The sequence below is a fragment of the Calypte anna genome, chromosome 19, assembly GCF_003957555.1.
Source record: "Calypte anna isolate BGI_N300 chromosome 19, bCalAnn1_v1.p, whole genome shotgun sequence".
In the NCBI taxonomy this organism is placed as follows: domain Eukaryota; kingdom Metazoa; phylum Chordata; class Aves; order Apodiformes; family Trochilidae; genus Calypte; species Calypte anna.
Genome location: NC_044264.1, coordinates 6574945 through 6699927, shown reverse-complemented (window position 1 = coordinate 6699927; position 124983 = coordinate 6574945). Strand labels below are relative to the sequence as shown.

Genomic DNA, 124983 nt, shown 5'->3' with positions numbered 1-124983 from the left:
CTTAGCCCCTGGCTCTCCCTGGGTCACCCCTCCCTGCAGACTGTTGAGGTTCACAACACTGCTTTCCTTCCTGACTGTCTGTCTACCTGTGAGTCAGTGGCTTCCTGACTCCAGCATGAGGTTTCTGTTCCTCTGATGGATCCTGGGCACTTGCGGATGAGGGTTCTGCTCCCTGAGGAAGGAGTGAGCTATTTTCAGATTGTTTTCCTCCACTATTCACATCTGATTTAGCAGAATATCCTCATTCTAAGAGTTCCTGGCAGCTCACTTGCCAGCCGGGTGGGCATTAGCAAGATCCTAGGAGGGATAAGCATGAAAGTGGTGTGGAAGCTTCCATCTCTGACGTGGCTTGTCTTCCAAGCAGAAGCTTTGAAGCTGTTAAATTGCCAGCCGGGTTTGTTACAACCCAAAGTTAACATTCTATAAAGGTACTTCTGAATTTTCTTCAGGCTTGTGATGTGAGAGATGTCTCCCTGGGACTCAGCCACTCCCCAAGAAACCAAACAGAAGCATTTGCTGGGGCTCTCTGCGGAGGCAACTGGGAATTGCTGCTGTATTTCATTAAGCCACAGACTGATTATAAACACTGCTGCTTATGTGCCACGGGTATAAGCAAGAATTATATTATTTTTATCCACAGGAAAAATAAATTAAAAAAGCAAACAAAAAAATAGAGAAAGAGACTTCGTCCCTCTTGCCCTTCTGGTTTGCTGCAGTGTGAATGTGTGAGGCTGTGGGGAGGCAGCACAGGGTGAAGGCTTATCCCTAAAGGAATTTGGGGAAGGGTCTTCAGGGATTTCTGAACTGCGAATGTGTCAGGCATAGCTTGGCTGCCCTTCTTCAATGAAAAGCACTGAGAAGGTCTGGGAAAACAGGAGACAAAATCTTGGAGCCATAAAGTTGCTGAAATTATTTAAAGGAGAAAGAGGAGTGGAGGAGGTGGTTTGAGTCTTGCCAAGGTGAACTGGGAGAGATTTTTTACAATGTCTTGTGTGGGTTATGGCTGTCCCATGTCCTGAAGGTCTGCTGGCAGTGAGGGACACAGTCTCCAAAAGAGGGACAAAAGGTTCTCTGGAAGATACTGACTGTCCTGCAGAGTCCTGACCTAATAGTGGGTGTAATAAACCCAGAGTCTGACTTATTGATGTAATAATGTTAATAAATACATCATTTTAAAGGGAATTCATAACATTTGTAGACCCTTTCCAGACGCTGAGCTGTGTTCCCAGTGGTCACACACCCAGTTCAGCTCCTGGGCTGCTGCTTTCATCTCTGAGACTTGGACCCATCTCTGTGCTCACTGCAAACACCCTAGTGTCAAAAACCCTCTGATGGCAAACTAAAACCTTTCATGAGGTTCCCAGTGTTCCCTGGATACTAAGAAATGTATCAGGTTCTCATATGCTTTTCCAGGAATTTGGGCTAAACCTGGCAGCTTAACCCAGCTCTGCTTAGCCAGGCAGAGCTCTGCCCGAGGCTGTGCTGCATCCCATCTCCAGCAGCCACAGCTCCCTGCCCAGACCAGCTCCTCCATCATCTGTTTTCCTCATTTCTCTCCCCTCAACAGGAGGAAACCCTTCTGCAAACCCTCATAAGGAAGCCTTTACATCTTCCTTGGAGCTGTTTACCAAAGCAAAGAGCTGATAATGAGCCAGCAGGGACTTGGGAGTGAGCAGCTGCTGCCTCTGCCAAGGAGTTACCTTTAGCCACAGCCACAGCCTGAAGGCCTCTGGCAGATGGCAGAGTATGGTCAAACCTTTAAAAACCTCCTCTTGGGTCAAGCAAGGTTTTCTTCCAAAGATTTCATCTCTGTGTTTGAGCTCTTTCCCCTACACTGAGCTCACTGGATGTTGGAGGACACAAGCATTGCATTTGACCCCAGGTGGGCAACAAACAGAAATGTTCTCTGCCCAAAACCAGCAGCACATCAGGGCACACTGAGGGCCTTTTGGAAAGGAGCAACTGAAAAAAAAAAAAAAAAAAAAAAAAAAGAAAGAAAAAAAATCAGAGCTGGAAAAGTCCTGCTCAGTGTGGGGTTCCTGGAGGGCCCACAGGGGGTGCAGGAACCAAAAGAAAGGGGCAAGTTGATGTCAGGTCTTGGCTGGGGGCTTGTGGCATCCATCCTCTAGCACCAGCCACCATTCGGGTGCTCTGCAGTGCTCAGCCAGGCCAAATTGCAATAAAATCACTCAAGTATTTAATCAGTTTAAGTGAATTTCAGGGCAATTGGATACAAACTATGAATTCAGCAAGAATGGCTGCTGGCTGAAGAGATTCACTGGAGTTGAAATAATGCTATGGCACCAAGATTTAAATGGACCCTGCAAAACCCTCTCCTTCCCCCCCCCCCCCCCCCCCACTGCACCCAAATCCCCTCAGTCCTGGGAGGCAGAGGGCTGGGGGAGATGGGAGGGAGCTTGGCCGCCCTGGTTTAATAAAAAAATGTGCAAAGCAAATCTGTCTCACATTTTCCTCCTGATGAAATATTAATGCCTGTGTAGCCACCTTGGCTGAGAAGCCTCAATAATCAGCACAAATCAGGGCAGGAACAGTAGATGAGGTGGGTTTGGCAAAAAGAAAAAAGAAAAATAAAAATCCTCCCTGTCTGCATCCTGAAGTTGCTTTTTTCTATAAGGTGATAAAAAGGATTTGGTTTGGGGAGCTAAAGGCATCAAGACTGTGTTTGGGATATTCATCAAGCAAAGGTCCATCCCCCTCGGGGGGCTGCCTGGTTTTATTGGCCATTTAATATTTAATAATTAATATTGAGCATCCTGTGAAACACACAGCTGGTGTCAGAGCCCTGTTGGACCGATGAAACAAGCTCACAGGTTCTGGGCCTTTAGAGTAAATCTTCAGCTTCCAGGAAGTTTATTTTTAAACTTGATATTTGAAGAGAAATTTGGTAGCAAATCGATTTCCCCCCCCCCCCCCCCCCCCCTTTTTTTCTTCTCCATGAATATTAAGAGCATCACCTTCTGCTTTTCAACTCAGCCCTTGCAGGGGATTTGCTCCCCCCCCCACGCACCCCCCATTTTATGCAAAGCTGGGAAGGTTAAGAGGTGCTTGAAGATCCGGCTGACATTTCCAGCAGGGAGACGTGTGCTGTGGATTTATTTTTAATTTAAAAAAAAAAAAAAAAGAAAAAAAAAAAAAAAGGTGCGCAATAAGAGGCTCCCAGCCCTACTTGCTTGTGTGTGAGCACACACAAAATTTAAATAATAAATATATCAATGTAAAATATACTTTAAATGGCTGCAGGGCAGGGGGTAAAAAAATAACATTAAGGCGTTGTAGGAGACAAAAAAAAAAAAAAAAAAAAGGGGGAAAATGCGCTGGTTGGGTACTGAGGGGCTTCTCAACCACTAACACACACACACACACACACACACACACACACACACACACACACACACACATTCACATCACCACTCCGGTCCCGTCCCGGTGGGAGCGACCCGCGGCACCACGCGGCGGCGCCCCCGAGCCGGGCACCGGCACCACCGACGGGTGTGTGGGGTTCGGTACGGGCTGGCTGCGGGCAGCAGTGAGGGGCTGGTGTTGGGGATCTGAAAAGACCGACACTGGGCTGGCATCGGCCGCCAGTTTTAGGTTGCCACTGGGCACCAGTCTGAGCTGACCCTGGGCAGCAAAATGGGCAAAAGGGACATTCCCGGGGACCGGGGACTGAGGACACACCAACAGAGCCCGGCAGCGCTGAGCACTCCCCCAGCCCAGCGAGTGCAGCTCATGAGGGGCTAATGAAGCCGGGAGGGAGGGCACTAATGCAACTGGGGGATTATCCTGCAGGGACAGCCACACCCCACTGCAGGGTGACTGGCACACATACCTGCTTCCCCCCCCCAAAACACCCCAGTGCCCCCCCAGCCATTGCCCACCCACCCCTGGCTGCTCTGACCTTGCCCCCCTCACCCTGCAGGACATCAGCACCCCAGGGCTGGTGGCACCTGCCCGCATCACCGAATTAACCATCTCCATCTGAGCCCGTCTGCTGCCAGGATGTGGGTCAGGGATTACCCCCCTCCTCAGTGCTCCCCAACCCATCCCCAGCACCCCCCAGCTGCACCACATGCACCCATGTCACCAGGTGTTGGGGACGGGGGTGTTCCCAGCCCAGGCAGAGGAAGGAGGTCCAGGTGACCATAATAAATACAAGAAAAGTTTATTGACAAAAAAGAGGGAGGGGGTGTGGAAATGGGGGGAGTGAGCAGTGAGCCCCAGCATGGCATAATAAATAACAACTGTGCTCCTGGGGGGCACCAGCTTACAAAATATGGCTCTGAGCAGCGGGGTCCCTGTGGGCCCCCAAAGAGGCTGGAAGGGGCTGCTGGGCACCCCAGTGAGGGGCTTGGGGGGGCCCAGCCCCCCAGCACCCCCAGGCACCTGAGAAGGGACCACCTTGGGGGGGCAGTTGGGGCTACAGTGAGGTCCCAGCCCTGGGAGAGATATGGGGGGGGGGGGGGCAACCCCATCCCCTGCCTACCTGAGAGCCACCGGCTGTGGCCACCAAGGCGTCCCCAAGCCAGGGCCCCAGGACAGGGACTCAGCACCACCTGGGGCACCCCTGGCTCACATCCTGTCCTACCCCCGGCCCTGGGACACCAGGGCTCAGGCCAGGATCTTCTGGGGGATCTCCACTGAGGCTTTGATGAAGATGGCGTTGTCCCGCACATAGTTCCGTTTCTTGATGTCCTCGTGGGAGATGAACTTGGGGTAGCCGAAGCCCAGGGTGCTCTCATCCAGGGAGCTGCGTGAGGCTCCCGGCTTCTGGAAGTTTTTCCAGTTGGGATCAGGGTGGAAGGTCTCAGTGATGTGCTGGGGCTTGGAGAGTGAGGGGTCACTCTGGTCCAGCAAGGAGAAGGTGACACGGTAGGAGAAGGGCCACTCCAGCAGGTTGTCGTACTCGCCTGGCAGCACGCGGATGTAGATGGAGAGGTGGCTGCTCTCCCCGCTCCCATTGCCGTTGAGGAAAGCTGAAACCTGAAGCTTGTACCCATACTTGTGGGTGTAGAATGGGGGGCTGAAGAACTCGTAGTTGCTGCGGGCTTTAGCCTCCTGCAGCTTGCGGGTGTAGTCGGGGATCTTCCAGATGAGGGTTCCATCACTGCTGACCGACAGCTCCTCCAGGTCCCGCCGCAGCTCCAGGATCTCCTGCCGCTGCCGGCTCACCAGGGCACACACCATGCCCAGGTGAGCCTTGGTGCTCTCCTCCAGGTGCCGGCCCATGGCCAGCTTGGGGCACTGTGGGGACAATGGGAACATGAGTGGAGGGGACAGAACAGGGTCATGGGACAGTATGGGGACACAAGTTGGGACAGGACAGAAGGATGCAGCAGGAGCATGGGGTTGCTGGAGCAGGATAGCACAGGAATGCCATGGGGACACAGGATGGCACAAGGACACGTAGTTGGGATGGCATGGAGACATCAGGGAGGCAGTGACACAGGGGCAAGGATGGGGAGATGGGGACACCATGGAGCTACAGGAATGGGACAGAGAAGAAGAGGGACACCATAGATGGCAAGGAAAGGGAGGTGTGGGGATGCTGTGGGGCACAGGCATGCCATGGTGGGGACAGCACAAGGATTCCAGAGTGGGATGGGCATGGGGACAACAGCACGAGGTGGGGGACACACTCACCCGGTGCTTGCAACCAGCTTCCTTGAAGGGGCACAGCAGCATGGCAGTGCTGCAGCTCTCCTTGAGGTGAGTGGCCATGTCCTCCCGGGCGATGCTGGGTGTCCCGCACTGGTTGGGGCAGGGCACGGGGTACCGGGGACACTGGTACTGGTGGTTCTGGAGATGGAAAGTGGCTGTCAGCCAGGGCCAGGAGCTGGCAGGGCAAGGGTCCCCCATGGATCCTGCCTCACCTGGATGGTGTCAAAGACAAACTCCTTGGCACAGTAGGTGCAGGGCTGGGTGCGCTTGGGGCATTCTGTCAGGGTGTGCTGGGACAGCAGGCGCCGCATCATACGGGCCCCACACTTGTTCTCACAGTACACACTCTCCTGGGGACATGTGCCTTGGTGGCCCTGGGGATGGTAGCATCATTGTCATACTCTGGCAGCACTCATCAGCCAGTCCTGCCAAGGGATGGGGCCAGGCAGTGCCCTCCATGGTGTATGCCCCCCAAGCTCTGTCCACATGTCGAGATTGTGCATCCCCCCCAGGGTCACGCACTGTCCCATTGGGCAGATTTTGCCCTCAGTGGTCCTCCACTCAGGCTCTGCCCCCACAGCCAAGCTGTGTAACCCGTCTAGGTTCTCTCTCTATGCTGAGGCTGTGCCCCTGTGGCACCTTGCAGCACACTAAGGTCCTTAAACTGCAGCCCCCAACCTGGCTACACAGCCCTCCCCTTCATGACACCCCCAGACATGCCATGCCATTCCATGCCACCCCTTGCAGCTGTGTCCCCTCCAGTGTCCCCTTCATTTCCCCTGTCCCACCTCGAAGGCCTCCCCAGTGAAGTCGTTGGCACAGAACTCGCACTTGACCCGGCGCTTGGGGCAGCCGTGCTGGACGTGCTCAGGCAGATCGCGGCGGCTCAGCTTGGTGCTGCACCGGTTGGGGCAGGGGATGACGTTGAAGCCACAGGTGCCAAGATGGGCCTGGGGGATGGGGAACACAAGGATGGTGAATGGGGGGGGTTGAGGAGTGGGGTGCAGCCGTGACCCCCACCCTGCCAGACCCTACCTGGAGGTGCTTGATGAGCCCGCTCCAGCGGCAGCCCTCCTCGCTGTGGATGCAGCGGATGGCCAAGCTCAGCACCTGAGCCTCCAGCTCTGGGTCAGGGTAAATCTGAGGAGGCAACATCAAAAACATCAGTATCCCACACCAGAGGGGGCACAGGGACCCCCCCACCCCAGCCTCCTGGCCAGCAGCCTCAGGAAGGCTGCCCAGGGCCGGATCCCCCCTCTGGCACATGAACAAACCCCCTTTGTCAGGAGCGGGTTTCCGCTCCCCAGCCCTGCAGCACAAAGAACTTTTGCTTCCGCACGGGTGCCCGTGCCAGGCTGGCATGGCTGTGCCAGGCGGGTGTGCAGAGCCTAGGGACATGGTGGGGACACGGGTGACAGGGACATCCCCCCCTCCCAGCTGGGTATCACGTGTTGGGCTCACCTTGGCATAGTCCAGGGGTAGCTGGTCCTCAGGGCACTTGAAAACGCCTTCGCTGCAAGACACAGGGGGGTCAGGATCACTCAGGGCTGCAGGACAATGTGTCACTGGTGACACAGCCATGATATCCCACAGGATCCCTGCCACCCTACCCCAGGACATTGGGGCTGTCCCTCTAGTGCTGAGTGCTCAGCCCCACACCAAATCCAACTGTAGCCCTCAGGGAGCTGCAGCTCTAATCCCACTCCATCTGTCTGAGCTGGGAAATGCCCCCGCCAGACAACCCCCCTAGGCAGCCCCCCCTGAGCCAGGCATGGTGGCCACAGTCCCTCAGGCCCGGGCCAGCCGCCACAATTGTGGCACCATCTGGAGCCCCAGCAGCCCCCTCGCCAGCCCTGGGATTAGCGCAGGGTGCAGGCGGCTGGCTGGGAGCCGTGAGGGTGGGGGCCATGGGCACCCACAGCCCCAGGTGATGGGACCCAGGGGTGGGGGGGAACAGGGACAACAGCTGGGCACCAGATGTGCAGCCCGGATGTGTGGCCTCTGCAGGAAACGGCCCTGTCAGCCACCATGGTGAGCCGGGATGGGGGGACAGGCAGCAGGACTCCAAACTCCTCCTGAGAGCTGTCCCTGAGGAGCAAATGGTCCATGCAGAGGGGCAATGTCAGTGGAGGGGTGGGCATGGAGCCAAACAGGCAGCCTGGCTTGTGACACCGCTGGCCAGGAGCCACTGTCACCCCCAGCCCCTACAACACCATGCCCAAGGACAAACAAGAGTGGCCATCCCTGATGGACCTTGGGATAGGAGGCCATGAGTGTGGCACACAGGATCATACAGCAGTGACACGCAGGGGCTCTGGTGTCCCCAAGGGGGCCCTGGACAAGGCCACCAGGTCACCCTGCCCATGTAATCACCCCACACCCTTGGCAGGCATCAGCACAGCCTCGACCAACTCTGCCAAGTGGATGCCAGCGATGCCACCCAGCACGTGCTGGCCTGGGACACCCAGGCACGGCATAGTCAAAACCCCTGCAGCCACCACTCCTGTGCTGGGGGGGGTGCAAGTGACTCCCCATAAAACCATCCCAGTGCTGTGGGGTGTGACCCCCCGTGGGGCATGGCTGCATCCAGCCCTGCCACGTGCCCAGACTGTTTCTAGTGGGTGTTTCTGTGGGAGTCAGCAGGCACCTGCCGAGATAAGCTGCTCCCAGCTGGGGCTGGGCACCCAGCCCTTTCCGGGGAGCCCGCAGCTGGCATTGCCCCACGGCTAGCATTGTCCCACAGCTGGCATTGCCCCACGGCTGGCACTGTCCCACGGCTGGCATAGCCCTCCTGCTTTTCCCGCACACGGTGTCGGGGTGCCAGGGCTGCCAGAGAAGGGGGACGGAGACCCAAAGCCAGAGCCTAATCCCCAACAAAACCTCCCCATTCCTCACGCTCGGTCGGGCAGGGAATGTGCTGAGGCAGCGCCCAGGGGGACCGTCCTTGCCTCTGACCTTTGCGGCGTGTCGGGGCGCAGCGAGGTGATGGGGTAGGGGAGCCCCTGTAACCCCTTGCACTCTCCCAGCACACACAACAAACACCCCCCCGGCATCGCGGTGATGCAGGATGGCTCAGCCCGTGAGATTCCCAACCCTGACCCGATGCAAGCGGGGGGAGGCTCATGGCGGGGGGTACCCCAGGTATCGGGGTAGATCCGAGGTTTCTGTTGCGGGGGGAGCAGAGGTGCTGCCTGCACCGGACCCGGGGAACGCCCCGTTTCGCAGAAACCGCCCGGCAGCGGCCGTGCCCGCGGGGCCCTGGTCCCGGGCGAAGGTCGCCTCGGCGGGGCGAGGTGCAGCCAGAGGCGCTGGCGGAAACGGGGGCCCGGTATGAGGCTTCGGGAGCGGCGCTCGCCCGGCCCTGAGGGGCTGGGGGGGAACGGACAGCCCCTGGCCGTACTGCTGTGGGACCCCCACAACGGGCAAGTGGCCAACAACCGGGCAGCACGTGCCCCGCGGGCAGCTGCCGGTACCTGGGCCAGGGCTGCCGGGACCCCCGGGCTCCCAGCGCTCACCCACTGTCGGTCGCGCTCACCCGTGGTGCGGGGGGCACAGAGTCGGGGGGTGTCCGGACCCTTCCTCGGTCACTTCCTCCGGCGGGGCCGGAGCAGGAAGGAGTTAAGGACAAATCTTTGCAAGCACTCGAAACTCGCCGCACCGGCCTTCACCAGCCCTCTTCTTCCTCCTCCTCCTCACCGAGAGGCGCTACGGTCTGCTGCACCCAGTGGGGCTGCTGTCACAGGCTGGGCAAGCCCCGCATCTCGCCTCCACGGGCCCGAGGCACCCCCGGGACACCCCCTCCCCGGCCTGGGAAATCCCTGGGCACTCCCGACCCCTTCCCGGCCCTGGGCACCCTGCACTCCCCGTCCTGGGGGGCACCTATCAGCATCCCCGCACCCCCAGGCACTCCCAAGCACCCCGCACTGCTCTCCGGGGCACTCCGACTCCGCACCCGGTAGCGGGGGCACACACACACACACAGGACCCGCTGCCCTCCGGGGTGCGGAACCCCGGGATCTGGGAGTGTGGGGGTGACCAAGAGGTTCATGGAAGGGGTGCGCGGCACGACGTCATGGCGAAGCGGCCGTGACGTCAGGGAGGGGCTCACCTAAGGAACTCCTGCAGGCAGGTGTCGCAGAAGCGGTGGCCGCAGGTCGAGACACGGACCGGTTCCCTCATGGGCTTCCCGCACAGCGGGCACAGCACCCGCCGACGCGGCCGCTCCAGCAGCTTGTAGTCGTAGCCCGGCATCCCGTCGCCCCGCTCGCCTCCTCCGAGCCCCTCTCACCTCCTCCTCCTCCTCCGTGCTCCGCCAACCCGGCTCCTCCCGGGGGGGGGCCGGCCGGGGCGGTGGAACCGGCCTGAGACCGCCCCGCGCCCGAGGCCGGGGGCCGGGCATGGCCACCGCCTCCCAGCCGTGCTCCGCCTCCCCGCACCGAGGTTGCGGGGGGGAACCTGGGGCGGCCCCGACACCTCGGGGGCTTTGGCACGGCCTCTCTGGGGGAGAATTGGTACCGTTGGGACGGCCACCCCGGGGATCTGGGGAGCACCAGATGGGATGCAGTACCTCTGGAGAGGGGGCACCCCGAGGTCAGACACCCTGGGATCTTGGGGAGCAGCACAGCGGGCACAGCCAACTGCGAGTGGGGAAGGAGAGGAGGACTGGCGTTGGAACCCACTGCATAGGGAACAGCCACTTGGTAGGGGTTTGGGACCCACTGCACTGGGGACAGCCATCCCCAGGGGGCTGAGGAGCATCACATCGGGCACAGCCATCCCTAAGGGTGTTTGGTACCCCTGGGACAGAGCAGGACAGGATAGGTTGCCCTGACCTCCCCCCACCATGTCACAGGGACATGGAGACCCCATGCTTCATCCTACTGAGATCTCATGCCCCATGCTGCAGCCAGCAGCAGCTCTGTCCGGCCTGTGGTTTTCAACCTCCAGGCAAAGGGCTTTAGAAGAGAGAATAAAAGAAAAACCTGGCTAGCTCCAGCCCTCACGTCACTCTTTTAGAAACCAGAGCAGCATATGGGAGTATTTGCCCCTTTCCCTAGAGATGGAGACAAGCAGATGACAGGCTGCCAGCATGTGTCAGTCCCACCAATGCTCCAGCCAGCTTCCCAGTCAGGGCAGCAGTTGCTCCAGACCCAAATGTTAGCAGTTTTCAATTAGCAAATGGCAGAAGAGAGGGATTCCTGGGGGACACGCTAAACAAGTCAAGCTCTATCACTTGTCACTCAAGGAGCTCACGTTACCCTTCTCACTGAGAGGTTCTGCTTAAAATAAAATCCTCCAGCAGAAAGCAGACAACATGCCTGCTCTTGCTGACAAGAAGGGCTGATTCCTGGGGTTACCCTGAGGGGTGACAGGTTTCCTTGAGGGGTGACAGGTTATCCTGCCATGGCCCAAGCTGCAACAAGACTTTAGCTCCTGCCACCCAAAAAGCAGGGAAGCTTGTACCAGCATATGTCGAGTGTGAACAGCCACTGCAGGGTCTTTTCTGAGGGACGTGACCAAGCTGGCAGCCTGCTTGGATGATGGAGAGCAGTGAGCTAAACTTTAACCAGCTCCAACAGAGCCTGGAAACCCAAAATGAAAGAAAATGAATAGCAGCAGGCAACTGTAGAGAGAGCTGGGTGCAACAGACACCACTGAGCTGTCCTGAGGTGACAGCCTGGGGTTGGGATGCTCCCAGGCGGGTTTGGTCAGAGCCATGAACACCCCAGGGCAGGATCTACTCCATCTGGTTCTGCCACTCAGTCATAGCACACCCTGGAGCCAGGCTCACCTCCCAGCTGCCCCAGACAGCCACCCAAGCACCTCACCCAGTCTACAAAACATCCCTGGACACTGCTAACAGACCAGCTTTGAGCCAAAAGGATGGCCCCTCCATCCTGTGTGATCCCATGGATGAGGGGACTCCCTGGGCCTTCTCCACAGAAGACACAGGACACATCACTCCTGCAAGCTCAGAATGCCTGCAACTGTGATGACAGGTGTGAAATGGAGCCTGGTTTTATCACTGTTTACTGCTTCTCTTTGATGTTTTCAAAATTTTTCTTTCCTAAGCTCACTAAAGAGCATCTCAGCTAATTAGCTGGGAGCTGACAAAGCCATCAGAAGGCGCTGGCTGTGCCGGTAGGACGGCTGGGAGGTGTCAGACCCTGCAAACAAAGCTCTCCTCCTTTTCCCCTCTCCCTAATGAACGCCCTCCCTACACTCCACATCACAGACAGGCATTTGCCTTGCACAAAGGCCACACTCGACCTCTGGGCAGAGCAATTCCCTTTGTGGAGAAGATATGTGCTCTGTCCCTCGTGATGGGTCGGTCCTTGAACCCATCTGGGCTCTAAGAGGCCTCCTGTCATCCTCCCCCCACCTCTCCCTGCCCTGCACCCCTGTTCCATCTCACTGCCTTGTGTTTATCTTACACTGGAGGGACAGAAAGCAAATGCTCTGGCTTCTGAAGTTAAGGTAGAATATTTTGCCCCAGGAAAAAGAGAGGGGAGAGCCTTCTCCATGGGGATTAATGCTCAGGGAAGGTGAGGGGGGGTGAGGGCTGCTGGACAGACGGACGGCAGCTGCACCTTCTGCCGAACCTGGTGGGAACCTCAAGAGAGGTGCTGGGATTTAAATCAAATCATCTGCAGGATCAGTGGGAGTTTAGGCTGTTTCCTGCTGCCAGCGATGGCTCCAGGTCCACAGGGCCTTATCGAGCACGGAAATGAGGGCAGGCTTTCCTTGGGTGACAATGACCAGAGGGGACCCGCACTGGCTGGGATGCACAAGATGAGAGCTGGCAACCTCATCCTACCCGCTTCCTTCCTAGCAGGAAGAGCCACCGGGATGAGGCTGATCCACCACCAGCTCCGCAGGACCCGGGAACAAAACAAGGATACGGGCAGAAGCCCTGAGACCTGCAGTTTTCACCGGGAGCTTCTGCAGGGGAACAAAGCAGCAGACGTGAGGAATGCAAGTGGCCTATTTGCCCGGGCTGTTCTCTGCCTCCGGCAGCGCGGACATGCTTCGGCTTGTCGTTTCAAGAGCTATTGTTGATCGGGGCCGGGGGCCTCTTTGTTTCCTTTACCCTTTTGCCAGGCTTGGTCACAGCCCGGTATTAAATTATTCAAATCATCTCGCTGGGCTTCACAGCTGAACTCCTGCACAGAGCACACAGGCTGAGAAATCCCCAGAGCTCCAGCCCTCACCATGAGCCCCCAGACCCAATACAAAGAGCACTGGTTTGGACTGCTTCCCTCTGCCTGGAGGGAAGGGTCGCAGTGTTCGAGCTGGTGACACCTCCAGCCCCAGCACTGCCATAAAGCCACAAAACAACCCACCTAACACCAGCACATCAGTGGGGACAGGGTGGGCTGGCAGGGAGCTCATCCCTGGATTCAGCTGTCCAGTTGGAGCAGGGAGAGCCCAGTTCTCCAGTCTGCATGTCCCCTGGAGCAGTGACATTTTAGTGCCACCACTGACAAGACAAAGGGTGGCAGAGACCTGTGTCCTGCCTGCCTTCGGTCCCAGCCACCCCTTAATCTCCGAAGAGGCTGCGGCAGCCTTTTCTTCTGGGGTGTTTTTGGAAGTAGTTGGGATGAGGGGAGCCCCAAGAGCTGAGCAAAACCACTGCCAAGAGAAATCTGTTGCTGTAGGAGCTGGTGCTGCTGCCAGCTCAGTGCAGGGAGGAGAAGCAGTGGCCCAGAGGGTCTTTGAGGCGATTTAACCCAGCCCTGCAATTACTCTGGTGCCCAGATTGGTCTGGGAGTGGTGAGCACCTTCCCTTCTGCCAACACCAGGCTGCTGGAGCCGTCCTGCAGCACAAGGTGAATGCCAAGGGACTGGCAGAGCCTTTGAATTCAAAGTCAGCTTCCTGGGATAGCAGGGTGTAACCGCCTGAAAAGGCAGCTCCACAAGAAACACACACACACACACAAATAAAAAAACCAAACCAAAACAACCGGCAGGGAAAAACCCATGAACCCACCCTGGCAGGAGCCAAAGAGGGAGGCTGTGTCTGCAGCCAGGGCTGCCTTTCCCGGACGGACAGGACCTGCTCCCTTCCCCAGCAGGAGCCTGAGAGGTGAGGGAGGGAAGAGCAGGAGACCTGCAGAAATTCATTACCTTTCACATGACAGAGGGATGTCGGGCTGCTACCAGAGCCCAGTGAGGTTTTCCCTCATTGAAAACAGGAAAGAATCACAAAAAATAATTAGAGAGATTTCATCTCAGCCAGCTTATGAAAGCACTGACTTTATATACAACAGATTGGCAACAGCACAAAGATGGATGTGAAAGGCAAGAGCATTTGCAATGTCAGACAGATCAGAGGCAGAAGCTCATCAAAAAATGGCCCAGGGCAGATGTAAGTTAAAAAAAGAAAAGAAAAAAAAAAAAAAAAAAAAAAAGAGAGGAAAGGAAACAACCCTTCTGGAGATAAAAAACTTAACTCCTGTCTGTGACTTGGTGATATGCCCCCTCCTGCCTGCAGAAGGGTCTCTGGTGAAAACTCATCATCTCCCTGGAGAGATCTGGGTTAAAAAACTTCAATTACTAACAATTGCTCGCTGTGTTTTGCTGCCTTCCGCCAGCTCAGCTGGGAGCCAGCAAGCTGGTCAGCAGCAGGATTTAGGGGCCTGAGGACAAATGTCAGCCAGAGGATCCTCTGGTGAGCCCCAGGAGGCTGTAATTGGAAAGCCCCAGGCAGCATTTCGGGAGAGAGAGCCAGGCTGTGCTGCACTGGGAGGCTGCTGGCGCCGGGTTCGGCCAGCCGTGCAGTCCAGGACCCTCAAAAGCATGATGAAGAGCTCAACAAAGGGGTGAAACGTTTTAAGGGGGGGATGGGAAAAGGACAGACTTCTCTAATTAGAAAAGAGGTTTGCACTTAGTCACCCAGCGGAGTGCCTGGGGCCCTAACTCCAGACACTGCTGCGCAAAGGCTGACAGCTCGCTCAGACACCAAGCTGTCAGCCTGGGCTTTGTAACCAGAGACAGCTTCCATAGGGGAAAACAACCACTGTGCTTCTCACCCTTCTACACAGGCACTTCCAGAAAGGAGGGTCAGAGCCTCAGTGAGAACCCCTGAAGGCACTGCTGGAGGTCAGGGGATGCCTGCCCCATGGCACGTCCAGGGCAGCAGCTCTCAGGTGCTGGAGGTTCACTGCGACCCTCGTTGATTGGATAAGTGACACCAGCTCTGGTTCCGTGGTAACCATCGTTAGCAGCTCCCTGTTTCCAGGCTGCTGCCTTCGGAGCACAAGGAGCTCTGCAGTCTGAGCCAGGCCATAGCAGGAGGCAAGAGGACAGACAGCATGCCGGGTGGCTGGGCACCTGTAGGATGAGGCTGGACACGGCCCCTCTAAGCTCTCACTGGGAGGGTGACTCTTCCACTGCAGCTGAAACACAAAGGGCAAGGACCAAGAATAAGCCCTAAGGCACCATACTGATAAAACTACAAGGAGGAATCCTGCCCCATCAAGGCCAGATACCCAACAGATGGGCACTGCAGGCCCTGTCCTGCCCCCCCAGCAAGCTGCCAAGTAGTGGCACAAGCAGGAGGCAGTGACCAGCACAGAGCCCTGGCAGGAGGAAATGCAGCCTGTGTGGCTTGTGCCTTCCTCCTCCTCCACTCCAGCATGCCTGGCTTCTACCAATTATTCTTCTGTTTGCAGTGGGATTGAGGGAAGGGCATGACAATAAAGTGGGCAGAAGCCCAAGCTGGTTAAAAACGGGGATGGCCACACAGGAGGAAACAGCTACATGGTGCAGAATTGCCACCCCAAAGGTGGAGCATGGCTGGCCTGTGCCAGCACCCTCTCTGGGCCAGATCACAGCCAGAGCTGACAGCAGCAATGATATCAAACATGTCATCAGCTCGCATGTTCTCTCTGGAGAGCTTTCCAGACAGTCTAGAGCTGTGTGAAAGTCCAAAGCCAGAGCTCAGCTTTTTCAGCTCTCTCAATGCTTTTTGCACCCTGGTTACACTGGGACAGCCAAAGCTGCTGTTCCAACACTGCAGCTCCTGAGTTTGTACTTTAAGTGCCAGGAAGGAGAGGCAAGGTTTCAGACACGGGGCAGTGCAGTGGGACAGCAGTGGGGTACACACCCAGTCCCTGCTTTTACAGTGCTGCAGGTGGGAGCCCACAAACCATCTGCTGCAGAGCTTAGGGTGACTCAAGCAGCAGAAGGGGACAGCAACCTGCAGCAGAAACAAACCCCTTTTACTTGCATGACAAATGCCCTACTTGTTCCTGAGCCGAGGGACTCGCCTGTTCCCTGTCCCCTTCAGGTGGCAGCACATGTCATGTGAGAGCTCAGCATTGGCAGGGAAGGAACAGGAGCCAAGGCCGATTCTGCTGGGCCTCCTCCCCTCTGGGATGTAATTACCCTTCTTGAAGTGGGCTGGGACTGGAATCCCTCAGCCCAGTGCTGAGGCCATAATCAGCCCAGCAGAGGAGGAATAAAGGCCCCTCCAGCAGTCTGGGCCAGGCTCCCATCGTACATCCAGGCAACAGGAAGGGCAGGTCACGCCATGGGCACGTTTTAACCATGCAATGATGCTGCCTTTGGCTCGAGCAGAGAAGAACCACAAAACCATCACTATCTTTTCCAAACCACAATGGAAAGCTAGCAGCCAAAATGACGCCTCAAATCTCAGCTTCTATTTCAGCAGATTCAATTTGAGAGCTGCTCTTTTTGGATACACGAGCTCCTCACCAGCCACAGCCTAGCCAGCCCACCTGACTGGGGGTGCAGAAGACCACCTCTGCCATTACTCTGGCTCTTCCAGCCAAGTGGAAGCAGCAGTGTCACAGTCTTTATGGAATTCAAGTTACTTCTGTTCATCTGAGCTCTAGAGGGACTAGAATAACACAGGGCTTGTGTGCCAGGGTTACTGAGTATGGCTCTGGCCAGAAGGCGTTGTGTCTGGCTGGGAAGGAATCACAGTGATGAAGATTTTACTCACGCTTTACAGCCAGCAGTGTGTTCCCATGGCAGCAGGCTACAGAGGTCACCACATATGGGTGGGTCTCCTCCAGCTGTACTGGCCTCGGCGTTCCCGTTTCCTCATCCTTCCTGCCCAGGCGTCCCCTGGCTCCTTTCCCCCATGTGCACACCTCGCCATCTGCAGTGGGACACAGACATCTTGCTGCACACACAACTCACCAGCAAACAGCCTCCCATCTCCCAGGTACTGCCCTGGGCTATCTCCAAGGCTTGCCTCGACCACAGGCAGTGGGAAGCCCAGGACATGGGGGCTTCAGACTCACCTGCTCCGATGGCCACAGTGAAGGCATCCCCACAAGCCACCACGGTGACCTTCATCATCTGGAGCCCCACAACCAGGTGGGGGACGCGGCTGTTGCGGCAGGAGTTGGTGCCCAGCTGCCCGTGCTGGTTGCTCCCAAAGGTGTAACACTGGCCAGAAGCTGAAAACAGAGAGAAGAGAAACAATTGGCTGTCACCCCAGGGTGCACCAAAACCCATGAACCTGGTTGCTCTTTACCATGCCGGACATCCTGCTCCACAGAGCTCCAGCACTGGGAGCAGAGTGCCTCTTGCACCTTCTATACACAGGAAACTGAGGCAGGAGGAAGACAATGAAAATGCAGGTGCCCCCTGAGGGATCTGGGCACACACCCCTCACCTGTGACTGCAGCTGAGTGTGCTGTGCCAATGTCAGCACACACGATTGGCTCTTGGTTCAAGGGGGAAGATTGGGCACATGTGAACATGGTGGCCTCTTCCACCTGGTCCTCTGGGGAAGGCTCTTCTGTTGAGCTGATACGATCCAGACCCAGCTTGTTACACCTGCACAGGAAAAGCACAGCTCAGAGCTGGCTGGATGCAGCCTAGGACAGACACCTCAGAGACAAAGCCTGCTCTGGCAGAACTGCACCACCAACAGTGTGATGCTGGGGAGCAGGACCACACAGGGTATTCTTCTAGAGCCCCCTGCTCCCTCTTCCTGGGCTGGACACAGATGGATAGGCTCAGGAGGCTGTTGGCATGCTCTGGAACACAGAACTCCGTCCCCTTACCTGTTGCTCCCACAAGCAAGGATCTGGTTCTTCACTGTGAGGACCATGGAGGAATCGATGCCACAGATGACCCTGTGAGCCTCGTGTTCTGGTGGGACCATGACCTGCTGGGGGGAGTTGTGGCACTCCAGGGTACCCAGCCCAAGCCGACCTGGCAGGAGGGAGAGGAAGAGCACATGGCTGATGGCAACACACAAACTGAGCACACCCCCGAAGCAGCAGCAGCTGCCAGAGCCCAGCCCAGGACCTACAGCCACAGAAGGTGGAGAAATCCAAAACACAAGGGCCCTGAGATGCAGTGAAGCAGCTGCAGCTCTTCCACACCCACCAAGCCTGGCACATCTGGAGAGGGCTGCAGGCGAGCAGGGCCAACAAGGGGAGTGGGAGCAGGTGATGGAAAGCACAAGCCCCATTTTGCAAAGCAGACATCTCTTACCATTATCCCCCCTGCCCCAGGCAAACACTTCCCGCTCGTTGGAAACCGCCAGGACATGAGATGCCCCACAGGCCACCTGCACCATCTCGTAGCCCAGCAGGGCCTCCACGATCTTGGGCTGGCAGGGGAAGAGCAGCAGCCGTCAGCCGAGACCTCCCAGCCTGCCCGGCTGCTCCCATCCCTCCCACCCACCCCCCCAGCCTCAACACAGTGCTGGCAGCATCCCAGTTTTCATCCAACACAAACACCAGAGAATTATTTTTCATTCCAAACAGTCTTCAAAGGGTTCAGAGACTACGTGCACACAGCACGGAAGATAATGCAAACATCTCTGGGGCAGAAAAAAGCGAACTCAACGGTTTGGAGAGGGGATAGGTTCAGCCCAAGGGTTGGGATTCGCCCCCCTGCCCATGTGGGGAGTGCCAGGGGCTGTTAACGAACACTGGGAGCAGGCAGGGGCTTGGTGCAGGATGCATTGGCTGAAAGACTTTTGTGAAGAGGAGCTGTGAGCTACAGGCTGCATATTCGTTAGGGTGTGGAGAGACCAGGATCTTCACATTTCACCCAGCCCCTGCTGTGACCTGCTGTTAGATCTGACACCTTGCCACAGCGAGTCTCTTTCTCATTATCTTCTTCTAGTGAAAAGCACCATTTGTTGGGAACCTGGCTGCTGCTCCCAACTGGTTTCCCCATCCCAACAATAAGCACTAAGCAATTCAGCTTTGGACAGAGCAGGAACAGAGGAGCCAGCTGACCACAACGACAAATGGCACCAGTCCCTAGGTTTGGCTGGAAGCCATCGGCTGCTCCCACATCCGAGGGCAGGCAAGGAAGAAGCTGGAAGGGAGCAAGGAGCCCTCACAGCCCTAGTGCTCCGAGCCAATCGGAAACGCACAGCTCTTCTTTAAATACTGGTTCTTTTGAAAAATAACTTTTCTCAGTGAACCCTGGCAGCTGCAGGCCAAGAGTGAAGCAGGCAGGTGTGTGATTGGAGGCAGGCTCCAAGCTGGGTGCCTGCCAACAGCAACCACAAGGCAGCTCTTGACTTCCCCCACACTCAAAGGGATCATTGTGTGGGGGGGGAGTAAAGAAAAAGAAGGGCAGGTTGGGTCTTTTAAATGCTGCAGTGATAGTGGGAGGAGGGGGAAGAGGGTCAGATGCCAGAGCACGCCTGGGATGCACATCCCTGGAGCTGGCATGAGCCCTCTCATATGGTGTAGAAGGCACAATCCATCCTTCCCCCTGCGAGAGCAGCACACCCAGCACCCTCACAACAAACCTGGCTTATGTCCACAAAGTTTCCATGCCCCAAACAGCCATTGCTGCCACTGCCAAAAGTCATGATTATCCCCCTGTCTGGAAAAGCAAACACACGTGTTACTGATACACGTGAGGCCTTAGAAGGCCCCCACAGCCCTGAGGGGTGATCATGGCTCCAAGGACAGCCCCTCTGCTTGCACTCACTCTTGACTCATAACTTGCTGCAGGGGCCAGAAGCTTTCAGCTTCCGGAGAGTGTCAGCCGCGATGTGCTGCGACAACTCACCCAACAAACAGCAGATGATAGGACAGCAAGGCTGAGATAACATTATTGCAGCTGTGTACGCAGGAGCTGCTAAACCCACAGTCTGTCAAGGTGTTAAATACACAGAGGCAACCATGGAGCAGCCACCCAGCAGAGGGGTGGCAGGAAATGCCATGGAGAGGCAGGACAAACACATGCCTACAAAGTTTGCTGGTTGTGTATCTGTCATTTGCTGCCCTGATCCCCAGCAGAAATCCAAACAGGACTCCCAAAGCACCATCAGGAGTGGCCTTGCTCCACAAGCATGGCCTCAGACTGGTGTGCATTCTTCCCTCCCAGCCAGAACACCTCTTTGTTCCACTCTGAGGGGGCTTCAGACTCTGCTTTCCTACAACTGAGGACAACCATCCCTGCAGGAGCTCACACTGACTTCTCACTGCAATGCCAGTCACATCTGGTCACTGCTTGTGTCTGCATCACACTCCCAGAGTATGTGACACAGGCAAGCTGAACTTCCCAGACACTCCTCGGGCTGCCATCTCCACTCTACAAATCACTTCTGGCTTCAGGTGACACCAGCAGAGCCAGGACAAGGAGGCAGTGTCTCACCTGTGAGGCAGGCTGTGAAGAGATCACCGCAGGACACGTGCTTGATGGTCACACCAGACTGACCCTCCAGAAAGCGAGACACAAACTGAGGCTGCAGCTGCTCAGTGGCTCCTGGGAGAGAAGGGCCTCCTGCAGCACCCATCGGGGGAGCCTGGCAGAGAGATGCCATGTCAGCTGCTCAATAGCTGGGTTGGAGAACTTGGATGAGCTCCTTCCCACAGGCTTAGCTCCTTCCCATACCCTGGACAGGACAGCGGTTTAAGGGACACAGCACCAGGGCCTGTGCAGTGATCAGAAAGGACTCCTCCCTGCAAATCAAATATCTGAGGCTTCCCCAGTCACCACCTGCCCCTGGTGTCCCATCACTCACCTCCCACATGATGAGCCGCCCCGATTTGGTGACCCCAGCCTTCTGTGTCCTGCCAGCAGACACCTGCACCACTTCAGTGTTGAGCATGGGCAAGCGGAGCGGGGTGGTGATCCCACTGCCCCAGGTGTAGATGGATGAGAGTGGAGGAGGGATTCCTGTCCTGGCTGAACCACCTCGAACACCTAGAGGTCAAAAGAGAAATCATGAATGTAAATCCCTGGCTCTCCTCCCACAGGAAAAGAAGTAACACCAGCCAGTCTGAGTGCTGCAGCAGGAGCTGAGAGAAGCACATGGGAACAGCTCCTTGTATTTTATCCCAGAACTAGGGATATGGCACCACAACAGCTCTAGCTAATTGTTACCAGCACCAGGGGCACTGCCCTGCACCAGGACATTCCCCTGTAGCACCTCCAGCTGGTTCCCTGCCTTTGCAGCAGGAGCAGCAAAAAACATGATTCAAAGGATCAAAACCCAGGGGAAGCAGCTGAAGAAGTGCTGCTTGCTCACCAGAGCTGAGGTGCCTGTGGGCTCCTCTGGTGCTCAGCAAAGGTGATGTCTCTTATTTCCTCTCTCCAGATGCTCACATTCCTCTCTGACCTCCTGACATCCAAGGAAAAGTGTCCTTCCAAACAGAACTGTGTTGAACACACTGTGCCAAGACTCACCCCTCGGCCTGGCACTGCTCACTCGTCCCCCTGTCCGGCTGTGGGTCACTGATGGTACCGGAGCCAAAGGCTTTTCAGGCCTGCCAAACCAAAACCCAGTCCTTAATGTCAGCTTGGCCCCAGAGGTCCTGCAGAGCCCTGGGTCACAGAAGGTCTGGGCACAGCTACAGCAAAAGCCATGGCTGAACAGCTCACAGAATTGTCTTGGTAGGTGATTTAAACCACTCAGTAGAGGGGAGCTGGCATCAGTTTGCTTCCCCTTGAGCTCACAACTCTCTGTTCACTGTTACTGTGATGACAAACCCACACCTGCCATGGCTCTGAGCCACTGGGCCAGGCTTGGCCTGCAGCAGTGCCTGCTGGGCAACACAGGAGAGGTGCATGGGGACAGTGCTCTCTTCAGAGCTTGTCATGGAGCCAGTGAGCTGGTCAGACACACTGTAGGCTGTGACAGCTCCTCCCAAGGTGGCCATGTCACTTGCCTTCTCATTTTGACACTGCCCACATCAGTGTAGAGGTTCAGGAGGGGCCGAATGCAGATGGCCTGGGCCATGATCTCATTGAGCTGGGGCCGCTTGGAGGGATCCAGGTTCAGCATGCTGAGGATGAGCTGGCGCAGGTCAGGGCTGTACCTGTCTGATATGGGGGCAAACGTCCCACTCATGATCTTCAGCACTAAGGCAGGAAGATTCTGGAGAGAAAACAAGAGAAAAATTCTGAGCAGTCAGAGGCAAGATCGAGGAGTTGTCAGCACTGCCCTCTGCCTTCACACCTCCAGGATCCATGAGAAGAGTGTTCCAAGAGTACATTTTCACCTCAGTAAGAGGCCATGGCTCCCCGTGCTACGTGTCAACCACATCCCTCCACGTGTCCACCATACCCCTCTTACCGCAGCTTCAAAAGCCCTCTTGAGGCTGGCGAGTTCATACAGCACACAGCCCAAAGCCCAAATATCACTCTTCTGGTTGTAAGGCTTCCCTTCGCAGAGCTCTGGGGAGATGTAGCATGGAGTTCCCACAACCTAAAAGAGACAAAGAAATCTACCCTGACACTGTGAAACCAGGGCAGAGAGGTGGAAAGAAAAAGGCTCAGGTTGGAGGGCAATGCATAGGCTGGATAGAGTCTCACCAAACATTGCTTGGAGGAGTTGGGCTTTGGTTCCTGGGTGTCAACATCTGCCTGACTATCTAAGTAAAAACAAGAGGATTTGCCTCTACGGTGACCTCCCTTGCACACACAGAGATTGCTTCTAATTTTGCTCCTTTGCACTTGAGAATCAGAGCCCAGAGCAATGAGCATGATGTAAATGTCTAGTCAGATTAGACCAGGTGAGGAATGATACTCCAGCCTCAAGCAGAGACAGGAGATTAAGACAAGGCAGGAATTCAGTTGCCAAGTATGTGTCAGACGAGCTTGCAAATACCACCTCTGCTGCTGTGACAGTGGGAGGAACCTTGTCTACTCTCATCAGTGGGCCAAGACACCCCATCCCCTCCCAGGGTTGGACAGACAGGTCATTCTCACCTTTTTGCAGCCCACAGAGCTGCAGCAAACTCAGGCATGAAGACATCAGCCCGTATAAACTCTCAGGAGCAGAGCAGCAGTGCTGCATATGGATGTGGCCTGCTGCAAGTATGCTGCATCCAACCTCACAGCTTCCAAGAGAATATTGTGAGCGAAACCCAGAGTATCCAGCCCACTGCCATGGTGGTAAGAAGTTCCCTTGAAAAGCCAAGCCACTCACCGTGTAGGCTTTACTCTTGCTGCTCAAGATTTTGGAGATACCAAAGTCTCCGATCTTGACAATCATGCGATGTTTATCCAGAAGGATGTTCTGAGTCTTCAGGTCACGGTGCAGGATCTGCTTGGTGTGGACGTGGTGGAGAGCCAGGAGGATCTGCACGAAGAAGTGCAGGATGGTATCCTCATCCAGCAGGGAGTTACAGCGCTTGTGAATGAACTCAGCCAGCGTGCCCCCTGTGAAGGACAACAAAGGGCTGTCAGGAAGGGTGGCTGCACAGGGTGGGCACAATCCTGGCTGAAAAGTCAGGAGGATTCAGCCATGGTGTCTTAACGAGACACACATGAAAAAAGCACCGTGCTGGTGGGACACGCAGCATGTTCTCTGGTGCTCTCAAGATTACATGGAGAACAATGGCAGCACAGTCAGGAACAGGGAGAGGAAAGTCACTGTTGAGATGTTGTCAAAGGCATCAGGAAAAGAAAATTAAAATTGCAGCTCTTGGAGGAGGACACAAACCTCAATGGCAGAACAAGATAAGCCTGTTCTGCAAAAGAGAATTCTTGCAGTCCAAGAGGCCACGTGGCACTGAGAGGCCTCTTCAAGAAGGGGAGGTCCAGATTCAGGGCTCATGTATGATTTCTAGCAAACCCTCATGGAAACATTGATTTAACCTAAAACTCCACAGCAAATCTCATTAGAAATCACACCTTCACACACAGCTGTAGGACCAGCAGTGTGCTCAAGAGCTGACACAGGGTCAAGAACCTACGCCAAGGGCAGAGGATAGCACTCTTATCAGTGGCAGGGGTGTGAGAAATCTCTTTGTTTTGGACATGCTTAGCAGGTGTAAGGCATATAATCAAAAAAATTAGAGAACAGTTGAGATTGGAAGGAAATTTGGGAGGTCATCTGGCCCAATCTACTGCTCAAGCAGGGCCACTGACAGCTGGCTGCCCAGGGCCACAACCTGTCTTCTGAGTATCTCCAGGGTTTGTGACTCGACAACATGTCTGGGCAACCTGTCAGCATTCAGTCACTTGGCTCATGGTCAACTTTCTCAATCCTTTTCCACAAAAAATACCTTTTCAAGGAAGATGCAACCCCGAAAGAGCAGGATCTTTATGAGGAGCACAACATGGGGCCACAGCAGCTTGACCCAAGGGGCCTGGCATCCCTTGGACCTACCAAGAAACCAGCTGCAGGCACAGGGAAGGATGAGGGCCCACCTGGGGCGTACTCCATGGCAATCATGAGCGCCTTGTCCTCCAGAAAGTTCTCGTAGTACTCGATGACATTGGGGTGGCTGAGCAGCTTGAGGACCTGGCATTCATTCTGTGCTGCCAGCCGCTCGTCCTTGCTCATCTGCTCCACAGGGATCTGCTTCAGGATCACCAGCTTCTGGTCGGCCTTGCGCAGGCACAAGTGCACGATGCTGCGGGATGGGAATAAGGCCTCAATCAGGGTAAGAGAGGGGGGAACAGGGCCTGGTGACCACCGAGGGCTGACACGTGGCCCCTTCCCCTCCCCGTTGCAGTGGTAACAGGGCCTGCACCCCCTCCCCCAGGGTGCCACACACCCCATCGCCATGTCACCCCATCGCCATGGCAACAGCCAGGGCCTGGACAACCCCCCCAGTCCGGGTGCCACGCGCCGGCAGACCCCCTCGTTGCCACGGAGACTGGGTCCGTGAGCCTTGTTGCCATGGTAACGCGGCCTTCGGCCGCCCACCCCGACATGCCATACGCCCGGCGCTCCCCGCACACGTATTGCCACACTAAAAAAGGCTGAATCCCACCCCTCACAAGCACCCCCGACGCCCCTCTCACCCGAAGGCCCCTCTCCCCACTACCCGGATTCGTTCATATTTCTCCATCACCGCCTCGGCCGGGCCTGGGCTCCTCCCGTCTCCATGGAGACACTTCCGGGTGCCGCTACGGCGGCCGCTGGGGGACAGAACACCGCGGTCAGCCTGTTTTCCCCTCCCCAACACGTGCGTAGAGTTCGAGGGGGTCCGGGAGGCCCCTCTGGGGGAGCTCTCATCGCAGGGGGCAGTGCTGCTGGTGGCCAGGGGGGCCGCGTTCCCTCCCTGTCCCCAAGCCCGCTCGACACCCGCCAGGGCCTCCAGCACCCCCGGGACCGGCCATTGGGCTACCCATCGAAGGGGGAGAGCTGGCACTGCACCCACGAGTGACAGCCCCAGTGCGGGAGCGGGAACAGCCGCAGCGGTGTCAGGGCCACCCCCAGGCCAGGCCACGGGGCCATGCTGCCATCTAGTGACACCGAGAGCGGGGGCGGGAGTCCCAGTGTGCCCGGGACAGACGTGCAACGCCTGCCACACGCACGCTGAGCCTATGTGCTCCCGGTACAGACGTGCAACACCTTCCACACCCATGTGCAGCGCCCTACATACACACACGCCGCACACAATGCTCCGCACACCCCGAGCAGCGCTCGCTACCAACACCCCAGGACCCTCGTACGATCCCCCCGCACACGGCCCCGCCACGTCCCCCGCGCCTGCGCGAGCCCGTTTTCCCGCGGGCGCGCAGGCGCGTGAGGCGAAGGCCAAAATAGGGAGGGGTGGTGCGCGAGGGGGGCGTGGTCAGTGGTCAGGCGGTGCCGGTGGGCGGGGCTTCCAGGGGGGCGCGGTCAGGGTGGGGGCGGGTCCCATCCGCCCGCCCCGGGCCCCGCCCGCCCGCGCCGCCGCTCGCCCCGGGCTACCGGAGCTGTCGGCGATGGGCCCGGGCTGGCGGGTGGCCTCGGCCGTGCTGGTGGGCGGCAGCGTGGGGATCTTTGGGGGGCTGAGACGGGCGGCACTGGCCCTGCCCCGTCCCGCCGCCGTGCGGAGCCGCCCGGGCCGCGTCTGGCGCTGGCGGAACCTCCTGGTGTCGTTCGCACACTCCGTGCTGGCCGGGCTATGGGCCCTCTTCAGGTACCGGGGGAGGAGGAGAAGGGGAATGGGCAGGAGCACGAGCTCGAGCGCTGCTCCCGGGGAAGGAGGCACGGGGGGCGGGCGGGGTGTCTCTGGGGTGTCCCCGGGCTCGCCGTTCCCTCCAGCCTAGCCCCCAGGCTGACCCCTTCCTTCCCTCTGCTCCTGCCCCCAGCCTCTGGCACTCTCCGGAGCTGCTCTCCGACATCCAGGACGGCTACAGCGTCTCGGGGCACCTGCTGGTCTGCTTCTCCTCGGGTAAGGAACCAGGGCAGGGCCACGGCCGCAGCCACTCCACCCCACCCCACCCTCTTCAGCCTGGTCCAGGATGAGCTCCCCCAGTTCCCGAGCTGGGTCATTCTCGGTGCCTCCTGCCTTAATCACCAGCATGGAGTCTGCAAGCTGCCAGCCAGCCCCGGGGGCCTGGACGTCTCCCCACGCCCAGCCTGGGCGGAGACATTTCTGACACCTGGAGCCATGGTCACACCACCCTCCTCCTCCTCCTCACCGCTCCCTCCTACTGCAGTGGGTGATCGTGGTCGAGCCGGCCCCCCATCAAACGCTCTCCTTCATCCCACAGGCTACTTCATCCACGACAGCCTTGACATCATCTTCAACCACCAGTCCCGCTCATCTTGGGAGTACCTGGTGCACCATGCCATGGTGAGTACGGTGCCAGAGAGGTAAAAGGCTGGCACAGATGGGCTACCATGCACCCGGGGGTCAGACCATGCAGGTTTTGTGTGCTACAGCAGGAGCCCTTCCCTCCTCCTCATCCTGGCTGCCAAGGTGAGGGTGCCCGGTGGAGCAGGACACCTGCCAGTGTCTGCTCCAAGTTCCTGGAGCCAGACAGACTGCTGCACCAGGCCAGGGAAGAGCCAGAGGCTGGTCCCAGCTCCACACACAGGGAGGTTTAACTGGTTCCAGGGGAACTGGGTCTCCAGACTGGTTTTCCATTGGCCCAGGTGCCTGGGGGGCTAGGATCTCTGGGTTGTGGGGGGAGAAGCACTGTGTGTGCCCAAACCTTGATGGGGAAGGATCTTCCTCCCCCAGGGAGAGAAGATCTGACCCTGCTGTGTGTCCTTCTCCCCTCTCCCAGGCCATCTCTGCCTTCCTCTCGCTCATCATCACAGGCCGTTTCCTGGTGGCAGCAATGCTGCTGCTGCTGGTGGAGGTGAGCAACATCTTCCTCACCATCCGCATGCTGCTGAAGATGAGCAACGTGCCTTCCCCAGCCCTCTACGAGGCCAACAAGTATGTCAACCTGGTGATGTACTTCGCCTTCCGCCTGGCCCCCCAGTCTTACCTCACCTGGTACTTCCTCCGCTACGTGGAGGTGCAGGGCCAGGGTGCCTTCCTCACTGCCAACCTCCTGCTGCTCGATGCCATGATCCTCATGTACTTCTCCCGCCTCCTCCGCTCTGATTTTTTCCCTTCCCTGCGCAAGGGCTCTGCAGGGAGAGACGTGGATGGTGAGAAGTTTCTGATAGACTGAGACGTGCGTGCCGAGGGAGACCCAAGCTTTGGCTCCTGGAGGTCTTGGGCTCTCCAAACCTGCTCTGATGTGCCTTAGGGCTCACTCCCTGGCCACGGGCCCTGCCTTCCCCCACGCTCAGCTGCCTAAAAAGCATTTCCCTGCTGGACCAGCCTGACAGCCTTGCCGAGCCACAGGGATGCCACCAAAGCCAAGGGCACGGCTGATGGAGAAGCAGCCCAAGCTGACTTCTGTTCAGGCAGCTGGAGGGCCAGGGGTGGCTGTGTTTTGCCCGGAAAGGGTTGTGAGAGATCGGATGAGTTCCCTCCTGTGGTGATGTTGGGTGTAATGTGCATTAAAATTGGTCTGTATACTGCTGCCGCAGTACGCCTGGGCTGGCTTTTCTGTGGGGCAGAGTGGAGAGGGGAAGGATGGAAGGGACAAGGCCACTGGAAAGGATATATCCCCATTCCCAGCAGAGAGAGGGGGCACACTTCTGCCACTTGCTTTGTTCTAGGGACCCTCCAGGAATGTTCCTGAGCCTGGTAGGTCCTACCAACCCAGCTGTGTTGTGCTGAGCCTGAAAGAGCTCATCCCTCCCGTGGACTGGTCCCTTGTCTCGGCTTCTCTGGAGCCCCAGGACAGAGCAGAGAACCAGGAGAGGTTGGGAACCTGGCTGGAGTCCCCTGTCTGTGTCCTGGCGGCGAGGAGCCTGGCTGGACTCCATGACTCACCCGTCAGCCACGTGAAATGCAGCTGGCATGGGAAAGGCCATGGGCACTTCCTGGAAGATTGCTGCATGCTCACATCTCTCCGGAGTGATCCTCACCAGTATGGCTCCTGAGCACTGGGCACTCTCCTGCAGCCTCCAGCAGCCTTGCCGAGAGGGGGCTCAGCTCCCCAGGGGAGCTGGGCTAGAACTGGCCCAGCCGGTTCTGTAGAGCGCTGGAGCATTAGGGAGGCAAATCTCATGGACATGACAGCTCCAGCATCACAACAGATTGGCAGAAAACCACAGGGTTTAGAGGGACTCCTGTCCAGAACCTGCTCCAGTCCGGACCTGTCCTACCAACCCTACCAGCAGCTGGGACAGGTACTGTGGTTGGAGTAAGTGATTAAATGGGAAGCAGCAGGGGATCCCCCTTGCCCAGGGAGCAGGAAAACACCCCATGGGCTGGGAACCTGCCAGGGTTCCCCAACACCAACACCATTCTGTGTTGGCAGCTGGAGCAGGGATTCAACACTCGGGACACCCCGTGGGCAGGGAGCTATGGCAGCTTCAAGCCCACCTACTTGGCCCCCTCCTTGCTCAACTCAGAGCTCAGCAGGGAGGGCACAGCCTGACCCTCAGCAGCACAACCCCAGTGACACTTGTCCACCAACATGCCCCGCACAATTGAGCATGAATTTCCCAAAGCAGGGAGCCCAGCTCCCTCCTGGCTTCCATCCAGAACACTGGAGCAGAACTGGTGGGGCTGGGGCAGCTGTGGGTTGGGCCAGCTGCCAGCCCCGAGCAAGAAGCAAGCATGGGGGAAGCAAAGAAACCAGACCATTTCAGGATCAGGGCAGACTGCAAGTCATGCTGATGCAAAATCCCTTCCCAGCTTCCACCGCACAGCTCCAACCTGCTCCTCACCCCCTTGGCTTTGCTGTCAGATGGACACTTGTCCACCCCCACCCCATCTTTCTTGGGGTGACTACAGCTAGAGAGGCACAGGGCTCAGGCAGACCCCTGCTGCTCAGCCCCCTCTCAGGCTGCAGGCAGGAGGTTGCCCCCAACCCTCCAGAGCATCAACCCTGAGCCCAGGCAGGGAAGTCTCAAGACAAGGGCTGCAGAACCCAGCAGATTTTCACTCTCACAGCTTCAGCACCTTGCACAGCTGCCCCTGTATCCACCCACACCCCTAGGAGGGGTTAAACCACCACCCAAGATTCCACCACCCTCTGACTGGAGACTCCAAGGAACTCAATGTCCCACCGCCCAAGAGCTCAATTACCTCAATCAATATTTGGTCAGGCCTTTCACCATCTACACACTTAACATCAAGTGCCCCTGAAGGCTTAGCTGTACTGCTTCCTTCCCTGCTCACCCAGCACTCCACTCTCCTGTGACTCTCCCAGGGGCTCCGAAAAGCTGGATTCATCTACAATTTGAGGAAGCAAAACCGAGGCAGGAAGAGCAGTGAGTTTGGGAACAGCAGTGAAGCAAGTTTAAACCCCGTGAGGTTACAGGACATGTAACATGAACCCTGTCAGGGAAACCAGTCTGAGTCCCAGGCTGCCATGCAGGGATCACACCAAAATAAACCCCCACACAAACCCCCTGCGACTGGATTAGCACAAGGGCTTGGTCAAGTGGAGCTGGCAGCACAAGCAAACAGCTGATACACTCAGAAAAGACTGTGACACTCTGCTCATGCTGGATCTGAACTACCAACTGGTTTTTGTTGCAGTCACTACCTCTCTCCCAGGCACCCATCAACTCACAGTACACACACACATTCACCAGGAAGATCTGCAGGGCACCAGGGACACCAATGACAAACAGAGTAATTACACAGTGGGGGAAGGAAAAAAACAAAAAAAAAAAGCAGGAGGATAACAGAGGCCTGGGCTAAATGAGGCTATCTGGCACGTGGGCGAGTGCCACCTCCTGTTTACCAACAGCCAAGAGATCAGGTCAGTGATCTGGGGCTCTGTCAGAGCAGCCAGCTCTGCCCAACGAGTGCCAGGCTAGAGGGAGGAAAGGAGAGAGGGAGGGAGGGAGGGAGGAAGGGAGGGAGGGAGGAAGGGAGGGAGGGAGGGAGGGAGGGAGGGAGGGAGGGAGGGAGGGAGGGAGGGAGGGGCCCCTTCACCAGAATCAAAACATCCCCCAAGCTTTGCTGGGTGCTCTCTTTGGCATGGGCTGTGCTGTCACAAAACACAAGAGCCCCAGGTGGTGTCACAGGGTTTATTATCCCATCTGTAGAGTCCTCGTTCCATGCAGTCTAGATGATTCCAATCTGGAAAGAAGCAAACCATGTCAGAACAGATGTGATGGGTGCAGAAAGGCAGAGCCTCCCACACTATGGTTTGTACCCCTGCTGACCTCAGGACTGAAACAGAAACCCTTCTTGCACCTCATTTTCCTCTCTTCTAATGAGCTCCCAACAGCTCATTAAACACTCTGTCAACTCAGAAGCTGCAGGATAATCTCTGCACCTTCTCTGCTGCAGTCCTGTGGAGCCCCTGCCTGGAGGAGCTGAAGAACAGCAGTTTTTTCTCAGTTAACTTTTCACGTGTAACCTCACCATCCTCCAGAAGGATCTGTGCTTTGACAACCTGCTCTTGCTTCTAATCCCACCTCACAACCAGGACACTCCACAGAAGTGCTGCTGTGCTTGAAGCACAAGTACCTTCACTGTGTGCCTGGAAGGACAACGTGGCACAGGATATACAAGACAGAAGCTACAAAGTTTCAGATTTCTCACCTTGTTGGCTACATCCAGCGCATCATAATCTGGAGCCAGTCGGACATAAGCCTTCTTCTCCCCATCAGGCCTAGAGAGGAAGAAGAGGCATCAAAAGAGAGACACACAACTCCTCCTACCTGATCCCTGCTCCCACTATCACAGTGTGCATCAGTGGTTCCTTTGGAAACATCACTTTAGTCAGTGGTCAAAAAAAGTTCACATCATTTGCACAAGACTGCCCAGGTGTCAGAAGAGGTCCCTGATGAAAATGACCCTCTGGTCTGCCAGCACTTCCAAATTCCACTCAAGATATGCTCAGTCACAGCTGCATTTCTCAAAACTTGGAATACTGAGAACACTGTGGAGCTTAATCCCACACTCCCCAGAGCACCCACAACTCCTGACACTCAGACCCCATTCCTATTTCCTGCTAAAAGCCACTCTGGGCTCTTGGAAGCACCTCACCCCATTCTCACCTGATCAACGTGTTGACCTTGGCCACGTCGATATCATACAGCTTCTTGACAGCCTGTTTGATCTGGTGCTTGTTTGCCTTGACATCAACAATAAACACCAGGGTATTGTTATCCTCAATCTTCTTCATGGCTGATTCTGTGGTCAAAGGGAACTTGATAATGGCATAATGGTCCAGCCTGCAGGAGAGAGATCCTATGGTCAACAGAGGCTGGCAGATGTAAGCTCTGCACTCCAGGAGCTTTCTTTGGGATGCATCAGTTGTCAAAAAAGTTCTAATCACCAACTCTCAGGCTTTGGTCGCTTAAAATCATCACCTGCACCCCAAGCACCCACTGCTCTGCCACCAAGGTGTATGCTGGGCAGGTAGCAAGTCTCACTCTAGGATCTGCAGCAAGGCACAGGTCCCCACCCCAGCCCACACCCCACACGTACTTGTTTCTCCGTGGGGCACTCTTCCGGGGGTACTTGGGCTGCCGCCGCAGCCGCAGGGTCTTGGGCCTGCGGAAGGTGGGTGACGTGCGGATCTTCTTCTTCTTGTGACTGTGGACCCCCTTCAGGACGGCCTTCTTGGCCTTCAGTGCCTTGGCCTTTGCCTCTGTCTTTGGAGGCACAGCTACAACAACAGCTCAGTCAGCACAACCAGGCTCCGCAGGACCAGCACATGCTCCCCTAAACGGGCCATGGTTTCCCCTATTACGCAACTCAGCGAACAGGACCTCTCCAAATAGCCCGAGCTCTCATCCAACCAAGACCTGCCCAAAAAGGCCCAACAGAGTTTCAGTTTCCCTCCTCCCGCCCCTCTCCATCAAACCAATCTCCCACTTCACCAGAGACCAGGGACACTCATTCCCTCCCCACAGCCTCCGAGGGTCTCCACACCGCGCTGAGGTCTCACTCTCCCTCAGAGAACCGCACCGGGCCCGCCGCTATAGGCCTCTCCCGCCACCTCCACGTGCCCACGGCCCAGCACCGGCCCGCAGCCCCCCTTCACCCCCAAAACCGCTCAGCCCGACCCCACCGCGTACACAAGCACCCTGGGGGAGTAAAGTTTTCCAGCAGTCCCTCCCTCTACACTACACATCACAGACCCGGCCCCCCCAAGCCCTCACCCTCCTTCTTCGCCTTGGGCGCCATCTTGGCCAGGCGGAAGCCGAAAGGGGTCTCCCGCCCCGCACCGCACGGGCTTATAGCCCAAAATCTCGCGAGAGTTCTCGTCACACTGTCACAACTCTCGCGGCGCCGCGGGGCACGCCGGGAACGGTAGTACTCACCGGGTGCCTCGTTCACGCATGCTCACATGTCCCTCGGCCCCGCGGAGCCTCATGGGAGTTGTAGTCCTCCGCCACCACTTCCCGCCGCCACCGCCCCGACGGCGGGAGGCCAGGAGGAGCCCTCGGTGGGGAGGGGAATTACCGGGGTCTTGTGGCGTAGGCAGCAGTGCGGTGGCCCAGCCCCGGAGGAACGGGCGTCCAGGCCACTCCCCCGCCCCCGCGGGAAGGGGGGTGTGGCCTGGACGCCCGTTCCTCCGGGGCTAGGAGTGCAGCACCGAGCACCGCTACCGGAGCCGGGAGGTTCGCGGTAACGGGGACGCCTCCCTCACATCATACCCCCGGGAAGGGCAACGGGATGGGGCGGGGAGGGTTTGGCAGTAGACTGGAATAAGGCGTGGGGACGTGTTTTGGGACGGTGGGGACCGTGCAGGGGGGGACACGAGGTGGGAGACACGGCGGGAAGAGTTGGGACACGGGTATGGACGTGCACGGGGATGGGGGGACAGAGGGACAAGCACACGTGAGGACGCGAGGATGGGTGGGACACAGGGACAGGAGAGATACGAGAATGTTGGTGATGGATGGGACACGGGATAGGCATGCGTGGGGGAGGTGGGACACGGGGTTGGGGGAGACATGGGGACAGCCACACTTGGAGGAAGAGGGACACGGGGTCCGGGGGACCGCCACATGGGGCCCCGTGGCACACGGCGAGAGCTGTATACTGGGATGCCACGCTTGGGATATGGGGACAGCTGGGACATGGGGACATTGGTGTCCTGGTGTACAGGGACTTGGGGGATGTCTGGGACATGGGGAAATCTGTGCCCTGGAGTGTGGGGGCAGCTACACCTGGGGACATGGAGACGGCTGGAACATGGGGACAGCCACACTCGGGGTGGCTGCGACACGGGGACAGCCATGCTGAGGGATATGGGGACAGTCAGGACAGGGGGACAGCTATGTCCCGGGGAATGCGGAGAGAACAGAGACAAGGGGACAGCCCCACTTGGGGACAGAGGGACAGCTCTATTACGGGATGCTGTGCATAGGGACAGCTGGGACACGGGAACATCATCACTCCCCCTGTCCCCAGCCCTCGCGGTGGCCCTTAGCCCGTCCCCGCTCCCCCCGGCCACCCAGGCGGCCCCGCGGGATGATGAACGTGCTGGCTCCGGTCCGCAGGGACAGGGTCATCGCCGACCTGCCCCCGGTGAGCGGGGGTGGGAGAGACAGCGGGGGCCGTGGGCGTGACCTCACCCCGCCCCGTGGTCACACCAGGGTCTCCCTTTGTCCCCCCCAAACAGTGTTTTCGGAAGGAGGCCGCCCTGCACGCCCGTCCCGCCTTCCACCCCACGGTGGCCAGCGCCTGCCAGGAGCAGCGGACCGGCACCGTGGGGTGAGCTGGAGCGGATCTGGGGATCCCCCGCCCCAGAGCTGGCTCGGAAACGGGTACTGACGACGGGTACTGTGCGTCCCCCACCCCAGTCCTGGTGGGGGTCCCCAGCATCGGCGCCGCGTGGCTGCCGGCGTGTGCCGAGCTCTGCGTCATGACGCAGGAATGCAGTGTGGGGGGGGCCCACGGGGGACACCCACACGGTGGTCTGGGCTGAGCAGGGCAGGACAGACAGGCTGCGGGGGGGCTGCTGGACGTGGGGAGTCTGTGGGGTGACACCCACCCACCCCACAAACTCCTCTGCTCTCAGGGCTTGCTGGGTGGGGGGAAGCCCCCTGACCCACTCAGTGGCCGTGCATCCTCCTGACCTGCAGGTTCAAGATCTCAAAGATCATTGTGGTGGGAGACCTCTCAGTGGGGAAGACCTGCCTGATCAACCGGTAACAGGACCACCCCCCCCCCAAGAGGCTCTGCATGTGGGGGGGACATAGGGGAAGAGACCCCCACCCCCTCCAAAGGGCAGCAACACCTTGGGCTGATCCCAGTTCTCACCAGACTGGTGCTTGTAACCCCCCAGGATGAGGGGCACTGAGCCCTCAGAGAGGGGTCTTGGGGGGTCCTAGGGACAATGACACACATGTCTGTGCCCCCCAGGTTTTGCAAGGACACCTTTGACAAGAACTACAAGGCAACCATTGGGGTGGATTTCGAGATGGAGCGGTTCGAGGTGCTGGGGGTTCCCTTCAGTCTGCAGCTGTGAGTGGGTGCCAATTCCCCCAGCCCCCACAACCCTGTGGCCCCCTCTCACCTTCCACCTCCCCCCAGGTGGGACACTGCTGGCCAGGAGCGCTTCAAGTGCATCGCCTCCACCTACTACCGAGGAGCACAAGGTGAAGTCCCCACTGTGTCCTACTTCACCATGTCCCACCCCACCAGCTGGCCCACTCCCCATCTCACCCTTTCTCCTCCCCAGCCATTGTCATTGTCTTTGATGTAAATGATGTGGCATCCCTGGAGCACACACGGTAGGTGACTCGAGTCCCTGGTGGTACCAGGGACAAGCATGGTGGAGGGTGGGGATGGATGGAGAGGTGGGAGTGGGGCTGGAGTGGGTGTACTGCTGTTGTGCGAGCAAGAGGACAGCGCTCGGCCACCAGCACTGGTGAAAGCATCCCACACAGGCAGTGGCTGGCTGATGCCCTGAAGGAGAATGACCCATCCAACGTGATCCTCTTCTTGGTGGGGTCCAAGAAGGACCTGAGTGTGAGTGTGTCCCCCACCCTGTGGGCTCCCTGTGCCCTGACTTGGTGGGACTGTCCCTGTCACCCACCCACTCCTGGCTCACTCGGCAGACGCCAGCACAGTACAGCCTGATGGAGAAGGATGCTCTCAAGGTGGCCCAGGAGATGCAGGCAGAATACTGGGCTGTCTCCTCACTCACTGGTGGGTTCCTGGCCAGGTGGGGGTATGCAGACCACGGGGTTCAGACAGGTGAGGGGACACTCAGGGGGTCTCATCCCACGGGGCAGGGGAGAACGTGCGGGATTTCTTCTTCCGCGTGGCAGCACTGACCTTTGAGAGCAGCGTGCTGGCCGAGCTGGAGCGCAGCAGCACCCGCAAGATCGGTGACACCGTGCGTGAGTACCCCTAGCCAGACCCGTGTGGATACACCTCCCCCCCCTACCTCCATCCACCTTCCTTCCCTCCCTCTGTCCCTCCAGGGATCAGCAGCAACGAGAGTGACCTGTACCAGTCGGCACCGCGCAAGAAACCCAAGTGCTGCCAGTGAGGGGACAGCCCCTGGACCCCCCCGCGCTCCCACCTCTGGACCAAAGAGGGGCCCTGGGGAGCCATCCTGGTCCCCCAGCTCCCCTGGCCCCCTGGCTGCCCAAGCACCCACAGCCAGGAGCTCCATTCAGCTCCCTTTACCTATGCAAACCCAGGTACTGCTCACAGGGGGCGATGCCCCCGGGCTCCTATTTGTCTTAATAAAACATTTTTTATGCTTTTTAAGAAAGGTGTGGGGCTGGGGACTGGGATGGTGCATAGCACCCTGGTGGGATGAGAGAGCCAGGGGAGGATGGCTGCCATTTTGCTGGGAGTGGCCATCGGGTATGGCGAAAGGCAAACTGGGTAGTGGATGGTTTGGGCATCCCACCCCCAAGGAGCCAGCAGCCCCACTGGGGGACGTGGGGGGACAGGTCACTGCAGCCTTCCCATCATTCCCAGCCAAACTGGTGGCGGTCAAAGTAGGGCTGCAGGCGGGGGGGGGATGCAGTGGGAGCACTTGTAACGCTCCTGGATCCACCGCCCACCCTCGCTGTCCTCGATACAGATGGCAGCCACGCCTGTGGAGACACAGGGATGGGGCTCAGCACCACAGGATATGGGGATGGTGGTCACACTGCAGCCAGAGGTGCAACCCAAGGGTGCCCTGGCTCTCCCCTCCTACCTGCCACGACCCCCCCCTGCTGCTCCACCAGCTGGATGGCCGCTCGCATGGTGCCCCCCGTTTCCACCCACTGGTCCACCAGCAGGATGCGCAGACCTGGGATGGGACAGAGGCTGCAGCTGAGTGCCCGGTGCCCACCCTGAGAGCCCTCCCCCCAGCCAAGACAGGAGCTCACCTGGTGAGATAGCATCAGTGCGGACCTCCATCACCTTCTCTCGGCCTGAGTAGTCGGTGTAGGGCTGTGTCAGTGTCTGCACGCAGAGGTGTCCAGCTTTGCGGATGGCCAGGAAGCCTTTCTGCAGCATGGCAGCGATGGCAGCACCTGGGGAGTGGACATGGCACCATCAGCTTCTGCAGGGACGAGGGACAGGGACCCTGGGCTCACCCTAATGTCTGCTCACCCAGGATGAAGCCCATGGCATCGATGCCAGCCACCATGTCAATGGGGTCTCCCTGGAAGGGCTGCAGCAGGTCGGCCAGGCAGTCCTGCAAGCCCTGGGGGGAGAGCAGGAGTGCTGTGTGCCTGCAGCCTATTGTGGCCACTTGCAGCCCTGTGCCCTTGGGCACAGCTGGGTGCCCCATAGAGCTGCAGCCCACCCCGGCACCCCCGTGGGTGCCATCCACCCCAGGCACTGGGTACTTGCGGGTGGCAGTAGAGCCGGGAGGGGTCCAGCCAGGCATAGTTGGGACCTTTGATGTTGGAGGCCATCAGTGCAAGGTACCAGCCCTTCTCCCGGGTGACAGGGACGCGGCACAGGTCCATGTGCAGGGACCGCAGACACTGTGGGCATTGAGCAAGCAACAAGGTCCCCAACAGCCCCCCAAGAGAAGTACCCACAGGTCTCCATGGGGACCCCCACCCCACACATGGCCACCCCGGGGCCCCAGTGTGCCCGAGTCTTCATACCTGGGTGCTGGTGGTGAGACTGAACTGAGCAGGACTGTCAAGGGAGAGTCACTGTCACGGGAAGTGTCACAGACAGCAACAGCTGAGCTGGGTTGGCCCCTGTGGCACTGGGCCTGTGCCAGCACCATCTGCCAGGCCTGGGCTGGTGCCAAGCAGGAGCCTGTGATGTGACCCCCACTCCCTGGCGGGTGCACAGTAGGAGACACCAAGGCAAGGACATTCACATCCCATGTTGGTGTCCCCAGCACCCAGCTGTGTGCTCCAGCCCTGCCAGGGCATGGTGCAGGTGGCATGGTACCCGAGGCACCCCATGTGTGCCGGGGTCAGCAAGCTGGGGTGATGCTCAGGGTGCAGCTCTGGAGCCTGTGGGTCTTGGGCAGCGTGGGGACTTTGTGGCCACACACATCCCCCTTGGGGTGTTGGGGCACTGTCCTGCCTGTCCAAGCACTGGCTTCCCCAGCCACTTGGTGTGCCAGATCCATGTCTGGAGTGCCAAGGGGCTCTGTGTAAGGGACGCAGCCACAGGGCCGGGCACTAGCAGCCCTGCTGGGCACGGAGACCATCCGTGGGGTGGGACGTGGGGACACAAGGAGCATCCCTCTCCCTTCGGGGCTGCCGCGGGGCCGGGGGTCCTGTGAGGGCCGGTGCGTCATGGGGCGGGGGCGTTGGGGCCGGCACATTACCGGTCCCCGGCACATCACCCCACCGGCTACCACAGCAACGGGGCCCGGCCCCACCGGGAGGGGTAACCCCTTCTCCGCGGGCTGCCGGTCTGGGATGCGCCGCGGCTCCGGGGAGCGGCTCCAACACCGCGGCTCTCCGGGACTACCCCGCACGGTGCCGTGGTGAGCCGCACCGGGCCGTGGAGAGCCCCCCCGCGTGGGCGGGCTGCGCGGAACTATAAGGCGGCCCCTGGGCAGCGATCGGCGCGGGGCCATGTGCACCCCGGGGCTGCTCCGTCGCCTTCTCCTCCTCCTCCTTCTCCTCCTCCTCCCCCCGCTGCTGGCAGCCGCCCCCGGAGCTGGAGCGGCCCCGCCGGGACGGACCCGCGTCCGCCGCGGGCTCACCTACCCCGGGACCCTGTGGTGTGGAGCGGGGAGCAACGCGGATGCCTACGAGCAGCTGGGTAAGTGCAGAGGGACAGCTGCGACCTGCTCCCCACCATCCCATCCCATCCCATCCCATCCCATCCCATCCCTTCCTATCCCAGCCCAGTACTGGTTGAGTCCCCACCAATCCTAGCCCAGTCCCATCCCAGTACTGGGATTCACTCCAATCCCCATCCATCTCCATGCTAGTTCAATTCCTATCTGTCCCAGTTCAGTCCCCACCTCAGGTCCAGTCCCATCCCTATTCACTTGTGTCTTGTCCCCATCACAAGGCTGGTCCATCCTGGTCCCCAAACTGGTCCCATCATTATTCCCATCCTTATACTGGTCCAGTCCTGATCCATTCTCTGTCCCCAACCTGATCCCTAATCCATCTTGCTCCCATTATTGTCTCCATGCCAGTGTTGGTCCAACCTGATCCATTCCCAGTCCTTACCCTGATAACAGCCCAGTCCCACTCTTGGTCCTGGTCCAGTCCTGGTCCCCATCCTGATCCCAGCCTAGTCCCCGTCTTTTCTCCACTATGGTACTGGTGCACCTCCCATCCCATCCCATCCCATCCCATCCCATCCCATCCCATCCCATCCCACCCCATGCCATGCCATGCCATGCCATGCCATGCCATGCCATCCCATCCCATCCCATCCCATCCCATCCCATCCCATCCCAGTGCCAGCCTTGTCCCCATCCTGTCCCAGCCTCTATCCATCCCAGTACAATTCCAGTCCCATCTCAAGCCAATTGACTTCCAATCCCAGTCCTAGCCCAGTTCATCCCCCAGCCCCAGTGTGCCCCTCCCTCCAGCCCTGCCTGACCCTGTTACCTGCTCTGCAGGGGAGCACCGGGACACGGATCGGTGCTGCCGGGACCATGACCACTGCCAGCACGTCATCCACCCCTTCACCGCCCGCTACGGGTACCGCAACCTGCGCTGGCACACCATCAGCCACTGCGACTGCGACCACAGGTGGGCGGCTGTGCCCCACAGCATCCCTCCATCTTGGGGCAGGGGGGGGTGGGGGATCCCAGCCCCTCCAGTAGCTCCCCCCCAACCCCTGTTGTGCCCCACGGCAGGTTGAAGGAGTGCCTGCAGCGAGTGAACGACACGGCCTCACGAGTGGTGGGCCAGGCCTTCTTCAACGTCATCCAGGTGCCCTGCTTTGAGTTCACCTACAAGGAGGAGTGCGTAGAGCCCTACCTCTACATCTGGTGAGTATGTGTCCCCCCTCCACGTTGGGGACCATCCTCTTGCTTGGCCTCACCTCCTTGCTCTCTGTAGGTGCAAATCGTACAACACGGTGGCCATTGCCGTGCCCAGGGAGCCAGTGCTGTATGAGTTCGGTGGGGAGCTCATCGACCGGGCAGCAAGGCCCAGGGGGGTCCTTCTGAGCCCCCCATGGAGCAGCACAGGTGAAGGAGACAACCCATTGGAGCATCATGTGCCTGCTCAGCTGCTGCCCCCCTTCAAGGCAGCCAAGAAAGAGAGGAAGGGGAGGAAGAAAGGCAAGAAAAAGAAGGGGAAAGGCCTGAAAAAGAAAAATCCTTCTGAAAACAGGGAGCTAAGCCATCCTGCAGCCATTGTCCCTGCAGGGCAGGACCCCTGGGTCTCCCTGGACTCAGGCGAAGCAACCAACACCATCCTGAGTGATGCCCCAGCATGGCAGGACACGGGCAAGGAGCTGACCCCAGTCTCCCCATCCCCTGTCCCCACCGCCAGCAGGAAGAGGAGGAGGAAGGAGAGAAACAGAAAGAAGAGGCTGAAAATCAACATGGAGGCAGAGCCCTGACTGCTCCTGCGTGGGTCTTGGCTGTGTAATAAAGTTTTTGCTCAAGCAGATGGTGCAGCCTCAGCCTTGTCTCTGTGGGGGGTAAAAGGATCCGGTGGTGGCATCCAGGGGAAATCCCAGGGCTGATCCTGCTGGTAGGACTGTGGGGGGGAAGCACCTGGAGCTGGAGGGGGCTATGGGGTGGATTTGAACTGCCCCTCACTGGTCCCACCAGCTCACATCATCTTCCCAGGCATGGGAGAGGGTGAGTTGCTGCTCTGGCTGGGGACACATCTCTTGTCCCCACGCTGGCACAGGGCAGAGCCTTGCTTTCAGCTCCCTGCTACAGCTGGTTGAGCTCCAGCTCCCCGGGGCGACTGGAGGAGCAGTTAATGAATTCCACCAGCCCAGCTCCCTCCTCTTTTTAACCGGTTGCCTTTTCTCTGGCTGGGAGGAGCTCAGGGTTCTGCACTAGCACCAGCTCCTTCTCCAGCCCCCAGCAATGGCTGCGAGGGGCCTTGTCCCTCCCGAGCTGCTGCTCAATCTCCCTACAGGAGCTCTTTGGAGAGGGACAGCAGCGAAGCTTTTCCAGCCCTGGGACAAAGGCAGACGCAAACTGCCCACATCCCTGCTTGGTGGATTGTGATCACAGCCCAATCCCTTCACCAAAAACTGGGCTCCTGTAGCAACAAGTTTGAGGGCAGTTTCCAGAGATGGGGACATTGCCATCCACTCCTGCAAAACACTTCCAAGTGTTTTGCCTCCCCTTCTCCTACCCAGTGTGGCCATTAGAAAGACCTTCCTGCACCAGCTCTGAATTCCAGAACGTGAAAAAGCTGGAGGAGCGCGTGGTACAGTCCCAAATCCCTGAAATAAGTGGATCACAAAAGCCTGGAGTTATGCAGCAAGGTTGTGAGAGGCATCTCACCCTCTCCTGAGGAGCCACTGGGTGCAAAGTCCTTGCAGCCACCACAGCATCAGGGCAGGAAGCACAGGCAGGCGGGCAGCTTCCCAAAAGTAGAATTTTTTATTGACGGTCAGGGAAAACTAAAAACAAAAGACAGCCAAAAAAGAAGCCGACAACACACAACTAGCCCCTCCCCATGCCGGTCCGACACATCCCTGGTAAGGAGTTGCTCCCAGTCAAATTCCTGTCATACAGAGTTTCATAAAATAAAATAAAATAAAATAAAAAAAATAGCATAAGGTTAATACACCCACAACTTCGGCAGCTGCCAGCCCTGGAGCACGGTTCTCCAGCCCAACCGGTGAGGTTGCAGGGGAGGAACAGGACTGTGTGAGCCCCCCAATACTGGTGAGAGGATGGAGGAAGCCAGGACCTGCATTTCTCTGCTGAAAGAGCTTTGCTTGGTCTCCCGGGTTGCTGCCATTCTTCAGGAGCATTTACATGCAAAAAAGATCTTTGTTTCTTAAGATCTGCTGTTCTTGCTCATTTCCTAGCTAGGGGAGGCTGACCAGAAGCACTTGGAAGGAACAAAGACTCTGCTTCCATAGAAAATCCCTACTAACAAAAGCAGGAGAGAGGAAAGTGTATGCAGCAGGAACTTTCCAGCTCGGAAATGTCTCCCAGTGCTGGCAGTCACCCTGCAATACTGCAGTGGGCTGTTTGGGACGCAACCAGAGTTATCTGCATTAACTGCAACACTCCCAGGCCCTCCAAGTACCTCTCCTGGTCAGAAAGCTGGGCCTCCAGGAGCTGCCTGGGATGTCAGTGCCACATCTCTGTATGGCACATTCAAAACAAGACGTTATTCTTGATCAGCTCAACAGGAATCGGCTTCTCCATGAAAAGTTTCAGAACAGGGAGGGCAACTCCAAGCAACAAAGGAAGGAGAAGAGAAAGGACTTCCACCAGTGAATGCTGCTTCTAAGCAAAACCATTGCTAAGAGAGGACAGAGATGAAGCACAGGGCACAGAGGCAGAAAACCTCTTGACTAGCATTCAGTTGAAATGTTATTTATTCAACCTTCTTGGTTACAACTGGGCAGGGTTGAGCAGATATGGAGGAGGATGCCATGCACTCCTGGCAGCTCTGTGTGCTCTGCCACAGGAACAGCCGCTCTCGCAGCGTTTTAGCCCATATGTCTGTCCCGTGCTCAGGAAGCTGCCACGGGCTGGCGCTTTGCTTTGCAGTCTGATTTTAAAAAAAACAAACAATAACAAATCAAAACTAAATAAATATTGTTCCAGAAGAAGCCAGAGGAGAGAGCAAGCCTTTGGTACAACAGCATTTCTCTCTGGCAAGACCCCGAGCTGCTGTGCTAGACCCCTACCAACACAGGGGTTGGCACAGGCTGCACAGAGCCCGTTACACACAAAAACACAGAGCAAATGACAACAGGAACTTTTGGAGAACTGTTTGCTTGTCACAACTCCCCTGACTTTGCTTTGTGCTCTCAAGGTTGGGAGAGGTGACAGTCAGGGTTTAGAAGAATCCAAATGGAACAGGTTCACTCCAGGCTGATGGTCTGCACCTGCAGCTAGGTTTGCTTCCCAGTCTTTGTGGCAAAAGCAGACTGCTGTGGGTGTACAAGGACAGACTTGTTTGACCTCATAATTCACTTGGTGAGCTTCCAAAGTGGTGAACGAGGGCCCGGAACGCAGAGACTGCAGCGTCCTTTCCTATGATATATTTTTATATATATATATAGTATATATATTTAGACTAGCCCTGCCAAGTCTATTCATTCGCTCAGGTGCACATCACCAAGAGTCAATTCCCATTATCTCACGACATATAAAACAGGAGTTACGTGGCTTAGGGAAGGGAAGTTGTTTTTTAACTGTTCACTCTCCCTTCCCCTTCCTAAGAGAAGAGAGTAGAGGTTGGGGGGTCAGGTCCTATCGATCCATCTCATCCAGCAGTGGTGTGGCATCCCCGGCGATGGACATGGGTGTGCTCTCAATCATGGGACTGGGAGATGGGCGAGGAGTCAACCTCTGCTTCTGTTTCCTCCTTTCAGCCTCCTTCTCCTGAAGCCACTGCTCGGCCATCTTCCCCCAGTCGATGGCAGCATGACTGTTGGTCCTGCAACAACACAGGCAAGAGGTGAGACATGTGAATGGAAGAGCTTCCCTGCTCTCCCTCCCAAAGGGTCCTGTGCAGGAAAGTTAATGCTGGGGTTACACAAAAATCCACAAAACCAATCAAGATTACACAAATGGATACGTGCACCCGGTGCTGAAGCCACTCACTTTGGCTGCTGCCTCTGCCTGGAGCTGGAGGATGGCTGCTGTGTCTGGGACTGGGTGGACTGGGGTGTGGTGTTGGCCTGGAGCTGGTACTGGGGTGTTGTAATTGGCTGGCTGGGAGTAGTGTAGGAGTAACTTGGGGTCATCAGAGGGGTGGCCACTGGTTGTTGTGCTGGAGTCGTGAAGACCTGCAGAGAGCAGAAAGTGTGAGAGGACAGAGGACAAACCAGGACCACCCCAGATTGCCTTGTTCACCCCACCCAGGCTACAAGGGGAGATGCCTCAGCCAAGCAAAGATAATGGCCATAAGAGATGGGCAAAAGAGACACTTGGGGCAAGCCATCAGGAATGATGTCCTGCAGTGGGCATGAAGAAGAGATGAACTCTTCCCCTGTGGGCTAGAGCGGCTCCTAGGATGGCTCTCTCCCCTATCCCAAGCTGACTGGATCACTGTTTGCCCAATGGAGTGCTTAGTTTCTTTGCCTTCCAGTGTTCACCTCCCTTTTCCTTCACGTTGTTTTGATGATTAACACACCAGGTTATCAACACTCCCTGCCTATCCCTGGCTCAGCATTTACTGTGCCAAACTCCATGAAAGCCTCCCAAGGTGGTCTGAAAGAGGATCACTCTTCCCTGCAAGCCTTGTCTTGCAGCACCTCTTCATCGGGTCTTCTCTAAGGGCTGGGTGTGTTGTTTGTACCCAGGCACCTCAGTCCCACAGATGGATTTGGCCTTGGAGTCAGCTGGGGAGCTGGTGGGGTGGGATGTGAGGAGGTTGGCACCAGCATCCATGAGGAAAGACTTCAGCACGAGCTGAAACTGTCCAATTCCATCTTATTCCCTGCTAAGCCTCTGGGTGTTTGGCCAGGCTGAGGTGTTCACCTGCCGGTGCAGCTCAGAGATTAGCACACTGATCTGAAAAGCTCTGCAAGATCAGCACATAGTTTCCCAGCTAATCTCTTCCACTGGCAGCTCACGTTGCCAACTGGGGGCACAATTGGAAGGCTGTGCACCCGCACCACTGGATCCCACCCCTCCACCCTGCTGCATTCCTTGGGGGGCCAGACACATCTGCTCCTTGCTTCAGGTCTCTGCAGAGCAGGGCTGTATGATGTGTCTTATTTCCTCAGACACAGGAAGCAAGAAGGATCAGACTGGAAAAGACCTCTAAGATCATCAGTCCAACTGTCAACCCCAAACCACCATGCTAACTAAACTATATCCTGAATTGCCCTGTCTACATGTTTTTTGAACACCTCCAGGGATTGTGTGACTCCACCACTGCCCTGGGGCAGCCCGTTCCAATGCTTGAGCAGAAATCTGGTCTAAAGACCAGGTCCCCCCCTGTGCAGTACCACAAGTACATGACAAGTGTTGGATGATCCAGGTAACGAGTAACTCCATAGGCTTCCAAGTCAGCTCCCATGGGATGGCTCCTAGCACCACCAGCACCCCCTCTCAGAGACTGAAGTGTCACCTACGTGGTATGCACTGCTGCCACCTCCGCTGCCTCCGTAGCCATACTGGCTGGATGCCCACTGAGCAGGGGTGGCATTTGGGTTCTGTCCTTGGCCTGTCACAGCAGCAATGGCACTGAACATCTGGGAGGTCATGTTCTGTGGTAGAGCATTCACTGCACGGGTCAGGTCTGCAAGAAAGACACATCAGGTTAAGACAAAGAAGAGCCTGGAAAAGAAGCTTTCATCCAAATTCCCAGGAGGAGAGGCTTATACTGACCTGCCAGGTTAATGTTAGCTGGAGTAGCATTAATGGAAGCTGGAGTCCTGGTCCGACTGCTACTGCTTGGGGTAATACCTGTATAAAATACAAACCCAGAGAGATAGAGGAGTTCTTACAGAAGAGCAGCTTTTGGCTTGAAATTCAGGATTTGAAAAACTACAGGCAACACTTGTACTGGTGAGATGTTATGTCACCAGGCAATAGTGTGTGTAGCATTGTGTGGTGGGGGAGTCCCATGGAGATGAAAGGGACAAGCCCAGTCTTTGCTGCATGGCCCACTCAGCTCTCTATCAGGAGAACAATCAGTGGGTCTACAGAAGCCAAACACTTGAGCATTGCTTTGAAATTTCCCACATACAGAAAATCTAGGGTACGTTTCAGGGACAAAATCCATGAAATCATCCATTAATAACTGTCTCTATTGTGTGACAGTCAGGAAACCAACAGCTGAGTCACTCAGGTTTCGGGGTGCTCACCTGGAACAGGGTCCTGATAATGATCCTTAAACCATCGGAAGAGCCCATTCACGGTAGGGAAGACCTGGCCCCGGTAGCGGAATCCTTCTGGTGTCACTGTCACATACTCTATCCTGTGAGGAGCAGTGAATATAATATTGTCAGGAGGCCAAACTCTGGCTAAGGGCAGCCTGACCTATGGGGATACTGACAGAGCTGGAAGAGAAACTGGCAGAGATAACTTGAGGTGTGGTACTGAGTCCCCAGATGCAGCTGCTGGGCTTGTCTCTCACCTTGGTTTGCCGCGAGGCTGATATCCCAGGAGGAATTTTCCAGGTAGATCTTTACAGGCACTGATAAAGTAGGGAATAAATGTTGGCTTCTCTTTCTTGGTCTTTATCAGCAGCTCTTCCAGCTTCTAATTTGAGAGAGCAAGAAAGAAGAGAAATGTTCAGTAAGAACCAGGACTTTTAGCAACACCCAGAACCCGTGGGTATCTGCCCCCATGCTGTGGTCAGCCCTTTTTCCCCACAGTCTGGACACCAGTAATCCACCAATTGCACTACTTCTGTGTGGGGCTGGTGTGCAAATGTCACCAGGTCGCAGAAAGCCAACACCCCTCCCCCTTCAGTGGTATTTGCTGGCAGGGCAACCCTCTGCTGCTCTGGCAGGCAGCTGTAGCACACCACACTCCAATGTCCTAAATCCACTGCTCTGAGACAATCTTCCTGAGACCTACAGTTGGGAAGTGATTGCCAAACTGGTTAACAGTTGGACTTAATGATCTCAAAAGTCTTTTCCAACTAAAATGATTCTAGGATTCTAAGTAACAAGAGGGAGATCAAAGAGCTCAGTCCAGCTGCAGCTCACACCAGACTCAAAGAGTTTATGACCTGTCCTGAGACAAAGAAACTTATGCTATGCTCCTTTATCTCGCACACAAGCTACTCCAGCCTAGGACAGGCTCACCTTCTTGTCTCCACCATTGCAGTCCTGATAGTATTTGTGATTCAATAGGTCTCTGGCAAAAGAAGCCATGGGCTGGACATAGCGAGCGACAATTTCATCCAGGTCTTCAAACTCCTTTGAACAAACACATTTAAAGAGGTATTTAGGGTGCATGATGAAGAACTCTGACCCTAGCATAAAGCTCCCAGTCATATATGCTGCACAGCAAGGCTGGATGCTTTAAGAAAAAAACAAAAAGGTGAGAATCATCCAAGAATCTGAAAAACTGCAATGGAAGTTACTGTCCAACAGCCTGAAAGCAGCTGCAGGGATGGGAAGGTGGTGCCAACCTGTCCCTGATAAAATGGTTCTTCTCTCCTTCCCCGCCAAGTCCTTCCCAGGCATGTTCTGTAGGGCCCTTACCTCTGTGTTAATCCAAAGTGTGGAGCCCAGGCTGAAGGCATTCTCCTTGCCTTCTTCTCGGACATCCACATGCTGGTAAATCCCATCATTCACCTTCCAGGTGACAGTCAGGTGGTTCTCCCCTTTGCTACTTGGTCGAATAATCACATCCCCTTGGTCCATGGTCTCCATCATCTTCTCAGCTTGCTTGAAGCTGATGTTGTGGAATGATGGGTGAGCAATTACTCTCTTGATGTATGCTAGAGGACAAAGGGGAGTGTTTAAGTTTCCAGGAAGACCTGCTGTACTCCAAGTCTATGTCTAACTGTGCTTATTCTCCTAAAGCTCCCTGGGAAGGATGGCACTATGAGGGAGAGAAAAATGAGACTCACTTGTCCGCTGTTGCTTTCTTTTCATGTCTTCTTCCTGTTTGTGATCTGCAGCTTCTGAGTCAAAGTCATAGTAGGTGTCTTTAGGCAGTTTCCACTCATTGTTCTTATCCATCAAGTCTGAGGTCCTGCAGGTCAGGTCTGCACTGAACTTCTCAATGTCAATCTTCATAATCCTGCAGTGAACAGTCATTCCCACCTGCAGGAGAGGGACAGGCAATGCTGATCAGGCAGTATAGATGATGTGCCAGCCTCCTTGTGCTACAGAGAGATCTGTGTGGGCTCACACTGCCAATTGGAAAATACAAATAAGCTCCTATGCTTCAGGATGATACAACCTCTTAAAATGATCCTTCCATGCCAACCGAAAATCAACTTATTCCCAAGATGACTAGAATCAAAGATGAAAGGGAAAATGGGCAGTTCTCCAGCACATCTACTACCTACACTCCATACCATATAAGCAAACTACATTTCTGGAGACTAAGGACAATTAATTTTGCTATTTTATGTATCTTCACAATAGCATCAGCAAAACTGGATTTCACGATGTGCAAGAAAGTAGTAAAGCCTGTCCAGAAACAGAGTGGAAGACACTCAAAACTGCTCTAATTAAATGGAGAACAGAAAACCCCACCATAAAACCTGAAATGTCTTAGTCCAGTTAACCATGCTAGAGTTAACAGCTCTTGAAAGAAATGCTGAGACCTCTGAGTTTAGAGGATTATCCATCACCTGTATGGCCTGTCAGGAGAACCCCAAAAGACTGTAAAGATGTTAAATCTCTATTTCATTGTGTGATAAAAATGTGTGATTTTGTTTCTTTTAGAACCTCAAACCCTACCCTGACCAAGACCAGTATTTCTGTTGACCTCCACAAATGAACTGAGACTGAAAAAGAAGTTATGAGAGAGGAAAGTGACCCTTGCGTATCTAACAGCAGTTCTGTGAACTCTTTGGAGAGCTCAAAACAAAGGGCAGCTCTGCATTAGAATGCCTTCTGGTCTCCTAAACACAGACTTTAGCCAGACTGTAATAAATCCTCCTGCAGTGCAACATGTTAACTGATTAACATGGTTTCCACCAGCTGCCAAAAGGATTTGCATGGTGGGAGGAGGACGCTGCAGCTGATTTCAAGTCCTTAAAGGAAAATACGGTTTGAAAAGTCATTGAGGGACCAATGTTATTAACCAAAGTCTGAATATTTGGTATTAGTTCCATGCTCAACCAGGTCTTTCTGGATACATGAAAATCCACTGCTTTCATACCTTCACCCTTTCTTCTGGCCGCTTGACCACCTTATCACTAAGAAATTTTGTTGGGATGAAGCCAGCAACGCCATTATCCAGACGTGTCTTCACTCCAATGGCCTGACCGGGGCAGGAACCACTGTCAAAGTGGTTCCAAACCTTGAGCAAGGCAAAAGGAAAAGTCATTCAGCATGGAAACAAAACAGTCCCAGCAGCTCACACTCAAAACGAGTCTAAAAGGGGACAAAGGAGTTCTATGAATGTGACTCAGTAATGCAATCTTCCTCTTTGGTTCTCAGCTTGTGGGGCTTTGCAATCAGGAAGGTCAAAATGTTTTTAGACTCTGACCACAGGCTGGTTGCTAATGAACACTATAGGGTTTTAAGTCACAGATTACTAAGGCTGGAATTCAGCAGTGTTCAGAAGAGACCTCAAGTACAGCTGCATTAAGCAGCAGGGAGTCCAGATAAGTTCTTAAAATTGAGAAGGTGGCAGAACAACCTTCTGTTCTTAGTGTCAAGGGCAGTTTCTTAGTGTAAAACCCAGACCTGGACCACAAACTGGCCTCTTTTATGTATTTGCAAAGAGCTGGTCAGCTCAGCACCAGCTCCATTTCACTCCTAGCCCAGTTCACTAAGATCCATAGTGCAGCCATAAAGGATCTGTCAAAACTATACTGAGGCAATCAAAAATCAAAAGTGGAACAGGTTATATTTGCAGCCAAAGGCCACGTTCAAGTTGGGATCCTGAGGACTGCAGACACAATCTGGGCTCTGATACTTTTCCTCCTAAGGACACTACAAAATGCTCAGACTCCTGACAAAGACAGGTCCATTGGGAGAAGGAACCTCACCTCGCTGAGCTCTGGAAAGTTATCCTGCTGACAGAAAGGGCACTGCCAAAGGCCAGTTTCATCATTCCTTATTGCCTGGTCATAGCTTTCTCCTTGTGGTCTCCTGTGGGCTATGCCAGTCACATTGCAGATGATCATTTTACCTGTGGTGCGATGGGAGAGGAGAAGAATAGAATGAAAAACTGAATGTCAACTGCAGGGCTGGGCAGTTCCTTCCACCTAAAATAGCTGTGGATGAAGGTGTTAAGAGACTACCCAAGTAGTTGAAAAGATGCTTCACATTCACAGAACCAAAGCACCACCCCAACATCACTCTCACCACAATCCCTCTTCCCCACCTAACTCAGAATGACAGAAACCAGGGATGTACCTATATAAAAAGTCTCTGGAGTTTCTTTGGTCAGCATATTGAAGACCTCTTCTGTGTTTGGAGAACGGTATGGGGTTCTCAGGTCCTTGTACCTGCAGCTTAGTTCAGCTCGGATGTCATACAAAGTGATATGCTTATCTCCATAGCCCTGTAAGGTATTCAAAGGTTATAAAGCCATGAGCAGCAGGAAGGAGGTGAGGAGGGAATCAAGTGTAAGTTATGAAAGAATGCAAGGGACTTATCAAACAGTAAATTTTAAAAAGACAAATGCGCAGGGTATCATCCAACAGGAGGTTTAAAGTACCAGTACATTCAGAAAAACATTAACTTAGTTCATGAAATACAGTTTAAGCAGTCTAATTACTGTCTCCTGTCTCCTGCCTCCCTCCTCCCTCCACCCAGGTGTGCTTTCCATACACATTTACTACATGCCACTGTCAGACACTGAGTACTTGTCATGGCTGTTTATGTTTATATATTTTATAACAGTAACAGCTAAATGTTCAGCTCCCAGAAAGGATCAGGATCATCAACTATAACACACAAGAAACTGAGCTGGACAGCACAGATTTGCTTCTGTTTCTCAGCACCAGGAGCCCCCAGCACACCTGTCTTTCCAGTTCTTCAGCAAATGCATCGAGATCCAGGTCTTTCAGACGCTCAGGGTTTTCTAAGATCTCCTCTAGAGCTCCTGCAGGATTCGCATCCTCTGCTGACTCATCATATTCTAAGGCATCCACTGCCATTTTTCTTGCCCATTCATAGGTTTCAGGATGGACTCTAGATCCATCCAGGACTTCAATGTAGGAGTCAGTACTAAAATACAACCAAAGCAATGTTCAGATAAGGACTCTACAGGGTTTCAGAGTCACCTCCTTCAGCTGCTGAGCACCACTACTGACTGCGTGGTGCTTTGCCAGCTCTACCCTTAGTGCAATGAACTAAAATGAATTTTTTTGTTGCTAAATCAACAGGAGCCAAGCCAAGACATAACAAATGCCAGTCTGCAGCTCCTGCACTGCAAAGATACAGCCAGGCATTTGTGATGTTCTCTAGATGTGAGCACTGTGTGGGATACAGCTGCTCTGTGAGCACACAGCTCTTCACCATTTCTCTCCTCACACAAATTAAGTGGTGCCAAAGTGGCAGGGCAGCTGCCTGCATCCAGGTCTTTGGGGGAACCTGTACTTTGCTCCCTGTGTGTCAGGGATTTGTAACCTGCAGGAACCAGGCACCTTGTAGGGTAAGGATTCAGCCAAGTGTTCTTTCCCAAAGTGCTTTTCAAAGGCAAGAAGGACACTGTGCCAGTCCTTGAGAAAGCACATTTCCAGCAAGTGTTTCCTTTGTGCAAAGCACTCAGCTAGAGATTTAGAAACTAGATTCCCTCTCTATCCTCCAAACACATATCTCTTGTTTAGTTACCAGTAACCTCATGCTCTACAAACTTCCTGGCACTGCTACAAGTTTAAGAGGAAGCTGAATTGCTGAGTTATGCCTCAAGTTGGAAACTTCAGAAAACACTGACTGTAGGATTAGGCAGAAACGAAGCAAAAGTGCATGTGGGTTACTGATGGACAGGTGTGACAACCATGATGGGGAAGACCTGTTTTTAGTTTAGTTTCTCTTGACCACAAAGGGTCTTTCAAACCATAGCAAGCTGAGTAATTAATGTCTTGCAGCTCACGTTGCTGCACGAGTTTAGTTCCCCTTTAGAATCAGATTAATAACCAGCAATACCTGAACTTGGCCAGAAATCAGAGGGGCCACACTGAAACTCCTGGGAACACAGACTCCACTCCATACCCCAAGTGACACTGAAAGCAAACCCACACACACCTATCCCCAAGCGATGCTGTGTCAATTTTGATGAAGCCAGCACAGTTGATAAACACTTTGGGTCCCATGTGACACATTGTAACCAGCTGGGTCCTGTTCTCCAGACGTGTGTTGTTTTGTTTTAAGATCTGTAGAAAAAGGTGACAGAATAAACCCTGCTATTCCAACAGAAAGGTTCTCCAGGTAAAGATGAGGACTCACACCAGACACTGCAGTGTTCAAGGCATCTGATACAATCGAACCCATCACAACTCATAAATTGCTGCCCCTGCCTGTGTCTCAACATGATATGAAAGGAGATGGCTCCACACATAACAGCTCCTACTCTAAGAGTTAGCTTTTTCCCCTTGTGTTTTCTACAGTATGGAGGTGTCTTGATACCACAGGAGTGCATCTGTTCCCATGGGTTCAGGAACTAGCTAGGATTAATGTATCTGCTGAGTTGCTTGGCTCTATCAAGAACATAAGACCATGAAGAACTTTAGGGATGGTGCAGCAAGATAATATACTAAACCACATGTCAATGGAGCTGTCAGCTGCATCTGGCACAGGGGACTCTGTCTCAGCTTGTAACAGCACAGGCCAACTTGCACACTACTGGGGATGCCTTGTTTCTGTAGGCAGGGACAGAAGCCTCCTTACCTTCAGCAAGTGAGTGCCTTTGCGTGGTCCCAGGCCACAGACGTACTGGAGCAGAGCCTGGCTGTGAGGGTGAGCAATTGCTCGGTTGACATCCACTCCCACCTCGTTAACACGGTTGATGAACTCGCAGTAGAGGGCATTCAGCAGCTCCTCCTTCACCACGTGCTCCTGACAGAAAGGAGAAGCGTTAGCCTGGCAAGGAGGTGCCTGAAACACTTGGGCATAAGCAAACTGCCTAACACAACAGAGTGGCTCTTGGGAACACTGCTGAACCTTAGTTACTCCTGAGAAAAGCCTAAAGGCAGGTGAGCTAAAGGAGGCAAAAAACCCCAAGGTTCTGTGTAGCCTGAATATGGCATAGAATAGACATAACATGCACCAGTTCGACTTGGAATACTTTTCTTTGACAACAAACTGCCCCAGGCCACTTCCTCCTGCAGAGGAGGATCCCACAAGACCAATTTACCTGCAGAGGGTGGAGTTTCAGGCAGAGAATATCCTCATCAGAGCTGCAGACCTGGGCAAACTCTATGAGGGGGTCCTGAATGCGGCGAGCAAGGGAGACAGCTTGCCGCAGCAGGGGTGGGTAATCCCGGAACTCATTCTGCAAAAGGCCAGAGAATTAGGGAAAACTCTGATGTTGTTTTCACACTTTGTAACACAAGTATCAAACACAAATCAGACAGAGACTGGAACAAGGGAAGAATTTGATGCTCAGGGCAAATATAGTTGAGGTCAAACGCTCCCAGGAACTCTGTTGCAAAGAATAATGAAACAACCCCATCCAATCAGCTGAGCAAGATTCATTTCAGACTGTGTCAATATCTACTTTGTACATCTCTTCAGGGATGCCATAATAAGACATTTTGGTTTGACCCTAAGATCATTACATCACTAGCAGACAGACCACATAAGGTAAAGGATAACAGAAGCTAGGGCCAACACAACAAATGGAGGAGGAGACAGCACAAATAAGCAATAGACTAAGAGTCAGCTGGAATAACAGAAGGTTCACCTCAGACTTCTTGCTGTTCATGTAGAGGATGGCCAGTTCATTGTCCACCAGCTCCACCCCAATAGAGGACAGTTGCTGCCCTTGATCAAGCTCATGAACAATTCTCTTTACATCCTCCATCAGCATCTGAGCATCCCTAGGGAGAGAGGGGCAAGGGGATTGAGGGGACAGTGCAAAGCTGGGTCCTGGAGATAAACCCAATGGGTTAACTCATATCAAGGGCAGAAACACTGAAACATGGACAGGCATGAGAAAAGTACTGCAAGTACTGCAAGTGGAAGAACATAAACACTGACCTGTTCTCGCCTGCAATTGTCACCACGTGAGGTTTCTTGTTCAGGAGGAATTTTTTCAAGGTTTCAATATCCTGAGCCTGGAAAGCAAAGTGAAGGCAAGTCAGAGTAGAAAAGCTAAATGGTTTCTTTACTGAGCAAGCTACGAGCCCTGGGTTCCTATTTCATATTTATCTCAACAATAGCTGCACCCAGCACACCTTCTTTTCCCGCTCCTCCTCACGCCAGGCGTTCCTTCTCTTTGTGAAATGCGGCAAGCGGAGGAAGTCTGTAACCTCACCCTCTCCATTAACAAGAGCACAAAACACAGGGTGGTCCCTATGAAAGAGAGATCACTTAGACACAGAGATCTGCTAAAGCTGAACACAGATCCAGAGACAATTCCTTTTTCCTACCTAGCTGAGGAAAATGCAATGCCTAGCACTCGAATCCCCTTCCCTTGGTTTTCATCCATGAAATCATCATCTTCCTCCACTTGCTGATCAGGTCGGTATGAAGATACTTTTAGCCAGTTGTACAGTTTCCTGCTGCAGGCCTGGTAGGATGGAAAACAGGAGAGAGGAGTGAGAAGACCTGCAGGTGCTGTGGCCCTTCTCTGGAGGGAAGGTCATGGACTGCTCAAGGCAGCAAGACAGTAGATTCTGTCCAGATTGGGACCAGCTCTCCAGAACGATGGAGCCCATCTTCCCTCACACCGAGGTATCTGCTCATCTCTCCATTTTTGAGAAAGAACCAGACTCAGCCCCCTGCTTACCCCTTCTTCCTTATGACCTGTTAGCAGCTCTCCCCAGCATGCTGCAGGACTGTTTGCATTTGTAAGCCACGCTCTGACTCAAACCCACCTGCCCCTTGTCTCACCTTGAGAACGTACTCCTTGGCCTCAACCAACAGCTTGTTCTTCAATTCTTTAGCCATCTGCACGTAGAGGAACTGGTTGAGGGACCGCTCAATGGCCATCGTACGCTGCCGATTCCACTCTTGCACCTGGTGGCTGAACTCGTCGCGGTAATAGAACTGTTTGATTTCCTCAAAGTACGTCTGGTCACTACCATAACTGCAAGAAATGAGAGGAGAAGATACAGAAGGGCTCCAAACACCTGCACGGACACCATCACTGGCAGATTCCTGGACAGAGATGTGATAAGAGCACCTCAAATTCAACAAGCTGCCTGGAAAATTTAGAGAAGAGTCCATCCTCCCATCAAACACTCCTTTAGCTGCAAAAGCTCTGCTGGTACAGATCACAGCTGAAGGCCATGCTGGTAGCACAGAGAGACCTGATTAGTGCAACATGAGGCAGCCTATGGCCACTCCAGCCCACCCCTGTGACAGTGTGGCTACTCAGATGTACAGAGAAATGAACCTCTTTTCCCAAAATCCTAAAAGCTTTGGAGTTTGTCTTCAAATGAATAAGCGAGACTTAGCCAGACATCTAAAGTTTTCATTCAAATGTAGAAAAAAGGCCCTGAGAGACGGCTTGGCTTTAAGGTGCAGGAAACCTCCAAGCCATGACTTCCAGGAGCAATTTGGGTAACTGAGGAGCCCTAGCAGCCCCCAACAGCACTCTATGAATGAACTCTGCCAAGGCACAGATGGCATAGGCAGTGAGGACTCACCCCTCCACTCCTTTCATGTCTATGCTGATATCTATAGTGAGCAGTCCCTCCTCCTCTGCCAGGCTCATTTTCAGGAACTGGTCATCTCGCAGCTCCTTCACAGGCTTGTTCTTCAAGTATTTAAAGGAATAGGCATAGTGGGCTTCATCAACATCCTGGGAGAAAAGACAGACATTCAGTGTGCATGCAGGGCATTCATGAAGAAAGACCCTTCTGTATCCCATGGCAGATGATGGTTTTTATTCAATACCCCCTCACCCCCATGCCTGCCAGTCTGCATTTCCTTCCCCAGCAGGACACACTGGAATTCGTTCCCAATCTCACAAAAACAGAGGTGATTTCAATAACTGAAAGCAACATCTCAACAGCAAGAATCAGGTCTGATGAAACACGGAGGCTAAACATGCAACACGCAGAGGCTAAGCTGGCCACTGCAACAGCCCAGCTCACATGCTGCTTTAAGATTTATTCAGAGTTGCCACTAATGTGGGAGAAGTTTTAAGATGGAAAAATGAGCATTTGCATGTTATTTAGATCCTTCTCTGAATTGACCCACAAGAGTCAGGGCTCCCTTCCTTACCTTCTTCCCCTTTTTGGTTGGTGAAATGTTGACCTTAGCTCTCTCTTGGAAAGTCTGTCTCAGGACCTGCCTGACTAAAGGCTCCCTGGCTATCTGCAAAGCCACCATGTACCGAGCTCCTTCCAGAACAGCTTCAGGGCTTGGGAACTGACTGAAAAAAAAAGGCAACATGAAGGTTTAGAACTTGAAAATGCCCCTGGATCTCCTCCCCAGTCACATCTGCAGGACTTCCATAAAAATCCTCCCACACTGACCTACACACATAATCCTTGGCCAGCTCCAGGGGCTCTGCAGGGAACTGCTCCGTCTCATGACGCTGGTAACTGTCTCGGAGATTCTCTCCAAACTGCTCAGGTGTCAGGCCAAACTTCTTAGCCAGGCCATCTGGGGAAAAAAAACCAAACCAAACCAAAACATAAAAACGAATGAGAAGCAAGCCACACCACCCAGGAGAGCATGTGGGCCAGACCACAGCACACTGCCAGCTCAGCGTGATAAAGCACAGCCTTACCCAGCCCGGCTGTCTGACAGATGGTGTACATATCCCGACGGGAAGCCTGCTTCAGCTCAGGCCCTTTCTGCTCATCATCTTCAGCATCCTCCCCTTCACCTGTGGGAATGGTATGGTTAGCAAGGCCTCTTTATAGCTGCAGTGTGTCAGCAGCACAGCAAAGGGATCAAACACAACTGACTTCTGCAACTGAGTCCCTAAATTCTACAAAAACATCAGAAAGGTCACAATAGCCTTAAAATTATTCAGGGTTAGAAAAACACCCTGAAAATGTTATCTTCTCTTCAGTTTCATTCTTTTGCAGTTTTAATGGCAAAAATGGGTTGCACATTAACACACACACCAAGGTGGCTGATCCTTGCTTTGGCCCCTGCCATGTGGGGTGGTATTTAGTTCATCAGAAAAGTAGCACCTTGTGCAGCAAACTTTAAGAATTTTCAGATATGCCTGGAAGAGCTGAGACTAACTTGAGAGAGAAGTGAACAGCTGAGAAATTCTATGCTGTGCTTTTCCACAAAGTTTCTTACTATTCTTTTCAACCAGAATTTTCAACCAGCCCACAATTAGGAGACTATATCAAATCTGGAGACAAACCTTCCTCCTCTTCACCATCCTCTCGGATCCGCTTTTGCTTCTTTCGAGCAGCCTTGGCAGCATTCTGCATCTTGGGAATGTCTCGCCCATAGTACAGCAGGAAGTGATTATAAACATCCTTCAGTTCATCCATGGACTGCACGTCCTTCAGCCTAGGGCAGGCAAAAGCCAGAACATTACACCCTGCCTGCAGCTGAGCCCTGCTCAGGGCACCTGAGGAACTTGCTCTGGTATAGATCAGGCAGAGGGAGCAATTGTTTTATTATAGATCAGGCAGAGGGAGCACTTATTTTATCTAAAAATATTTCTTATTATTGGCTTTGTGGGGAAGCTGCAGTCAATGCACTGCAGTGACTGGAGAGCTTGTTTGGACAAGTTAAAGCACTTTTAAAAGTAATTTTGGAATTAATATGAATATGTCACAATGTCATACCTTTCCATGTCAGTAGTATCTAGGGCCCTTATTCCATCTGCCAAGGGCTTGTCTGGGTCAGCAGAAATTTGCTCATACTGATAGGCCTGCATCTTCTCAAACAGACGGGTCAGGTTCTGCTTGCGGATCTTCAGCTGGGTCCACTAACAGGAGAACAAAGATTTCCAGTGAAATGTACCATAGCTGCATGTCTCATCTGACTCCTCCTCTCCCAAACAGGGGCTCTCAGGATATTTGTCATATAAAAAAAACCTGTCAAAAATCTTCTTCCACATCCAAGCCTAGATGTGACACACATGGCAGATCTCATCTCAGAGAAAAATTGTATTAACAGAAAAAAAGTAAATCAAGGTTTGGTTCTACCTTATAGTAGAGAAGGAACCTGACCTCTTTGCAGGAAAGGTCACTACACAAAGGGAACTTGGTGAAGAGGAAGGACTGTTTTGAAGCCTCTTTTTGTCAAACAACTTTTCACAACCACATGATAGCAAACACACACACAAAAAAAAGCCAGGGGTGAAGAAAAGGACACAAAGTCTCCAGAGACAAAACAAAACCTGCTGAAAATTATCAGGCTAGGTAGGAAGACGTTAGATACTGGTGGGATAACAAGCATTGAAAACACACTCCTCACCTTCTCATCCCACTGCCAGACCCTCCACAGGTCGTTGATGTGCAGCTCTGGCTCCACATATTCCTTTCTGTAGAAGGCGATGAATGGGACCTGGGTCACAAACAAGACTCATCACCACCAAGCAGGAGACTGGGCTGCTCCTGGCAGCCAGGAGTCCAGAGAAACCTTGTTCTACGTGTGAGAACAAGCTAACAGGGCAGCAGTGTGGGGATGCACCAAGCCACACCCCAGCTCTGAGACCATTCCACAAAAGAACACATCACGTAGACCAAGGAGCTTCTGCAACATCAGGCAACACTTCAGATAATGGATTGAATGGACCAAGCATGGTTCAGGATACTCTGAAATTCCTCCATCTCATTTAGCATCAACTTGTTTTGGATCACAGAAATAGGTCTATAGCAGCCTCATCGATCAGGCCTTAAAAACCTGCCATAGCTCACACAAGGTGATCTGTGCAACCGGGGAACTGTTATCAGCCCATTCTAGTCTGCTGCCCTAAGTGCTTCCAACAGCCCCTCTGCTGATCCTGCCAGGATAAGGAGACAGGAATTCTTTATCTTGGCAATGAAGCCAAGTTGTGAATTACCTCGAAATGTTGATTTCTCATGAAATTCAGGGCTTCTTTAATCTTCTGAATGGTGCTGGGCCCCTTGCGGCCAAAGCTGCTGGCAGCTTGTCCACGGTCAAGGTAGTCAGAACTCTCCTAAAAGGAAAAACACTTTATCTTAGTCCTGAGCTGACCCCCATAAGACCAGCCCAGTCTAAGGCTGAGAAATGGTGATCCTTTTGTTAGCTGGGAAAGCAGTCTTGGCTACATGATCTGATTTTAGACACATAAAAGCATCCTAGCCCTGACTGGATCAAAGAAAAACAGAGAAGCAGCATCTGACCAAGGTTAAAAACAGATCATGGCTAATACTAGTTTAGCCCTCAATGCTCAGAGATCTTTCCATTCTTGACAATCATTCTTGCAACTTCTCTGTGTTCCTTTTTGTCTTGTTTTATGGTTGTGCATGTTAAACGATCTACTCAAAACCAGAAAGAAATGTATATTGGGCACACCATTCCTCTGAGCAAACACCTGGAACAGTGTTGGAAATCTGCAACAACTAAGTCTTTTTAGGATAGAAGTCCCAGGAATAGTCCTTTACCTGCAAGGAGATTGTGGGTGTTGCAAAAGCATTCCTGTAAATCCAGTCAGCTTCTTCCTCCAGCTCATCATCCTCAGCACTCTTCACTGGGATCGACCGCAACTGTGAAGAGACAACTGGGTGAGCAGGTGCAACACAGGCTTGTGCTACCACATGTTCAAGAAGCCTGGAAATGATTGGTTTGGGTTGCAGGTGGCTTATGGGGTCTCAATACCTCCCACAGGGCTCTGCTGAGGATGACACCACATCTTCAGAGCACACAGGAAACCTGCATCAGCTTCACACTAGCTAAAGGCAGCTAAAAATTCTGTCAAAGGCGTGTGGAAAGGCATGCGATGGCACAGAATCTTCCCTCTGCAGCTACATCCCCTGTTCCAATCTATCTGTGCCTGTTTTAGCCTTGTTATCAGTTTTTCTTGCTGCAGCCATAGAATAACAGAACATGAAGCAGCTCCAAACCTTCTCCAAGCATTTAGTCCCAACCAATTCTTTTTCAGGCCTGCTCTAATCACTGCTGACACCCATGAAGATGACAAAATGTCTGAACAGGCCATGTAGGGCCAGAAAACATCACACACAAAGTTCCTTTATGCTGGCAGGGGTAAAAAAAGGTCCTTCTGAAAAGCTGTCAGCTTTGGATGCCCCATTTTACAAAGGAGGGTAACGAGTCCCTGCACAGAATTACATTAGCATACACTTAAGAGAGATCCAAGAACAAGGACTGCTCAGGGAAAACTTGATGACAGGGTAAAATTTAAAGACGAAAATGTGAGACTCCACACTGACTCCTGTCAGCACTAACAGGACTCCACATTGAGAGCAGTATAAGTCTCAATGGTTTGGATTAAAGTGTTCTACAGAAACACAGAACAAGGTGGGCCAGAAAACCCTAGCAAACCTTCTCTGACACTGAGGCTTCTCTCCTGCTATTCAGAGATACAACTCGTGGGATAATTAAAAGCCTTCAGCATAAAGGACATCTCAGCAGAGCACAAGCCCTGCACCACTCCCAGGAGTGTCACACTGGCACCCAGTGGCCAAAGAAATGATGACCAGTTTTAAAACGCAGCCTACACAGCCAAAACGTTTGAAGGCACCAGTTCAGCGTTTACATTTGTCAGGTGGGATCTTCAAAGACAGAAAGATGCCAAAACCCAGCCAGCAGCCAGGTGAGGAAGCTAGCCCACAGACGCCAGGCCTGATGTACTTAGCGGGAGTTAAAATGCCTTCTGCACCCACACCAGCACCCTTCTTCCCTCACCTGGAACCTCTCAGGCATATCTGTAATGCGGATTTCGTTGTCCTGGTCTGTCAGGTGACTGCTCTCCAGCTCACTGGGTTCATACATCTCAAAGATGCTGCGCCGACTGACTCGCTTCTTGGCAGTCTTTTTGGGTCGCACACGGGTCTCCCCTTCAGCTTCTTCATCCTCGTACTCATACTCCTCCTCCATCTCCTCATCGTACTCATTATACTTCTCAAACTCATCATAGTCAAAGTCCACACCAAAGATCTCCTGGGCTTCCTGCAAAGCACTAGAAGGCAAAAAATGTTGCTCAGCCCCACGGTGCAGCTCACAGAACAGCTTTCTAGCCACACAGAAGAGGCCAGAGGACCCAGGACACAAGTATAAGCTTTAGTTTTGCACTGAGGCTAAAACATTACAGATAGGCACACAGCTCTGAGCTTTACATGCTTTACTTTTCCTAAGAAACTGGTTTCAGTATCACTATTAAAATCTCAGGGGAGAACAGAAGGAGTCAGACATTTATGAAATCACAGACTCCATGTTTAAATTCACCAGTTTCCTCTGGGAAGGAGACCAGTGGTATTCATCCATGAGCTGAATTATTCTGCAGTTGCAGTTAATGCTAAGTAACCTGAGCAGTTTTTGAGGCTCCAGGCCAATTTCCAATCAATACTCACGCATCTGTGTAGCCAGGGAGCTTCTTCCGCCATTTTGGCTTCTTCAGAGGTTGTCCATCATCATCCACAATGAAGTCATCAATATCTAGACATTGAGAAACAATTTAGGGGTCAGAACACTTACAGATTCAACTGGTACCTCTGACAAAGCTCAGCTCAGCCAGTGCATGTGTGGTACTAGCAGTGTTGGAAAGGAGAAGTCAGGCAGTCACTTGCTGTGCTACAAGGTACCAAACAGTGCCCTGCCTTCCTTACTTTGAAGGATTTCCAATTTGGAGGCAGCTTAGAGATGTTCAACACCCCAGGATATGTAGTGTGCTTCTGGACAAAGAGGTTTAGTCAAATAATTAAACCTCCCACCCAGAAAGATTTAATTCTGCAGATTGGTACTAATCAGAGCAGCTTGACCACAAGAGGGCTACAGCCTTTGTTTACAGCTTAGAAAAAGCCTTAACTTGGTTCCTGTGCTTTAATTCTAGGACAAACTTTGGATATAACTGACCAACTCTACTCACCAGATTCATCTTCCTCCTCCTCCTCTTCCTCTTCTGGAGGAGCAACAGGAGCTTCTACAGCTTCCCCTCCCTCCTCGCCTTCACCATCCTGAAAAATTTCTTCAGCAATGGCTTCCTTCTCGTGTTCTTCTTTTCCATAGTCTTCCTCTTCATCATCCTCATCATCGGACATTTTTCGCACACGCCTGAATTTTTGCTGCAAGCAAAGGGGCCTCGTTAGCACACAGAAACCCTGGCACAGACACTCAGCTCAGTGCTGTCTCTACCCAGACTATCTTGCAGAGATTTAAGAAGAAGAATTTTTAAATTATTATTATTTTAAAAAATATTTAGAAGAAAATTTCTTTGGGGTCCTAAATTTTGCAAACTATGGGAAGCCAGTTCCCGGCTGCTTGGGCAGAGAGAGATCCTGCTTCCTTCAGGGACATAGCTCTCCCTTTCTAAGAGGGTAGAGGCAGGCAGGGGGCACCACTCACCCACCCTTCTTCGTGTTAACTCACACCACTCTATGACAGCAGCACAGGAACACAACTCACTCTTTTGACTTTAACACCCAAGTTCTCTTCAATAAGGTCAAAATCGTCATCCTCCAGGCGGTCATCAAAAGCTAAAAGAAGAAAGCAGAGATGAGTTACACTCTCCCTGTACTAATCTGGGAATGGATCAACCAAGGAGAAGGGTATAGCTTAACCAGCCCACACAGACACCTAGGGCTGAGGGAGAGCTCTGCTCCCTGGCAGGGCAGTGTGAGCATTATGCTGTGGCATGCTGTGAACAATCATAGTAAAACTTACTGCGCTTTCTCTTTTTGTGGCCAACATTGTCCTCAGAGTCTCCAGAGTCACTGGCTTCTTCCTCCTCTTCCTCTTCCTCATCGTCATCATCGTTAATGAACCCTTTCAGGTTCCCCTGCTCATCTTGATCATCGAGATTTTCCTCCTCCTCTTCCTCATCTGGGGTGGAGAGCAGCAAGTGTTAGACATCAACTCACTGGCTACCTGCCAAGACTCCATCTCAACTCTGTGCAAACAGTTTTAACTGAGTGCTTTTACTGACACAGAACCCAGCCAGCTGCTCGTGCCAGAATGCAACCTCTTATCTCATGGTCTCAAGCTTTCTGTGCAGAGGTAACAGGTGGAGTGGTCACACTGGGAGAATTCCTTTGCTTTTACTGCTTACTATCAAATTGTGTGACTGCAAGTCCCACTGGTGTGAGGCAGTGTATTTTCTACTGCCAAATATAAAAACCATGTAAGCACTTTAAGAAAAGGAAGCACTTACACAGCTGAGATTAGCAACTACAGCTTTCCATACTGTGCAGTTATTGCTCCATCTGCAGATGTCCTGGGGTGCAAAACAGAGCAGCATGGCACACAGACAATTCAGCAAACTCAGAAAAGTCAAGTACACTCACCATCCTCTTCTTCCTCTACAAACTTCTTGGTTACTCTGGGCACGACCTCCCCATCCTGGTTGTACTCCTCCTCCGATTCCTCAGCTTCACTTTCCACAAAGTCAGACATGGCTGCAAGGTCTCACACACAGCTCCACAGGAACTGGGGGAAGAGGAAACATCCATCAAATCAGCTGAGTGAGCAAAACACACACACTTACAGGTTTTGGAGAGAAGGCAGCTAAGGCAAGAGAGTTTCAAATTATCTGCCAAGGCCCTGAGCTACCCAGTGTCCACCCTGCCTGGACATCCCTGTCACCACAGATTAGGCAACCAAAGCCAGCAGCCAAGGGCTGCTAGCTCCTGTCACCCCATGTCTCATCGAGCAGGACAGGACCTGTCACAGCAGCTCTTGTTCCACAGTTGAGCTCCCAGCTCGCACGCAGCCAAGGCCCTTCTTCCCATCCATACCCTCCCACACAGCCAGGACAGCAACCCCACGCTGCCACCAAGGCTACATGGTGTTAGGCACACAATCTGAGCAATTAGGATCTTGATATGATTGATTCTCACTCAGGGAAGCCAGAGCAACCCTGAGAAGGGCCTTGACTGAGCTGCAATGGCAGGCTGGCAGCAAGGCTTGACAGAGCCTCAGGGAGCAAACAGGAGGGACTGGGGGTGCTGTGGGACTGGGGGCTGCCCAACTCCACCACCTCACACAGATGGAGATGTGGCTGGGATGTCCCAGACCAGGAGCCTCTGTCCAGTAATTATGAGGCAACAAGAGACTACGGAAACTTTTTTTTTTTTAAATATCCAAAACCTCTTGTTTGATGTTTTCCCCCAATGAGGGTTTCTGGAAGAAAGCTGACACAATGGGAACTGTGTGTCCACAAAGACACATGGCTCAAGTTCTGTTTCTCTGAGTCATCCACTTTTTGTGGTTACAAAATTTCATGTAATTTTTAAAATTATCACAGGATTTTTTTTTTTAGTTCCATTTTTACATAAGACAAAAAAAAAAACCCAAACCCAACAGAAGCTTACAAAAGTCAGCTACAAAAAAGCCAAACAAATCAGTTCCTTAATTGGCTGAGAAAATGAACATCCCAGCCCAGGAAGAAGTACCAGCTTTTGGGAAGGTACAAAAAGAACCTCAGAGGAAGTGTTAGATCTAAAGCCAAAGCGTCCATGTTAAATTACACCTAATGTAATTTAACACAGAGAAAATATACACATATATAAGAATTTCATCTGCCAGGGAATGCCAGCTAAACAAACATGCTTAAAAATTGTCCCCATAATCACCTCCCCACTGCAAACAAACAGCTAAAGGCAATCAGTCCCTTAAGGGACAGCCTGTTCAAGGCTTTAATATGCCAGTTCTTGTGTGGGGGACTTGGTTTGCCCCAAGATCCATGTCTGGTGCACAATCACAACTAGAGAAAACTTAATTTACTTACAGGATCTTATTTCTCAATTCAAGACAAAAATCCCCCAACAAAACAACAAAAAACTACAAGGCTGATCTTGGATAATTTTTCATGTCTTAAAACACTAACAGCTCCATGGGAATGTGCTGGCTGTATCTCATTAACAGAAACCCACAACAAAGACAACCTCTGCCAGATTTCAGACATGAGCTGACACCAGCTCATGCTCTTTGGCTGTGGATTAGGAGGCTTTGGCCAACATCAGATGCTCCGGACAGGCAGAGATTGCAGTGGGTCAAGTCCACTGCTCTGCTCCCAGTCAGCACAGATTCCCCATCCTCAAGAGAACACTGCAGAAATCATAGTCAGGAATTAGAGCATCCCTCTGGGAAACAACACTTCAGAGGGTGGTACAGATACTAGTTAAATACCTGTTTCTGAAGCAAATGCCACTGAGAAACAGGGTAACTGCATACAGCAGAGGAACAGGAATTGTTACATTTACCAGCCTGTGTGTGAATAGTACTTTACACTTCCTCACTAATTCTTCTACACTTGTCCATCACAATGTATTCACATACCTAGAAATGGAGGTTAAGTGGCTTTTCCTAGAGCATTTCCAACTACCTCATTTCTCTCCTGTCAATGATTCACATAAATCCAGCAAGGAAAAAGCCCCTCATTAGAGCTGCATGTACAATTCTGCTATTCTCTGCAAGGGAAGCTTTTTGCATGCAATTCCAGCTTTCTTTTTCATCACTTGTTCTACTGCTTCCTGGCAATTTCAGTTCATGCCAAATCCAATTTGTCTGGGTGCAGGGCACAGCCAGGACTTAGCAAAGATCTCGTGTCATGATCCAGCCAAGCAGGTTCCACACAAGCCAACCACCCACAAGCCTGGGCGCTGTCAGCTCCAGGGAAATCCAGCTCAGAGCTGCCACTAGACGTGGCAAATGGAAGCCAGGGTAGCTATCACCAAGGACATGTTGATTTGGATAAAGACTGAAGGTGCCTCTCCCACCTTCCCTGCCAGAGAGGCCTTTGTTTGAAATCAAACAGGAGAGGGAGGGAGGCAGAAGAGGGTGGAGGTGTAGACTCCCCACCTAGGAGCACTAGGCCAGCTCTGCTGTGTCATGCTCCAGGCCATCCCTCGGAGCAGCACACAGCATCCCACCTCCTGGAACACTCCCAGGGAGGCTCACAGATTGCTGCAGCACAGGAGCAACAACCAAATTGCACTGGAGCACCAAAAAGGCTGGGAGACAGTGCCTAATCCTACACGCTCGCCCATGCTGTGGCAGACAGGCTCCCATAGGTGATGTACACACAGAGCTTCACCCCAAAGGTACCAACCAGACACCCACCAAGATGGACCACAGCCAATGGCCACACAACAGCAACATGGCAGTGGGTGAGGGAGGTGTGGGTGCTTCCAAGCCAAGCTAGGCACCTCAAGCACCTCCTCTCCTGCTCAGCAACAGCAGAGCAGTGCTGGGCTTGGCAATCACCAGATCTCTGCTTCCCACTGGGGCTGTCTGCACTTTGCTCAGCTCAAGGACTTGATGGCGAGTGTCCAAAGTCCAGGGCTCCTTTTAACTGGGATGACCCTGAGCCAACAATACTCTTTGCTGTCAATACTGAGACACAAGGTCTCCAACAGGTCAGCAGGACCGGGATGGATGCCGACTGCAGGCACTGCAGGGCTGTTCTGAACATCTGCTGCATAGTGATGGACCTGAGAGTTCTGGAACCCAGATATTCAAACACCTGGAACACCTTGGCCACCCACCCAGATAACCTACTGGCTATTCAGCACCACAAAACATCGCAGAGCTGGAGGCAGACATAGCTTGGTACATCATACACCAGCAAAATGCAACTCGTCAGGTTTAAAAACTGAAATATGCAGCAACTACATGTAAAACACCAGCTATGTTATGGGAAAAACTCCTGCAGTGCCACATAGGACCTCAAAGCCTGCACGTGTGTGAGGTGAGGGAAACCAGGATGCTCTCCGGGCATGGGGATGCCAAACTAAGGCAGGAGACCTCAGCAGTGCTCAAAGAATAACCAAGGAGCATTCTCACAATGAGATATATTTATTATTCAGCAACAAACCACACGACATCAGTGTCAAAGCACAAACAAGTGCTAATTCGGGCTTTACTACAGCCTGGGTGCTGAAGAGATTTGAGTCCTTGAATCCTCCCCATCCTTTGTGAGAGAAACTACATCAAGACCCTGACCCACGCTAGCAATGGTTTTGTGGGGTTTATTTTTGGGGGGAAAGGGTTTGCAGAGGAATTGTTTTAACCCCTGCTGCTTCGTGGCTCATCTCACAGTCCACTTACAATCACATACGTCCATGGAATCACACCTCCAAAGACACCACTGAGCAGTTCCACCCAGCTCCCATGTCAATTCACACAAAAAAGTTCCACTGAAGTAGATTCAGAAAGCACAGTGAGAAGGCAGCTGGGAAACTTGAGACTTGGTTAAGATGCAAAGCCTAAGGAAGCCCAGTTGATTAATTTCATCAATGAAATGCTCATGACATTTATTTTAGCACAGCCAGAGTACATCCACAGGAGTAAACGACTGTGATGATAAATGGCTCATTAGGAAAATCCCAAACCAACTGCAAAGGTAACCCCATGAAGCGTAATTACATCAATATTGGGTTTCCTAAAAAAAAACAACAAAAAGACCAACCAAAACAAAAAGAGCCAGAATGTGTGACTAAGCAATGATCCAGGCTGCATCCCACCACAGAATTCAGGCAGGATCTTATTGCCATCTTTTAATTTGAATCTTATGAACCTAACAAAAACAGCCCTGTGAAGAAGCACTGTAAGGCACCCAAGTGCACCACAATGATCTGCCTTGATGGGTACGCCCCCAGCACTGAGCTCTTCCTCAGAGCCCCTTCTTGCAACGGGGACTTCTGTGGGTGCCAAGCCCTGACAGGCAGGGCATCAGCACCACATAGCTCTGTATTTAGTTTTTGGAGCTGTTTTTACAAATTTCTGAAGTCAGGGCCTACACCAGGCACTCCCACCCTCTTTGGGAGCAGGTGTGCAGAAGAACAGAGGGGGTGAAACAACAACCAGAGAACAATGATGCCACCACAGGGAAAGTCCAGGCAGCCAGCCACCAGGGCTCAGGAACTCCCCATGCCCACTTTGTTAACTTTATTGCTCCCTGTTGGTCCCACTGCCCCCGATGCTATGGGGCAGCAGAACATCCCGCAGCAGAGTGCCACAGCTTCACAGCATCTTGGGTGAAAAAAGCACTTCCGTCTGGTTATTTTAGACCTGCTGCATCACAATTTCCTGTAAGAAACAGAAAATTGATGTTCCCTCTTTGCTTTCTCTGACCTGCCCATGACTTCATCTTATTTCCCATCAACAGGTGAGGAAACAAAGGGGGTTTTTCACCTGAAAACCTGTTGGTCTGTGCTGCCCCTGCCTTTCCCAGTGCTTCCTTTTTGAGACAAAGCTGACAGCAACACCCAGGGCCCAGACTGCCAGCAATTTATGCAGTGGCCTAATGATGTTTTCTGCTTTGTTTTCATAGAATCATAGAATTGGCTGGGTTGGAAGGGACCTCAGAGATCATCGAGTCCAACCCTTTCTCCTCCTTTAAAGTAATTCCAAAATACCTTTTTTTTTTTAGGGCAGGGTGTTGGAGTGATGTTTCAAAAGGAGCAATTGCTGAGACACCAACAACTCTTTCCTGAATAGTAAAAGCTGATGTAAAGCCAATTGCTGTGGTGTTTGCTACCTTCATTAAGCTCGTTGCTACTGTACCTTGTTTATCACACTAGCTCTGAGCCAACTCAATATTGTCTGGTCCCTAAAACTTCCCACTGCTTGGTTTAGCTAGTCTAAATAATTTAAGATTAAGTTTTCCTTCTCCACATCACTATATGCAGAAAAAATAAATTAAAAAAGCATCAGAGACAGCTGTGAAACTCTGTAACAACCTCACTCTGCTGTGAGCACCCATCATTCACCCCACCCCTCCTCTGCCACACTTTGGGCAGTTATTAACCCTCAAAAAAGGCCTTCCCAGGCTGCTGCCCCTCAGCTTTTCCTGGAGAACCTTGCCGGGGCTTTGCAAACCCAAAGGCAGCTCCCAGGGAATTTCTGGTATACCTGAGAAACAAAGGTCAGACCCTCGACTCCCCACCTAGGGGAACCAGGCCGACCCTCTCCCCACGTCCACCTCCTCTCCTTCAACAGCTTTTCCCACCGTGTCAGCGCTGTCCCGGAGAAACCTGCCGCAGTCTCTGCCCCGGGATCCCATAGCCCTGGGATCCCATAGCCCCGGGACTGCAGCCCCCCCCCGCCCCGGCCTGGCCTCCCCCCCCCCGGTCCCCAGCCGGGATCTCCTGCCCAGAAGGCTCCTGGTGCCGCAGGCAACGCGGAGCGGAGGGGCAGTCTCTACCTTCACACCTCAACCGGTGGTTGAAGCCGAACCGCCAAGCACCGGGACGTCTCCGCCGCCCTTACCGGAGCCCAGGCCCGCACAGCCCAAGAGGCCTCGCAGCCGCACCGGGGCTCCGTGCCACCTCGCTGTTCCCCTGGCAACAGCCTCCCCGGCGCCTCCGGGAGCGACGCGGGCCTGGCCGGGACACGCTCACCACCACTCGTCCCCGCCGCAGTCTCCGTCCCGCTCGCCGCGGCCTTACCCGAGGCGCCGAGGGAAAATGGAGGCCTCGGCGGCGGCGGCGGCGAGCGAAGGGGGGCGGAGCAGACGAGCCGCGACCTCCGGGCGGGCGGAGCGGCGCCACTTCCGCTTCCGGCGGCAACGGAGGGATGGGGCCGGAGGTGGCGGCGGTGCCGGTGCTGTTGCCGGTTCTGGTGCTGGCACTGGGCGCGGCGGTGAGCGGCGGTTCCGGGCCTGTCACTTGCGGCTCCGTGGTCAAGCTGCTCAACGTGCGGCACAATGTCCGCCTGCACTCGCATGATGTGCGCTACGGCTCCGGTAACGGGATACATCCCACACACACCCGGTACACCGGCACCGTGAGTTACGGCTCCGGTAACGGGGCCTGATCGCAGTTCTCCCCTCTCTGCAGGCAGCGGGCAGCAGTCGGTGACCGGGGTGTCGGCGGCGGATGACGGGAACAGCTACTGGCGGGTGCGGCCCCGCACGGCCGCCGCCTGTCCCCGGGGCACCCCGGTGCGCTGCGGCCAGGCCATCCGCCTCACCCACCTGGGCACCGGCCGCAACCTCCACAGCCACCGCTTCACTTCTCCGCTCTCTGGGAACCAGGTACCCCACGGGGACTCCCGTATCACCCCCACCTCACCAGAGGCACCCCCCTTGTCACCCTGCCGGGTTCTCCCCGTCCCTACCAGTCCCAACTGGATCCCCCTTGTCCCTAAGAGTTTTGTCATGTTCTGTGGTCCCGATCATGTCTCCCATGTCCCTGACAGCCAGCCCCACCTTGTTCCCCTTCCAGGGTCTTCCTGTCACTACCAATCCCAGCTGTGTCCCCCTTGTCATTCATGTCCCTGACAGCATTTTGTTCCCAACTGAGTCCTCCTTGTCCCCCTTGTACCGACCAGCTCCATTTTATTTCCCAGTCTAGTACAGGTGCCCTTTGTCCCTCATGTCCATATGGGGCAACTGCCCTGTTCCCTAGTCTCAGCTGGGTCCCCATGTCCCCATCAGCCCCACCTTGTCCCCGAGTCCCTCCTGGGCCCTCCTTATCCCTGATGTCCCTACTTTTCTTCCCTGGTCCTAGCTGGGTCCCTACCAGCTCCCTCTTGTTCCCCAAGTCCCAACAGAGCCCCAGTCCCACCCAGGTCCTCCACCTTGTTCCCTAGACCCAGACCTTTTCTCTCCTCCCTTCGGAGCCCAACTCACCTCCCTTAACCCCTCCTCTTCCTCCCAGCCCCCAAACAAGCTCTTTTTCCCCCCCCTCAGGAGGTGAGCGCCTTCGGGGAGGACGGCGAGGGTGACTACCTGGATGACTGGACAGTGGTGTGCAGTGGGACCTACTGGGCTCGGGAGGAAGAGGTTCGGTTCCAGCACACCTCCACCGAGGTCTTCCTCTCGGTGACGGGGGAGCAGTACGGGCGGCCCATCCATGGGCAGAAGGAGGTGCATGGCATGGCCACCTCCAGCCAGAATAACTACTGGAAGGTGATGGAGGGCATCTTCATGCAGCCCAGCGAGGGTTTCAAAGCAGAGCAGTACCACACTGAGTTGTGATGGACAGACAGACTGCCAGTGAGCCCCGAGGTGCTGCCCAGTGGGGTTCAGGGACACTTTTGATGTGGGGGATGGGCCCTGTACCAATGTGGGTTTGACACATGCCAGGGTGCAGAGCCACAAATACAACACCAAGTAGATCCCAAAGTCCTGAATTCGATGTAGAGCAGAGCCTGGTGTCCTAAATCTGAGACAAAGCAGATCCCAGTGTCTGGACCTAATCCAGAGCAGAGCCCATCATCTGAGATTCAGCACGAAGTGGGTCCTCACATCCAAGACCTAACACAAAGAAGGTCCCTGTGTCCAAGATCCAACATGAAGCAGATCGTCACATCCTAAATCCATCCCAAAGCAAGTCTTCATGTCCAGACCTGACCCAAAGTAGAGCCCAAGGACTGAGATCCAGCATGAGACAATTCCCCACATCCAAGCTCCAACATGAAGCAGACCTCCACATCTTAAACCCAAAGCAGATCTCAACATCCACACCTGACCCAGAGCTAGTCCCCATGTCTAAGATCCAACATGATGCAGGTCTCTACCTCCTAAACCCAGCTCAAAGCAGACCCCAGCAGTCAAGCCTGACCCAAATCAGAGCCCCACATCCAAGATCCAACATGAAGCAGGTCACCATGTCCTAAGCCCCACAGAAAATAGAATCCAACATCCTCACCTGACCCAAAGCAGGACCTCATGTCTCAGATCCAACCTAAAGCAGGTTCCCCTCAAATCCACCATGCAGCCAAGCCCAACATCTAAACCCAACCTGGAGCAGACTCAACACCACCAACCCTTCCCTTGCTCCCTCCTCCATCCCTGGGAGTCAGACCCCACTCCCAAAACACTGCTGTCCGTAGGGAGCTGTGCCCCGGTACCCCCCTCTCTGTACCCCAAACCACTCCCCACTGAGAGGCTATAAAAGACCTGAACCCTCCCTGTGGTGCGTTTGTTTTTGTGGGAGGGGGTGTACAGGAAGTTACCGGGAAGCAGCACACCGGCTGTCCTCTTTGTCCCTCCCGTGTTCCCGCACGTCCCTCTCTGTCCCCCCGTGTCTCTCCCGCGTCCCCCCCGTGCCCCCGCCGCGTTCCCCCCGTGTGTGTCCCCTGTGCCTCCCCGTGTCCCTTCCCCGTGTCTCCGCCGCTGCTGCCGCCGCTCCCTCCGGGAAAGCTCCGCTCGGCCCCGCCGCCGGCTCCTCCCCTCCCAGCAACCGCCACTCCGGGTGTGCGGGCGGTCGGCCCCGCCACCGCCACGGCGGGACCGGGATCGGGAGCGGGGTCGGGACCAGGGAGAAAAGGAGAAAGGGGAGGAGGGGGGCGAGGAACACGGGCCGGGGGTCGCCATGCCGCTGCCCGTCCTGCTGCTCGGCCTCCTCCTCCTCATCGCGCTGCTCGTCGGGCTGCTGGCGCGGTCAGGGCCTGGGGAGGGGGGGACGGGGCTGGAGGGAGGGAAACGGGGGGGTCCAGGGGGCTGGCAGTGGGGTGAGAGGGGGGGCTGAGGGGTTCGCTGGGGGTTGGGGGGTGGCGGGGCGGGGCGGGGCGCAGAGGGGAGGCTCTGCTGGGGTGCGGGGGGCATGGGAGGCCCATGGGGCTGGAAGTGGGGTGAGAGGGGGTCTTGGGGTCTCGCAGGGGTTTCGGGGGGTGGGGCTGGGCTGGGGGGTGCGCCGCAAGGGTCAAGGTAGGGGCTAGGAGAGGGGTAGCAGGGCTGTAGGAGTTCCACAGGGGTTTGGGTGAGTGATAGGGCTGGAAAGAGGGGGTCACCAGGATCAAGGAGGAGCTGGCAGTGTGGTGACAGCAGGTTTTGGGGGTCTGCAGAGGGTATTTTTCTGTATGATGGGTCTGGCTGGGGTAGTGTCGGGTGGAGAGGGTGCACAGTAGTCGTGGGGGGGCATGGGGCTTTGTCAGGAGTACCATCGGTTTAGGGGTCCCACAGGGCTGAGGGTGAGGTGTTGGGGGTCTGGGGATCTGCAGGGGTTAAGGGGGACTTTTGGGGGATTTGGATTTTGGATTTTGTCAGGTGTTTGGGGTGGCTCACAGGGCTGGGGGACAGGTGTTGAGGTGTTGGGGAGAGCCTGCAGAGGTTTGGGGGGTCCTAGGGCTGAGCGAGGGCGTGGTCAGGGGCTGAGGGCTTACAGGAGCCCAGAGCTCTCAGGGGTGGGCATGGGGTGCCAGGGGGGTGTAGGGGTCAAAGGGGTCTCTCCAGACCGGAGGAGGTGTCATAGCTTGCGGGGACCCTGTAGGGGTCCTGGGAGCTCCCATCCAACTGTGGGGTCTGGAGATGGTGCTCGAGGGGCCCCCAGCCCCAGCTGATCCTGGCTTTCTGCCTGTCCCCGTAGATGGTTGTTATGCCACTTGGCTGTCACCTGGTGCCGGCGGAAGCTTCATGCGGAGCTGAAGGTCGGATCCTTTGGCTTCTTCTGGGCGCAGAACATCAGCCTCAAGTTCCAGCAGGAGCAGCAGACTGTGGTGGGTATCCTGGTGAGGGGCTGTCACCAGAAGATAAGGGCAGAGAGGACACTGCTGTCACTTCCAGGCTACCAGCAAGGTCCCTGCAGCCAAACTCCTGTCATGCAGCCCCATATCTGGTGGCAGAGCCTTCCTCCCACCACCAAACTTGGGGTTTTTGGCTGATGCCAGGCGCTGGGAGCAGAGTGGGAATGTTGGGTTGAGCATCACAAGGCAGAACCAGGTCATTTCTTTGATCTACCTGTGCATCCTTGCAGGAGATTGACAACATCTGGATCTCCAGTAAACTGAGCCGGGACCTGCCGTACGTACCCCTGCCCCTGTTCCCTCCCTGCTCTCTTGGGGGGCCTGGCTCATCCCTGGCCCCACTACCTGCCTTCTGCAGCCTTTACACTTCTCTGTAGTGCCCGTTTTCCCATGGTCTGTGGGGAAGTCACTCTGTGTGGGACTGAGTCTCTCTTCTCCAGGGTGGCAGTGTCTTGTAGATGTCAGTGTGCTGCTCCTGCATGTCCCAGGGTGGGGGGCACCCCTGGTGATGGGGCTGGGTGTGCCATCTGTGAGCTCTTTTAAGAGCTGGCTTGTGCTGCTCTCCCACAGGCACTACTTTGAGCTGTGCTTAGGAGAGGTGCGAATCCGCACAGATCTCCAGAAGGGGCTTGGGTTCCAGTCATCCATCCCGGAGCCTCCCAGAAAAGCTGATGGAGGTGGAAACAGAACAGACTTGACTCTTAAATCCTCTCTGCTGAGGCTTCTTAGCCAGGTGAGGCACTGCCTTGGTGAGAGGCTGTTGTGGGCCGCACTGCTGTTGGACATCCCTCATGGCAGCACCTTTGCCCCCAGCTCTTCTCCATCCACATGGACTCCATCAACATCATGGTTCTGCATGTGGCCACCTCAGAGTCTCTCTGGCACATCCAGGCCAGCAAGACCCGTGTCCTCCTGAATGGTAACGGGAAGAGGTAATGCTGTCCTCATGTGCCCCTCTGCTCTCCCCACCTGGCCCCGGATCCCAGAGGACAGGGAGGCTCCTCCAACCCCAACCTGATGGTCTCAACTCTCAGTCCTACTCAACAGCATCCCATGTCACCTGGATGTGACACATCATCTCCTCTGAGGCTGGCCTGGTCCTTCTTCCCTTCATGGGAAGCACGAGCTGTGTGTTCTCCAAATTATGGATGGATTTGGGGTTTGCTTTGCTGTTGGGAGGACTTGGTGCAGGGACTTGGGGTTCCTGTGTCACACAGGCAGGGGTTTGGTATGGAGAACCCACAACCTCTTCTCTGCTCTCCCCAGCCTGATCTGCGAGGTGAGCCTGAAAAAGGTGAACAGCAAAGTCCTGAGGAGCAGTGAGCTGGTGAGTGCTGGAGGCAGGGAAAACTCAACTCTTGGAGCCATGAGAACCTGTCCCAGCCTGTGGCTGGGCTATGGTCAGGCTGGGTGATGCTGCAAGGGTCCAGGCCATGCCTGGAGGTTCACCTGCAGAGTGGTGGGTGACTCCCTTTGCACTGCAATGTCCCCATACAGAATGACAGCTGCCTGGTAGAGCTGGCCCTGGCTCTTTCCCTCTCACTGGAGATCAGCAGCAAATGGCGGCTGGTGGGTGTCCGGCTGCACGTCTGGACACTGCAAGCAGAACTGCACGAAGGGCTTTTCTACAGCCCACTGCTGCACTGTGTCACAGCAGGGACCCAGCATCCCAACACAGGTTGGGGACAGGGATAAGGACAAGCCCTGGGCAGGGCAGGGGCTGACAGTCCCCACGCTTGCACTGAAGCCAAAGGAATTTGGCTGTGCAGGGTCTGGGGGTTTGGGCAAGAGCCTTCCAGTGACTCCTTGTGTCCCTCTCCAGGATCAGGGGAGCCTCTGAACTCCCCATCTCTGCTGAGCAGGGACACACTGCAGCTCATCCCCAGGAGGGTGGAGGTGAAGATGGAGAGCACCAGTGTGGTGCTGTCTATGAACAGCCAGAAGAGGTAAGGAGAAGGGAGAGGCTGTCCTAGCCCCAAGTTCCCCCATGGGAAGGACTGAGCTTGGCCTGGGGCTGGGCTCCTGGGGAAGGAGGAAGGCTCATGAGCTGGTTCTCCATCTCCCTGATGGGATGAGAGCGCTGGGCTGGGCTGCAGCTGGGCACTGGCTGGTGTCTTTGTCCCTGCTATTGTGCCAGTCAGCTGGGGATGGGGGATAGGGAGATGGAGGAGATGATGGTGCAGTGCCTGGCAGTGACTCCCTACTTCTCCCAGGCACCTCACCTGGAGTCTGAAGCTGCTGCAGTTTCTATATCAGCGTGAGGAGGAGCAGATCCCTCTGCGCAACTTCACGCCCACCTCAGACCTGGACCAAATGAGTGTAGACCTCCAGCTGGAGGGCAAGTAACCAGGAGGGCCCCTGCAGGACCAGAATGCCATCACTGCCTTCACCACCCCTTACTTCTGCTCCTCTCTCCCCCCAGATGGCCTTCTTCTGTCCCAGAGTCGCCAACGCATTGTGTGCCACAACTCTCTGAAGACCAGTGTTCAGGTGAGTGAGCACGGGGCACGCTCCTGTCCCCTGGGGGTGGGGGTTTCAGCTCTTGGCATGAGTTCTTTGCCACCTGGCCCTCTCCCTGCTGTAGGTCACAGCCATTGACCTCTCGGCTGCTGTGCTGCTCAATACCTGCATCATCCACTATCGCCACCAAGAGTTTTCACACTGGCTGGGCCTCTTGGCACGGAAACACAAGTGCCAGGCGGTGGCTGTCCCCAGCCAAGGGCACAAGGGAAGGTAAACTTGGCCTCAGCACAGCTGCTGGTATCGCAGTTTTGTTTCCTCTTGCCTACCATGCTCTGGCAGGGTGCGCAGGCACCCAGCACCTTTTCTACCCTGTGCACAGCTTGTGGGACAGGGTGGCTGGTACAGGGGGTAGGAGGGGGTTGGTGGGACCCTGCTGGGGACGGTGTCACTCTGGGCTGGCTCCCTGCCAGCCTCCATGGCACGCCAGACCCCAGTAAGCACCCATTCTTGCTTGTCCTGTGCAGGAAGTATCCCCAGATCATAGCTCCTATCATCTTGTGTGCCTCACTCTCCAATGTCAATGTGTCAGTGCAGCTGGGGGACACGCCACCCTTTGCCCTGGGCTTCAACTCCATCTCTGCAGGTACAGGCTGGCAGCTGGCAGTGGGGTGGCTGCTGGGAGTCTGTGTCTCTACCAGAAAGCCACAGAGAGGGCTGTGCCACCTCTGTACTTGCCCATGTCTGTGTCTGGCCAGGGGCTGTGGAGCCCAGCCTGGTTGTGTCTGGGTTGCCCTTGTGCAGGGGCAGCTGAGTAGGCAGCAGCAAGCCCTGCCTGCACACACCACCCCCCTCTCTGCCCGCAGACTACCAGCACCTGCGGCCACAGAGTGTGCACCAGCGAGTGGTGCTGGCTGTGGACCACCTCTGCTGGCGCGTGGGCAATGACTCGCACATCCAGCGTGCCCCCCATCCCCCCAACATGCACGTGTGGGGAGAAGCCCTCATCCTTGACTCCTTCAACCTGCAGGTGAGGGGCAAGGGGTGGCTCTTAGAGGGGGGGGATGCCCCTTTGCAACTCTGTGCAGGTGGCATGGGGACACGTGAGGACATCCTGCAGCCTGGTAGATCATCCTGTTTGTCCTACAGGGCAGTTACAACCAGCCCCTTGGCATGTCCAGTGCCCAGTCAGACACACTTTTCCTGGACTGCACCATCCGGGGTTTGCAAGTGGAGTTATCAGATGCCTGCACCGAGTGCCTGGTCAGGGTCCTGCCCCTGTTCTGCCCACAGCCCAGTGGAGCCAAGCTCACCCAGCAGCCACCCTCTGCCTCAGCTGAGCCCTGGGGGCTGCTCTGGAAGGTGGATCTGAAGGTAGAGGATGTGAACCTTTTCACACTGTCAGCTCTGGTGGGTAAGTATTATCCATGCTGATCCCAGGTGGCTGTCCAGCAACAACCTGGCAGTCAGAAGAACCTTTGATGTTGTGGTGTGCCCCCTCCATGCCTCCAGTATTGATGTGTCATCTCTCTAGGTGCCCTGGAGTTGCGGCTGGACACGCTGACCATCCTGGGGAGTGCTGAGAGCTGCACGGTCAGTGTCCAGGGCATGGTGCTGGCCTTGGTGAAGAGCATCATGGAGAAGATGCAGCCATGCTGCAAAGCTCCTGCCATCCCCAACCCAATGGCCAACCTCTCCATGCTCTCTGTCACCTACCACAACAGCATCCGCTCCTTGGAGGTCAGTTGGGGTGTTGGGTCTCTGTTTTATCCTGCACTGGTGGGACTCGGGTGGATGTGATAGGGAGGGGAGAATTGGTTGGCAACAAAAGGTACTGGAAAGGAGAATGGGTCTGGGCTGGACCTGGGGGTGACTTGGTGCCTGGTGGCTCTCTTCATTGTAGGTGCAGTGTGGCGAGGGGCTGGTGGTGCTGTGGAGCCCCCCTGACCACATGCACTTGTACCATCACACCCTGGCCACCCTGCAGTGCCATGAAGCCTTGTGTAGTGCCCTGGGCCACAGGACGCCTTCCTCCCTGCCTTTGGAGAGCCCAGAGTCCCACCCGGCCACCCCTATGGAAACACCAGGGCCCCTCCAACCAGATGGGACCCTCCCCAAAAGACTTCTGTCCCTGTCCCTGGAGCTGAGCTCTTCCAAGTTGACAGCCTTTGTCTCTGAGGCCAACTACATCAGCCTGGCTGCTGAGAGGACCTCCCTGAGCTGGCATGGGGGGGCCCTGCATGGCTACTGCCCTGAGCTGGCTGCCGGCTTTGACGGACACAGCATCTTCAGCTTCAAGGAGGTGGAGGTGAAGCTGCTGCCAGAACTGGAGGAGGTCATCCTGCACCGCTGCGCCTTCCCCACCCTGCGCACCCTCCGCAACCGTGGCTGGGCCTTCTCCTTCGCCAGCATCACCGTTGAGTTCCCCTACCAGTACGACTTCTCCCGCACGCTGGATGCTGCCGTGGGTGTGCAGAAGTGGCTGAAGGGTCTTCACCGTCGTGGGCAGCCCCCCAGCATGGCACTGCCCCCTGACCTCCTGCTCAAAGTGACGCACTTCTCCTGGGTCTTCCTGGATGATGTCTTTGAGGTCAAGTTGCGAGACAACTATGAGTTGATGAAGGACGAGAGCAAGGAGAGCGCCAAGCGATTGCAGCTGCTGGATGCCAAGGTGGCCGCGCTCCGCAAGCAGCACGGTGAGCTGCTGCCTGCCCGCAAGATCGAGGAGCTCTACGCCTCGCTGGAGAAGAAGAACATCGAGATCTACATCCAGCGCTCGCGGCGCCTCTATGCCAACACGCCCATGCGGAGGGCCCTCCTCACCTGGACCTTATCTCACCTGGAGCTGGTGGCCATGGCTGATGAGTCCTTCCATGGCACAGAGCGGGTGTTGGAGCAGATGAGGGACATGGACAGTGTCAGTCCGTTTCCCCCTGAGGGTCTGGAGATGGTCACCCAGTGGTGCCGCATGATGAAGGGCAGAGTTGGCAGCTTCTTTGGTGAGTTGCTTTGTGTGAGGGTGCCTGTGGAGGACACCACAGTGACTGTGTGGCCTGGATTCCCAGGATAAGGACCTGCTGGCTGTGTAACCAAGCAGGAACAGTAATTTTTGGAGGTCCAAGGGAGTGGGAAGGGAGCAGAGATGTGACAGTGGTTCCTACCATGGCCCAGAGGGGGGAAGTGGGGCGGTGTCCCTTTGCTGCCCTGTGTCTCAGCCCTTCCTCTGCCTGCAGTGCGGATCCGTGACTACCCCCGCTACCTCTTTGAGATCCGGAACTGGCAGCTCTCTGGACGGTTGATTGGAGCTGAGCAGTGTGGCCAGGCCTGCTCCCGGCGCCGACAGGTCCTGAAGCTGGGGCGTCCCTGGGGGGATGCAACAGTGGAGAGGAACATGCCACCCTTGAAGTTCTACCATGACTTCCACTGTAAGAGCTGGAAGGACAAGGGGGCTCTGTGCCAGGGTGGTGATAAGGCAAAAGGCTGAGACAATATCTGTGTCCCCAGCTGAAATTTCCCAGTACACCGTCGTGTGGGGGCCCTGCTGGGACCCGGCCTGGACCCTCATCAGCCAGTGCGTGGATCTCCTCACCAAGCCCTCAGAGGACCCCAGTGCCCCGTTGCCCTGGTGGGATAAGAACCGCCTTCTCTTCCACGGGGACTGGCACATGGACATTGAACAGGCCAACCTGCACCAGCTGGCCACTGAGGTAGGTACCACCAGGCTGGGGAGCAGCATGTGGTGTGGAGCTGGCTCACACCACCCTCTCCCCACCCTTGTCCTTGCAGGACCCCTACAATACCACAGAGAACATGCACTGGGAATGGAGCCACCTCTCCTTCCACTGGAAACCTGGGCAGTTTGTCTTTAAGGGCAACCTGGACGTCAACGTCCGAACAGCCTCCAAGTGAGTGTGGGCCCAGGAGCATGAGGGCTGCCACAAGTGCCTGGGAGGTTACCAAGGTCTCTTTTCCTGTTCAGGTATGATGACTGCTGCTTCCTGCACCTGCCTGACCTGTGCATGACACTGGACCTGCAGTGGCTGTGCCACGGGAACCCCCATGACCACCATAGTGTGGTGCTGCGCTCCCCCGAGTTCCTGCCCGAGATGCCAGTGGGGCAGCAGTACGATTCCTACCATGCCTTCCGCTCTGAGAACCTCAACCTCTCCATCCGGATGGACCTGACACGGCCCAGTGAGGGTGGGTGATGGTGTCCCAAGGGTCCTTCAGGGCTGGATTTAGCATCCTGGGTTGGGTGCTGCCATCTCACTGCCCCGTGGTGCTGGCTAACAGCAGGTGTATTCTCAGAGCACTCCCAGCCCCGGATCCTGCTCTACAGCAGCACCCTCCGCTGGATGCAGAACTTCTGGGCCACCTGGACCAGCGTGACGCGCCCCATCTGCCGTGGGAAGCTCTTCCACAACATGAAACCCAGTAAGAAGAAGTTAGGGCAGCATTACAAGCAGCTGTCTTACACTGCACTCTTCCCGCGGTTGCAGGCAAGTCCTTGGGGGTGAGGGTCTGGTGTTATCCCCTGGTTCTGCCTGCGCTGGGCTCTCAGCCTCTGCTTCCTGTCCCCATACAGGTCCACTACTGGGCTTCTTTTGCCCAGCAGCGGGGAATCCAGGTGGAGTGCTGTCAGGGGCACATCTTCACTCGTGGCACTCAGCGACTTATCCCACAAGGTGAGTAGGGGCTCTGCTGGCTTCCACGGGTGGCAGGGTCCCAGCTGACCCCTCTCCCTGTTCCCCAGCTGGTACAGTAATGCGGCGCTTGATTTCGGAGTGGAGCATCACACAGATGGTGAGTGACCTGAGCCAGGTCACCGTGCACCTCATGGCTTCCACTTGTGACGAGAATGCTGACCACCGGCTTGACACCCTGGTGAAGAAAACCCACCTGCTGAGCCTGTCCTCCCTCACCTACCAGCGGCACAGCAACCGCACGGCTGAAGAGGTACTGCTGCAATCACACGGGACATGGCAGCCTGTGTGGGTCTGATGGCATCCCCCTTGGACAAGGGCTCTTTGGGTGCAATAGGAGAGAGATTTGGCTGGAGAGGAGACTGGCCTGCAGGGCCTCTGATCTCCTGAACCCAAAGGGATGCCTTCCTCCAGCATCCGAGTATAAGACCCGGGTGAGGCTCCACTGTGAACCCCCAGGCTCTGGCCCCCATGCCCTGCCTGTGGGGATTGGCAGGACTCTAAGCTCCCATGTGTGAGGCCCGTGGGCAGGGGCTGGCTTTGCCGTGCTGAGTTTCTGACCCTGTGTCCAGGAGCTGCCCCTGCGGGATGGGGATGATGGTTTCCACACGCATCAGCTGCACTTGGTGGACCTACGGGCGTCCTGGACCACCACCAACCGGGACATTGCCTTCGGCCTCTATGACGGCTACAAGAAAGCGGCTGTGCTCAAGCGCAACCTCTCCACCGAGGCCCTGAAGGGGCTGAAGATTGACACGCAGCTGCAAGCCAAGAAGCTGAAGCGGGGCCCGCTCTCTGCTCACTCTGTCCCTGCCAGAGTCACCGCTCCCATCACCAGTGGTCGTCCCGAGAGGGCCTCCTCTGGGGGTGAGCACGGACATGCCTTCAGCCAGCAGCATGCATGTCAGCCCAAAGTTGTGCCTGCTGTCACCCTGTCATCCCCCATTCAGCCCTCCACAGCCTCCCACTGACCCTTTCTCCTTCCCCAGGTGCCTACATGCTGCAGAAGCTTATCGAGGAGACGGACAAGTTCGTGGTCTTCACAGAGGAGGAGTCGGGGGCCAGTGAGCAGCTGTGCGGCATTGCCGCTTGCCAAACTGATGACATCTACAACCGCAACTGCCTCATCGAGCTGGTCAACTGCCAGGTGCCTGTCCTTGGGTGACCTGCCTGGATCCCTGGCCTTGCTGTCACCGGGGCCGTGCCTGCCCCAGAAGATCTCATCTGTCCCCTGTGGTCTTTCCCTCCACAGATGGTTCTGCGTGGTGCCGAGACAGAGGGCTGTGTGATCGTGTCTGCTGCCAAGGCCCAGCTGCTGCAGTGCCAGCACCATCCTGCCTGGTATGGAGACACACTGAAGCAGAAGACATCCTGGACCTGCTTGCTGGATGGCATGCAGTACTTTGCCACAACAGAGAGTGGCCCCACTGAGAGGGAGCATGGACAGCTTTGGCTGGAGGTGGGTGGCTTGGGAGGCCTGTAAGTTGCATGACCATGGCAGGAAGAGGAGGGACAGCCATCAGTGTCTCCTTGCCTCCCCAGGTGAAAAATATTGAGGAGCATCGGCAGCGGAGCCTGGACTCGGTGCAGGAGCTGATGGAGAGTGGGCAGGCAGTGGGGGGCATGGTCAGCACCACCACAGGTAATATCCACTGAACTGGCTGCTGCATCTGCCCCAAAATCACTCATGTGGGATCTCCAACATGGTGCTCTGACTGTGGTCTCCCTGCCTGTCCCCAGATTGGAACCAGCCCTCAGAAGCCCAGCAGACCCAGCAAGTGCAAAGGATCATCTCTCGCTGCAGTTGTCGTATGTACTACATCAGCTACAGCCATGATATCGACCCCGAGCTGGCCACGCAGATAAAGCCCCCCGAGACTCCTGCCAACCAGGAGAAAGAGGACCTGCTGAAGAAGCAGGAGGGTGGGTACCTCCAGGCACTGTGTCTCAGGAGGGAGAGCTCTAGCATGACTTACAAGTGCTGGCTGAGTCCCGGGATGGTCTGTCTCGGCCCTGCTGAGATCAGAGGGTGTACACAGAAGGTGTCCCTAGCCACGTGACAGTGCACCAGAAGACGCTGGACACATTCTGAATGCTGGAGCCAGTGTAACCACCTTGGTTCATTCCCCATCCTTGCCATCTTTGTCTGGGCCCAATGTACATCCACTTTCTGGCCATGTTGAGCCCACCACTTGCCCTTTGTTTGTCGTTATAGGAGCTGTAGATACATTCACACTGATCCACCACGACCTAGAGATCTCCACCAACCCTGCACAATATGCCATGATCCTTGACATAGTCAACAACCTGCTGCTGCACGTGGAGCCCAAACGCAAGGTACCCACATGGCCCCAGGTCACCATGTCACTCACCATGCCCAGGGCAATCCTAACCTTCCTCTGTCCCTGTGCCCAGGAGCACAGTGAGAAGAAACAAAGGGTGCGCTTCCAGCTGGAAATCTCCAGCAACCCTGAGGAGCAGCGCAGCAGTATCCTCCACCTGCAAGAGGCTGTGAGGCAGCACGTTGCCCAGATCCGGCAGCTGGAGAAGCAGATGTACTCCAACGTGAAGGTCAGCCCACATCCAGGGCAGGGCATGGCTCCCAGGAGTCCCTGCTCTGGGGTGGAAGGTGCTGAAGGTTGTCTGTCCTTCAGTCTCTGCAGGATGACAGCAAAAATGAGAGCCTGCTTGACCTCAACCACAGGCTGCAGCAGCAGCTGAGCCAGGAGAAAGCTGATCTGCAGCTAGAGAGCGAGGAGCTGAACATCCTGATCAGGTAGGGGCCATCTCTGGCTTCCCTAGCATTGCCTCCCCTTTATTCCAGGGCTTCCAAATCCCAGCCCTCCCCTCTCTGCTGCAGGTGCTTCAAGGATTTCCAGCTGCAGCGAGCCAACAAGATGGAGCTGCGGAAGCAGCCGGAGGATGTGAGCGTGGCACGGCGGACTGAGTTCTACTTTGCCCAGGCACGGTGGCGCCTGACCGAGGAGGACGGGCAGCTGGGAATAGCTGAGCTGGAGCTCCAGCGCTTCCTCTATAGCAAGGTACAGAGCTGGCTGGTGCCACCTGCAGCCCCCAAGCTGGGGCCTGGAATGTGCAGGGCTGAGGGATCTCTGTGCGCAGGTGAACAAGTCTGATGACACGGCTGAGCATCTGCTGGAGCTGGGCTGGGTCACGATGAACAACCTCCTGCCCAATGCTGTATACAAGGCAAGTGGCAGATGATGGGAGCAGCCCTGTGCCCTGGGGGCCCATGGGTGGCGTGTCCTCACCCCAGCCACCCATTGTCATCTTCCCTGCAGGTGGTGCTGCGTCCCCAGAGCTCCTGCCAGTCTGGACGGCAGCTGGCATTGAGAATCTTCAGCAAGGTCCGGCCACCTGTGGGTGGCATCTCCATCAAGGAGCACTTCGAGGTGCCAGGGATGGGCAGGGAGGTGACAGGGTCCCGCGGGGCACAGGCAGCATGTGCTGAGGTCTGACACCACACTCTCCCACAGGTGAACGTGGTACCCCTCACCATCCAGCTCACCCACCAGTTCTTTCACAGGATGATGGGTTTCTTCTTCCCCGGACGCAATGTTGAGGAGGAGGAGGTGGGGGATGAAGAAGACAAGTCCAAGTTGGTGACAACAGGTGAGAAGTTCATGGTCGTCCTCTTTCCCAGCACCAGTTGCTGGCTGTTGAGGAGCAGGGACTTGTGGTCTCTCCTGTGGGCAGGGAGCCTTTCGGGGGGCATCCAGGTCATGGCTGGCTCTGAGCTGGACACCAACCATCTCCTCCTGCCTTGTTTGTCTCAGGGATCCCTGTGGTGAAGCCACGGCAGCTGATCGTGGCCGATGACTCGCTGGGCCCTGGGAAGGGAGTTGGTCAGGGGCTGAATCGGACATCAGGGGTCAGGAGATCATTTCGAAAAGCACCTGAGGTATCTGCTGCTGCGTTGAGGAGGGAATGTGGGAGAGCCCTGCTGCAGAGCCAGCCTGTTTTCTCTCAGCTGCAGGGCTGGGTAGTGATGTCCCCATCCTGCCTGTCTGTCCCTGTTTTCTCTTACTCCCTTCCATGAATATTTGCATCCTTTACAACTAAGCACCTGCACACTCAGTGCAATCACTGCAGCATCTCAGTGCCAGAGCTGTTCTCACCTCTCCCTCGTGGAACAATGCCATGGCCTAGTGCCCAGCTGTCCCTTCCCTGCTGGTTCCCAGCTGTCTCCTTTCTTCTTCCTTTCTTCTCATGGCTCCTGCTCTGTCCCCAGCATCCTGTGGATGACATCGACAAGATGAAGGAACGTGCAGCCATGAACAACTCCTTCATCTACATCAAGATCCCGCAGGTTCCACTCTGTGTCAGCTACAAGGTGGGACTGGACATGCTGGGGAGGGCACACAGCCCGTCTGGCTGGGGGGGTGCCTGGGTCATCATCCCACTCTGCCTGACACCTCTGTCACCCAGGGCGAGAAGAACAGCGTGGACTGGGGTGACCTGAACCTGGTGCTGCCGTGCCTGGAGTACCACAACAATACGTGGACATGGCTGGACTTTGCCATGGCGGTGAAGCGGGACAGCCGCAAAGCCTTGGTGGCACAGGTACATGGGACTTCAGCCCACAGTGACTCCTCCCTGCTCACAGGGAGGGAGCTAGAGCTCTTTTTCCTGGGATGAGGGTGGTTCTTTGGAGCGGGAAGCAGCCTGGCTAGCTTGGCAGCTTGTCCTCTCACCCATACCAAGACATCTGAGTGAGGCCTTGGGGTACTGAGCCCCCTAAAATCCTGCGACAGGTGATCAAGGAGAAGCTACGCCTGAAGCCAGCAGCTGGTGCAGAGGCTCGGGGAAAGCTGGAGAACAAATCAGATGGGACCATCCAACAGCAGGAGGAGGACGAGAAGGCACGCCTGCTCATTGGGCTGAGCGTGGGCGAGAAGAACCCCAGCAAGAAGTCGATTTTTGGCAGGCGCAAATAACGCAGCACCCGGCAGGCCGGGAAGGGACTGGGGTGCCCTGTGCTCCCCCCGTCCAGAGGGGCATCCCAGTGGTGGGATGGGGGGCCTGCGCTGCTCTGTGCAGCGGTGCCCAAGGTAAGGGTTAGCCATGTGCAGGCCCTCAGTAGCCCCAGGGGTGCAGCAGCATGGGGAGGTGGGGCGCAGGGTGCTCCGGAGCCGCTTTGTGGGCTGCGCACCCCCATGTCTGCTTTGAGGGGTGCATACCCCTGTGCCAAGGGCTCCTGCGAGCTTCCCCCCATTCCCTCCCTGCTGTGCGGGTGCTGGGCCAGGCCCCTGGGCCCAGTGAAGCAGCAGGATCGCTCCGGGCTGGGATAAAGGCGAACGGGAGAGACTTCAAATAAAGAGTTTTTATTTGGAACAGCCTTGGTCCACAGGCTCGTCCCTTTCCTCCCTGTCACGCCACAGTGCCCTGCTCAGTGCTTTCCCACCCCTCATTTCGGCATCACCCACCACATGTGGCTTCATGACCTTCCCCAGGGGCAGCTGCTTTGGGGCCCCCGGGGTCCCTGGCAGCATCCCCTTTGTCCCTCTCCTGTTCCCATCTGTGGTCGCTGGGTGTAAGGGGTGGGTGCATGGTTGAAGAGGGAACCCTAAAGTGGGCAAGGGGTGGTGTGGTGGTTCCCTGCACAGAGTGAGGGGTGTGGGGATCAGTCACGGGGGGCGTACAGCCAGTGCAGAGAGGGGTGGGCTCGGTGCAAGAGGTTGTCCCAGGGTGCGCAAGGGGGAGCAGCCGCGGTGCTCGGCCCCGGGGTGGAGGGTGGTCGCACCCGGGCGGGGCGGGGCGGGGCGGTGGGGTTATGTAAAGCGGCGGATTACCGGGGCTCGGGCCCGGGGCCTCGATGGGAACAACGAGCAGCGGCCCCGGACCAGCCCCGGCCCCAGCGCGGCCCCCTCAGGTGCGTGCGGCGGCAGCCCCGGGGGAACCCCCCCCCCCCCCTCCGCCTCGGGGTTCCCCTGCCGCCCCGATAATGCTGCCCCCCCTCTCCTCCTCCCGGTTCCGCAGGGCAGCGCCGCGGGGTCCTGGGTACGGACGCTGCTGGGCCGTGCCGCCGTGCCCATACCGTTGCCGGTACCGGTGCCGGGGCTCGCCCTAGCCCCGCGGGGCCCCGCCGAGGATCCGCCGCTACCCGGCTGGCCGCTGCCGCAGCTCGTCTCGCTTTTCCTGCCGGAGTTCCCTGTTCGCCCCTCCGCCCGCCAGCAGCAGCTCAAGGTGCCATCCCGGGAACCCCTATCCTCTTACCGGCGTCCCGGCGCATTCTAACGGGGTGTCCTACCATCCTACCGTGGTTCCGGCTCATCCGTCTCGGGAAGCCCCGGGCTCTTTAACGGGTCCTTGCACGTCCTACCGGAGTCCCTGCACGTTCTACCGGGGTCCCCCACCTTCCCGTGCATCCTTCTGGGGGCCCCCTGTGTCCTCCCGAGCCGTCCGTGCCTCCCATGCCGTCATCCTGCGCGCACCTACCTTACCGGCTCTCCCGGCACACCGTATCGGCTTCCCTGCGCATCCTACTGGCGTCTTCAGCTGTCCCACCGCACCGGCTCCCATTTTACCGGCGCTGGATCCCCGTGCTGAGTCTCTTTACGTCCTGCCGGGGTCCCTCTGCACCCTAACCGTGTCCCCAGGTGTCCTAGCGGGATCCTGTGTGTCTTACTGCGGTCCCGTGTATCCACAATCGCTGTGCTGGGATCCTCATGTCCCTGTCCCCCCATCTCATATGCCCCATAATGTGCCCCTGTGGGCATATGCCCCTCATATGCCCCTGTGTCCCACTGGCGTCCCTGTTGGGTCCTCCAGGTCACCCGTGTCTCACTGAGGTCTTTGTTGGGTCTTCCTGCTCCCCATGTACCCCCACTGCTCTCCTTGGTTGTGCTGTGCCACTTCCCCACACAGGACTCCAGACCCTGCCCCACCCTGAGCACCCCAAATCTGTCTCTGTAAGATGTTCACGTCCTGCTTCCCAACTTCCCAGATCTTGGGCTTTGTGGCCAAAGGCTCCTTCGGGACCATCCTCAAAGTGCTGGACTGTGGGAGGGAGAAGGTCTGCGCCGTGAAGGTGGGTGATGCCCTCGGGCCACATGGGTGCTCCCGATTACCCCTTGGTCCCCTGTAACAGCTCCTTGCCCACCCCCACCCCCCAGGTGGTGCCCAAAGTGGAGGTGCTGCGCCGTGATACCCTCAAGCAATGCAAGGAAGAAGTCAGCATCCAGGTTAGTGGGGACCCCAGTCTGGGACTGGGGGGAGGAGGGGGATGATGTCGGGTGGCCGTGGGGACAGCAGAAGGCTACCAGGGCTACAGAGGGAGGGTGGCAGGAGTAGGGTCCCCATGGGTGCCCCACCCTGGGAGCCGCTCACCCTCTCTGCTTTGTGTGCCCAGCGACAGGTCAGGCACCCGTTTGTCCACGGGCTGGGGGACAGCTGGCAGGGTCAGCGCCACCTCTTCATCAGTGAGTGACCATCTGCCTGTGGGCTCCCCCTGCCCCCCCTCCCTCACTCCCTCCCTCCCCGCGCACGTGTCCCCGCTGCCTGCACACGTGTCCCCGCACACGCGCGCTCCCCCCGCCGTACCCTGCGGGGATCCATGTGCTCAGCTGCCGGCTCCCACCCCGCACCCACCGCAGGGATGGGGGGATGGGCACAAGCCACAGTGGGGCAGGGACTGTAGTGGGAGGTGAGTGAGGCGACCCTGCCAGGGTGCCTGCTTGGGCCTGTTGGTCCTGATGTCTGTGTCACCTCGGTACCCACATATCCTGTGTGTTCCCAGTGCCTGCGTGACCCTGGGGACTCTGTCACTTTGGTGTCCGTCATAACTACGGTGCCTGTGTCACCTTAGACCTCATGTGGTCCTGGTCCTTATGTGTTCTCAGTGCTCTGGGCTCTTGTGCCCACATCACCTTAGTTCTGGTGCCCATACTGATGCTTGTGCCACCTTAGTACCAATGTGGTCCTGGTGCTTGTGCCACCTTGCTGCCACCTTACAGTCCGAGTTCTTCCATCACCCAGGCATCCACATGTTGTTTGTGCCCATGTCACCTTGGTGGTTCCCCCTTGTGGGAAAACAGTCTGCAGAGGCTTAAGGATTCCATGTGCACATCAATATGATTGTATGAAATTGTTTATTAACAACTTGCACTCCCTTTATATAGAGAAGCCTTGTTTACACAATCATATCATGCAGGTGGCTTTGTATTCCAATTACACATTCCATTCTCATGGAACCTTCTTCTCACATAATTATTTTCCTCTTTTGTTGCCAATTAAGTTATCTCTTTCCCATTAGCTCACTTTTAGAAAGCCTCTAACTAGGCCTCAATAACCATTAACCCAATGTGGCCTAAATTGAAGTAAGTCAGGATTGCTCACAACCTGTATATTTCTGAACTGTTTCCCCAACACTCCCTGCCCCCCATGTCACCTGGGTGCCCATGCCCCTCCTGCTGTTGGTAAAGCATATCACCTGTCCTGGCAGTGTGCACCTACTGCAGCACCGGGGACTTGCACGCGCTGTGGCGTGCTGCTGGGCACTTCGCCGAGACCACCGTCCGCCTGTTTGCTGCTGAGCTGGTGTTGGTGCTGGGTGAGTGGCCTGCCATGCTGGGGACAGCCAGCACTGTCCCCACTGGGCACCTGCGGGCAGGGTCAGCCATGCCCAGGACTGGGCAGCTGCCTCCTGGGTGCCACCACTCTGGCAGAGGATCTGCCACTCTAATGGCTCCATCTTCTCCCCAAGTGTATCTCCATGACCTGGGAATCGTGCACAGGGATGTGAAGGTGGGTGGCAGTGGGGCTGTGGGGGCCATAGGATGGAATGGGAGGGAATGTCTCCAAAACCCCTGGCACAGGGAGACCACCTCAACATCTTGTTTCAGATGGAGAACATCCTCCTGGATGAGAGAGGTAAGATGGTGGCACTGTTGTGGGGATATCCCACCCATGGAGTTATCCTGTCCACAGGAACACCCCATTCATGGGTCTCCACGCTGTGTCTTACCCCACAGGACACCTCAAGCTCACTGACTTTGGCCTCTCCCGGCACCTGCAGTGGGGTGAGCGAGCCCACACCATCTGTGGCACCCTGCAGTACATGGGTAAGGGCTCAGCAGGGATCAATGGGGGGGGTGGAATGGCCCCCCCAGGCATTCACCCTACTCATCCCTGCAGCCCCAGAGGTGCTGAGTGGGGGACCCTACAGCCACGCAGCTGACTGGTGGTCCCTGGGAGTCCTGCTCTTCGCTCTGGCCAGTGGAGAGGTGAGGACTCTGACAGGAGGATATAAAAGTGCCCCGTGGAACCCCTAAATCTACTCCCTGTCCCTCCAGTTCCCTGTGGCACCAGCAGGAGACCATGTGGCCATGTTGGAGCGTGTCAAGCAGAGCAGCTATGAGAGCCCACCTTCCCTCAGCCCCCAGCTGGCCCGGCTACTTGCTGAGGTAACTCTCCTGCCCAGATTTTGGGGGTCCCTGCTGGCCTCCGAGGTTGGATGCTGGGATCTCTGCTGCTCACTGTCCTCCCTCTGTCCCCAGCTGCTGTGCCACAACCCCTTGCACCGCCTGCGCTACCTTTACCACTTTGAGGGTCACCCCTTCTTCCGTGGGGTCACCTTCGACGCTGAGCTGCTGCAGAAGGACCCGGTGGCGGTGGCCGTGGCGCCACGACCCCCTGATCAGCCCCCACCAGACCCTGACACCTTTGCCGACTTTGACTGCGACCTCACCATCCCCCCGGGCCGGCCCTGGCCTGGCTGAGCCACCGTGCCCGTGACTCCCCCAGCATTGCTCAGGGACATCCCCCCTGGCCCCGGCAGCAGGTCGGACCCTGCTGGACTGGGGGTCTCCCTTAGCCCAACACTGTACCTCTCCCCGCGGGAGCAATAAACCCCAGATCCGCGGGCACCACTGCCCTGACTCTCGCAAGACCCCGGGGGGGTTGCGTGTGCCAGGCTGATTCCCCCCTTCCACTGGGGCAAGGGTCTGGGGGCTGTTCCCCCGGGGACAGGCACTGGGGAGAGTGCGGGGGACCTGTGCCCATCGCTCCCCTCCCCTACCATCCCACCCTACTCCACCCTACTCCACCCTACCCTGCCCCACCCCCGCGCCACTCCGTGCCGTGCCATCCCGTGCCATCCCGTGCCGTGCCATCCCGTGCCATCCCATCCCATTCCCATCCCATCCCATCCCATCCCATCCCATCCCATCCCATCCCATCCATCCCATCCCATCCCATCCCATCCCGGTGCGCCCCGTGCCCGGCGCTGCACCCCGTGTACACTGCGTGAGCGGAGGCGTGGCCATAATTAAACTCCGCCCATGACCTTTACAGCCCCGCCCACAGATCGAACCACACCCATAACCACCCTTAGCCCCGCCCACATCCCCGCCTCTAACGGCCTCCCCGGGGCAGTGACGCGTGCGCGGGGCAGCCAATCAGAGCAGCCTGTGGTGTTCAATCGGCTGTGGCGGCAGCGCGCGGGGAGCGGCGGGAGCGGCGCTGAAGTGGACACCGATACCGAACCCGAACCCCGGAGCGTAGCCATGCGGGCCGCAAAGACCCCCACCGTGAGTGCGGCTCGGTGCTTGGGAGGCACCAGTTTAGGCGTCCCGGTGGGAGGTCCCGGGGATGGAGCTGGGGTGTCCCTGCTGTGCGGCCCCAACCACACGGGGCTGGAGGGAGGTGGCTGGGGAGCGGCGGGCCGGACCCCTCCCGGTAGGTGTGTGTGTGAGTGGTGCCGCCGCTGGTAACCCCTGGTGCCCCCTCCAGCCCCCCCAGGCGAAGCAGCGTCCCCGGCGTATCCCCCTCCAGGAGCTGCGGCTGCAGCCGGGCGCCGAGGGCACTAGCCTCACCCCGCTGTTCCGCCGATTGCGGCTCAAGGTCGGTGCTTGTCTGGGAACCGGGGGAGGGTCGGCGGTGCGGGGGGGGGGCAGCAGAGTTGGGGATACTGGATGCGGGCTACTCGGCCAGTGAGGGAACAAGGTCTGTGTTGGGGTGGGGGGGATGGGGGAAACAGTTATAGGGTGCTGGGGGGAAGGACAGGGCAGCGCTGATGCTCCTCTCCACTCCTCAAATGTCCTGCAGGACCATGACCGCGCCACTCCAGTGCCCTGCACCCGGGACCTCCCTGTCAGTGTCACCTCGGTGCCCTGCGCCCCAGGACCCCGCAGAAGTGCTGTTCTGCTCCCCACCAGCAGCACTGCCTTAGTGACTTGCACCTGGGGACCCCGCAGCAGAAGCACAATCCCAGAACCCTCTGGGACTCCTGCCATGGGGCTCAGCACCTCGGAGACCCCCAGGAGTCCCACCTTGGTGCCTGGTGCCCCCCAGACACCTGGGAATCCCACCATGGTGCCTTGTACCCCAGAGCCCCCCAGCAGCCCTGTGCCAGCCCCCCTGTGCAGCCCCATCCCAGGGCCCAGCACCCCAGAGCCCCCCAGCAGCCCTGTGCCAGCCCCCTGTGCAGCCCCATCCCAGGGCCCAGCACCCCAGAGCCCCCCAGCAGCCCTGTGCCAGCCCCCCTGTGCAGCCCCATCCCAGGGCCCAGCACCCCAGAGCCCCCCAGCAGCCCTGTGCCAGCCCCCCTGTGCAGCCCCATTCCAGGGCCCAGCACCCCAGAGCCCCCCAGCAGCCCTGTGCCAACCCCCCTGTGCAGCCCCATCCCAGGGGCACCCAGCAGTCCTGTGCCAGCCCCCTCATATAACCGTATTGCAGGGCCCAGCATGCCTGAGCCCCCTGGCAGCCCTGTGCCAGTGTCCCTATGCAGCCCCATCCCAGAGCTTTGTACCCTGGAGCCCCTCAACAGTGTCACCCCAGCACCCTGCTGCACCCCAGGGACTGCTGGCATAGCCAGCTCAGTGCCTTGCTCCCCCAACTCCCCAGGCAGCACTTCCCTGGCATCCTGCACCCCTAAGACCCCTGACAGTGTCAGCCCAGCCTCCTGCACCCCAGGCCCCCCTGGCACCAGCTCCACCCCACAGGAACTTAACTTCCACAGCTGGCGAGCAGTTCATATTGACCTCTCCAGAAGCCCCATGGCCTCTGAGCCACCATCTGGGGATGGGACTGAGGGTTCCTCACCTTTTCAAGACACCTCTACATTCCCAGTCCCTGCCCCCCCACAGCAGGGCACCCCGGGACCTCCTCTCACTGAGCCTGCTGGGTCAGAGTCAGTAGCCCCCCCCTCACCTGACGTGGCCTCGGGTTCCTTGTCCTGGATGTTGCCACTGATGTGGCTGGAGAAGAGCCTCAACACCTCATCCCTGCTGGAGTCCCTGCGGCACAACCTGTCCCTACCTGTCCTGCAGCAGGACACCGGCACCAGCGTCACCCCCGTGCCCACCGCAGTGGCTGGCACCAGCGTCACCCCCGTGCACCGTGGCAGGCACAGCGTCACCCCGCCGCAGTGGCTGGCACCAGCGTCACCCCCGTGCCCACCGCAGTGGCTGGCACCAGCGTCACCCCTGTGCCCACCGCAGTGGCTGGCACCAGTGTCACCCCTGTGCCCACCACAGTGGCTGGCACAAGTGTAACCCCTGTGCTCACCACAGTCACCGGTACCTTCATGACCCCCCGGGACCTGCATGAGAGGAGCGCAAACGCATCCACACGTGGCCTTCCTTGCGCCAAAGATAATGCTGCCGAAACAGACTCCCTGCTCTGGCAGTAAGTGTGGGGACATCAGCTCGTGAACGGGGCTGTGGCACCCACTGGCTGTCCCTACCCCAACCTTCTCTTTTTCCCCAGCTGTCCTCGGGAGCAACTGAAGTCCCTGCCACGGGCAGAGCTGGAGGGACGGCTGGAGAGCACCCTCATCATCATTGAAGCCCTCTCACTCCAGCTACGTAACTGTCAGGAGAGCCATCGGCTGCTGCCCGGCGTGGGGCCGGCTGAGCAGAGGGATGCATTCACACAGATGGATGTCACCCATTCCGATGGGGTAAGAGCCCTGGCTGCCACAACACCACTCCATTTTCCATGGTCTTGGTGCCATGGTGGTGCCCACCACTGGTGGGATGACAGCCCCAGCTGTACCGCAGCCCAGCGGAGTGAAAGTAAATCTGTGGCACAGTGCGCGGCATCACGTGCCCGGCGCTGTCCCAGCTGTGTTATCACGCCTGGCTTGACCTGCTGAGTTGGTTGGATTTGGGTCCCTTGTGTAAGAAAACACCCCTGGCATGCGTGGGGAGGGGTCGTGGCTAACTGGGGTTTATTGAAGCCCCCTCCAACTCTGCCGGGATGCCCTTAGGAGGAGGAGATCTACCGCAACCTCTACCTCGAGCTGCGGAGGAAAACTGAGACTCTGCAGCGGCAGCGGGAAGTGGAGCAGGACCTGCATCAGGAGCTGGAGCTCACCATGGCAGGAATGGTGCGACCTGGCTCACTGGCGTGCAATGAGTGCGCTGGGTCTCAGTCTGGCAGGGTGTGTGTGTGCCTGGTGCCAGCCCCATGAAGGCTGCTTGAGCATCAACATCCTTGTCCCTTCCCCAGAGCACCTGGATCAGGCTGTTTCGGGGCCTTGTGGATGCTGCTTTTCAGAGCTTGCAGGATGAACAGGGAGCCCTTGACCAGGAGGTGAGGCCCTGTGCAGATGGGCTGGGGACCCTTTTCCCCAGATTTTGGGATCCCTTGGTGCTGTTAGCACATGTGCCAGTGGACGGCTGTACCAGGCACCTCCTGACACTGTCTTCCCCCGCAGCAGGAGCAGGTGAGGGCCCTGGTGTCCCAGTGCCGGGCTGTGCTGGAGAGTGTGCCCAGCAAGCTGCGGAGCTGTTTGGAGGAGCGGGATGCCATGAGGCAGCAAGCAAATGAAGCCTTACGAGCCAAGGAGCAGGTAGGGGAGCAGCTGGTGTGTGGATCAGGGCAAGTTCTGCCATCCCCATGCCTCTGATAGGGCATCCCACATCTCTGGGGAGGGAAAGGTCTCCATGGCATCCCCGGGTGAAAAAAACAACATGGCCCTGGAAGGCCAGAAGGGCTGTGGTTACCTGGAGTGTTGGGAGCTCTTGGGGTGGACTTTGGGCTTGGTTTGGACTTTGGGCTTGGGCTGTATCCTGCTGGGATGGTTTCTGGAAGCTGGTCCTTGCACAATACTGTGCCCAGAGCAGTATCCTTCCCTTGGCAGAGTGATTGCTTCCTGGAAGCCTTCCGTGCCCACGCCAATGCCCAGATCAGCGCCCGTGACCAGAGCTTGACCTTCCAGCAAGAGCTGTGCATGCTGCTGGCAGATGCCATCAACCAGCAGGTACCAACTGCTGCCCCCATTGAAGGGCTGGAAGGGCATTCCAAGTCCTTGACTTCCCAGAGCTTGAGTGATGCTCTGAAGAGCCATCTACAATGGGACTGGGTCTATCTGAGGTTTCTTAGTGCTACTGCTGGGCAGCTGCTGCAGCTACAGCCTCGGGGCTGGCACTCACCTCTCTCCACATCCATTAAATGTGACTTTCACTGTGGCAGCACTGACCTGTCTGTCCTGCCCCACAGGCATCCCTAACTGCTGAGAGTAAGCGTTTCCGGGAATTCATAGACGTTACCTTTGAAAATCTAGAGAAGGAAAGGAGAGCCTTGGATACAGAGGTGAGGCGTGTCCCTTTGGGGGCTGGAGGTGGATCAGTCCCCTTCTCCCTGCCAGTGTGGTCTGGGCTGGTGCCACTTTGCCCCATGTTGGATTGGTTTGTGCCCTGGGTACTGTGGGAACCCCAGCTGACAGACCCATCCCTGGTATTATTTGCCTTCCTAGCGGGAACAGGCAAGGGCCCTGGTGTCCCGGTGCTGGGCTGTGCTGGAGAATGTGCCCAAGAAGCTGCAGAGCTGCCTGGAGGAGCGGGATGCCGCGAGGCGGCAAGCAGATCAAGCTCTACAGGCTAAGGAGGAGGTATGGAGTTGCCTAGTGTTGAGCAGTGTTGGATGCTCCCACATAGCCTGTGGGGCTATGAGGGGGGAGTTGGGGCACCCTTAGTGTGGGAGCACCTCATGGGGAAAGAAAGAGCAGCCCAAAGTGAGTCTGGAGGTCACTGTGCCTCTGCAGGCATCTTGCAAGCTGGAGGAGACCTCGATGGCCCTGCAGGATGCAGTGACTCAACTGGAGGAGCTGACTGTGGCCAACTCTCGCCTCAGCACAGGTAGGGGTGGGTGATTAGAGGGCTAGAGCTGCCCCTGTCCCTACTTGTCCTTGTAGCCTGCCCCATAGTGATGGCTGTGCCCCTCACAGACCTGAGCTCCCTGATGACAAATCTGGCCACTGTGGAGCAGGAGAGGGATGTGCTGCAGCAGGAGAATGAGAAGCAGTGGGAGGAGATGGCCTGGTGAGTCTGAGCTCTGGAGCAAGGCATTTATCCCTGTAGTTCCCTCCTGCCACCCTTTGCCCCTAAAATGTGGCACTCCCTGACCCTGTCCCCACAGGCTGGCACGGGAGAGAGAGTCCCTGCAGCAGGAGTGCAAGGGGCTGTTCCAGGAGCTGCATGAGGCCACTGAGTGCCGGGAGGTAGGAGCTGCCTGACCCTGCCCCACGCTGTCACGCGCTGCCAGTCCCTGGTGTGGCCTCTCGGGAACGCTGGCCAGCAGCCAGCAGCGGGATTAGCCCTCCCGCAGCGGGGTGTGAGGGCGGTTGACATCCCGCACGTAGCACAGCTTGTGTCCATCCTGCCCCGTGGTGATTCCTGGGGGTGGGGAGAGCTCCAGGATAATTCCCCTGGCTGCAGATATGGTGCTGTCCCCCTGCAGTCTCTCTTATGTCCCCAGTGAACTGATGGTCTCCAGGGGTTGTTCTGCTTGGGTAAAGCTGTCCTTAATTGGAAACAGCCCCCTGAGGTGCTGGAGGTCCCAACAAGCCCCTTTAGGTATCTGTCTAGACACTTGTGGTCATGTCCCTTCACCCTTTTGCAGTTCCTTGACCAGGAGAGCCGCACGTGCCGCACGCAGCTGCTGGAGGTGGAGGCCAAGCTGAAATCCACCCTGGACACCCTGCAGGAGAGCGGCCTGCAGAACCAGGAGCTGATGGACTCCCACCAGCGCCTACGGTACCTGTCTACTCACTGCCTCTGCTTCAACCTCTCTGTTTTGGGAAATCAAGCTCCTCCTGGGGATGTGGGGGACACACAGAGGGACACTCGCTGCACTTGCTGCTGCCCAGCCAAGTGTGGTTGCCCAGGTGGCTGTGGGCTGCCTAAATCTGCAGGGTTTGCACCCTCCTGAGTCCCAGTGGGAGGCAGGCATGGGAAATGTCCCCATCTCACACTGAGGAGGCAGAATGCTGATCCTACTGAGGCTGATGCCATCCCACAGGGAAGAGCACGCTGCCCTTGGCCAGGAGCTGGAGACCACCAAGGCCGAGCTCCTCGACTTGCAGCTTAAGAGGGACAAAGTCTCCTGGTGCTCTGCAGACATCGCCGAGAGTAAGCTGCGGCTGCAGGAGCTTGCTGACTGCCTCAGGGCTGCTCTGCAAGAGGAGGTAGTTGTCCTGCCATGGGGACAAGGACAAGGGTGTGGCCTGGGGGTGGTTAGACCCACGTAGCTCTCCATGGCGTGGCTTTGAGACCGCCAAGCTCTCTGGGACAATAGAGAGCTGTCACAAGCCTTGCTCCAGTGCTGTTCTTTCCCCACTCAAGGATGACGATGCTCCATCAAGAAGCAGAGTCTGGACCCCAGCTCCACGGACACTGGGCTGGCGGACCCCAGGCTGGCAGACCCCACACCGTGCCTGGACCCCTGCCTGCCGCACACCAGGCTCTCGCACTCCATACTGTGCCAGCAGCTCCTTCGTGGGCAGCGTCCTGAAAGCAGTGTCAGGGAAAGGTGAGCTGGCACCTGGCTGGGTGCTGGGGATGCTGTGTGGGGATGGGGGTCATTCCCTCCCATGCTGGGGGTGTGCACTGGTGTTGGGTGAAGAGGAGAGACCACTGCCATCCCCAGTGCCCTTCTCTGTGGATTCCTCTGTTCTTCCCTTGTAGCAGCCATGGATTGTGTCATAGCTATACCCTGTTTTCTCCAAGGTCCCTGGGGTGGGTGGGTGCACGGGTGAACTCTGGCCATGCTCCTGTGGCACACAGGACTGGGCACAGCTTCTCTGCCCCCTTCTGCTGCAGATGCCAATGAAGTCACTGGAGGTGGGAGCACATTTACCAAGGACAAACCTGCCTCTTCACTAAAGCCAACAGGTACCAGGGCAGTAACCCTGCCCTGCAGTCTGCTCCGAAGCTGCGGGGCTGCCTGTGCTGGAGGGTGGGGGGCAAGCAGAGATGCTTTCCTGCTTGGCTCATGAGCCTCTGCCCTGCCCACAGAGCCTGAGGAGGGTCTGCTGGAGAGCGTGAAGGAGCTGAGAGCTGTGGTCTCTGATCTTGTCATGCTGAGCTCCCGCATACAGGATCTGGAGCAGGGCGAGTTCAAGGCGCTGCAGACAAAGATGTGAGTTCAGTGAGGGCTCATGTTGAGGGCCGGGCATGGGCACAGCTCTCCTGGGCATGGCATCTTCTGCAGGCAGCATGTATGGAGTCTGTCTCACTCCAGCTTTGGATTAGATCCCTCCTGCCATGGCTGGAAAGGCTTTTACCAACTGACCTGCTGATGAGTTGGCCAGGAGGGGGTTTGGTACCTGGCACTCTGTTCAGCACTTGCTCAGCACCAGTGTCTTTTCCCAGCTCTGACCTGCAGCTCCGTCTAGAGACAGTGACAGCCGAAAGCCAAGAGAAGATGGACACCCAGGCTGCTACCATTGCCAAACTGAACAAAGCACTGAGGGGCAAGCTAGAGGTGAGATAGTGCCAGAAGTGGGCCAGAGCTAACTCCCGGGCCGAGCCAAACTGGGACAGGTGCTGATCTAGGACAGAGAAATCTGGGTGACAGGCTCTGGTGATGTCTCATGGGTGGTTCTGGCTTGTCTGACCTCTCAAACATGGGTGAACCTTCTTCCCTTCCTGGCGCTGGAGCTGGCCAGGGTCAGGCCCTGCCTGAAACCACATCTTTCCCCCTCATAGAACGAGAAGGAGCTGCAGGACGTGGTGAAACGGCAGGAAGAGAAGATGCTGCAACTCATTGACCAGAGTGGGGAAGTCACGGTGTGTGATGGTGGCCTGGCTGGACTGGACTGTGTGCCTGGGAGATGCTGGCTGCAGGACCCCTCTGAGCATCTCCTTTCTTCCACAGAGGTTGAAGGGAGAGGTCTCCCAGCTTAAGCGCTCGCTCCAGCGTGCAGAGACAGAGGCCAAGGTGCTTTGGGAGGAGATGCGGGAGCAGAAGTCCATGATGGATGTTACCTATGTGCAGGAGAGAGTCCTGCTGAGGCAGGAGGTAAGGCTAGGGAGCTGCTAGGGCTGAGGGCTCTTCATGTCACCACCCCTCTGTGAACAGGGACTCTTTCCAGTCCAGTCAGGGTTCTTCCTTGCAGTCCTGTCTCAGTAGCATTTGCTCTTTTTGCAGCTGGACAAACTGCGGCTGCTGCTCTTGGAGAAAGAGGATGAGAATCAGCTGCTCTCTGACAAATACTCAGAGCAGGTACAGGGCTGCCCCCTGGCTCTTGTCCCCTCTCCCTGGGCAGGCTCCTGATGAGCATCTCCCACCACAGGTCCGAGGGCTGGAGCTGAGGCTCTGTCACACCCAGAAAGTGCTGAAGACTCGTGAGGAAATGCTGGAGAAGATAAGAGAGGTGAAGCTTGTGGTTGATCCCTCTCACTCTTGCTGTGACTGCAGCACCACAAGTCCTCATCTCAAATGCTGCCACTAACACTGCTTCTATCCCCAGGTGCTGTTGGCTGTCCCCGAGGGGACAGTGGGCTGCCAGGAGCTCCACAGCCTGCTGAAGTACTTGGGTCTGAAGCCGTCCGGTGGCAGCAAAGATGTTGCTGAGCCGCTATAGACTGTAGTATGAAACCTTCCTTCCTTTAGTGCTGTAATTATTTATTGAATAAAGTTTTGTTGCCTTTCACCCGTCCTGCTACAGGGAGTCAGGAAGTTCCTGGTTCTCTGGGTGGGGACAACTCGTCCAGCCTGTGCTGGCTGTGCCTGCTCTGTCCTAGGATGATGGGCACAGCTCCCTGCCACCCCAGGGCTTCTCCTTGGCATGGGACACTCACTCCCCCCACCCCCCCTGCTGGTACTTGCTTTTAATAAGGCACCATGTTCCCCAGGCTCTTGCCCTGGCAGCACCACGGCTGACCCAACTTCCCTCCCCAGGCCCCCTGCTCCTCCTTCTGCCCCAGATTCCCTGTGCCCCCCTCCTGCCTCCCCCTGCGGAGGGTATCAGAGGCTGGATCCTGCACCTCCATCACAGGGCTGCAGAGAAGGTTCTCCCTCCCACCTCTGCTCTGGGATGCAATGTCCCATGGATCGCTGCCTGCCGGGCACTGGGAGCTCTGCCAGCTCCTGCTCCCAGCCCCCTCCTTGGCTGCATCATGGGGGGCTCCCTGAGGGGCTCCCCTACTCCCAGCACAGCTCCAGCTTCACCTCCCTCCTTTCCTGTTAGGGCATCTCCTGCGGGATCCATCTCCCGGTGTTCCCGACCCCAAGGATGCTCCCCAAATGCCATGGGGGGAGGTGGTCATGCAGCACCTTCCTCCCCTGGCACAGCCCAAAATAGCAGCATTCAAACAAGTGCTCTGGATTTTAATGGCCTGTTTCTCTTGCCCGCGGGGGTGGTGGTTGTGGTAGGATCACCTTCCCGTGCCCTCTGTCACAGCTCTACCGCCCTGTGTGGGGCGTGTGCTGGCACCTTTATCACCCCCACACCCAGGTTAGGGAGCTGCTTCGGGTTGTGCCTCTGTTTACCGGGTGTGTGGGTTGACTCCTGGGGAAGCAGCTCCCTGGCAGCGCCGTGGAGGTGACCCTGCTGCCAGGGGAGGGGGTGTCGGATACGACCTCCCAAAACAGAGGCTGGCAATACAGGGAGGGCCTCAGATTTGTGCCCGGCTCTAGGATGCGGGGGAGATGTGCCCCCCTCCCTGGATTGGGGCCATGTGGGGCAACTGAGTCCTCCTTTTACGGTGGGGATTCACAGCACAGCCTTGGCTGCCGGCCCCGTGGGGTGGCTGGGAACACAGCTATTGTCCCTGTGCTGGCTGCAAGCAGCTTTTTGGGGAGGGTAGGAGGATGGGGTTGTCCCCTGTGGGAGCCCCCACTTTGTTCTAGCGGTCTGGGGCTTGGAGCTGCAGGGGCTTGGACCCTGGTAGCAGAGGTGACACAGATGAGGTCCCTGGTGCAGCAACAGTGAGGTGGCATGGTGACCCCGAGCCGAGGCATGGCACAGGGGGGGCCCTGGCCCAATGATGATGAGGGGAAGGTCCCTGCCTGTAGCTGACTATGGCAATATGGGGGTACAGGGGAGTCCCTGGGCCAGCAGTGACAAGAGGAATGTCCCTTCCTGTAGGTGACAGTAGCAATACAGGGGTACATGTGGGAGTGGCATAGTAGGGTCCCTGGCCCAGTGTTGACCAGCATAAGGTCCCTGCCTGTTGCTGGCAGTGTCAGTAGGAGGACACAGGGGGGTCTCCAGCCTAGGGGTGGCACAGAGGGGTCCCTGACCCAGCAATGATGAGGGGAAGGTCCCTACCTGTTGCTAGCAGTGGCAATAGGGAGGAACAGGGGGTCCCCAGCCTGGGACTGGCAGGGGAAGTCCCTACCTGTAACCAAGAACGCTACAGTAGGATCGGTGGCACTGGGGGGTCTTCAGCATCAACAGGGACCGTGGCACACTGGGGTGCCTGGCTGGCATGGGGGGCCCTGCCCATGACTGGGGTGGGGAGACTCATTTGAGTCCCTGAACGGGGGCAAAGGGGCACAGAGGGGTGCCCACCGGCAACAGGGATTGCAAACGGGTGTCAACAGCGGGGTGTCCACCCTGGAGCTGTAGCCCCACCGGCAGCAGAGACTGTTGTCTCCGAGAGGATGAGGGGTGCGGAGGCGGTGGCGGAGGGGCGGAGCGGGGCGGGGGGGGCTGGTCCTGCCGGGTGCCGCCCCGCCGGTCACGTAGCTCTGCGGCATCACAGCCCCATTTACCGCGGGTCCGGAGCGCGCAGCTGGCAGACCGTTCCCGTCGCTGCCCGCCCTGCACGGTAAGGGGGAGCCGGGAGCTGGGGGGGGGTTGGCCGGGGTCGGGGGCGCAGCCGAGAGACCTCGGCGGTGGGAGTGGGCCGCCCCGCCGAGGCTCCGGGATGTTTCCGTGCGGCGCCAGCCGGAATCCCGGCTATCGGGCAAGGCTGGGGGGGTCTGAGACAGAAAGAGGCGCGGGCATGGGGGTATCGGGATGGGGGAAGAGCTCGGAGATACCCTCTGCCCAGACGGGAGCGCTCTGGGGCGGGGCGGGGGGAGGGAAAGGAAAACTCCGGCTCCCTGGGGCATTCCCGTCCCCGCGACGGCGGCAGCCGCGGAGTACCCTGAGTTCCGGTAACCCCAGCCCCGGGAGTCTGTTCCTCCGCAAGCAGCGCAGTTCCCGGGGTCTTCCCATCCTCCTCTCTGTATCTCCACGCCCGGGCTATCGCCATCTCTCGCGTTCCTCGCACCCGGGGTATCCCCGGCTCCAGGGTATCTCCGTCTCCATCCCCGGCCCCCTCGGGTCCTGCCTTGGCCCCCCTCTGGAGCTGCGCTCCCTCAAGATGGCTGGGCTGGGGGCGGGCGAGCAGGCAGCAAAATGGCTGGGAGCTCCCCGGCATCCTCTACGAGGCCCTGCCCGTCCCGAGGTGAGGGCAGCTGCCTGCTTATGCAACGCACCTCCCACCCCCCCACCCCCCGCTGACCGCCGGGGACGAGGTCCCAGCCCCGGGAGGGAGCGGGGTGCGGGGTGTTTCCCCGGTCGGATACCGGGTGCGTGACGGATGGGGGGGGCCATCCCGCCGGCGCGTGACTCAGCCCCCGTCCGCTTGCAGCCACCGCCACCATGACGCACCAGTACCCTCCGCTGACGGCCGAGCAGAAGAAGGAGCTGTCGGATATCGCCCTGCGGATTGTGGCCCCGGGCAAGGGCATCTTGGCTGCTGATGAGTCCGTTGGTCAGTATTGGGGCAGTGTGGGGGGGTGGGATCTGTCCCACCACCCTTTTTTCTACACGTGCCTGAGGCTGATGAGGGTGCCGGGTGCCCACAGGGAGCATGGCAAAGCGCCTCAACCAGATTGGGGTGGAGAACACGGAGGAGAACCGCCGGCTGTACCGCCAGATCCTCTTCAGCGCCGACAGCCGGGTGAAGAAATGCATCGGGGGTGTCATCTTCTTCCATGAGACCATGTACCAGAAGGCTGATGATGGCACCCCCTTCGTCCAGATGATCAAAGACAAGGGAATCGTTGTGGGAATAAAGGTGTGGCGGGGTGTCTGGTGGGCTTGCGGAGTGCTGAGAGTGCTTGGAGGGTTCTGGTGAGTCTCAGTGCCACCTTTTCCTTCCCTCCACAGGTGGACAAGGGTGTTGTGCCACTGGCTGGCACAGATGGTGAGACCACCACACAGGGTAGGTAGAAAGGGTAAGGGGGTAGGGGTTGTGGGGGCTTGGGGCTACAGGGCTGACAAGTTGCCCGGCAGGTCTGGACGGGCTGTCAGAGCGCTGTGCCCAGTACAAGAAGGATGGGGCTGACTTTGCCAAGTGGCGCTGTGTGCTGAAGATCAGTGAGAACACCCCCTCTGCACTCGCCATCATGGAGAACGCCAACGTACTGGCCCGCTATGCCAGCATCTGCCAGCAGGTACGTGTCTGTGGTTGGACATCACCCCACAGAGTAGGCATTGACACATAGGGTGGTTGTTGACCTAAGGGGCCAGGTATAGCCCCACAGGGATGGGCACTGATCTGTGGGGCTCAGAATGGCCCCCAAGCCTGGCAGTCCTCCTATGGGGCTGGGTCTCAACCCATGGGCCAGGTAACACCTCACATGGATGGGCACTGACCCCCAGGAGCAGGGATCAACCCATGGTGTGATCACCATGGCATCACTAGCAAGGCTGGGCTTTGAACCATGGGGCTGAGCATCACCCCCCAAGGTCCATGCATTGCCCACATAGCCATGGGGTTAGGGCAGTGCCCAGGAACATCCGCTTGATGGCATCTGCCTGGTGTTTGTAGAATGGCATCGTGCCCATTGTGGAGCCAGAGATCCTACCTGACGGTGACCATGACCTCAAGCGGTGCCAGTACGTGACGGAGAAGGTGAGCAGTGGAGTGGGCAGTGGGGTGGGCAGCAGGGCAGGCACTGTGCTGTGCTGTGCTGTGCTGTGCCAGGGAACTCAACACTCCCCATCCTCCCCAGGTGCTGGCAGCTGTCTACAAGGCACTGAGTGACCACCATGTCTACCTAGAAGGGACCCTGCTGAAGCCTAACATGGTGACCCCTGGGCATTCCTGCCCCACCAAATACAGCCCTGAGGAGATTGCCATGGCCACTGTCACTGCCCTGCGCCGCACCGTGCCCCCTGCCGTGCCAGGTAACAGCACTGGGATGTGGTAGGGGTCCAGGATGGGGGATACCCTGTGGAACTCCTGGTGCCATAACCCTACTCTCTGCAGGTGTCACCTTCCTGTCCGGGGGTCAGAGTGAGGAGGAGGCTTCCATCAACCTCAACGCCATCAACACGTGCCCACTGCTGAGGCCATGGGCCCTGACCTTCTCCTATGGGCGGGCACTGCAGGCCTCGGCACTCAGTGCCTGGCGTGGGCAGCCAGACAATGCCACTGCCGCCACTGAAGAGTTCATCAAGCGTGCAGAGGTGATGGGGGTGGTCCTCACAGGAGAGGGGTGCTGAGGGCTGTGTCTCTTGGGAGACACAGAGGCCTCTGTCCCAGTGGGGTGGTGGGGACACCAAAGTCCCAGTAGGGTAGTGAGGACATCAAGGTTTGTGCCCCATGGGTGGGAATTATAAGAATGACTGTGCCCATTGGGATGGGGGATGCCAAGGGCCACATCCCACAGGGTGATAGGAGACACTAGGGACTGTGTGCCACAGGACAAGGGAAGCCAAGGGTCATGGTCCCCATGGAGGGACACTGAGGACTGTCTCCTTGTAAGCTAGGGACATGAGGGGGATGGGCCACATTCCCTTCGGGTGACATGGGATATCGAGGGCTATGTCCCCATGGGAAGAGGGATGCTAAAACCCATATCCCATGGGATGATAGGGATCAGCAAGGGTTGTGCCCAGTGAGGTGGGGGATGCCAAGGGCTCTGTCCCCATGGAAAGGGGCTGCCAAAGGCTGTGTTTTTGCAATGGTTAGGAGACTCCAAGGACCATGTCTCCAGGGACTGGGGGGACCCTGAAGGCCATGTTGTCAGGAATTTGGGGGGAGCTGTGCCCCACAGAGGCCACTGACCTCTCCTTTCCCCACAGGTGAACGGGCTGGCTGCGCTTGGCAAGTACGAGGGCAGCGGGGACAACTCGGGAGCTGCCGGGCAGTCCCTCTACGTGGCCAACCACGCATACTGAGCCCCAGCCGGGTGCCCCACCGGCCCTGGCCCCCGCCCTGGCCCCCTCCCCACCACTGCTCACACCCCGCTTCCACCCCAGCCACCCAGGGGAGCCGCCACGCGGGGAGGGGAAGGGGAGCGCTGCTGATCAAATGTGGGGGGGCCCGGCTTACCCGGCCCCCCGAGGAGCCACCTGAGTGTCCCTTGACTGGGGGCTCCGGCCAGGTCGTGGGGGGCAGGAGTGGGAGGCCTGGGGGTGCCCCTGCCCTGCCGTAGCTTCGCAGTCCCGGTCGCTGTCGCCCTTGGGGCGCCTGTGTTGTGTTTGCCGTGTGCACCCTGTGTACCAAATAGCCTAACAACGAATAAACGGTAGAGACAGCGCCGTGCCGCCTTCTCCTCCTCCTGCGCTGCGGGGCATCCGGGGGACCGGCAGCCGCCCCCATCCCGGACTTTACCATAACACCCATGCAACGGGCTGTGCCCAGTCTCAGACCACCTAACACCAATCAGGAGGCTCTGGGAGGCGGAGGGGTGGCTGGGCTCTGCCTACGGGACATGAGGGGAATGAGGACGCCCGGGGGAAGATCGTGTACGCACTCCCATTTGCAATCCCGTTTCCCAGCCGCTTTTCCGGGGGCTGCCCCGGTCTCCGCTGCCCCCGCGCCTCTCCGCGGCGTTCGTACCGGCTTGCGTACCCCAAACCCGCCTCCTCTGCCGGGATCCGCGCTCTGAGTGGCTTTTCTGCCTGCGCCAGCGCCCTCCAGCCTACACGTCTATTGGCTGTGGTGAGGAGTGGGAGCTCTGAATGGCTGCGCGGCGCTCAGGTCCCGTCCCCCAGGCTGCTCCCGGAAAGGAAGATGGCGGCGGCAGCAGTGGCTGCGGTAGCGGCGGACGAAGCAGGTACCGGCGGCGCCCGGGTGGCTGCGGCTCGCTCGCTGTCCCCCAGCCCCGGTCCTCCCCCATCCCCGGGGAGTCCGGCCGGTGCTGAGTGCTGTTCCCGCAGAGCGGGCGCGGGGCCGCAGAGCCGCCCTGTCCTTCGCGGCCATCGCTGTGGTACTGGGACTGCCGCTGTGGTGGAGGACAACCGAGACCTACCGCGCCGCGCTGCCCTACACCGACATCGAGGGGCTGGGCCAGCTGCCGGTGAGCGCCGGGAGGGCCGGGGCGGCGGGTCCCCGAGTCCCTGAGGTGGGGTGCCCGGGCTGAGGCCGCCTCTGCTCAGTTCCAGCTCACCGTGCCTCTCGCCGTGGTGTTCGCCCCTGGGTCGGTGCCTGGGGACCTACCGAGGCCGCTGCCTTTCAGAGATGTGCAGGAGATGGAGATCGCCGTCAACGGTGAGAGACCTCTCCGGCTGTCCCTCCCGAGGGGCCTCCTACTTCCCTGAGGGGTCTCTGTGGTATCTCTCCCGGGAGGCTGGAGCTTCCCGGACCCCAAACCCAATCCACCAGCACCATCCTGCCTGACCTGGCAGGACAGGAGAGCAGGGGGGTCCCTTGGGTCCCCAGGCACTACCACCCCTCCCCGGGGATGGGGGTTATGGCAGCTTTCAGAGGGTGCGACATGCCCAGGCTGTCATAAGGCTGTCCTGTTTGCCGCCCCAGACCGGCTGTGGCCATGTGCCATTCAGCTGAGGTTGGATCTGGTACCCATAGGACATTGTGGCCCCCACATCAAGACTGTCCCTTGTCCCCCTTAACACCTGGCTCCTGTGAAGGGCCTGGATTAGTGTCTTCACTCAGACTTTCTCCCCTGGCAGTGAGAACCAGCATCACCTCCCGATATGAGATGGTCTACCGCAGCACCACAGCTCAGGAGGAGGCAGCGCTGAATGTGGCTACTGCACGAGGTATTGGGGTGAGGGATCCATGGGGAACTCTGTGAAGGAGCAGGTTCCACTTTCTGAGGCTGATTGAGCAGAGGACCTCAGCTTTGCTGTGGATGGAGATTGTAGTAAAGCTTCGAACCCTGCTGATGCTTCCATCTTCCCCAGAGGCTGATGCAGCTCTGCACCCACTGCAGGACACATCATTGGGCTCTCTGACTGTGTATGTGGTCCCTGAAACCTCCTCTCTCCTGCCTCAGGTAGGGAGCAGCACCCTGCGGTGCCAGCCTATGTGCGTCCTTCACCCCTTGGAGGTGCCCTGGGCATCTGTTACAGGTGGAACCATGCTGTTCTGTTGGTGGGAGCCAGCCCTGGTGCAGGCCCTCACTCCTGCCACCTCCCCAGGGCACCAGAGTCTATGTGGGGAAGCACCGCAGTGCCCTGCTGAGGGCTGAGGGGGGTCTGGCTGCCCTCCGCACCCACCTCCGGCAGCTCACACAGGTGATGTCCTTCACGGCCAGTTCCATCGCTGCTGCCCTCTCAGACCGTGTGCCCGACGGCCACCTCAGCCCTGATGCTCGGCGGCACTTGAAATCCAGCCTCGGTATGGACGTGTACCCCAGCCCTGTTCCCTGACCTGGGGAAAGGCCTGCTGGCTTTGGGGGATACCCTGTTCCTGCTGTGCCCTTGATGTCTTCTGGGCTAACAACCCCTTTGGTGGTTGCTTTGGGCTGGGGTCTGTGCTGTGATGTCTGTGTGTTGGGGCAAAACCCTATATCAGGAGGGAGTCAGGTCCTGCTGGGAGCTCTGTCATGGCCACATCCCCAGCCTCAGCGTCACCAGGTGGTGGCTGTGGCAGTGCTTCATAGGTGGTGGGTCCTCGGCAGGGTATGAGATCACCTTCAGCCTGCTGAACCCTGACCCCAAGTCCCACGTGGTGAACTGGGAGATTGAGGATGCGGTGAACCGCTATGTGCAGCCTGTCCTGGACAAACTGAGCTTGGTGGCCAACTTCTCTGTTGACTCCCAGGTGAGGGTTAGGAGAGGAGATGGGGAGAGCCCAGCCTTGGTCTTGCTGAGTGCCCTGGCATGCACTTCTCTGCCAGCAACATCCATTGTGTGCCTGCAGATCCTGTACTATGCTGTGCTAGGAGTTACACCACGCTTTGACAAAGAGTCCTCCAGCTTCATCCTGAGTGCCCACAGTCTCCCACATGTCATCAACCCCGTGGAGGCCCGGCTGGGTGAGTGCTGTGCTCCTAATTCAGCTATCATGGGCTCTGCTGAGAGAAGGGGGACAGCTTTGCCTATGTCCCGTGCCCTGTCCTTCCCTACAGCACTGTCCCCTACCAGCCTTGATAGGACCAAGGGTGACTGAGACCTGCTGGGATGGAGGTTCTGCTCAGGGCCTACTGTCCCAGGGGACTTTTCTGACCTTGTCCCACTGCAGGCTCCAGCGCTGCCTCACTCTACCCCGTGCTGAACTTCCTGCTGTATGTGCCAGAGCGTTCCCACTCTCCTCTCTACATTCAGGACAAAGATGGAGCCCCAGTGAGCACCAACGCCTTCCACAGCCCCCGCTGGGGTGGCATCATGGTATGGGGCCATGGAGGGGCGGGCAGCTCCTCCCCAGGGAGTGCTGGCATCACTGTCAGCCCCAGGGCTCTGGCTCTGCCTCACTAAGATGTTCCCCTGCAGATTTACAACATTGAAGCTCCTGCTTCCCCCCAAGCTTCTTTCCCACTTCATGTGGACGTGGACATGGTGCGAGTGATGGAGGTTTTTCTGGCCCAGCTCCGGTGAGGATATGCTCTTCCCTCTCGGGCAAGCATGGAAATTGTTGCAAGTCAGAGCAAGTTGTACCCATGCAGCTCCTGTGCTCCTCTGTGGGCTCTGGGAGGCTGAGGGTGGCTTTTCGTGGCCTTCAAGGTGCTGACTGCCAGCCAGCTCTGCTCTCTAGCCAGGTTTGCTGCAAGCTTGTGATGTGAGCTGAGACCTTTTCCCTCTACACCCAGGTTACTTTTTGGGTTGTCTCGGGAGGAGCTGCCTCCTGAATTCCTAGTGGAGATCACAGGGAATGAGGGGCTGGCTGACTGGGAGCTGGACCGTCTGCTCTGGACCCACACCATGGAGAACATTGCCACTGTGTCCACCACCTTGACCTCACTGGCCCAGCTCCTGGACAAAATTGGGAACATTGTCATCAAAGATGATGTTGCCTCTGAGGTAAGGTTGAAGCACCCAAGGTGGGGAGGGAACCGGGTGTCCTGGCAGAGATGATGAGCTCTTGCTGGTGTGTTGTGAGTGAAGGCCACCCGGTTTGTTTCTGTCACCCTGCCTGGCCAAGGACTGACTGCTAGTGTTGTTCCCACACAGGTGTACCGAGCTGTGGCCTCAGCACAGAATGCCATGGCAGAGCTGGCCAGGGGCCGCCTCCACTCAGCTTTCCAGGCCAGTAAGGAGGCAGTCACCTCCTCGGAGCGTGCCTTCTTTGACCCATCTCTCCTCCATCTCCTCTACTTCCCTGATGACCAGAAATTTGCCATCTACATTCCTCTCTTCCTGCCCATGGCTGTCCCTATTCTCCTCTCTTTGGTCAAGATTGTCCGGGAGACCAGGCAGCAAAAGAAGGAGCCCACCAAGATGGACTGAGCCCATGGCTGTGGTGCCCTGCCTTAGGGCTGGGGTTGTTCCCACCTTGTCGAGGGTGTTTTCACAGACTCATGGCCCAAGGAAATGCCCCAGAACTGTGTCAGGGGCCAGCTGCTCAGCTTTGGTCTGCCAGGGCCAAGTCGCAGTGGTGGGAAGAGAGGGGAGGGAGGTGCTCTCAGTCTGTGTCCTAAGCTGTGCACCCAGCACTGCTGAGATCCAAGAGGAGATGGCGGGATGTCTCCCTGTGTGCCCCCCCTGTATTTGGGCCTGCACTGTATTTGGAACAAGCTGCTGTATAAATAAAGGAAAAACCCCAGTTGAGGGGGGGCTGGTGTAGGGCTGTGTGACCCTTCTCTTGTTATCCCTCTGTGGGTGCTGGTGTCCAGCCCTGGTCCAGGTTGCCTGGTTGCCTCCTCGTTGCTTTTATGGGGATTTAATCCAAAACACCTGTGGTAGGGGAAACTTTTGGGGTTCAGCTGCTGTGAGGCAGCAGTTCTTACCAAAGGGGGTCTGTTTCTTGTTGGTAGGTGTAAGGGTCAATTATACCCTAATAGGCTTCAGCTCCTCCATTGAGTAATGAGCCTGAAGATCTTTTGGGGGATGTTTATAGCCCTCTCCCCTTCGCCTTATAGGTGGGCACTCAAGCCGTGCCCGCAGAGGTAGGGTCTGTGCCCGCATGGGGCCCCCATAACGGGGGGTTTGGGTAGGGGGGTGGCTCTGGCAGTAGCCGGTGGGGAGGCCGTACCCCCTCGCTCCCTCCCCTGCGCTGGGGCGGGCGGGGGGCGGGCCGCGGGGCGGGCGGAGCGGCGATGCGATGCCCCTCCCGGTGCGGCGGGGTCGGCGGCGGAGCGCAGCGGGGCCGGGGCCACTCATACCGCCGGTGGCGGCGGCGGGGCCATGAAGGTGAAGAAGAGCGGCGGGACCGGGACCGGGGCCGGCGGGGCGGCGGCGGCTGCGGCACGGACCGAGGAGGAGCTGGGCCGCAAAGCGCTGATCGGGCCCGACGATGTGCTGGGGCTGCAGCGGGTCACCAGCGGTGCGTACGGGGAGGGGACTGCACCGGGCTGCTGGGGGGGGAGGGGGGGCTGAGGGATGAGGATGCTCCGGGAGGGGGATGTACGGGATGGGGCTACGTCGGAGCGAGGAGAGGGGACGGCCGATCGCGGGGTGCAGGGGATGGGGAACGCGTCTGCTTTGGTGGGGCCGGGACACACAGAATATAGGAGCTGGTCCCCCCTCCCCGGAGGACGCTGTACGGCAGGGGACAGGGCCCATCTCACTCTGGAGGCTGGAGGTTTTCTTAGACCTTCAGGGAATGCCCGGACCTGGGGCTTAGTGATGGGCATGCAGCTCCCCCCCCTCCTTTCCCAGGGTTGCACAAGCTGTGGTGCACAAGCAGCTCCCCCCCTCCCCAGGGTCGTAGGTCAGTGCTAAGATGCCCCCCAGTCCTCTCCCCGTCACTCTTCTCCTGTATCTGTGCCCCTTCTAGCAGGGCTGGGCCATGCTGAGCCCCTAACCTGTGCCCGCAGCAGTGGGGCAAGCTGGATCCATGGCCACAGGACAGGGGGGACTTTACTGCAATCCCATCCTGCAGCCCTTCCCCCTCACATCCCCCCGGTTTCTCTAGTATAGCACTGCTGGTGTTCAGAGAATCCTCAGGGATGGCAGGAGCTGGAGGGTTTGTTATGCTTGGCAGAGCAGGTCGGTTGGGACCAGGCAGCTGCCTTGGACCTGTCAGGATTGCAGCAAGCCAACTGTGATGGGAGAAGGCATGTGCTAGCATTGGTCTGCCCCACTCCCCACTAAAAAAGCCTATTTTTGCATGTCCTGAGAGATTTGGGTGGTGTCTCTGCAGGCAGCAGGTTGGGCATGAGGAGACGAGCACTGGCAGGGAGGAGGGGGCTGGCCTGGGTGTCCGGCTGAGCTCCTCCTCATCTTGGAGTGCTCTGTGATGTGGTGTTAGAGCCGGTTTGGTGTCGCAGGCCAGGGCTGTGCGGCGTGACGAGCCCTGGAGAGGAAGGATGCGGCTGTGAGCATCAGTGCGTGCAGGCAGCCCCTGCCTGTGATGGGCAGGTGGGAGGAAAGAGTTTACTCTCAGCAAGTGGTCTGGAGGCTTCTCTGAAGGGGGGGCTGCTGATTCTGGCAGGTCCTGGGGTCCCCTTCTCTGTGCTGAGATGCTCTGAGGGACTGCAGCAGTGTGATTCACTGCCCAGGCCCAGAAATTTGCTGCTTGTAGCAGGGAGAGCTGTGCAGCAGGCACTGGAGCATGCTGCCAGCATACTGGGAGGAATGGCAGTAGGATGGTGACTCCAAGCCATGGCTGTGTTAACCACTTTCCCTCCTGGCTCTGTGGTTCCCTGTGGGCCTCTTGCCTTCAGCTGTGCTAGCTGGAGGGGCTGCAGGGACATGGTCATCCCCACCCCCCCTCACGTGGCATCTCTTTGGCCAGCGTGGGTGGTGAGTGGCTCTTGGTAAGCACCCATGTTCTCAGGGCATGGGGAAGTCTGAGATGGTCACCCTGGGTTCAGAACCAGGGCAGAAGTGGAGCTGGTTGTCTCCTGCCTCTTCCAACCATGGGCCAGCGTGCTCTGGCACAGGGGGAAGATGTGAAATGCATAAAAATTTGTTTGTTCCCCTCCTGAGGAGAAGGATAGCAGTTGGGTCATGCCAAGCAAGAACGAGGCACTGGTAAAGCCTTCCCATGGGAAGAGCTTCTCTGTCCTGCTGGGTGCAGGGGACAGACAAATCTTTGGTGTGCATTTGGGGGGTACAAGTATACAGTGCATCCACATTGAGCATGTTGTATATTACTGCCTAGTGGTATTGTGCAGCACCCCTTCTCAAGCTTAGTTTTCTTCCTGGTGGGTTTAACACAAAGGTGCAAAAATATTCTTCAGGTCTTTATTGATGTAATGATTCTTCAGGATATTCTGTGGCCTTTATTAATTTCCATAGACCACAGAAAGCTTAAAAACAGGTTCCCAAAAATAGCAATGTGAAACCACTCCAGTCTTCTGCTCCAAGCAAAGAGAGCTGCAGGGAGGAGTAAGGACCAGACTGTGGGGAGAAGTTCATGGCTGCTCCAGCCCCAGCTTCTCCATTGGAGATGCAGGCACAATGCCCTTTTTCAGCAATTTTGGTTTTGATGCCCATAGTTGTGGTGCTCTAGACAGTTTGAAGTTGAAGAAGAAGTTGAAGGTGGGGGCACAGCAGAAATTCCCTGGTGCCCTGGATATCCCTTGTGGCTCCAGATGGGGTATAACTCATCTTTATCTAAACTCATGGGACGGTAACATGGAGCTCACCCCATCGAGGGACTGTAGATAAGCTGGATGTTGCCCATGGGCCTGGGGTGGTCTGGTTACATTTTAGCATTGCTTCAGCAAACAAAAACTCAGGATAAACTGTGTTAGAGGAGGGCTTAGTACTGCAGGAACGTGTGATTTAGATGTGCTTACACCATGTATAGCCTGTGTGTTTCTGAACAACCTTCCAGCTTGTGTGGGGAGAGGCAGAATCCTGCTACTGTATGGAGTTCCACATGGATCTAGTGACAGGAGGGACTCTGTAGCATGGCTGCCTGGGGAAGCAGGGCACCCTCCTCACACCTGGGGGGACATTCCAGCCCTGGGGTGTGTTGATCTTGCAGATGCTCTTTTGGAGTCAGGTTTTGCCATCTTGTGTTTGCTCTGTACTTCCTGGTACAGAGGCAAATCTGCTGGTGCTTCAGAAGAGCCACACTCATGGTTGGTACCTGTTGACCATTAGCCCTACTGTGGCAGTTGGGTCTAGAGAAAGAGCTTGTTTTGCTTTCAGGAAACACAGCTGGGCTTTCTTCTCCAAACAGGTACAGTTGAAGAGTGGCCAAATGTTAAATGCCTCAGGCTGGGAGGGTGGAGGCGCAGGATGTGGCTCTGTGGCCAAAGCATCCTTCCTGCTAACCCAGAGAAACCCTGGCAGTAGCCAGCCAGCAGAGCCAGCTGGGCTCTGCTCTTAATGTGCTTCTAATAAGCTTAAAGAGGAGCTGTGTCCTTTCAATGTTAAATTCTCCAGCAGCTCCAGGACCAGACTGTTTCCAGGCACGCTAGGGTCTCCAGCCTGATGGGTCCAGGGTGCTTCCCCGGGATATTTGGGCCTTTTGACTGGGCTGGCTCTGGCTCTGTTCCATCTGGGTCAGAGGTGTAAGGGGAGTAAACCATTTTCTTTGCAATTAGCAAGATTTGTTACTTGATCATACAACTAGGGTTGCAAAAAAAGTGGAATAACCTTACAAAGTGATTAACTTTGGATTAGCACGAGAGCGGGGTGCAGCTCAGTTCAAGTTGCAATTAATTACTGAAGCAGCCAGAGGACCAGAGGAGACTGTCTGCAGTTACTGGGATGTTGGGGTCTGCAAATATTGTGTCCTGCCTCATGGAGCCAGCTGAGGATCTGGAATTGTTGTCCCCAGGCACTGTCCCTTGTGTCTTTGGCCATGCTGCATCTCACAGCCTTGCTTGGCCTCACTGTGATGCTCCCACATTAGCTGCAGGGCAAGGTTGCTTCAAGCAGAGCTTTAATTTCTTCCTCCATTTTTGGGGTTAGAGTCATTGGTGATCAGCAGAAAGATGACATTGCAGCCCCCATAGAGCCATCCTCTTGCCACATGCCAGCCTCTGAGACTGCCCTGCTTGTCACAGCTTTAGGCACATGGACAGTTTGTAATAATAGCTTCAAGCTTCCATTTTCAGTTTAATTCTAAAGCTTGTTTTATTTTAGCAACCCAAAGGGTTAAATAATTGATTACATACTTGGAAACAATTACAAAACAAAACCTAAAAATAAGGAACATGCACTTAATCATTTCTTAAACTAATCTCTTCCCTGAGCTATCCTTTGGGATTTCTCTGAGATTTTTCTTAGCAGCTTTAGCTAAAGGCCAGCTTGGCAGAGGGCTGCCTCCATGGGCCAGGCAGATCAGACCCTTCCTGGGTGACTTTTATATCCATGTCCCCGTAGTGTTAATGTGCAAAAATCAATCTTCAAAGCTGCTCCTGGACCATGACTTTCCTTCCCTTCCCCAATTAATTTGGAAAATCAAGCATATTATGAGCTCTGATTAGCTGGGAGTGTTAGTGAGGAGGTTAATGGATCACTGTTCCACAGTTCAGGGCTGTGATGTGTAAAAGCATTTTGCTATGCTGATTTCTTGTGGCAGAGCAATAGCTCAGCCCTGTGTCAAGCTGCTCTCACCATGACTCCTTTCCTCAGCAGCACCACATCTGTGTTTGGCTCGGTGATAATGCCCAAAGTCCAAGTGTGGTAAAGATGAAGGTTTTGGTTTTTCAAAAGGAGTCTCAGGGTACAATATGATCTGTGAAGCTTTCCAGGGGCAGCACATGTGGTGTGTGTGTAGCACAGGGCAGCTGAGTGGGCTCCTCTTTCCAGCACTGGGGGTTTGGATCATCCGTGGTGAAAGTGGTTAAGGTAAGGGGAGAGGTGGGGGAGTCAGCCTGGGGGTTTGGGCAGAGCTGGATTGCTTTGGAAAAGTGAGCTGATTTTGTGCACGTGGTTTCAAACTTTGAGAACAATTAGCATGGAGAAGAGGGAAGGAAGCAGGGTTTAGAGGCCATAGAGCTCCATCCTTCCTTAACAGGACCTGGAGGCCTGTGATCAAATTAATGTGAGAGGGTGAAGGCTGGAAAGCTCCATCTTAAAAAAAAGTGAACAAGTTGCCACAAGAAGCAGAACCTGGTGATCTGTGCAGCAGGACTGTGCATTGTGTGGTATGGCATGCTGTGGATGGGTGCACCTTACAGGTGGTGAGTACCTTTCAGAGTGCATTTTTGGAGCCAGCTGGGCTGAACCCCACTGCTTGATTCACAGTGCTGGTTGGTAAATGTTCCACTGCAGCAAAAACTCCTATGGGATACTTCTAGGACAAGATTTTTCCCCTGGGGTGATCCTAGCATCTGATCACTGATCTAGGCTGGGAGCTGTGGGTGCTTCCCCCCCTTGCTGCCCCTCAGTTCCTTCTCACCAAACCCTTTGGGAACAGAGGGGATCGTCCACCCCTCTCTCTATGGGACTTGAACTGCTGAGGCAGAGGGCAGGGGAAATGAAGAAAAAAAACCTAAAGCATTTAAGTCAGCTCTGGTTGTCTAAGCAGGGCTGTCAGTACCACTTGAAACCTGCCCTGCCTTCCCCTCCAGGGCTTGCATGCTGTCCTGCGTCACCACTCAGCATCTTCTCGAGGCGCCTGCTATTTTTGCTCGCTTCCTCCTGAGACTCTTCAATCTGATAATCTCCTAATCTCTAGCTCCTAGCCAATTCATCTGCAGTTGTCTCTGCTTTATACCTGGCTTATGTCTTGGGAGTTGTCTTCAAAATACCTTCTGACCTTGTTGGCTAATGCATGTTAAGAAATCGGCCTGCATAGCTACAGGAGCCTTCTCATTCCCCAGATTCATGTAATTGCCTCTGCTGGGAAGAGATGTCCCTGCTACAAGTCACAGCTGTTACATCAGTTTCTTGTATAGCATCCTAATTTACACCCATTTTCACACCTAGATTTTGAGCTCTTTCTTACCCCAGGTACACTCTGCTATTAAAGCCTTTAAATAAGAGCTGCCTGATCTGAGTTGAGGTGCTCTGATGAGCGCTGCAGAAATACCTATAATGTCTGTGAAAGGGGACACGTGCCCTCCCCTGGCTGCAGAGAAGGAGATGGGATCTCAAAAGGAGCATGACAAGGAGTGCTAACCCTGTTGCCCATGAACTATTGTTAAAATCTGCCCAGTGGGGTGGTTTTTCAAAGGAAATCTGAAAACATGGGATTGACTTTTAGCTTTCTTTGATGAGGATCAAACACCTAATCTCATCTGCTGGTCAACCGAAATAACAGGAGGAGAAAGTGCCTTCAGTAGCTTTCTTCCTGTATTATCTATCACTGTATTATCCCTCACCTTTTGTGCTCCTTTGTAACACCAGCTTGCTAAAATACATGACTGGCAATATGCACCAGGGTTCAGTGTTCCATTGTTCACAATGAGAATAGGCAGTGCCTGCTGTCATTGTCTGGGCTGTTTTGCTGGTTCCTTTTGCAATCTTGGTGGTTTTGGGGAGGGGAGGGAAGATTTCCTGGAGGAGCACCGCCTCTTCTCTGGATTGCACAGCAGAGGTACCACCTCTGAACTGCACACAGGGAATGAGCATCCTCTGCTTCTGATAGTAAAGTTAGAGACCTCTCAACAAATTCCTTGCTTTTTTTTTTTTTTTTTTTTTTTTTTTTTTTTTTTTTTTTTTTTTTGGGTGGGGAGGGTTTGGAATTATTTTTTTATACAAAGATAATAGGGGAATTTATGAAGGAATCCATTGTGTCTTGAGATAGAAACTGTCTCTAAGAGTGGAGAGTTGTAGATCTTTGGGCATGACACAGAAATTATGGGAAAGTAGCTGCAGAGACACAAGCAGGAGTAGTGATGAGTGAGTGAGTGAGAAGTAGCTGCTGATAGCAAGCCTGGGTGTGTTGTAAAGAGTTTGCTCTTTGCATTGAGAATAAATTCAGCAGTTGGTGAGCACTTTCCAGGAAGAAGTTGGATGTGGAGCCCTGGGATATGGCAGTGGGCTTCAGGGAGAAGTGGGAAATGCCTCCTCTTTTGTGACCTGTTCTTGCACTACTTGATATGGGTATTCCAAGGCAAAAGCCAATCTGTTGGGTTTCCTAAGACAGTGCTGATATTTCCATCCCTGGTTTAGAGCGTGCTCTCTGTCAGCTCTGAATCAGGAGAGCACTGAAGGCTTGTTCAGGGAGACAATGTGATCATTTTGTTAATAAGGGGGGAACAACACAACCTGCTTCAGGGGAAGTGGAAGAAAAGAGAAGATGTTCTGTCCTGAGACACAGAGTCAACCTTTCTTGTAATGATCCACTTCACTTGACAGAGGTTTGATCTGCCTTATGTCTAAAATAGAGCTGGATGCTGCCTCTGTTCCCCACATTGTGGTGATAGTGAACCAGGCTGGTGAAAGCAGATGATAAATTTCAGTGTGTGGTGAAAGTGTGGGCAGCTGGGCCCTACAGTAATTTAAAAATAAGTATGTATGGGATGAGATTAGCAAATCTGACAGTGCTCAGCTAAGCAGAAGTATCTGCCAATTGCAAGCAGCTCATTCCCAATAAGACCTTCCAGCGTAGCTGCAGGCTTCTGTTATGTATGGGGAAAAACCAGCACGTGGCTACTTTGATTGATTGTTTGAACAGGAATCGCAGCAAGCAAATTTAATTCAGACTGAGAGGAATATATATAACTTTCTTTTTTTCCTGGTAAGAGACTGGGCACTGCCAGAGGATGAAAAACCACTTGATTGCAGTACTCTGGCAGCTAATCTTGCCCAAATGTCATCCAGTTAGATACTGACATGTTGATTTTTAAAAAATTATTTTTTATTTTTTTAAAGATTAATATATTTTCAGTGCAAAAAAGAGTTGGAAAATGTAGAGCAGGGATGCAGAGACCAATGACCGTGGTGGGGATTCTGCCTGGGGTTTGCTCCTCTTTGGTGGCTCTGCTTGGCACTTGGTCTCCTCCAGATGAGTCATGGACACTGTTACTGCAGCAACACTGCTGCCAAGGAGGAGGATAAAGCTGTTGCCATGGTGCTGGATGGGCAGGAATTCTGCAGGAGGAAAAACACTTAATAATTAACTTGCAGACGAATGCTGCTTCAGACTTTGCTTGCATGCTCTAGGGAAGGTGTCCCAGGCTCCCAGGCAACTGCCAGCCCATTCTGGTACAGCCCATTGCCTTTGTGGAGAGCAGGTGGTCTGAGTGTGGCCATGGGCAAAGCTGGAGCTGTGGGACTCTGTGCCTGCTCCTGTCGCTTGGTGTTTCTGCATATGTCTGCTTGGAGTGGGGAAGCTGTGGGGTTGTGTTAGGAATTTGGGCTGGCTGATGTGTTAGAGCCTAAAATCATCATGTGATTGGAGGATGTCTAGCTGTGGGTTTATAAGAGTTGGGGCTTGAGGCAAAGGGTTGATTTAAATTTCTGTCCCATCTCCTTGGCTACTGTTAAAGGCAGAAAAGAAGATTTTGTGCTGTTCTTAGGTTATTTTGTCCACCAGCAGGCTTGTATTTTTTGTGGCAGTAAAAAGGTAGAGCTTTTGTCTTGTTCTTCCTGACAGTATGGGTACTGGTGTTAGTTTTCCTTTATGCTGTGTTGAGAGGAAAGGCAAACCTCCCTGCCAAATGCCAGAGATGCTTCAGACCCAATCCTCTCTCTTCGAGCCCACTCCTTGAAGCATTCACTGATGCTGGTGATGAAGGGCATCAAAACCATCCAGAGAGTCCATTTAGCACCCTGGTTCCTTGTCCCAGTGAGCATGCCACTCTCTAGCTTGAAGTTTACAAAAAATAAAGGCCTGCTGGGAAAGCAGAGGTGCTAGGTGTGCAGTGACTGCTCAGCAGCACCCAGCAGCAAATCTTCCATCCTGCTGCCTCCAGCCAGTTTGGTACCAAGGGGCCTGATGTCTGTAATTACAGATCCCAGCCGGAGCGCCTTGCTGTCTGGCAGCCATGTGGCATTTGGGATGTTATTTTATGACACCAGAGCCATTAACTCCTTACCTCCAGGATATGCTAACAATGGCTCGTGACCCAAAACCCCCCAGCCGTAATGTGGGTCCCCGGTTTGTGAAGGAGAGGGGTTGTAATTGGCAGGTGTGATCTCCGAGCACACTGTGACTTGTTTTCATGTGGTCAGTGAATAAAATGGAGGTGGGTGGCTGTGTTTGAATTTTAGAAAAAGGAAAGCAGGCAGAAATGAGCGATTAACTCGGACTAACAGCAGGAATTAGTAGCTGAGAAAGGGTTTAGCATTAAAGTGGTAATGTATTACTTTCACCTTAGAAACTCCAAAACAAGTCTCCTATGACGGGCGGGTGCACAGTCATGTGAAAGCTAACCTGGCCTGGATACATACACCTTTTATGTAGATTTTTCAGGATAATATACATTTTTGGAGCTACTTTCAGTCTATGCTTAGATGTGCAGTGAGACTGAAGTACCACTGCTTCCTCCTCGCAGAGGACACCCAGGTCAGGAAGCTCTCTCAGGGCACAGCAAAGCTGAAGCCAGAAACAAGGATTTTCTCTTGAAGATACTGACTCTGGGGGAAGCAAGGAAGGGCTCTGTTCCCAGATTGGTTTCCTAGTCCAGATAGAAGCTTTAACACTGTTTTCTGTATTGAGGAAGAAAGAGTCCTAGCATGGGACAAGCATGGGTGGAGAGAAGAGGCCATCCTTTGTCTGCAGACAGGGAGGTGGCACAAGGGAGGACACTCCTGTTCCAGTTAAGTTCAGTCGGCTTAGTCCTCACAAAGCTGCTTAGCACTTCCATTCTGCCAGAGGACAGTTTTTAAAATGGGCAAAGCCTCTTAGACTGAAAAGGCTAGGATTTGATGGAGGTGCTGACTATTATCAGTACCCTGAGGGGAGATGGATACAGAAGATGTTGGCACAGGTTTGGAAAAAGGTGATGACCTCCCAGTGCTGGGTGAAACAAGCCTTTTCCCTGGCCTATCCAAGCAGGGCAGTGTGAGAATTCATAGCTGGAATTGTCTTCCTAGACCTCAGTTTTTGGATTAAACCCAAGGTAGTAGTGGACTTGCATTTGGACTGCTCTCACTGCTGGTTGTGACCTCCAAAGAGTAATACCTGCTAATTCTAGGCAACTTTCATGGAGATTTGCTTTCCTCTGCAGATTATTTGTGCACCCCAGAGGAAAATGTTTACAAGATAGACTTCACCAGGTTCAAAATCCGGGATATGGAATCTGGCACAGTCTTGTTTGAAATCACCAAGCCAGCAGCTTCAGGTGAGTGCACACACAAAATACTGTTTTCATGAGCAAACACATGCTGGTGTCAACTTCATTTTGCCTTTTCCCACTCCTTTTACTCAATAAATTTTTCAAAAATAGGAGATGCTGTGGACTTCAAGAGAGCTGGAGTCCCAGCTTGTAGCAAAAATGCTTTTTGGGTGTCCCTCTGTACCAGCACAGTGAACAGAACTGGTTGCTGCTATTTTCTTGTGATTGCCATCTGTGATGAGAAAGGACAGATGGATGTTGTAAGCAGAAATGGAGGAGAAGGTCACCGTGTGTTAGTTTCTTGGCTTTCATCGTCTAGAAGGCCCCCTGTACTTCACAGTTTTCACTCAGGAGTCATGTAAGTGGTAATCCTGAAAGGGAGAAATTTTGTCACTTTTGCAAATTAGATAAACTGAAAACAGGCATATTTTTATTTCCTGATTTTTCAGATGTTACTTGTAACCACCAAAGTGTTAGCTCTTGCATTGGTAATACAAACCCAGGGCAACTGTTCTTTTCCTGATCAAGCACTCTTTTAAATCTTCCCCATCTCCCTGCTGCAGGTGAGAGGAAGTTTTCTGTAGCTTAGAGATAGCAAACCAGACTTGCTAAGGGGAACAGCTTGTTCAGCACCACACTGCAATCCTGACTCAGAGGTAGGAGCAGTGTGTGTACCAAACCAAAGGGCCATCTTGCATCCTCTTGTCTCTGAAACACCCATAGTGGATGCCTCAGAGAGGATAGGAAGAGAGTAAGTACCTCACCAGTCTTCCTCAGAAGAGTTTCCTGGTTTATTCCTTGCAGTCCATGATTACAAGTGTTTTCACTGGGATTCTTTCTTAGAAAACTGATGGAGCTTTGCTTTGCACTTTTCCAGAACGTGAACACAATGACAAGAAGGACATTGACCCCAATGCTGGACGGTTCGTACGCTATCAGTTCACCCCAGCTTTTCTTAGACTCCGGCAGGTGGGAGCCACGTAAGTAATTGCTCCTGTGCTGCTTTTTTCTTGTAGAGAAAACAACTGAAATTTTGTTAAAAGTGGCTTTTACTTGTCGATCCTGTCAGGAAGTTAATTTAATAGGAATCTTTTGTTATTGTGAGGATTTCCAAACATCTTTGCTGGAAGCCTTGCTTCCTCCATCCCTTTAGCTCTGTTATTTACCTCAGCAATAGGCATGGCATTGAAAAAATTAATGCTAAAGGGGCAAAATAAGGTGGACCAACTACCCAGGTATTCCAAGTCCTTTTTTTGTGTGTTATAGTAGTGATTGCTACTAACTATTACTACTAACTTACTACTAGCTACAGATTTATCTGCAGCAAAATAACATGTGTGGACAGATGCAGTTTTTGGCTCTCCAGGCCCTCCAAAGAGCAGGCTGGAGGCCTGCTTGGTCTTAACTGGAGATTTTAGAAGGATATTGAGTCACGGCATGGCAGGTTCTTTGTTATCTTTGTTTTACTTTGTTTTTCTTTTTACATCCACCTAAATTTAAGTTATCAGATCTAACCCAGAGCTTTATGAACATTGCTATTATGTCATTAGGTCTGTAGTACTATAATCGAGCATCAGTTACAGTTTCCAGCACAAACTTATTTGTTTCAGGAATCATTCGTTTGTATTCATGGATTGCAGTTTGATAGATCCCAGTTTGATAGCAAATGTGTGTTTCACAAGATTGGATGTACAGTAGCTTTGCAATAATAATAAAAAAAAATAAAATGTATTTTTGAGAGTTGACTAAAACTCAGGAAACTTCAGCAAAAGAATTATTTTCTTTGGTCAGAAAATATACTTAGAGTGAGGTTGCACATTACCACTTCCTGCTAACCTTTAAAGCTGTCCATGGTTTAGACTTTGCTTTGGGAGGTAAATTGAAGTTCTTTATCAATTAGCACCTCTTTGGTTAACATGGTAAATTCCCAACTTTTGATTTGTGCCTAATGAGCAACAGAGTCCTCCTGGCTTACTTACAGCATATGGTATGTAACTAATACCTTTCTGCAAGAGGCTGTACTTCTTGGCAAGAGAAACCTGAACACAGTGCTGGCTGAAATTCTCTCCTTGTAGCATGGTTTAAGAAAAAGAGGAAATTATAATTTGGTTACTACCCTTGCTTTAGGGTTTTGACTTTTTTTTTTAAGAAGAGCTCTCTTCTACCTTTCAGGAATGGTTGAAAATCTTATTTAAGGATGAAAGTTCATTTCAATCTTATTGTTCTTTTTCAGGGTGGAATTCACTGTAGGGGACAAACCTATTAATAACTTCCGCATGATTGAGAGGCACTACTTCCGGGATCAGTTGCTTAAGAGTTTTGATTTTGAATTTGGGTTCTGCATCCCCAGCAGTAAAAATACTTGTGAGCACATCTATGAATTCCCACAGCTCTCTGAGGATCTCAGTAAGTGCTCTTTAATTACTGAGATACCACACAGTGATGGTAATCTCGGGTGTTTTGAAGAAGCCCTTTCTTTAAAAGCTTTCTGTAGACAGTGGGTAGGGTAGAATATTTCCAGGTAATTTTGTATCTGTGTTACTACGGATTTTGTTTGCTAGTAGCATGTATCTTGCCACCCACCAGATACATTTTTTTTTTTTTTTTGTTCATAAAAGAAAAGCTTCAGTGTCAAGGAGAAAAAAAAATAATAATTTTGTTATAAACCAACTAAAAATCTAGGATTAAAAAGACATCCAGCAAATAGGTGACTTGTGTTACAATCTGTTTGATATGCTATACTGATATCTTGAGAGGTTTACTATGACCATAACTTTTATTTTCTCTCCTCTTTCCTAACACACAAGAGCATCAATACTAAATCTGTGTGACTTTATATTCTTTACAACCCCCAACCATGTATGGCAGCATTTACATCACAGTCTGTGGAAAACACAGTGACACACTGCTGCTTACTTATTGTCACACCAGAACACATTTCCTTCAAGTTTGCTGTTTTATCACCTTTTTTAAAAACAAAGAAAAAAAAAAAAGGACTGCAAACTCCAGTGTGATATTGGTTGGAGGTTAGGTAGAACACATACACATTGTGTGGTGCCTTAGTGTATGATGATTGTGTTTGAGTTCTTTGAAAGATATCGTCAAACGATGGTTTGGGTAGGTTTCTGGTTTGGTTTTGGTTTTTCACTTGGGAATTTTCTGCATCTGAGCAAAGCTGTTGAAAGTAACAGAAACTCAGAGCAGAGGCTTGCCTCAGTAGGGCTTCTGTGCAACACGAGTAATTTTTTTATTTTTATCTTTTTCTTTTTTTCTCTCTCTTTCCCCCCCCCCCTGCAGTTCGCGAGATGATCCTTCATCCCTATGAGACACAGTCGGACAGTTTTTACTTTGTAGACAACAAGCTCGTGATGCACAACAAGGCAGATTATTCGTACAGTGGAGGACCTTGAGTATGGGATGGACAGGCAGCCTGTGCTGGCCTTCCCTTTCCTAACGACGCCGTCAGGGATACCAACACCTTCTGCTCAGTTGCCCGCAGGGTCAGCTGAACAGTGATCCACCAAGGACTCTTTGCCACAGTAGGAGTTTCATGACTAAATTTCCCAGTCTCATCTTTTTTTTTTTTTTTTTTTTGAGCTTTGAAGCAGATCCAGTTCTTCAGAACTTTAAGCGGTTCTACAATGATCTTTGGATACCACTGCCCTAAGTTCCTTGGGTGTCTGCTTTGAAAATGGCCTTGTGGGACCTGGGGGATTTTGCCCTAATTCTGCAGATTTGTGTTCTTGCCCTCAATTATCTTCTAGGATGTGATTGCTTTCTCAAAGAATGTAATCTGAGAAACCATGTGAGTAGATAGATGCAAATGCAGTTTTATTTGTTTCTCTTTGTAAATGCTTCAAAGGCACAGCCAATTTAACCTGTACATCCAATTGAAAGTGTTGAGCATCACACATCTTACAAAAGCGAGTTTCATCTTCAGAGTTGTTCTGTAAATGTCTCATTCTTGAGTTTTTGGTCCTTCTGTGTAATTTACTGTTTAATCTTGGAAACAGTGAAACACACCGTGAAGATCAGTAGTTCAGTGACAGGGCTATTTGTCATCAGGTACTGTCCTTTTACATTTCAAATGAAGGCAAAATAGAACCAAGGGTCTCTGAGCCTCCATAAACATTTTCCGTTCATTTCAGGATTTGTAAGCTGGTTACAGAATAATCAGGAAAATTTGAAGGATTTTAGCTTTCTTTAGCGTTTTTACATAACTAACACTCAGCCTAGTCATGCTCTGTGTTTTCTGTGTCTATTTTCGTTGATCTCAGCTAAATACTAAGATAAGGGCTTCAGCACTGCTTGTTAGAACAACACTTTCATTTGCCTAGGGCAGTTGGAGAGTGTGGAATTTCCAGTTTTCTATTTTTATCTGAATTTGAAGAACGTTAGGACAGTGTTTTCCCTTTGTTAAAAATGTTTTGCATCAGATATTGATAGAGGTGAAACAGTAAGTCTAATAATGTAGGACTTAAGACACAGCAAAATTTTAGCAAAACCTCTGTATTCAGACTAATTTTGCCCAAGTTTGTCAGCACATGCTTCTTAGAAAGATAAGAAACGTGAAGAAGTAGCAACATTAGAAGAGTTAAGCAAAACTAGTGTATGCAAAACAAAACCTAAGAAGCCTGTTGTCATGAAACCCTTACTCTGAAGGTCAGTTCACTGATACTTAAAAAAAAAATTAAAGGCAGTTGCAGTTTGTAGATATTTCTATAAATACTTGATGTCTCCATGTCGAATTCTGTGAGTTTAAGTGGAACATTATATGTTAGCCTCAGATAGGTGTGATTGTAATAATTTTTATAAAATCCCATTTCTAGTTGTGATTAGCATCTTTCTAGTCACAGCCTAAGTCAAACAGAACTACAAATGGTTCCAAACGTAGCCATCTGCTTAAGAACAGGGAAGTTTTTGTGCTCTTATTG

General features: G+C 55.3%; 15 protein-coding genes and 2 non-coding genes across 22 annotated transcripts; 10 read left to right on the top strand and 7 right to left on the bottom strand.

The window, feature by feature from the left end:
* Positions 1-4170: 4170 nt before the first annotated feature.
* Positions 4171-10009, bottom strand: TRAF4 (TNF receptor associated factor 4). The gene is made up of 7 exons (XM_008495154.2): positions 9788-10009; positions 7141-7192; positions 6715-6819; positions 6468-6629; positions 5892-6053; positions 5662-5817; positions 4171-5262 (listed from the first exon to the last, which is right to left on the bottom strand). Exons 1-7 carry the CDS (start codon positions 9928-9930, stop codon positions 4630-4632), a joined length of 1413 nt encoding a protein of 470 aa, XP_008493376.2. The 5' UTR covers positions 9931-10009; the 3' UTR covers positions 4171-4629.
* Positions 10010-13917: 3908 nt separating this feature from the next.
* Positions 13918-25006, bottom strand: NEK8 (NIMA related kinase 8). The gene is made up of 15 exons (XM_030462420.1): positions 24898-25006; positions 24298-24503; positions 23072-23304; positions 22217-22348; positions 21810-22018; positions 21328-21407; positions 20663-20844; positions 20293-20443; positions 19439-19515; positions 18160-18277; positions 17724-17874; positions 17330-17493; positions 16953-17111; positions 16649-16807; positions 13918-15077 (listed from the first exon to the last, which is right to left on the bottom strand). The coding sequence occupies exons 1-15, from the start codon at positions 24942-24944 to the stop codon at positions 15049-15051; spliced, it is 2097 nt and encodes a 698-aa protein (XP_030318280.1). The 5' UTR covers positions 24945-25006; the 3' UTR covers positions 13918-15048.
* Positions 25007-25760: 754 nt separating this feature from the next.
* On the top strand, positions 25761-27858 carry TLCD1 (TLC domain containing 1). Its single transcript, XM_030462557.1, has 4 exons — positions 25761-26003; positions 26176-26258; positions 26581-26663; positions 27100-27858. The coding sequence occupies exons 1-4, from the start codon at positions 25807-25809 to the stop codon at positions 27493-27495; spliced, it is 759 nt and encodes a 252-aa protein (XP_030318417.1). The 5' UTR covers positions 25761-25806; the 3' UTR covers positions 27496-27858.
* Positions 27859-30410: 2552 nt separating this feature from the next.
* On the bottom strand, positions 30411-32587 carry RPL23A (ribosomal protein L23a). Its single transcript, XM_030462517.1, has 5 exons — positions 32513-32587; positions 31836-32016; positions 31403-31579; positions 30945-31014; positions 30411-30476 (listed from the first exon to the last, which is right to left on the bottom strand). Exons 1-5 carry the CDS (start codon positions 32535-32537, stop codon positions 30462-30464), a joined length of 468 nt encoding a protein of 155 aa, XP_030318377.1. The 5' UTR covers positions 32538-32587; the 3' UTR covers positions 30411-30461.
* Positions 31090-31157, bottom strand: LOC115599400. Its single transcript, XR_003988378.1, has one exon. It is a non-coding gene; the product is annotated as a small nucleolar RNA SNORD42 (small nucleolar RNA).
* LOC115599401 lies at positions 31652-31724 on the bottom strand. The gene has a single exon (XR_003988379.1). It is a non-coding gene; the product is annotated as a small nucleolar RNA Z17 (small nucleolar RNA).
* A 311-nt stretch (positions 32588-32898) lies between the features above and the next one.
* On the top strand, positions 32899-36024 carry RAB34 (RAB34, member RAS oncogene family). 2 transcript variants are annotated; one of them, XM_030462352.1, is made up of 11 exons: positions 32899-32974; positions 33771-33887; positions 33982-34073; positions 34445-34510; positions 34725-34826; positions 34896-34960; positions 35044-35095; positions 35252-35333; positions 35423-35513; positions 35600-35707; positions 35792-36024. In XM_030462352.1, exons 2-11 carry the CDS (start codon positions 33831-33833, stop codon positions 35857-35859), a joined length of 783 nt encoding a protein of 260 aa, XP_030318212.1. In that variant the 5' UTR covers positions 32899-32974; positions 33771-33830; the 3' UTR covers positions 35860-36024. The 2 variants fall into 2 exon arrangements, with proteins under 2 accessions (XP_030318212.1, XP_030318211.1); XM_030462351.1 differs by having other exon boundaries at positions 32913-32981.
* Positions 36025-36137: 113 nt separating this feature from the next.
* On the bottom strand, positions 36138-37497 carry LOC103529672 (adenine phosphoribosyltransferase-like). Its single transcript, XM_030462353.1, has 6 exons — positions 37430-37497; positions 37163-37303; positions 36924-37017; positions 36698-36844; positions 36523-36618; positions 36138-36418 (listed from the first exon to the last, which is right to left on the bottom strand). Exons 2-6 carry the CDS (start codon positions 37283-37285, stop codon positions 36315-36317), a joined length of 564 nt encoding a protein of 187 aa, XP_030318213.1. The 5' UTR covers positions 37286-37303; positions 37430-37497; the 3' UTR covers positions 36138-36314.
* Positions 37498-38304: 807 nt separating this feature from the next.
* Positions 38305-41819, top strand: PROCA1 (protein interacting with cyclin A1). Its single transcript, XM_030462684.1, has 5 exons — positions 38305-38555; positions 39373-39505; positions 39613-39747; positions 39818-39977; positions 41766-41819. The coding sequence occupies exons 1-5, from the start codon at positions 38366-38368 to the stop codon at positions 41817-41819; spliced, it is 672 nt and encodes a 223-aa protein (XP_030318544.1). The 5' UTR covers positions 38305-38365.
* On the bottom strand, positions 41313-69254 carry SUPT6H (SPT6 homolog, histone chaperone and transcription elongation factor). 4 transcript variants are annotated; one of them, XM_030462310.1, is made up of 37 exons: positions 69194-69254; positions 63089-63230; positions 62469-62627; positions 62211-62281; positions 61675-61870; positions 61160-61244; positions 60495-60768; positions 59234-59335; positions 58669-58785; positions 58080-58169; positions 57446-57588; positions 57013-57164; positions 56419-56517; positions 56162-56291; positions 55908-56058; positions 55328-55482; positions 54570-54765; positions 54107-54246; positions 53912-54029; positions 53715-53791; positions 53419-53554; positions 52870-53007; positions 52404-52571; positions 51762-51889; positions 50534-50741; positions 49926-50073; positions 49556-49698; positions 48721-48861; positions 47456-47651; positions 47085-47323; positions 46683-46796; positions 46007-46131; positions 45735-45847; positions 45256-45333; positions 45000-45166; positions 43522-43706; positions 41313-43354 (listed from the first exon to the last, which is right to left on the bottom strand). In XM_030462310.1, the coding sequence occupies exons 2-37, from the start codon at positions 63195-63197 to the stop codon at positions 43168-43170; spliced, it is 5178 nt and encodes a 1725-aa protein (XP_030318170.1). In that variant the 5' UTR covers positions 63198-63230; positions 69194-69254; the 3' UTR covers positions 41313-43167. The 4 variants fall into 4 exon arrangements, with proteins under 4 accessions (XP_030318170.1, XP_030318167.1, XP_030318168.1 ...); XM_030462307.1 differs by having other exon boundaries at positions 68950-69247; XM_030462308.1 differs by having other exon boundaries at positions 68958-69247.
* A 47-nt stretch (positions 69255-69301) lies between these two features.
* SDF2 (stromal cell derived factor 2) lies at positions 69302-71460 on the top strand. The gene is made up of 3 exons (XM_030462312.1): positions 69302-69489; positions 69584-69780; positions 70438-71460. The coding sequence occupies exons 1-3, from the start codon at positions 69321-69323 to the stop codon at positions 70723-70725; spliced, it is 654 nt and encodes a 217-aa protein (XP_030318172.1). The 5' UTR covers positions 69302-69320; the 3' UTR covers positions 70726-71460.
* Positions 71461-71952: 492 nt separating this feature from the next.
* KIAA0100 (KIAA0100 ortholog) lies at positions 71953-85730 on the top strand. Of its 2 annotated transcripts, none has more exons than XM_030462305.1 (39): positions 71953-72132; positions 73058-73187; positions 73445-73491; positions 73785-73947; positions 74028-74146; positions 74481-74541; positions 74712-74892; positions 75037-75160; positions 75428-75552; positions 75637-75704; positions 75799-75947; positions 76202-76320; positions 76541-76704; positions 76824-77088; positions 77209-77414; positions 77578-78673; positions 78908-79099; positions 79179-79381; positions 79461-79579; positions 79654-79874; positions 79983-80173; positions 80260-80359; positions 80428-80630; positions 80950-81244; positions 81367-81524; positions 81630-81836; positions 81920-82019; positions 82118-82300; positions 82593-82714; positions 82793-82948; positions 83032-83153; positions 83238-83418; positions 83498-83584; positions 83677-83787; positions 83872-84007; positions 84172-84296; positions 84627-84728; positions 84824-84958; positions 85150-85730. In XM_030462305.1, the coding sequence occupies exons 1-39, from the start codon at positions 72065-72067 to the stop codon at positions 85330-85332; spliced, it is 6717 nt and encodes a 2238-aa protein (XP_030318165.1). In that variant the 5' UTR covers positions 71953-72064; the 3' UTR covers positions 85333-85730. The 2 variants fall into 2 exon arrangements, with proteins under 2 accessions (XP_030318165.1, XP_030318166.1); XM_030462306.1 differs by having other exon boundaries at positions 71987-72132; positions 75043-75160; positions 85150-85728.
* Positions 85731-86210: 480 nt separating this feature from the next.
* RSKR (ribosomal protein S6 kinase related) lies at positions 86211-90199 on the top strand. The gene is made up of 12 exons (XM_030462311.1): positions 86211-86267; positions 86375-86581; positions 87342-87425; positions 87511-87579; positions 87747-87816; positions 88839-88946; positions 89100-89140; positions 89239-89266; positions 89368-89457; positions 89531-89619; positions 89689-89799; positions 89893-90199. Exons 1-12 carry the CDS (start codon positions 86211-86213, stop codon positions 90112-90114), a joined length of 1176 nt encoding a protein of 391 aa, XP_030318171.1. The 3' UTR covers positions 90115-90199.
* A 476-nt stretch (positions 90200-90675) lies between these two features.
* Positions 90676-99206, top strand: SPAG5 (sperm associated antigen 5). Its single transcript, XM_030462683.1, has 25 exons — positions 90676-90924; positions 91127-91237; positions 91442-91817; positions 92665-93022; positions 93104-93296; positions 93606-93725; positions 93848-93931; positions 94056-94190; positions 94482-94601; positions 94841-94933; positions 95097-95231; positions 95385-95478; positions 95568-95661; positions 95759-95840; positions 96242-96375; positions 96641-96806; positions 96964-97150; positions 97441-97512; positions 97636-97759; positions 97993-98104; positions 98329-98409; positions 98498-98641; positions 98771-98845; positions 98916-98996; positions 99093-99206. Exons 1-25 carry the CDS (start codon positions 90676-90678, stop codon positions 99204-99206), a joined length of 3534 nt encoding a protein of 1177 aa, XP_030318543.1.
* Positions 99207-101273: 2067 nt separating this feature from the next.
* Positions 101274-105107, top strand: ALDOC (aldolase, fructose-bisphosphate C). Its single transcript, XM_030462419.1, has 9 exons — positions 101274-101397; positions 102208-102330; positions 102425-102636; positions 102729-102783; positions 102855-103015; positions 103393-103476; positions 103577-103751; positions 103834-104033; positions 104652-105107. Exons 2-9 carry the CDS (start codon positions 102219-102221, stop codon positions 104745-104747), a joined length of 1095 nt encoding a protein of 364 aa, XP_030318279.1. The 5' UTR covers positions 101274-101397; positions 102208-102218; the 3' UTR covers positions 104748-105107.
* A 124-nt stretch (positions 105108-105231) lies between these two features.
* Positions 105232-109534, top strand: PIGS (phosphatidylinositol glycan anchor biosynthesis class S). Its single transcript, XM_030462418.1, has 12 exons — positions 105232-105628; positions 105732-105871; positions 105951-106062; positions 106485-106574; positions 106719-106810; positions 106956-107154; positions 107438-107580; positions 107680-107794; positions 108001-108146; positions 108249-108349; positions 108566-108776; positions 108927-109534. The coding sequence occupies exons 1-12, from the start codon at positions 105586-105588 to the stop codon at positions 109200-109202; spliced, it is 1668 nt and encodes a 555-aa protein (XP_030318278.1). The 5' UTR covers positions 105232-105585; the 3' UTR covers positions 109203-109534.
* Positions 109535-110099: 565 nt separating this feature from the next.
* On the top strand, positions 110100-123704 carry UNC119 (unc-119 lipid binding chaperone). Its single transcript, XM_030462436.1, has 5 exons — positions 110100-110238; positions 119942-120055; positions 120927-121029; positions 122283-122455; positions 123347-123704. The coding sequence occupies exons 1-5, from the start codon at positions 110100-110102 to the stop codon at positions 123457-123459; spliced, it is 642 nt and encodes a 213-aa protein (XP_030318296.1). The 3' UTR covers positions 123460-123704.
* Positions 123705-124983: the final 1279 nt, after the last annotated feature.

Coding starts and splice junctions, on each gene's coding strand:
- ALDOC (XM_030462419.1), top strand. CDS start 102,219: ATGACGCACCAGTACCCTCCGCTGACGGCCGAGCAGAAGAAGGAGCTG. Junction 102,784..102,854: donor TGGTGAGACCACCACACAGG/GTAGGTAGAAAG, acceptor GTTGCCCGGCAG/GTCTGGACGGGCTGTCAGAG. Junction 103,477..103,576: donor GCCAGTACGTGACGGAGAAG/GTGAGCAGTGGA, acceptor CATCCTCCCCAG/GTGCTGGCAGCTGTCTACAA.
- RPL23A (XM_030462517.1), bottom strand. CDS start 32,537: ATGGCGCCCAAGGCGAAGAAGGAGG. Junction 32,017..32,512: donor GCCCAAGGCGAAGAAGGAGG/GTGAGGGCTTGG, acceptor CTGTTGTTGTAG/CTGTGCCTCCAAAGACAGAG. Junction 31,015..31,402: donor AAGGTCAACACGTTGATCAG/GTGAGAATGGGG, acceptor CTTCCTCTCTAG/GCCTGATGGGGAGAAGAAGG.
- SUPT6H (XM_030462310.1), bottom strand. CDS start 63,197: ATGTCTGACTTTGTGGAAAGTGAAGCTGAGGAATCGGAGGAGGAGTAC. Junction 55,483..55,907: donor CAACCAAAAAGGGGAAGAAG/GTAAGGAAGGGA, acceptor CTTTTCTCCCAG/GATGTTGATGAAGCCCACTA. Junction 50,074..50,533: donor CTGAAGAACTGGAAAGACAG/GTGTGCTGGGGG, acceptor AATACCTTACAG/GGCTATGGAGATAAGCATAT.
- RSKR (XM_030462311.1), top strand. CDS start 86,211: ATGGGAACAACGAGCAGCGGCCCCGGACCAGCCCCGGCCCCAGCGCGG. Junction 86,582..87,341: donor CCCGCCAGCAGCAGCTCAAG/GTGCCATCCCGG, acceptor CCAACTTCCCAG/ATCTTGGGCTTTGTGGCCAA. Junction 87,580..87,746: donor AGGAAGAAGTCAGCATCCAG/GTTAGTGGGGAC, acceptor TTGTGTGCCCAG/CGACAGGTCAGGCACCCGTT.
- RAB34 (XM_030462352.1), top strand. CDS start 33,831: ATGATGAACGTGCTGGCTCCGGTCCGCAGGGACAGGGTCATCGCCGAC. Junction 33,888..33,981: donor TCATCGCCGACCTGCCCCCG/GTGAGCGGGGGT, acceptor CCCCCCAAACAG/TGTTTTCGGAAGGAGGCCGC. Junction 35,334..35,422: donor GGTCCAAGAAGGACCTGAGT/GTGAGTGTGTCC, acceptor CTCACTCGGCAG/ACGCCAGCACAGTACAGCCT.
- NEK8 (XM_030462420.1), bottom strand. CDS start 24,944: ATGGAGAAATATGAACGAATCCGGGTAGTGGGGAGAGGGGCCTTCGG. Junction 23,305..24,297: donor TGCCATGGAGTACGCCCCAG/GTGGGCCCTCAT, acceptor TGTCCTTCACAG/GGGGCACGCTGGCTGAGTTC. Junction 17,112..17,329: donor ACACTCAGCTGCAGTCACAG/GTGAGGGGTGTG, acceptor CTCTGTTTTCAG/CTTCTGGCCAGTGTTACACC.
- TLCD1 (XM_030462557.1), top strand. CDS start 25,807: ATGGGCCCGGGCTGGCGGGTGGCCTCGGCCGTGCTGGTGGGCGGCAGC. Junction 26,004..26,175: donor GGGCTATGGGCCCTCTTCAG/GTACCGGGGGAG, acceptor TCCTGCCCCCAG/CCTCTGGCACTCTCCGGAGC. Junction 26,259..26,580: donor GCTGGTCTGCTTCTCCTCGG/GTAAGGAACCAG, acceptor TTCATCCCACAG/GCTACTTCATCCACGACAGC.
- TRAF4 (XM_008495154.2), bottom strand. CDS start 9,930: ATGCCGGGCTACGACTACAAGCTGCTGGAGCGGCCGCGTCGGCGGGTG. Junction 6,054..6,467: donor TCACTGGGGAGGCCTTCGAG/GTGGGACAGGGG, acceptor TACCATCCCCAG/GGCCACCAAGGCACATGTCC. Junction 5,263..5,661: donor AAGCTGGTTGCAAGCACCGG/GTGAGTGTGTCC, acceptor TTGTCCCCACAG/TGCCCCAAGCTGGCCATGGG.
- SDF2 (XM_030462312.1), top strand. CDS start 69,321: ATGGGGCCGGAGGTGGCGGCGGTGCCGGTGCTGTTGCCGGTTCTGGTG. Junction 69,490..69,583: donor TGATGTGCGCTACGGCTCCG/GTAACGGGATAC, acceptor CCCTCTCTGCAG/GCAGCGGGCAGCAGTCGGTG. Junction 69,781..70,437: donor CTCCGCTCTCTGGGAACCAG/GTACCCCACGGG, acceptor CCCCCCCCTCAG/GAGGTGAGCGCCTTCGGGGA.
- LOC103529672 (XM_030462353.1), bottom strand. CDS start 37,285: ATGGACCTGTGCCGCGTCCCTGTCACCCGGGAGAAGGGCTGGTACCTT. Junction 37,018..37,162: donor GGCTCTACTGCCACCCGCAA/GTACCCAGTGCC, acceptor CTCTCCCCCCAG/GGCTTGCAGGACTGCCTGGC. Junction 36,619..36,697: donor CACTGATGCTATCTCACCAG/GTGAGCTCCTGT, acceptor GTCCCATCCCAG/GTCTGCGCATCCTGCTGGTG.
- KIAA0100 (XM_030462305.1), top strand. CDS start 72,065: ATGCCGCTGCCCGTCCTGCTGCTCGGCCTCCTCCTCCTCATCGCGCTG. Junction 74,542..74,711: donor TCCTGAGGAGCAGTGAGCTG/GTGAGTGCTGGA, acceptor GTCCCCATACAG/AATGACAGCTGCCTGGTAGA. Junction 76,321..76,540: donor CTTCAACTCCATCTCTGCAG/GTACAGGCTGGC, acceptor CTCTGCCCGCAG/ACTACCAGCACCTGCGGCCA.
- UNC119 (XM_030462436.1), top strand. CDS start 110,100: ATGAAGGTGAAGAAGAGCGGCGGGACCGGGACCGGGGCCGGCGGGGCG. Junction 120,056..120,926: donor CACCAAGCCAGCAGCTTCAG/GTGAGTGCACAC, acceptor GCACTTTTCCAG/AACGTGAACACAATGACAAG. Junction 122,456..123,346: donor ACAGCTCTCTGAGGATCTCA/GTAAGTGCTCTT, acceptor CCCCCCCTGCAG/TTCGCGAGATGATCCTTCAT.
- PROCA1 (XM_030462684.1), top strand. CDS start 38,366: ATGTGCACCCCGGGGCTGCTCCGTCGCCTTCTCCTCCTCCTCCTTCTC. Junction 38,556..39,372: donor GGATGCCTACGAGCAGCTGG/GTAAGTGCAGAG, acceptor CCTGCTCTGCAG/GGGAGCACCGGGACACGGAT. Junction 39,978..41,765: donor ACAACCCATTGGAGCATCAT/GTGCCTGCTCAG, acceptor CTCATTTCCTAG/CTAGGGGAGGCTGACCAGAA.
- SPAG5 (XM_030462683.1), top strand. CDS start 90,676: ATGACCTTTACAGCCCCGCCCACAGATCGAACCACACCCATAACCACC. Junction 94,602..94,840: donor CAGATGCCATCAACCAGCAG/GTACCAACTGCT, acceptor CCTGCCCCACAG/GCATCCCTAACTGCTGAGAG. Junction 95,841..96,241: donor AGGCCACTGAGTGCCGGGAG/GTAGGAGCTGCC, acceptor ACCCTTTTGCAG/TTCCTTGACCAGGAGAGCCG.
- PIGS (XM_030462418.1), top strand. CDS start 105,586: ATGGCGGCGGCAGCAGTGGCTGCGGTAGCGGCGGACGAAGCAG. Junction 108,147..108,248: donor CCCGCTGGGGTGGCATCATG/GTATGGGGCCAT, acceptor GTTCCCCTGCAG/ATTTACAACATTGAAGCTCC. Junction 108,350..108,565: donor GTTTTTCTGGCCCAGCTCCG/GTGAGGATATGC, acceptor CTCTACACCCAG/GTTACTTTTTGGGTTGTCTC.